The sequence below is a fragment of the Scyliorhinus canicula genome, chromosome 14, assembly GCF_902713615.1.
Source record: "Scyliorhinus canicula chromosome 14, sScyCan1.1, whole genome shotgun sequence".
Taxonomy (NCBI): Eukaryota; Metazoa; Chordata; class Chondrichthyes; order Carcharhiniformes; family Scyliorhinidae; genus Scyliorhinus; species Scyliorhinus canicula.
In genome coordinates this window covers 143,039,737-143,183,915 of record NC_052159.1, presented here as the reverse complement: position 1 = coordinate 143,183,915, position 144,179 = coordinate 143,039,737, and the positions used below count along the sequence as shown (strand labels likewise).

Here is a 144,179-nt window from a genome sequence, read left to right as displayed (position 1 = left end):
TGTTTAGCCATTTTGAGTGAGAATGCACTATTAGTAGGAATATGAGCCGGGATTCTCCGACCCCGTGTCAGGTCAGAGAATCCCCGGAGGGGGGGGGGCACGAGAATCGTGCTACGCCGCCCCGACGCCGGCTCGCTGATTCTCCAGTGCCGATTCTCTGGCGCCTGTGGGATTACCGTCACGCTGGTCGGGGGTCGTTGAAAGTGCCCCCACCCCCTCCCAGCGATTCTCCGGGCCTCGACGGGCCGAATGCCTGCCGAGTTCGGCCGAGTCCTGCCGGCGTGGGTCACTTATGATCCCGCACAGTGGGACCTGGAGGTTCTGTCTGCGGGGACCGTCCTGGTGGGGGCGGGGGGGGGGGTTAGGGATCCGACCACGGGGGGGGGGGGGGGGGGGCCTCTACGGCGGCCTGGCCCGCGATCGGGGCCTACCGATCGGCGGGCAGCCTGGTTCCGTGTGGGCCTATGTTCCTCCGCGCCCCCCGGTCCCCTGTCGGGCTCCGCCATATTATCCAGGGGCCGGCGTGGAGACGAGAACCCATGCGCATTCGCGAACTCGCGCCAGCTGGAGCAGCGGAGACCATTCCAACGCCGACCTAGCCCCCTAGGAAGGGATGCATAACTGACAATCGAGGACCGTTGATGCAAGGAGTGGTTCACGCCGCTTTTCATGCCGGCATCAGATCTCGGCTGCAGGATTGGTGAATCCCAGCCATGATGCCCATGAATGGGCCGACAAAATCAATGTGGAGTCGCACGCAGCGGCCGAGCTGGCCACTGCCAAGGATGCATTGGGGCTGCTGGTGGTAACGTTGTACCTGGCATTGTTCGTAGTGTTTAACCATTCTTTCTTTGTCTCTTTCTAACCTGGGTCACCACACACGCTGCAAGCCAACATTTTCATTTTGGACAACCCTGGGTGGATGCTGTGTGGTTCCTCCAATAACAGCTTCCTGCTGGGCCCCTCACAGAAGGACAGCATCTTGGCAGCTCAATTCGTTCTTCCTTATTTGAAAGGGTTTTAATTGTTCAGACACTCCCTGGTAACACTAGCCAAGAAAAGCCATGGGTGGGGTTCTCCAATAATGGGACTATGTCCCCACGCCAGCTGGTGTTTTACTCTGGACTTTCCAGAAGAAAGTCCAGAGTGATTCTCCTACCTGAAGGGGGCTTGCAGGTCCTTGGAATACTCCACAGAGCTCTGGCTGCCGATAAGGGGCCCTGTATCCCCGGTCTGGAGTCCGTGCATGCACACGGCGGTGGCCTTCGGCAGCCGCCACGTACGGCATGGCAAACCCGAACCGCGGAGCGGCCCCGAAGATGTAGGCACCCCCCTGAGATTGCGCGCGCCCATGGATCGGTGACCCCCAATCACTAGCCTGGCCGTCCCTTAGCCCCCTCCCCCCCCCAGTGAAGGATCCCCCCGCTCCCCACCAGGGCGGCCGCGGACTGAGTCCGCAGCCGGCGCCGACCGTCCCCAACAGGCAAAACGTGGTTAGAACCACACCGTCGGGAACTCGGCCAGTTTTTGTTGGTGAATCGCAGCGGGAGCCTCTGTCAAGACCGCGCGCGTGCGATTCGGGCCCCGGAGAATCGCGGGAGCGGCGTCACGCCAGTTTGCCTCTGCTCCCGCAACCATCACGATTTCGGCACGGAGGCTCGGAGAATTCCGCCCCTGATGCTTAACTCTGGCCCATATCGGATCCTTCTGAGTTCAGTATTGGATCTGTTGCGATGACACGGATAGTGTGTCAAGGAATATCAAAGCAAGAACAATTTCTTGTAGCACAGCAGGGACAGTGTACTTTCCGATACTGGGAGATGGCTCAAGGCATCGGAATTTTATATTTAAATCCCCGTTATGTGCTGGAAACTACATACCCTATTGGAGGGATGATTTTTCCTTCTGTATAAACCTAACGGCAGTTTATAATCAGTAATTTCAGGGAAATGCCAGCCGTAAACATATTGGTAGAATTTCTTTATCCTGGAGATGACTGCTAAACCACTTTCCCGATCTGTGAGTGTGTCTTTTCTGCATTAGTTAGGGTTCTTGAAGAACAGCCGATGGGCCTTTCTAACCCATCCTCCATTTTAAACAGCCCCAATTCCATCTGTGATTGCAACACGAGTGAGAATGATTTCTTTGGAAGGGTCGAAATGCACTGAAAGGCAGGACCGGTTATTTGTTATTTATTTACTGGTGATTGGCAAATTGCTGTAGTAATTCAATCTCAGGCCAGTTAGCTAGGTATTGAGGCAGGTTCAGTCGAATAGGAAAACTATGCAGAGGTATTGGGAAAAGGCAGGGAATGGCACCAAGTCATAATGCTCTTTTGCAGAGCCGATGGGCTGAATGGCCTCCTTCTGCGATTCTGTGATTCTGATTCTTTGCATCTATGAAAAGTGTTTGAATGATTATTGAAAATGCAGTATATTAATATCAGAAAAAAAAATGTCTACAAAGAACCTCCCCCCCCCCCCCACCGTGTGTTGGTCAAGTTATCTAGCACAGATCAAAGAAAATTCAGTCAGGGCTGATGATTTTGCTTATCTCTCTCCTGTGTTACACCATTATCAGAAGGAGCCGCTAATTGGTTGGTTGTAGGGCTTTGGGCAGCTCTTTGTCTGGGGGTTCTAATTGTAAATATATCAGTCTACAACCATCAAAGCTCCCTCAGCTAATTTGTCATTGCTAAACAAGCATTTTTAGGGATCCAGTTGAAGGGTTGAAGGAACCACAACATAAAGCAAAAACGAACAATGCAGAAACAGCGCAATTAAGATCTGTGTGCAATCAAGTTCCTAATCTCAGGTTTATTACCTGTGCAAGATCCTTTCACACAGCAGCAAGGAGGCTGTGACAAAATTGATATTTTTGCCTTATGGCTGTCCCTTTAAGCCCGGACATTATATGCAGTGATTATAGTTTAGGTGAGTCATAATTTATTACAAGCCTAGGCTAATGCATTGCTACGGGTTTTGCCAGCTACGGAAGAGATCATTCATACTTAAACAATGCTATATGGTTGGATTAGAATGTATTTAATTTGCATCTCCTGCTTGAATTTCAAGCGTCAATAATTCAAATTCTGTCTGGAGTGGGTGGGGAAACAGGCCGTTAGAAAATCTCAGGAGATCCTCCGAAATCTTAGAAAAGTTGTTTTTCCTCATTAAAAAAATATCAGATTTTCCATCCCTGAAACTGGTGGGAGACACATCAGGGAGACTGGTAAATTTTCCCATCCTTGGGTGGCATGGTAGCATAGTGGTTAGCACTGCTGCCTCACAGCTCCAGGGTCCCAGGTTTGATTCCCGGCTTGGGTCACTGTCTGTGCGGAGTCTGCACGTTGTCCCCGTGTCTGTGTGGGTTTCCTCCCGGTGCTCCGGTTTCCTCCCACAGTTCAAAGATGTGCAGGTTAGGTGGATTGGCCATGCTAAATTGCTCCTTAGTGTCCAAAAGGTTAGGTGGGGTTCCTGGGTTATAGGATAGGGTGGAAGCCCAGATGCTCTTTCCATGGGCCGGTGCAGACTCGATGGGCCAAATGGCCTCCTCCTGCACTGTAAATTCTATGATTCCCACAACAATGCCCACCAGTGTCATGGACAAAAATCCAGTTCTTTTGGTTTAGTTTGATTTTCAGAGTTGTGGTCATTTAATTATCTGTCCATTTGAGGAGTTAGGTGGGAGATCATTTTCAATACTATGGCCGACTAAATTTTTGAGTTGACCTTTTGTAAAATCAAATCTCTTGAACTTTTTAGTATCAAAATGCTGCCCAATGTGATCCTCTTTTAAAGCGTGGGAAATGGAGTTTGGCGAAGATAGCCTTGCTCTTGACACTCAAAGAGAAATGAAAGGGCCGGATGTTAATGTGAAGAGGAAACAATACTGATGAAGTCCAATTAATTTCACCAAAGTGAACGCCTGTCATGGATAAACTGGGTCGTGCTATTGCAAGAATTGCTCAGAGTTGCTTTAAAGACACAAGCTTCATCAACACATTATGGGAACACATATGGCCAATTTGTAGGAGAAATTCTTTTACACTATCATTGACATATCGGGTGAGAATCTCCAGCCTTCCAGACGTGCGTTTCTCAACGATGGGAATCGGCACGCTGTTCGCTGGTGGTGGGATTCTCTGCTCCGGCCGCTGTCAGCGGAAATTCCCATTGAAGCTGCCCCACACAGCTGGAAAACCTACGGATGATGGTGCGCTGTCAGCGGAACAAGAGAATCCTGCCTCCAGCCAGCGGCTGAAGAATTCTAGCCATCATTTTGTCATTTTCTGCGTGCAGCGAGGAACTGCTTTGAGGACTGTTTGCATTGCGAAGTTAACATGTTTTCCAGTTTTGCGCCAGAGTTATCCGAATGTGCGAATACTGATAGGTCAGGTTCAGACGCGTCGCTTTGCAAAGAAAGAGCAGTATCAGGGTTTTCCAGGCCAGCCAGTGGCAAGTATTGCAGCCGGTGGTACTGGAAAATCATCCTTCCCCCATTCCTCTACACTGGATGAAGAGTTCTTCTAGTTGCTATGTATTAAAATCATAAGCACAGGGAGACGAGATTTCCTATGCTTACCATATCCAACAAAATTATGAAAGCATTCCAAATGAACTGTGTTGTGACACCCTGGCCTCGTGAGCGGTTAGTCCCAGCCTCACTCGTCCCGGAGTTGCAACACAATTGAAATGAACAAATAATTCTTGGAACATACCTGAATCTTCGGTCTATGGCTGCCCAATAACTACAGCCACCAGGTTTGTAAATTTAAACAGAATTAATTTGTATTATAACAATAACTACAATTAAATATGCAGCAAATACAACTGGTTAACTAATATCTAATTCCTAACCACTCCCCCGCTCACCTTTACCTCGCCCCACCCTCTACACACACAGAAAACAGACAAACACAGAGGAAAAGAGGCGTGTAAAATAATGATGAAAATAAAAGGATAAGAGTCTTTGGGCTGGATTCTCCGTTCTGGAGGCTAAGTCCTCACACCAGCATGAAAACTGTGGTCTTTTAGGCCAGGAAAACTGGTGTCAATGGGCTACCAATTGACCGTTCTGCTGGGGGCTAGCAGGGAGGCAGAGTTGAGCTCGCAGCTCTAGTTGCCGATATGGCCCCCAGTACTTCCGGTTTAGAGACGAACGGCGGCGACCTGCAGCCGCTGCGCCATGCTCCATGGCGGGCTCAGCCCTCCAACCTGGACCGCCAAAGTAGTGCACCCCATCAGCCGTTCGCCTGCCCCGGACAACCCGCCCACAGTGCCCCCAGCCCCGAATGAAGCCACCCCTGCCCGCCGATCGCCCTCCCCCGACTGCGACAGCCCCAGACTGAGTCCGCAGCCACCATGCAAGGTTCCCCAATGGCTGGCACCATGAGAGACCCAATCCATCGGGAGTTCGGCCGGTTAGGGACGGAGCATTGCGGGGCGGGTCTCAGGCAATGGCCTGAGGCGGTGGATAATCGGTGTGGCGTATCAGGGCAAGTAATAGAACAGAAAGCAGCAGGAATTTACCTTCAGACACTGTATGAAAAGGGGGCAGTCAATGCAGGTTTGAGGGTGTTGTATCTAAATGCGTGCAGTATACGGAACAAGGTAAATGAGCTTGTAGCACACATTGGAATTGGCGGGTATGATGTTGTGGGCATCAAAGAGACGTGGCTGCAAGGGGGATCAGGGCTGGGATCTAAATATTGAAAGATACATGTCCTATCGAAAGGACAGCAGATGGGCAGAGGGTCGGGGTTGTTTTGTTGGTAAGAAACTAAATTAAATCGATAGCAAGAAGCGATATAGGGTCAGAAGGCATAGAATCTGTATGGGTAGAGTTGAGGAATTACAAAGTTAAAAAGACCCTGATGGGAGTTATGTACAGGCCCCCGAGCAGTAGTCAGGATGTGGGGCAGAAAATAAATCAGGAGATGGAAAAGGCACTTAAGAAAAGCAATATTACAATAATCGTGGGGGACCTCATGATTACATGAAATATGAGTGTAAGCTAGCTAGTAATATAAAAAAAGATTGCAAGACTTTTTTGGATATATAAAAGGTAACAGAGAGGCAAGAATGGACATTGAGCCATTGGAAAATGAGGCTGGAGAAGTAGTAATGGGGAACAAAGAAATGGCAGAGGAACTGAGTAGGTACTTTGCATCAGTCTTCACAATAGAAGACAGCAGTGGCATACCAAAACTTCAAGAGAGCCAGGGAGCAGAGGTGAGTGTAGTGGTTGTAGTGATCTCTGTCTGTGTAATCAGTAGAATTAGATGTTCACTAGAGGGCAGCACTAACAGAGGTATAAAAGCAAGATCATTCTGTTTCCCACTTTCTTTTGGGTGTATTGTGACTAAAGGATAGGAGTGTAGATTAGCTCAGTGTTAGTGGAGATAACCATAGTTACTATATTTAGATCTTGTTAACCTTATTGCTAGTATAAATATTAAAGTAAAGAACTCACAATATTATTGTTATAGTTACTCAATAAATCTTTTGTTAGTGCTGGATGACATTGAGTCTTTCTCATCAAGATTCAGACAATCTCATCAACAACAGTATTGAGTAATGTATATTACATTCAGTAGTATAACATACTACCGGCTGTGTAATACAACAGTGGTCATCACTAAATAAAAGGTGCTGGGGAAACTAAAAGGTTTGAAGGTGGATAAATCACCCGGACCAGAGTGTTACAGCACAGAAAGAGGCCCTTCAGCTCATCATGCCTGCACTCGCCATCAAGCATCGACCTACTCTAATCCCATTTTCCAGCACTTGTCCTGTAGCCTTGCATGTTATAGCCTTTCAAGAGCTCATCTAAATGCTTCTTAAATGTTGTGAGGGTTCCCGCTTCTACCACCCTTTCAGGCAGTGAGTTCCAGATTCCCACCACCCTCTGGGTGAAAACATTTTTCCTCAATTCCCCTCTGAATCTCATGCCGCTTCCCTTTAATCTTTGTCCCCTGGTTATTGACCCGTCTACTAATGGGAAACATTTCTTCCTATCAACCCTATCTTTGTCCTTAAGACATACAATTTTGCAGCACACTGGCTATCGTGCATTTGTGGATCAAGTGAATGATGTTGATAATCCTTTCAGGGCAGCCTTGTCTGCAGAGAACCTTCCCCAGGCCTTCTCGGTTTTCTGTGTCAGAAGCCTTGATCAGGTCAACAACCACCATACAGAAGGCCTCATTCAGTTCACAGGACGTTTCTTGAATTTGACGTGCTGCAAAGGTCATTTCTGTTATTCCCCATCATGCACGGAAACCACAGTGGGATTCTGGGTGAACAGAGTCAATGAGGTGACTGACAATCTGATTAAGAATAGCCTTTGCAAGAATACTTCCCGCTGCTGAAAAAGGGGATATTGTACGATGATTGCCAAAGATGTGCTTGCCTCCTTTCTATTTGTAGAGATGAGTTATGGAGGTATTGTTATCCTAGGGCACAGTGCCCTGGTTACAGATTTGGCAGAAGGGACCAGTGAGTTTCCTCACCATGTGAGTCCCTCCATACTTGAATGTTTCAGGTAGAATGACATCAGTTCTTGGCACCTTGTCTGCAGAAGGCTGCTTTTTGGCCTACATAACATCCTGTTCAAAAAGAGAGCAAGCTCTTCCAGAGTGTGGTGTTCTTGTTCACGGATGGCACCTCTCACACCACATAATCTAGACCACATTCAGCTGCTTGTTGATCGCTTTTCCCCAGCCTCAGAACACTTTCACCTGACAATTGCGGATGTCTGTTACTCTCTGTGGGAGCTTTCTTGGCATAAGCCCAATTTGTTGTGATCTGGACGGGATACCCCCTAATGGTTCTGGGTGAGGAGGGATGAATTGGTTCCCCGTCTTTATTTCACCCCCTCAGTTGGTCTCAGCAAGGTTAATCTAAAAGGGATCCCTTCCCTTCTCGATATGTATTTATGTTTCAAAAGGAACCAGTCTGCATATACAGGTCAGAAGTGAGAAGGGAGTCCAAAAATAAAAGTTAATAAAAATATATACAACTCAGTCTTTAACATGTTTGTGAGGAGTAGGTGGTGAATCGCTGCAGTCATTAATTTACATGGCTCGGTAGCTCTGACTTCAGCAGTTAATTAGTTGGTTTTATGAGTCTTTGTTCTCCAGTTACGTTGGGAAGAGTTGGCCTGCCTCCTTTTCTGCTGTGGCCTTTGCTGAGCTGACGCGCTTCGAGCAATCAGAGAGAGAGCAAGAGTTTTTACCTGCTCAGTCAATGTCCTTCTGCTGTCATCCTCATAGCACATGCTAGCACAGCAGAACTAGAACAGACGGGCGCACAGAGACCCGAGTTGCAGTTTGTTTTTTAACCCCTTCTCTTGTGCATTCCTGCAGGGGAAGACCACAAACAGGTCTGGGACAATACCTACAGATACCTACTGAGATGATAAACAGCTCTTATTATCTCCACAGTCAGCTTCTGCATTGCTGTTTCCTTTGAAATGCCTCTGTCTGTAGCAGGATGTGATATTCCTTTGTCTCTCATCTCTGGCTTGTATGACCCTTTGCAAAACACATGTCTTATTTAGAAGTTCAATATGTCCATATATAATTCAGGACAATGAGCCATCATTATAACGCAGTACGTCCGAAGAAGACAGAGATCTTGTTTCAACCCGTCTTGGCCTTGTGCTCCACAGGCAGAATTGTACAGCACCATCATGGCGTGAAGAAGGCTGGAAAATGTGGCAAGCCATTCAAATATCCATTGACTTTGGTAGGGCTATAAAGTCCCACCGATGTAAAATTCCAGGCACTATGAACACCGAAACCCTCTATTCATTGCAGAAGTTTGATTGTCTTGGGAGCATCCTCTTCAATAACACTACGCTGGATGACTATATCAAACATTACCTGACAAAAGCCAGTTCATTTGGCATGCTCACTCACAGACTTCCACCCCCCCCCCTCCCCCCACTCAATATCCTGGATGTACCTTAATAGGGATCTATTGGGCCATCTTATTGGTCCTGTTTGCAGTCCCTTCAGTGCCCATTAATGGCACTGGTGAGATGTTGGCCAGACTGATTGGCTGGCAGCTTCCAAGGGTGGGGTGGAAATTCCACAGGTAAGCTATTTATCCTGCCAGCAAGGTGTTATGGCTGTGGGATGAGCTTTACTGGAATGAGTTGACTCCACAATGATTTTGATCCTGGCAGGGGAGTTTTTTTCAAATTCATTTTTTATGGGATGTGGCTCGGCCACCATTTGTTGCCTATCCCTAATTGCCCTTGAGAAAGTGATGGTGAGTTGCCTTCTTGAACCACTGCAGTCCATGTGGTGCAGGTTTACCCACCGTGCTGTTAGGGAGGGAGTTCCAGGATTTTGCCCCAGCGACAGTGAAGGAACAGTGTTATATTTCCAAGTCAAAATAGTGAGTGACTTGGAGGGGAACCTCCAGGTGGTGGGGTTTCCAGCTATCTGCTGCCCTTCTCCTTCTAGATGGTAGTGGTCGTGGGTTTGGAAGATGCTGCCTAAGGAGTCTTTTTTAAAAATTAATTTAGAGTACCCAATTATTTTCTCCAATTAAGGGGCAATTTAGCATGGCCAATCCACCTAACCTGCACATCTTTGGATTGTGGGGGTGAAACCCGTGCAGATACAGGAAGAACGTGTTGCCTAAGGAGTCTTGGTTAGCTCCTGCAGTGCATCTTGTAGATGGTACACACTCCAGCCACGTGTTTCGGTGGTGGAGAGAGTGAATGTTTGTGGAAGGAGTGCCAATCAAGCGGGCTGCCTTGTCCTGGATGGTGTCGAGCTTCTTGAGTGTTGTTGGAGCTGCACTCATACTAGCAAGTGGAGAATATTCCATCACACCCCTGATTTGTGTCTTGCAGGTGGTGAACAGGCTTTGGGGAGTCAGGAGGTGAGTTAGTCGCCAAGGTTTCCTACTATCTGACCTGCTCTTGTAGTCACAGTATTTATATGGCTAGACCAGTTCAGTTTCTGATCAGTGGTAACCTCCAGGATGTAGATAGTGGGTGATTCAGTGGCGGTAATGCCATTGAAATTCAAGGGGCAATTGTTTAGTTCTCTTTTATTGGAGATGGTCATTGGCCTGCACGTGTGTGGAGCGAATGTAACTTGCCACTTGTTAGCCCACGCCTAGATATTGTCCAGGTCTTGCTGTGTTTGTACATGGACTGCTTAATGTCTGAGGAATCACGAATGGTGCTGAACATTGTGTAATCATCAGCGAACATCCCCATATCCAACCTTATGTTGGAAGCAAGGTCATTGATGAAGCAGCTGAGATGGTTGGGCCTAGGACACTACCCTGAGGAACTCCTGCAGTGATGTCCCAGGACTAAGATGACTGATGTCCGACCATCACAACCACCTTCCTTTGTGCCACGTCTGCAAACCGCCTGCCCCCCACCATCTCCCCCGTAATATGCAGCCCCAAAATTATACCAAATCTGAGAAGAATTAACAAGCAATAGGAAGAAAACATAAAAGTCAAATGTTCAATTTATTCATTCTTGAAATCATTGGTTAAGATGATAAATACAGACAACTTCACTAATGCATGTATCAAAAACTTGCCATAGGTTTCTGTTTATCACATATGAAAATACAAAGAAAAGACAATGAGCTGGATTCTCCAATTTACACGCCATGTCCGGAGGATCCGTAGCGTTTTACATCAAAGAAATCGGCACCGCCCCAGCACCGATCCTCTGACCGGTGAGGGGTGAGCAACCATGCCATGAAAAACGCCTCCACGACCAAAATGGCCGGGGAACTGCCGGGTCCGTGGCCATTCATGCGCACAGCAATGACCTGCAGAGATCGCGCCGTACAACATGGCACCGGCCGTGCGAGGACCCCACCTGCCAGATAGTGCTCCCCTGAGCACCCCCTTGTCACCCCTATACAAATATTCGTGGTGAAAATGACCAATAGGAATGTCTTCTGTGGTGATATGCATCTCTGTAAATATACAAGGGGTTAATGTAGATACACTAGGACACTTATACACAAAGGGTTAATGTAAATACACTTGGAATAGATAAACACTAGAGGGACCACCAGGGGCATCATGACACACAGACATTCAACCAATAGGCCAGTAAGATCGGACACGACCAATGGGCAGTCAAGACACACCCAGAGGTGACACTATCACAAGGGGGCTACCCATATAAAAGGACAGGGCACACATGCTCTTTCTCTTTCCATAGGCAACACTCAGAGATACAGGGGCAGATCAGGGAAGCATCACACCCATCGCATGGATTAGAGCAGACTGGTTAGTTAGATTGAGTTACTATAGTTAGATTAGCAGGAGAGTTGAACTCAAGTAGGAGAATAGTTAACAGGTCAATAAATGTGTTAAAGCTATCTCCAAGTCTGAATCTTCCTTTGTCACAGTGTACATCAAGGAAGCAGCTTATGCTACGTCAAGAAGCATGATACGACATCTTCCATGTTTAATTCAATCTGTGACGAAATGCATGGCAAGTCACCACTGAGGTGAGATGCAAAAGTTCACTCGTCAATCTCACTCCAGCAAGAGTTAACACCTTCAGAAGAGAAAGTCAAAAAAACATAGACACTGAAGAAACCCTCTGCACATGAAGTAATGGGATTAAGATATCTGATTTTAAGTTCGAACAGATAAAGCTGATAAAACATCTGCCCAGACAGAAAATTTGCAGTCATTGTTTATTCAGTCACACTGATAAAGGGTGGGGGGGGGGGGGGGGGGGGGGGGGGGAGAAGGTAAAGTGGGATTGTATTGTCACATCAAACTGGATCTCTGTACATTTAACTCCTGACTAAACTGCAGCAGTAAACCCATGAACAATAAGATCTTCTTTGTATTTCCTTTTACAGATCGTCCAGATTCATTCACTTCAAACAGAACGCCAAGGTTAACCCGTTGTGTTTCAAAGTGGAGGAAAAGACTTGCCAACCTTTTTGCAAAGTAAGGCAAACAATTAGTGCCTCACAATTCGGCAGCACGGTAGCATGGTGGTTAGCATAAATGCTTCACAGCTCCAGGGTCCCAGGTTCGATTCCCGGCTGGGTCACTGTCTGTGTGGAGTCTGCACGTCCTCCCCCTGTGTGCGTGGGTTTCCTCCGCGTGCTCCGGTTTCCTCCCACTGTCCAAAGATGTGCGGGTTAGGTGGATTGGCCGTGCTAAATTGCCCGTAGTGTCCTAAAAAGTAAGGTTAAGGGGGGGTTGTTGGGTTACGGGTATAGGGTGGATACGTGGGTTTGAGTAGGGTGATCATTGCTCGGCACAACATCGAGGGCCGAAGGGCCTGTTCTGTGCTGTACTGTTCTATCTAAACAGAACGTGTGAGAAAGCAATTGCTTACTTCAGAGATGGGGGAACGCCCCCAACAAACAAATTACAGCCTTTATCGATCTACTTTCCAACATGACTGTCTGCAATCAAGGCATTTCATTATAGTGTTTTGGAAGTTTACCTTTTGTACCATGAGAAAATACAAGACGCACGGTTGCTTCATGTCTTTGATGTGTGGGCGTGAATATGGATATGTCAAACCACTTTCTGATCGACACGAGTCTCCTGTGGATGGGGCCTGTGGGAGATTGAATGCGAGAGTGGTCAAAGGGATTTGGGAACGAGCAGATTTAAGCTCACTGCGTCTCGGGACTTTACACTCAAAGCTGTTAAAAATGATTTCCAAACTTATATTTCTTTGATCTATTTCCGTTCATCTTAAAAGCCAAATGGAAAAGTACTGACAGTTTGGCCGAGCATTTGAGAGAAAAGTGGCTGAAACAAAACACTTTATTCTCTCACCACCTTATTGGCCTTTCACACAAAAACCACCACCTGGCAAAAGGTTTTGCAAACCATTATTTTATCGGATTTTACTTTTGCCTCATGGGCTGCAGGCCAATGGACAACAAATTTGGTTCTTCAGCACCCAGTTTGTTACCTGTAACCAGCGCCGGCCCTAGGGTTTCTGGCGCCCCGGGCAAGCTGAACTTCGGCGCCCTTGGGGGGGGGGGGGGGGGGGGGGAGGGGGGGGGGGAGGGGGCGGAGGGGGGGAGAGGGGGGCGGGGGGGGGGGGAGGGGGGGGAGGGGGCGGAGGGGGGGAGAGGGGGGCGGGGGGGGGGTGGGGGGGCGGGGGCTGGGCCGGGGGCCGGAGGGGGGGGGGCGGAGGGGGGGCAGAGGGGGCGCGAGGGGGGGGGGGCGGAGTGACCACCGGCGAGCCTGGATCCATCCGCCATGTTTGTGCGGGGCGGCCTGAGGGAGGGCGGCCACCGCACATGCGCTGGTTGGCACCGGCCCAACTGCGCATGCGCAGGACCCGCACTCCTTGATGGTGCCCCCTAGCACATGGCGCCCCGGGCGACTGCCCGAGTTGCCGGTACCTTGAGCCGGCCCTGCCTGTAACTGGCGCCTTCAGAGCGGCAAAATGGCACCACCTGCAACACATTTTGTGAGGTTTTGTTCCAAATTGCACAAGGTGCCACATTGCAAGTGCATGGTGTGTATCTGGCAGAAGTATGCAGAGCAGCTGATCATCCTCAGTGTGAAGGGTTGATGCCAACATTGCCATTTTGGAACTCAATGCTCCAGCAAGCACTTGACCTCACACAGCTGAACACGTGTTCAGCAACAGGTGACGGAGGTGCTGTTTAAAGGTCATTAACATTTGTAGGTTAGTTGCTGATTGATTCCTTGGCCGGGATTCTCAGGTATCCGGCGGGCGGGCTGTACCGGCGCCAAAGAGTGGCGCGAACCACTCCAGCGTCGGGCCTCCCGGAAGGTGTGAATCCTCTGCACCTTTGGGGGCTAGGCCGGTGCTGGAGCGATTGGCGCCGAAGGGACTCAGCTGGCTGGCACATGCGCAGGAGTGCCAGCGTGTTCCCAGAACATGCGCAGGGGGTTTCTTCTCCATGCTGGCCATGGCGGAGCTTTACAGCGGTCGGCGTGGAGGGAAGGAGTGCCCCGCAGATCAGTGGGCCCCGATCGCAGGCCAGGCCACCGTGGGGGCGTCCCCTGGGGCCAGATCCCCCCACGCCCCCCAAGGACTCCCCAGGTCGCCTGCAGAGCCAGGTCCTGCCTGTACAAACATTGTGTAATTTACACCGGCGGGACTGGCCGTAAATGGGCGGCCTATCGCGAAGCGGAGAATCACCAGGGGGTGCTGTTGCCAATGGCTCCCGACTGGCACAGTGCGATTCCCGCCCCCACCAAAAAGCTGGCGCAGGAGAATTCGGCAGCCGACGTCGGGGCGGGATTCTCGCACCCCGCGGTGATTCTCCGGCCCGGCAGGAGATCAGAGAATCCCGCCCCTTGTCTGTTGCAATGTTTCCACAAGTGTTTGTTGCTTTATTTAATGAGCTGCTAATATCTATGGGGAGTGGTGTGGGCACGTGCTCAAGAAATTTCTATCAACTTCAAGGCTTATTCACAAACCAGTTTCTCCTAGACACGCTCATAGACGTTTCCATCAACGTTCTGGGGTGGGCTTCTCCCCTACCCGGCGGGATGGGCAGTCCCGGCGTGGAAGGGGCTTGGCACCATACCAACCGTCGCCGATCAGCCTCCGCCAGCCGGCGCAAGTTGCCGCATGCGCAGTGGGATTCATCTCCACACCGGCCCTGGCGGAGGTCCACAGTAGCCGGTGCGGAGGGAAAGTGTGCCCCCATGACACAGGCCCACCTGCGGATTGGTGGGCCCCGCTCGTGGGCTGGTCAACCGTGGGGGCACCCCCCGGGGCCAGATCCCCCCGCGCCTTGCCGAGGCCGCCCACAGATCCAGGTCCCGCTGGTAACTACCAGGTCTAATTTACGCCGGCGGGACCGGCCTAAGACGGGCCGCCGCTCGGCCCATCGCAGGGCGGAGAATTGCCGGGAGGAGCGGCCACCGACCGGCGCGGCGTGATTCCCGCCCCTGCCGAAAAACCGGGGCTGGAGAATTCGCCAGCTGGCGGGGGCAGGATTCATGCTGCCCCCCCGGCGATGCTCCGGCCCGTTTACTCTCCTACTTTCCGCCTCCTCCAGCAAGGCCTCCTCCCCAAACTCGAAAACCACAGAGCCTGCTCTTCTCCATTCATGCTGTGGCATCCTTTTTGACTCCCTCAGGTCAGGTTCATGTTCTGTATGACCTTCAGCACCTTATCCAGCCACAATGCACTTCCCCTTTAAGAGATGCAGGAGAGCTTTAAACAGTGCAGGTTAGCTCTATGTGATGCTAGGATGTTATGAATCTGGGGCGGGATTCTTTGACCCGCCCCCGCCGGGTTGGAGAATCGCCAGGGGGCGGCGTGAATCCCGCCCCGCCATCTCCTGAAGTCTCTGTCACCAGAGATTCGGCGGGGGCGGGAATCGCGCCGCTCCGGTCGGAGGGTCCCCCCCCGGCGATTCTCTGGCCCACGATGGGCCGAAGTCCCGCTTCTGTCATGCCGGTCCCTTACCGGTGGGACTGGCGGCGCGGGCGGGCTCCGGGGTCCTGGGGGGTGGGCGCGGAGCGATCTGGCCCTGGGGGATGCCCCCTTGGTGACCTGGCCCGCGATCGGGGCTCACCGATCAGCGGGCAGGCCTGTGCCGTGGGATCACTCTTTTCCTTCCGCGTTGGCTTTAGCCTTCACAGTGGCGGACGCGGAAGCGACCCCCTCCCCTGCGAATGCGCGGGAATGACGTCAGCAGCCGCTGACGCTCCGGCGCATGCGCGGACTTCCACCGGCCGGCGATGTCCCTTCGGCCCCGGCTGGCGTGGCGCCAAAGGCCTTTTCCGCCGGCTGGCGGGGCACCCACCACTCCGGCTTGGGCCTAGCCCCTCAAGGTTAGGGCTTGGCCCCTAAAGGTGCGGAGAAATCTGCACCTTTGGGGCGGCCCGACGCCAGAGTGGTTCAGGCCACTCCATCCTGCCGGGACCCCCCGCCCCGCCGGGTAGGGGAGAATCCCGGCCCTGATGTGTACAGCTGATGACCAGAGTGGTTAGAACCAGTTGCAAACAGTCGTCACGTAGCAGCCTGAATTTCATTGAACAGGTGCAAGTTAATACCTGTGCTTTCTTTTTTTAGGAGTTATGGAATATGTATTAAAACCTTTTTGTTGCTGCTTGTTGCTTCTGTTTGAAGAAGTATTTGAAATGCTATTTATGCCATTGGTACCACGGGCAAAAAATAAGAGCATCAGCAGCTCTTCAGATTTACCAGTTTGCAAAAAAGTTTGGTTTGATCTGTCTCCGATCTTACACAAAGAGTATTTGTACTGCTGTTTCATTCAACTGCTTCATAACATGTCATTTAACTGAGAAAATTCACCAAGGATGCCTTCCTCTTCCAGTTGTGTGTTCAGGAAACCATGATAGGTTCTCTTTTACCACTGTTACAAGTTGCATTGTTCCTGTCATAAAGAACATAATAATCCAACTTGATCTTATTCAGCTTATTTGGGCAAATTTTGCCATTGCTAGAAGCCATGGAAATATATCTTTGATTTATTCCAACATTTATGAAATGCTAACTGAGATAAACCATCAGTGACTGTCTTATTTAATCAAAGCAGAGATTGCTGAATTTTGCCAAATGGGAACTATGTAATTAATATTTTGTACAAAGTATACCTGGTCGCAGCTTTGCTATCTGAACAATATCATTTCAGGCATTCTTTAATCCACTGATTTTTAAATCTTTGTCTCCTGGGACCTACTTTTACCAACCGGCCAACCTTTGGGACCCATGCCAGCCGACCTTCGGGACCCACGCCAGCCGACCTTCATGACCCCCGCCAGCCGACCTTCATGACCCCCGCCAGTCGACCTTCATGACCCCCGCCAGCCGACCTTCGTGACTCATGCCCAGCTGATCTTCATGACCCACGCCAGCTGACCTTCATGATCCCGCCAGCTGACCTTCGTGACCACCGCCAGCTGACCTCCGTGACCCATGACAGCTGACCTTCGTGACCCATGACAGCTGATCTTCGTGACCCATGCCAACCGACCTAACCAATGCCAGCCGATCGTCCCAACATATCATTTTCACTTGCCTTTAATGTGACAGGTGAGCCTGCTTGGTCCTCACAATCTCACTTGATTTGTTATTAAATGTTACATTTCTGCTAAGGAATTCAGCTGATGATTGAAGTCCTCGCTGTATCCTTTGAAAAAAATCAAGAGGTTTGTCCTCGATCCTGCCATGCTTAGTCTTCAAATGCCTTTTAAGTTTTGAAGGTGTTCAACTCTCATTTTCCAGTCCTTTCCTGCATATAACACACATGGCTTTGCATCCTCATTTTCATTGGCACAATTAACAAACCCATACAACAAGAAATCATCTTTAAACTGCTTTGTTCCCGATTTTAGTTTTTTCTGAGTAGGTTGTACACCAGAGGCCCTGAATCTCTGTGTACAGCTCACACTAGCACTGTTCTGTCCTGCCATGGATTCTCCTGCGCAGCTCACTCCACAGATTCAGTTGTGACGTCCTAGCCTGCTTGTGTTTCTGACCCTTTCTTCCTTATAACAAAATAAACCCTCTTCAGTTCTTTACAGTCCTGTTGCCCTGCTCGCTCGCAACTAAAAAATGGAGGAATCTCTCTTCCGTGATTTTGTGCCACAAGCACTGGCATACAGGGTGCGTGACATCAATGTACATGCCGGGCGCATGACCTGCTCTCTGCCGCCACTTCTGGCAGGAAGAATGCATCGTTCGCATTTAATAGCCGGTCGCGGATGGCATTCTCAATTTAAAAGCAGGTCATGCTCGTTGAGCGCTTCTCTTGCGATCAGGAACACCACGACCGATTGCTCTGCGACCCCATTCCATCTGCTCGGGTCCCAACCCTGGTTCTCAACCCGCAGTTTGAAAAACCCTGCCTCAATCTGAATCAAATTAACCAAAATTTCTCAATTTACAAACAATTCCCAAACTTTTATTTCAATGAAATCTAACATTTTATTCATTCTCTGCTCCATTTATTCTTCTTTATCCCTCTTGTTATTTTTTAGACTAATTTGAACTCAAGCACAAATTTGGCAGTGGGATATCACCTTCCCGCTGTGGAAAATAGCAATTTCAATGGCCCACAACATCTGCCGGAGGCGGGGAGTGGGGGGGGGGGGGGGGGGGGGGAAGGGGGGGGTGATACCTCGTGCTGAGGCCGTAAAATCCTGCCCTAATTTCCTAACTTGAACTTCAATTGTTCCTTAACCTTTTGGACTCCTGAGAAATAAATGTAAGAGAAATGGCCTTGTCTAGACTTGCCTAAATTGAATTACTGGGACATCTCCTTCTTTCAGAACAGCACTATCCACTTGCTAATCAGTTTGCATTGCAAATCAAAATGAGATAAGTAAAATAACTGGCATCCATTAATCTCATTCAAGTGTGTGTCAAATGCAAATAACAAAAGCAGATGTATGAACAATTACAACACTGTTGGGAGCAAAACTCAATATGACCTCAATATTGTTTGAAATTAGCCAGTAAATACTCATTTAATTATGGGGTATGTTGTCCCAAGCAATAATCAAAATGTGCATTTTAATGTTTTCTGGATTTTGAACATTATTTCTTCAATTTTTCCTTCCGTGGTTTCATGGCTTTCCTTTACTGCTCTCCAGAATGATTTGGGCTAATTAAAGTAACTTTGAATCTGCACAGCCATCAGAAAAAGGAAAGTGTACATCTGGTCTCACTGTTTTTCATTTTAGCATGGGTCGCATTGCTAAAAGACCAATGTTCTAACTCACTGGTGACATCTTTCTTCCAAAAATATGTTTTGAGTGACAGGAATATTGATGTGTGTTTTGGGAAGCTGCACGTTTAGGATGTGTACTTAACTTGGGTATTAGAAAATAATCTCCATTCTGAGCAATTTACAAGAATAAATAGTCTCTGGTGTTGTGTTCTGTGTTATAACTGTTGCAATGATGTACACAGAACAACTATTTGTTTGACTAGAAAGATGATTTATGATAACTAACAAACTATAATACAGACGATGGTTGCTAAATGAATTCAGTGAATTCTCCTGGAGCTACTCAAAGTGCGACTATCCTCTTATACGCCTTACTACCAACTGGCAGGAGTCTCGAGTCATTATAGATATCTATCACCACCTGCTGGATGGAGGTCGCATCGCTATCTATATACAGAACTGTGCACGGCATATCACTACATCTGGAAGTAATAGTACTCAAGACTTTACAATGCATTGAAAATTTGGCTCCCACATCCCTTGGAACTAAGGTGATAGTTCAGGCACACACAGAGGTCACAGCTTCAGCCTAATTTTCCACAAGGTCTATTGCTAAACAAAACTATTAGCTGAGGATATTTGTTATAATTGTATCCTAACTTGTACCAATTTCCACTCACCAACCTCCCCTGTGCTTGCTGACCTCCACTGACGTTCAGCTCAGCAAGTATGCTTCAATTTTAAAATCCTACATCCTCGTTTTCAAATTCCTCCACGGCCTCACCCCCCTGTAATTTCCTTCAACCCCACAATCCATCCTCGAATCTCTGTGCTCTGCCAGTTCTGACCTCTTGGGCATTCCTGATTTTAATTGCTCCACCATTGGCAGGCGTGTTTCTGGTTGCCAAGGCCCGAAGTCTCTCCGCATTTCTTCGCTCCTTCTCCCTTTAAAGGGCTCCTTAAAATCTACCTCTTTGGTCAAGTTTTTGGTCATTTGAGCCTAGTGGCTCAATGTCAGATTGTGTTTGATTACTCCCCTGTGAAGCAACTTGGGATATTTCATTACAGTAAAAGGTGAATATAAACGCATGTTTTTGGTGTCCGAATATGTAGCGAAAAGGACTTAAAGTTGCCATGCCAGTAACTAATATACTTCATCAGTGATGTCAGATCAGGTGTCACTTGAACTCAGAGTTGCTTCTGGACGGAGCTTCATGCTTCACTAACCCTGTACATAGTTGGATATATTTATTAATGTCTGACAGCTCTTGGAGGCATTATTTCCACTTGTCTATATTAACACTACCTGCAGCCATTCATGATGATAATCATGAAAAAAGCATAATGTTTCGCATTTTAATCGTTGCATGACGTTGGGACAGTAGCACGGTGGTTAGCACTGTTGCTTCAGAGCGCCAGTGTTCCGGGTTCGATTCCCGGCTTGGGTCACTGTCTGTGCGGAGTCTGCATGTTCTCCCCGTGTCTGCGTAGGTTTCCTCCGGGTGCTCCGGTTTCCTCCCACTAGTCCCGAAAGACGTGCTTGTTAAGTGAATTGGATATTCTGAATTCTCCCTCTGTGTACCCGACCAGGCAGCGGAGTGTGGCGACTGGGGGCTTTTCACAGTAACTTTATTGCAGTGTTAATGTAAGCCTACTTGTGACAATAATAAAGATTATTATTATATGATTTTTAAAGAACATCAATAGGCTGGGGGAGGGAATTGCCTGCAACCAAAGAAAAAAGCAATTCAGTTTATCTAATTGTTGCATTGTTAATTCCTGTGGGTCGAAGAACTTATTTGGAAGAGGTGCATAGACTTTTGGTGAGCAAGGGAATGATAGATTATCCGGGATAGGAGAGTGCAGATCTGAATTTACTATCAGATCATACAAATTAGGAGCAGGGGTAGGCCACTCGGCCCATCGAGCCTGCTCCGCCATTCAATAAGATCATGGCTGATCTGATTGTAACTTCAACCCCACATTCCTGCCTATCCGCGATAACCAACCTTGATCTTATGAAATGGCCCAATAGACTCGAGGGGCCGAATGGCCTACTCCTGCTCTTGTTCGTGCATTTGTATCACAAGAATGGCTCAGGCTTCATCTTGCAGCTCAATAGCTCGAGGAAGTCTACAAACTTAAATTAATTACTCAATGAATCAGGCCATTTTAGCATTTTCAATGCAAATGCTGGGGTACTTGAAAGTTGTGGTGTGATTTACTTTGTAATAAAAATTTGTGGTGTGCTTCCATTCAACTGAAATCAATTATGTTGAGCAAGTGTAGACTGACTGAACAATTCAAAAGTCTTTCCTTTGAACCACGATTAACTCACTGAACCTGAAAATACAGACATTGCTGAAGATATGAGAAAATAGTATTACAAATGTTTGATACATGAATTATATTTTACTGTTGTAACATCTGTATTTCTAAAAGTTAACTTGTCTCGGAAGAGGAACTTTAGCACGCTAATGAATTGCTCTATATTGAAGCATTAAAAAAAAAAGGTAGATGAAGCAAAAAGAGGATTTATATTTACGTACACCGTTCACAAGTTCACGGCAGCCCAAATGCTTTATGATGCGCTTTAGAAATGCAGGGCAGGAGTCTCTGATCCTGTGGCTGAATGTCCATGCCGTCGTACGGGCCGCTGCCAGGACTAATTCTGGCCCCTACAAGGGGCCAGCACGGCGCTGGAGCGGTTTACGCCAATCCCGGCGCAAACTGTGCACTGCGGGATCTGCGCTTGTGCAGTGGCGGTGGCGCCAACGCGCATGTGCGCAGTGACCCCCTTCAACGCGTCGGCCCCGATGCAACATGGCACAGGGCTACAGTGGCCGGCGCGTAGGAAAGAAGGCCTCCAACCACTGAGACCGGCCCGCCGATTGATGGGACCCGATCGTGGGCCAGGCCACATCGGAGGCCCCCCCCACCCCTGGGGTCAGCCCCCCCCTCTCCCCCCACAGACCGCCACTCGACCCTTCAACACCGAGATCCTGCTGGCTCAGAGCAGGTTAGAATGGCGCCGGTGGGACTCATTTTTTTTTAACGCCCCCAAGCCAGAGAATCGCAGGGCGGGCCGTGTAGGGCAGCCCGCGACCTGCGCCGCGCCAACGACGCCGGCGCCAATTCTCCACTCTGCGGGGAATCGCATCCTGGTGTCGGGGCTGCGTGGCCCGGTCATGGGATTCTCCGGCCCGGCCCAGGGCTGGGAGAATGTCGCCTGCAGTTATTGCTTTAATATATGCCAATTTTCTTACAGCTGGCTCTCACAAACTGCATGTTGAAAATAGCCAGATAATCTGTTTTTGTGATGTTGATTAAGGGATAAATATTGTCAGGGACGCTGGGGAATAACTCCCCTATTCTTCTTCAAAATATTTCCATGGGACTTACACTGAAGCCTTCCAGCAGTTAACAAAGGGGTTTATTGATGGAAGGACAAGGCTGTTAAGTAACAGGCTCGGAGCACTCGACAACAGGTCTTAACACTTTGGCTCCGGTGTCTACACGGCACAAGGCCCTGCTCCCAGGGCCTCCCGCAAACTCCCTATTGGCTGGGGTTCGTGCACCCCTGTGTGATTGGCCCAGAGCTGGTCATGTGGTCCATCGGGCCTACCTGCTTAAAGATCATATCCCTGACCCCTTAAGTCACTTATTGCAACTACCCCAAAAATACTAGATACATAAGTGACGAATGTTAAAAGGGACAGCATGGGATAGAGGGTCTGTTGGAGGGAAGAAAAACCTCAAAGTCTGCTCTTGACCGCGTGGTGTTGGTAAAACTTCGATTAATTCGGAAAAACGATGTGCACACAGGAGAGACAGATTCCGCGACTGTCCTGTAGCTCGCAAAAGTCAGCTCTGCCTGTCCTCAGAATTACATGCATATATATTTAAAGTTCTTCGGAGTCACAAGCAGGTATTGACATCACTGAATCCTTCAGAACAATACAAAGTGATCAGTATGCATATTTTCTGGCCCCCGTAATGGGAAAACGATTAAAGAATACAATGTTTCCTTACAATCGCATGGGTTTGTGCTCAACATATTTAACTACTAGAAGAGGTGCGAATGTGTTGGACAATGGATCCCTTAGACTTACTGGGACCTCCTGTGTTTCCCTTTTCATGTTCAAATGCTCTGTGAGATGATTAAATCATTTCAAATGTGGGTGACTTTAACCCCTTGCTTGCTGGTTTTCCCTTGGTATATGTTTAACCCCTTGCCTGCTGGTTTCCCTTTGACCTGTGCTATTACTTTGACACATCTTTATTATACTAATCCTGACACATATAGCAATTTCTTCCGCTAACAGGATCCATTAAAACGTCCATCGGTCTGAAGATCTCCACAGCCCGGCCACAGGCCCGGCACCCTTCTTGGCAATTGAGTTGTCAACATTCGGTGTGACCTCAGAAGGCATCGCCTCAACGACTGGTGAACTAGTCTTACTGGCCTCGATGGATGCAGCTAGTAGAGTAGATTCAGGAGCCTCTTGCTCCCCTTGGCCAGATGGAGTTAGAAGACTGTTCACGATATTGCTGGGACTTATTGACCAGGTTATGTGTTGCCACACCCGACTCCTCAAGTGGTCAAGGTAAGTTTCTGATGGTCTTCCTGTTGATGTTGTCTACATATGGCACCAGCCCCAATTGGGCCACAATCCATCCCGCTAACTAAAGCAGACCTGAAGCGAAATTACAAACTAAAACTGGGTCTCCACCTGGAATGATCTGTCGCCCCTTTACTTTGTCCATTGTTTCTTCTGGGAGGCCTGATGCGCCTCCACCCTCCGCGCCTAATTTGGAAACACAAGATCCAACCAGGTTCTCAACCGACGGCCCATGAGCAGCTCAGTGGGTGTGACCCCCTTGGTGGACCGGGAGGTTGAGTTGTGCAACAACAAAGAATTAGCCAACTGCTGGTGAAGTGGTTCATCAGATTGCTTTCCCATTGTACTCTTCAAAGTCTGAACGGCCCAGTCAGCCAATCCGTTAGATGTTGGGTGGTACAGGGCTGTCTTCATATGTTGTATGCTATTTGCTCATATATACACCTGGAAATCATTGCCAGTAAAAGACGTGCCATTGTCTGGTATGATGGATTTGGGAAGTCCATGAATGGTAAACACTCAATGCAAGGCATCTGCCATAGCCGCCGAGGTTGTGGTCCCCATCTCTTGATCTGATAGCCACTTAGAATAGGCATCTACCAGGACTGAAAACATCTTGCTCATAAAAGGACTCGCATCGTCAATGTGGGCCTGTATCCATGGGCAACCTGGCCATTCCCAAAGTTGAAGAGGTCTGCTGCGTTTGGCAAGGATGGCACTGTTGTCCAAGCCGGAACGTTGTCCAAGCCGGAACGTTGTCCAAGCCGGAACGTTGTCCAAGCCGGAACGTTGTCCAAGCCGGAATGTTGTTGAAGTCTTGCTCCATGTGAGCATGGACTGCTTCATACCTGAGTATTCGGACAATTCAGCAAATGGGCTACCCCCATCAGTATCAATGAAATAATTAACTGGTTTAATAATAAGATGACCTTAGTCGTAGAATTCTGATTTTGAAATCCTTTCACTATAATGTACTTGCCTTGTAGTAGGCTATGTAGGTTTAGCAGTTTTAAGGACTGGTCAACACAAATGGGTCAAACAAATATTTTGTTTAGGATATTTTTAGGACTAGTTCAAAGACTATCCAATAATGAAGAGTGATCTTTGCAAATGAGCATACACAAAGAAAGCTTTGAATAGATTTACATGGAATCTTACAAATCTAAACACAGAAGGAGGCCATTTCATGCCAATAACGCTACTACAGCCTACTTCTCTTTCCATTTTGTTGCACTTTCCACACCCTTTTGATGTACCTAACTATTTTCTAAATATTAGTAGCTTCGATATCCAGCCGCAGTTATGTACACAATCTGTTAAGATACTGTATGAAAAGGTTTCTTCTCCTTTACACCTCTTGCACGGTAGTGCAGTGGTTAGCACTGTTGCTTCACAAGGCCAGGGACTCAGGTTCGATTCCCGCTTGTCTGTGTGCAGTCTGCACATTCCCCCCATGTCTGCGTGGGTTTCCTCCAGGCGCTCCGGTTTCCTCCCACAAGTCCCGAAAGACATGCTTGTTAGGTGAATTGGACATTCTGAATTCTCCCTCAGTGTACCCGAACAGGCGCCGGAATGTGGCGACGAGGGGATTTTCACAGCAACTTCACTTTAGTGTTAATGTAAGCCTACTTTTGACACTAATAAAGCTTATTATTATTAATACCATATTAAATATATTCCTCCTTGATGTCTGATTCATGATCAGGAGAATAGATTCTTCAAACACTGAAATCTGGGACTTAACGCCTTTGTTTACCTGTTGCAAAATTATTCCAAAATTCCCCGCAGAAGTAATTTAAACACATCACAGTGGACACAATGTTGATTCAGGGAACTCCATAATAAATGGCCTACATCCCATTAGCAGTCAATAAATAAATTAAACAATATATCAACCTTATTGATCTGACTAGAATCAAAAGGCGCGATTCTGCCAAAAGGATCAAATCCCCCAGGCGTGCTTGTTTAGCCGCATGTTTCCCAGCCACCAAAACTATCCCCCACCTCCTCTACAGACCAAATGCACTATGGAAGGTCTGCAGCCCCCCCCAGCAACAACATTGAAACACCTGACAGCGGAATGCAGGAAACCCCAGACACCAGACACCTTTTAACATTTTATTCCAGTCCTGACCTTTCATCCCAGCCTGGATCGAGGTTGTAGCTGGAACGTAAAGGAAGCCTGGGTCAATTAGCTCACCCACTAAATGTGGAGGGACCATGATAAAAAAAAAAATTGCTTTTGATTGACTCCTTAATGGGGTTGATTGCCAACCGGTGTGATTCCGATTCCCATGGGCCGACTGAAATATCGTGCAACTGCGCGATGACATCAGGATGCGGGCCACGATGCCTTCTCACGTGCTGTCACATGCTTCCGGGTCAAGCGCTCACTCTTCCGAGCCAGGCAAAGTCCTGACCATGACATTTGCTTGGAAGTTGTTCAGGAATGCCTGGTTGCTGTTAGATCCCCTCGTTTGTCTACGATAATATGAAGGGGCTAATGCCTGGTCAAATTCATTAGGGACTGCATGAGACATGAGTCAGATTGTGAACATTGATAGTTTTAACATTTTGCAGAGGTCAGCATCAACCTAACTTGTGATGCACCACCTCCTCCTTCTGTACTCTTCAAATATCCATGAAAGTCACTCTTCAGCCTAGAGAGGTTGTGGGATTATGAAGGCCTTCTAGAAGCTGCCTCCCCTCCCATGCTCTAGTCTAACAGGCCCCTCCCACTGCTTATTCTTCTGCTGTTGTTCCTCGCCCTCCAACAGTGTCAATCCCAAAGAGTGAAACAAAAGCAACTCTTGTGGCAAACGCATTGAGGAGAGAGGAAATCGCAAAAAACTACATAGAACGTACAGTAGAGAAACAGGTTATTCAATCACCTTGTTAGTGTTTATGATCCTCATGAGCCTCCAACAAACTCTCTTCACCCATCTCCATCATCAAAACTTTCTATCCCTTTTCACCTCATATGTTTAGCTGGCGAGCTTTCCCTTAAATGGATTAAACGTTAGAACTCGGAGCAGGAGTAGGTAATTCAATCCCTCAAACCTGTTCCGCATGCAATACGAACATGGTTGATCTCATCTCGGCCTCAACTCCACTTTCCTGCCCGTTCTCCATAACCTTTCAACCCATTACTAATTAAATATCTGTCTATCCCCTCCTTAAATTTACTCAATATCCTGGCATCCACCACAATCTGGGATGTTGAATACCGCAGGAATCCGGAGGCCATTTGCCGGCCATTATTTTCATTGAACCTCTTTCGTCATCTCATCTCAGCGTTACACAGTAGGCATTGACTGCAACAGCAATCTCCTCCTGCTGATGTTGCCCTGTCTGTTTGGAGGATTTCCTGGTCTCGTATCAACAAAAAGATCTCATCTGCACTCCATATCCTGTATCGAGATCTCCAGTGTAGTGTTGGAAAATCGCGGAGCCATGTTACACCATTATCACTATAAAACCCACATGACAGTCAGCATCTGCTTCAGCCAAAAATACTGGTTGGAAAGTAGGCCAGGCCAGCGTGAATGCATGCCAGCCTCTTCCGATTGTTTGCAACTTTGCTTAGCGTGCAGTCGTTCAGCATTGTGTTTAATAGCACTGGTTGCACTCTGCAACAATTTAAATGAGCAGACAGCACAAATTTTGGGTGGCACAGTGATTAGCACTGCTGCCTCACAGCGCCAGGGACCCGGGTTCGATTCTGACCTCGTGTGTGTAGTTTGCACTTTCCCCCCTGCGTGGGTTTCCTTCTGGTGCTCTGGCTTCCTTCCGCAGTCCAAAGATGTGCAGGTTAGGTGGTTTGGTCATGCTAAATTGCCCCTTCGGGTAGTATTGCAGCAATGGGGCAAGAGATTGGGACTCGGAAGGGTGCTCTTTCAAAGGGTTGGTGCAGACTCAATGGGCCGAATGGCCTCCTTCTGCATTGTAGGGATTCTATGACAATTCTATGAAAGTTGGCATCTTACCTGTATCGGAAACAATAGGCAGTGTATTAATCGCACATGGCAATCCCCATACCTGTTTCAAATCTTATCCAATTTTGTGGCTCATTTTATGTTAATCAGCCCAATTCACTAATGTTTGGAAGCACTCAGGTTGCCAACTTAAATTTTGTGTGCTCTCACGCAACGAGACTTTTAACACATTTGTTTGATTCAGCGATAATAAATAATTTTTTTTTTAAAGGCTGCTAATCGTAATCACCCCTCCCCTCCCTGAGTGTGCATGAATCTCTGACTGACAGAGAAGTATACAAGGAAACTCTTTCTGATGAAATTCAGTCAGATAATATTGTTCTCTGTTTCATTCTGAAAACAAGGGACATTTAGTGCACAGTGATGCGCAATGGAATATCATAAATTTGTCAACAATCATGCTAAAATCTATTTTAGGCTGACTGTTATTCAAAATACTTTCTATTCAGCTTGTTTACCGAAGTTAAAAAGTTAATTATATAGCATCAGCACAAACTGAAGATTTGTGTCTGTTGTTTATGGGTTTCCTTACTATTTCCTTTGCTTAAGAACAGGTATTTTTTCTGTTAAAACTACCACTATTGAAAGTGGTATTTATAAGTGAAGGCTGGAAAAATCTGGGTGAACGACATAAAAATGCACTAACAGATGTGCATATCTGAGCAAATTGTCATCAAGTACCAGCAATAATTAACTTGCCACTAGGCTACTAATCTGCAAGATAAACAGGATTTGTCCAACACAGCCAATGTCTGTGGCCACTTGTCTTTGTGTGCGCATTGAAGTCTGGTATCTGCTGTCCATTGTTCAAGTAAAGTGCCTCCGTCTTGCAAACTGAACACTCAAAGGTGAAATTTTCTCTGCCACAGATGTTTAACTGATTGGCCTGTCTGTCATTACCCAGATTAGGTCTGACTCCATTTTTGAAATTAGGTGTTATGCTGACAAGTCTACATTCACTCTATGGCTTCCATCAGTTCATCCTTCACTTCTTCTTTCAGCATCTGCGGATGCATTCCACGTGTTTCTTCCAATTTTCCTTCTTACAGCCTTTAACATCAACTTAACTTTTTCTTTCGTTGCAATATCTATCTCTCACCTGTTTGTTTTTAAACAGCCAATTCAAATTTACTTCCGCCTTTAATATTCTTCGATTTGTTGAGTATCCCTATTAATTTCATTTTATCCTTGATCAGCTCACGGTTGTTTTTCCTCAGGGGTCCCGCCTCGCTTGTGTCGGAACCTCTTCTAGCCCTACAACACTGTGTACTTCGATCCTTTGCCTCTTGTGCTGCCGTCAATTCCTTTCCTCCACCCATCGGCTTCAGCCAGCTAGTCCGGAAGCTCACAAACAGGTCAGTCATGCATGGGTCAGGATGTTTTGGAAACGCTGGCTCTGAGCTAGCAACTGTGGCCATGGAGCTCAGTTTTGACAGCTACGAGCCCCCTTTTAATGTTCATGTTTCTCCTCTGGGTGGGTGTGGCTTAATCATCTGCTCTCCGAGGCCTGGTTGCTGCTAAAGTCACAGCCTCCTTGTAAACAGGTATCTCTTTGTTTTTGAGGGAAAACCCAGTTGCTTTAAACTCCACCAATCTCCCATCAACTCAACCCAAACCCCCTCCCCCACCAACACAACATTTTCACTCTTGCGTCACTTGCATCACACAAAGGCTGAGGCATTAACATCAGGTCACATTGGGGAAAGTATGGGAAACACTGAACTGGGCCCTAAGCTTTGGAATCCCCTTCCAAGCATCTTACCCTTTTCCTCTTCTCCTATAGCTAATGGACATCATTGTGAGTCACTGGAACCGAGGGAGAGAAAGAGATGGTTCTAGAAGGAGCCTCATGCTTATGTATAGTTGTGTATGGTGAATAAATGTTTCTGACATTTCCTGAAGGCCGGTTTCCTCAGTCGATGCTAAACATACCCTGCAAATGTTTATGATGACCTCTAAGCAACCCCCCCCCCCTTTAACTTGCTGCTCAAAAACCTACCTAACGTTTAGTCGCCTCTCCTAATGTCTCCTTTTTCTACTCTATGCCATTTTACTATGTTAAAAGTGCTATGTCAGGATGTTGTAGCGGGAAAAAGGATAAAGGGATAAGATCAAGTCACAGTTATGCAGGGAATTTTGATATCCTTGACCAAGGGAGTTATTGCACCAAGAGCAGTTCAAAGACTAAATGAGAAAGATCTGAATAATGATCAGTAAGGCAGCTGAGTAGTTGTTGCTGAGTAGCAGTGACATATTCAGGAAATTAGGTATTAGTTTGAAATGTGAACATTTAAATATATAGTGCACAATTTAACGGAAATGAATCAGAATCTCTTGTCAAGCACATTTAGCCAGATGTTTCCCAGCGCTTGCAGCGTCGAGACAAACTCCGCTATTAAACAGACACTGCTCCATTTCTGGGACTTCCCCCCCCCCCACCCAATGCCCCAACTCAACAATTAGGGGGTCATTGAGTCCCTCATAAGAGCAGGGAAACCCCAGGCCCAATCCCTGGCATGGGCAAGACGCCAGCTGGGCACCTTGCCACTGCCAGCTTGGCAGTGCCACCTGGTTAGCCTGGTAGTGCCAGGGTGTCCAGGCAGCAGTGTCAGGGTGTTCAGGTGGCATCAGGGATTACCAGGGCGCCATCCCGCCCAGAGCCTGATCACCCTCGAGCCTCCCAATCACCTGGGAGACCCCCCTAGCCCCCAGTGCTGATAGTCTGGTCCACGTTTATGGAAACTAGTGGTAAAGCAGTGCCTACTCGGGGTCTCTGAGGTGAGGCTGTTTGCTTCCAGGTGCTGGTGGATCCAGCATAGACATAGTCAAGGGATGATGTGGAGATGCCGGCGTTGGACTGGGGTGGGCACAGTAAGAAGTCATACAACACCACATTAAAGTCCAATAGGTTTGTTTTGAAACACTAGCTTTCTGAGCACAGCTCCTTCATCACTCACCTAATAAAGGAACTGCACTCCCGAAAACTCGTGATTCGAAATAAACCTGTTGGACTTTAACATGGTGTTGTAAGACTTCTTACCATATTCAAGTGAGACTAACTGCTCACTTGAATATGCAAATCTGGATCCCAACCTCAATGGGCAGGAACCCGATCACGCCGCTTATTCGACCTTCTGTTGCTTGTTCCTGGATGATCGATGGGGCCTCCTCGAGACTCTTGAATCGCTTTTGTTCCGGCTCGCATCAACTATTCTGATATTCGCGTTGTGGTCATCCAGCTTCTCATATGGTCAACATGTTTCCATACTGTCCTGTACTTCAAATCCACGAACTGGGCCTGACTTGGACACAAGTCGGCTGGTTAACCATATTGAGCCTGAGGCAAAGTTTCTGACAGGAACCAGGTCACCCACTTGGAATGATCTGTCCCCTTTTCACGACATGTGCTGTTTCCTCTGGGAGGCCTGCATGACCTGCATCCTCCCTGCCAAATTTGGGAAAGCCAAGTCCAACTGGGTCCTTGGCTAATGGACAATAAGTAATTCTCCTGGTGTGACACCCATAGTGGCATAGGGAAGTGGTGGGGGGGGGGGGTGAGGGGGTGGGGGGGGGGGGGGGGGGATGGTGTCACATTATAAGACAAAAAATAGTTATTCAACCTAAGATTTAGTGGTCTGCCGGACATCTTCTTCATAACTGCCTTGAATGTTTGTACAGCTCTCTCAACTAATCCATATGAGGCAGGATGTTAGGGGTCTGTCCTGGTATGGTGAATGCCATTCGTCCTGTCAAAATGCTGAATCTCCTCACCAGTGAAAGAAGTGCCATTGTCAGACACTATTACTTCAGGCAGGCCATGGGTAGCAAACACCCACCGCAAGGCCTCTGCTGTCGTCGCTGAGGTCATCGTTTCCATCTCTTGAACCTCCAACCACTTTGAATGGGCATCGACCAAAATGAGGAACATCTTGCCCATGAAGGCAACAGTGAAATCCACATGTAGCACCTAATAGCACGTCTTTCGGGACTTGTGGGGAGGAAACTGGAGCACCCGGAGGAAACCCACGCAGACACAGGAGAACGTGTAGACTCCATACAGACAGTGACCCAAGCCGGGAATCGAACTTGGGACCCTGAAGGTGTGAAGCAACAGTGTTAACCACTGTGCTACCATGCTGCCCTTTACTCGTGCAACATGACCCAGAGATGGAGTGGCAGGGGCGGCAGGGGAGATGGAGGGTGTGGTGACTGGCACACCATGGACGAGCGGTCCCAGCGCCGAGAAGTCGCGTGAACCACTCCGGCGCGGGCCGCCCCGAAGGTGCGGAGTCCTCCGCATCTTCAGGGCTAGGCCGGCGCCGGAGGGGTTTGCGCCATGCCACCGGCGGTGAAGGGGCTTGGCGCCACGCCAACCGGTGCCGAAGCACATCCGCTGGCCAGCGCAAGTTGGCTCATGCGGGGGGGCGCCAGCATGTGGTGGCGTCATCCCAGCGCATGCGCGGGGGGGGGGGGGGGGTTGATCTCCGCGTCGGCCATTGCGGACTTTTACTCCAGCTGATGCGGAGGAATAGAGTGCCCCCATGGCACAAGCCCGCCCGCGGATCGGTGGGCCTCGATCGCGGGCCAGGCCACTGTCGGGGCATCTCCCGGGGCCAGATCCCCCCCGCGCCCCCCCGAAGACCCCGGAGGCCACCCGCGCCGCCAGGTCCCGCCAGTATGTAACTACTGCAGGACCGGCCGAAAACAGGCGGCCACTCGGCCCATCGTGGGCCAGAGAATTGCCGGGGTGGGGGGGGGGGGGAGGGCGCTGCCAGCGTCTGCCGACCAGCGCGACGTGGTTTACGCCTCCGTCAAATCCCCGGCGCCGGAGAATTTGGCAGCTGGCGGGTGCGGAATTCACACCGCCCCCCCCGCCGATTCTCCAACCCGGCGGGGGTAGTCGGAGAATCCCGCCCCACATGTTAAATTGTCTAACTTCTGACCCGATTCCATCTGTTCCCATCTCCAAACCCGAAAATCCAGCCCTTGGGGATTGTATTATTTTTTAAAGTTTCAGTAACATCGAACTTCATTTCCAGTAAATGGAAAGCTAATCTTTGATAGATTCTCATGATCCTATCTATGAACCTGGTTGTAGCAATGAACTGAGTGTCATTTTCAAGGTTTGGAATGTTTTCATTTTGGACAGTGGCAGCTTGTGGGCCACTACGTCAGTAAGCTCTGTGTAAACAGTTTGAGCTAAGTTCTTTGCCAGGGAAAAGACACAAAACATTCTCATAATGTTGGCACATTATCAGATCTTGCAAAAAGACCAATAGTTTGGTATGTGCAAGCTGAAATATTAAAGAGAAATTACATAATGCCCGTAATGCATATTGAGCTTTTAAACAAAAAAACTATGTCAATTTTTGAATGCCGTTTAACTGAATAATGTTTGAAATAAAATAACAGCGGCTGCGATTTTATTCATGGGACTGTACTGCTACTATTGATCTTCTTGGTTGAATTTCAACCTTCCAACTCGAGGCTCAGCATCCATTATTGTCATGGTTGGAAATTGTAACTGTGTTTCTTGTGTGATTGACTTCTCTTACAGGTAGTGAGGGAAGAGTTTATGTACAGTGGGCATCGAAAGTTTTGTGACGTTAGTATCAGGATCTGGATTTTACGGTTTCAGGTGGGGTGAGGGAGACCGAATGGTAAGTGTCTGGTTCGCTCGCTCCATCCCTCACCCTATCACCATGGCGAATCATGCAGTGGGAAGGCAGTCAGGTAGCATTGGGAGCAGGGGACCTCGTCCCTTTGTCCAATCAGGTGCCCATGGACTGCTACTCAGTGCCACCTCCTGACACCTAACCTGACCTCCACCAGTGAAGGCAACTAAAAATTGCCCGCAGGAAAATTCCAGTCAGTAATCTTTAGTTGGCCTCAACTGGGCCGGGATTCTCCCTTATCCGGTGGGGCGGGGGGTCCCGGCGTGATGGAGTGGCGTGAACCACTCCGGCGTCGGGCCGCCCCAAAGGTGCGGACGTTCGCGCATGCGCCAGAGCGTCAGCGGCTGCTGACGTTATCCCCGCGCATCCGCAGGGGAGCGGGAACCATGACGAACGCGGAAGGAAAAGAGTGCCCCCATGGCACAGGCCCGCCCGCTGATCGGCGGCCCCCGTTCCCGTGCGCCCCCCCAGGACCCCGGAGCCCGCCCGTGCCGCCTGATCCCGCCGGTAAGGTAGGTGGTTTGATCCACGCCGGCGGGAGAAGCATGACAGCGGCGGGACTTCAGCCCATCGCGGGCCGGAGTATCACCGGGGGGGCGGGGTCCGCCGACCGGCGCAGCACGATTCCCGCCCCCGCCGAATCTCTGGTGGCGTAGAATTCGGGTCACGGCGGGGGCAGGATTGACGCCGGTCCCCGGCGATTCTCCGACCCGGCATCCACTTGCCGTCCATATAATGGGAGACTGATGGAATAATGTCGGATTGCTGAACCAACATCAGCACGCCATACCTTACGCAAGTGTGGGGCAGTGGCCTGATGAATTTGTGGCTGTAAAATTTGGACCAAAAGTATTTATTCATTTGCGGGGTGTGGTATTTTTAAAGTACTGGCTTGCAGAACACAAAGGTACAAAACAAACATGAGGGTTTTTTTTTTAGAAAGAAGTGTTTTCTCACAGGCTGCTAAAATAGACATGACTGTTAGCCCACCCAAACTGCCGGTGACGTCATCAGCATGTCACGTGATCGAACACTTAATGTGACCTTGTTCCAACTTGGACAAACGCAAATACACACCACTTTCTTTTCCCTTTACATCGAGGTTCCTGCAATGAAATGTACAGGTCTTCAATTGACATCACTGCTTGGCCTTTTGGCTAAGATCAAGCATAGCGCTTCTTGGCCTTTTGGCTCAGATGAACGTGAGGTCAGGTGTAATGCCTGGAAATGGTATGTCTCTCTCTTGTGGAGGCCATGAATTGGATTCAATTTGAATTGGTTTTTGGAGCAGGTGAGGAGCTGGAGTAGGGGTTCTCCCCTATCCACACTCAGCTCTGGCTTTGTAGCTCTGATAAAGTAGGTCTTCACTTGGCGCAGTTTGTTGCGGAGTCTCGGTTGACCTAGCTGCTAAAGGTTGGTCAGTGTGTCTTCACCACACAACATGGTTGCGAGTTTGAACGATGTAGGGGACCATTTCTGTCTGTGCTAATATGATGGCAGGCATCCACTTCTCACTGGCGTAGTCTCTCCTTGCCAATACCTTCTTGACCTTTATTTAATTCGCACGTGATACACACAGGGTGGATCTTAGCTGGAGTAAGGTGGAGCTGGCATTCTGTGGGTGTTTTCAGACTTCGTCCAAGCTCCGATTCCAGGCTCTTTACGTCTTGCCCCAGACTGACGATCTGTTTTATCGTTGCTAACGTCTGCTCCTCCAGGCTCCACACCAGGGCCTCCTTTACCTGAATCTGGTGGCACAGGTACTGCGGTTCCTTCTCCAAATTGTGGCGTGCCCCTGTCAGACCCTTGTGTCTCTCTCCTTGAGGTTTCATTCTCGCTGCATTCACCCTCGCGTTTTAGGAATGCAACTTGTAAACTATCCAGTTGAAGCTGCTGCGCCTGAGGATTACCTTTGATGTTCTCGTCCTTTAAGAACATATCAAACTTCTCCTTGTGGCTGTACTTTTCCTTTCCTCCCGTCCACTGCATCTGGAGACACTGCCCATAACTTTGCATAAATTAGAATGTTCTCGAGAGGCCACAGCCAGATTGGGATAGCAGCTCACCCTGCTGCAGTATGGGTGTTTTTCTAAGATTGAAGTTGAGACAAACCCTTGGATCAGATAAGCTGAAACTTTACTGTGCGTCTGGCAGTGCAACTCCTGCTTTATGAGTGCTGGATCCTGACATTGAGTGCCAGATTATTCGATTCCCAGCATTGACGTCTGAATTTTAATTCCCAGCATTGACGTCTTAATTTTAATAAGTCCAGGAACATAAAGCCATGCTAAGATTTTTGTAGAGACCTTAATTAATCTGTGGTGGGAGAAATGCCAGGTTTATTAAGGCAGTCTTGTGCTTTCTCAAAGATGAGTGTTGGGAACTGAGCTGTTGATCACTGTTTCCATCTGCGTGCTCAGCAAAATGAAGCTGAAATGTAAAGCAGTGGCTACGGAGAAGGTCTAAGAAGTTAATGGAACACGGACAGCCAGCGGGATAGGGATACAACCCAAAAAACAAACACATACAAGTGAAGAACAATTCACTCAAAATATGTACAGCAGGCCTAAATGAAGTCAAATCTTAATAAAAGTGAGTACTAATAATAGAAATTGTATCAACAATGAATGCAATTGTCTACGCTCCAAATTCTCAATTAAGCTGAGTGAATGTGGATATGCTCAAGAAAACAACTTATATTTATATAGAGCTTTTAAAGTAATCAAATGTCCCAAGGTGCTTCATTGAAGTGTTATAAAACAGATCCAGATAAAGAGATGTGAGGTCAGACGACCAAAAAGAGTTAACAGTTTGGGAGGTGGAGAGGTGTAAGGAGGAAATTCCAGAGCTTGTGGCCTGAGCAACTCCAGCCCATCCACTGATGTTGGGGAAATCACGGGCGGGAGTTTCCAGCCGTTTCCACGGCGGCCAATGGCGGGTTGCCTCTTCCGCTGCAAAACACGCTGCGGCTGGGGTGGGGGTGGGAGGTGAAGGGGGATTGAAAAATCCCACCCTTTATAACCGGGAATGCATGAAGAGGCCAGAATTGGAGGGGCACAGATATCTCGGAGGGTTGTGAAGTTGGAGGCATGGCCAGGGAGAGAAATCATAGGCCCTGGTGCTTCTCCTGTTTTTGGGCCTTTTATCTCCACCACCCCTACCTCTTTTATCCCTTCCCCTCACATCCTTCGGGTGCCCAGAATCAGGAACCATAGTCACTGTGGGATCGGACTGTTGCATGTAACTTTTTAAAAAACCTTCTGTACTCTGTGCATATATTTATGAAGCCCATCAACAGCTAAGATTTCAATATGATATACATCGTAACCGTGGCTTTATCAGAAAACTACACACAACTTGGTTCATAGAATCTATGGCATGGAGACTGGTCCTTCGGCCCTAACTGTTCCACGCCAATTAAAAAGCCCATCTAAGCTAACCCCATTTTTTTGCATTTGACCCATATCCCTCTAAACCTTTCCTAATATATAGTTATATAACAAATAGTTGTTCAGATTATACAACCATCTCCGCTTCTTTGAACTTGGCCCTGTTCATTATCTGGGCAACAACATCCAAAAGATTGAAACCTCACAAGCACTGCAAACAACAGGCCTATGCACATTCTATTGGCACATGCCTCCTGGTCTCACTTTTAAGTTTAGAAATGGGACATCTTTCCAACAAATTAGCAGTAACTAACTGACCTGCAATAACATGCTGGGCGGGATTCTCTGTTTCTGAGACTAAGGGCTGGATTCTACGGATCAGCTAATAATTCTACATCTAAACTCCAAATGGTCGGTGATCTGGACCTATCTCAAATACCACCAGGTGTGGAGCATGGACAGATATTACTATAGCAGAGTACTCAGCACTTTTCACTCCTGGTAATAAAACTTTTGCAAATATGAAAAAGTCTACACGTGAATATACATTATGACCTGGATTGCAAGAATCAGCTGCAGCTCTGCTCGATTGTACGTGTACCTGTTGGGTAAGGTCAGCAGCAGGCATTATTTTAGCCTCATCAACAGGCAGACAGCCTGTCGGCACCCGCCTGTCAAGATTCATACCTGAATAATTGCCGCTTGGGTTCGGTGCCACAAGGCAGAACTGAATGGGAGAAGAAAGGGGAAAATGAAAGGGCCTAAAATCTGAATCATGAGTGCCAGGTTAATTGAAATTTTTGATTGAATTTGAGCAGAGGGTAGTTTGGAAAATTGAGTCCAGGGGTGCAGTGAGAAAATGTTGTGTTTCAATGCTGGCAAAGTTCACTTGGGCATCTAAAATTCAGCCCATTTTAATGAAGCGAGTGAGTGGACTGTACACTGTAATGTTCCACCACACTGTTACAATATCTATCCTTGGACACTGTTAGCTATTCTGCAAAGGAAAAGGAGAACAGCATTGTACACAGCCATTCACATCTCAAAGAGGTCAACATCTGGAGATCTCTTTCTCTCTTAATTTGAATTTAAAATTATTGCTACCGATCACTTCATAGAATCAGATAATTTGCAGTGCAGAAGGAGGCCATTCGGCCCATCGAGTCTGCACCGGCACTTGGAAAGAGCGCCCTACCCAAACCCACACTCCACCCTATCCCCATATCCAGGAACCCCACCCAACATTAAGGGCAATTTTGGGCACGAAGAGCAATTTATCATGGCCAATCCACTTAATCTACACATCTTTGGACTGTGGGAGGAAACCGGAGCACCCGAAGGAAACCCACACACACACGGGGAGAACATGAAGACTCCGCACAGACAGTGACCCAAGGCGAGAATCAAACCTGGGACCCTGGAGCTGTGAAGCAATTGTGTTAACCACTATGCTACCGTGCTGCCCAATTTAAGCATGCAGTGCAAATAAGGTAACGATCCAGTGAGTTTAAAGTATTTTCCTATTTTGCAATATCAGGGTGAAATCTCCATCGGTGGGATTCTTCATTCCGCCAACAGTGTACCCCGCCCGTGGGTTTCCCACCGGCATGGGATAGCTCCAATGGGAAATCCCATTGGTTGGCTGCGGAACAGAGAATCCCGCTGTCAGTGATGGCTCACCGCTGGGAAGCACCCATTTGGGGAGGTGGTGTTTTTCAATCCCTACTTTCGGCAAGGCTACAAAATGGCTGTCTAAACTGTCCCACTCATAAAACATCCAGAATTTGACATTGTTTTTAGTCAACAGGTAAGATTTTAATTTGGCTCACGGACAGAATTTCACCTTTTCACCATGTGAAGTTGCTTCCAGATCCATTTTCAAAACTATTTTGTAAAGATCAAATTTACAGAAATTAGAAAACGAACCTTAAACTTGGTATTTTATCATTTTTAACAATACAAAGGAAAAGGCAGGAGTTTAGTTTCAAACAGAACTACATATTTTATATACGAATGTTGGTGAAATTCTCCGCCTTATTCCGCCAGTAGCGGAGTTACACGATGAGACGGAGAATTGGCGTCAATCAGTTTCCAATGTTCCGACCCCCGGTGTCGAAATTGAGGTTAGCATCCCACACCATATTCTCCGGGCTGGGAATCAAGTGGGCGAGAATTACTGCAAACATGGCCTTGACACGTTGGACCTTGCAGTGGGCCAAGAGGGTAACTCTTTAAGGGAGTTTTCCCAAAGTCTATCTGAAGGCCATCCTCTCCCCCCCCCCCCGCCCCCCACAATGCAAGACCTACCCAACCCAGCCCCACCAGATGCTCCCCATCGCCCCCCCACAGAGACCTCCTAAATAAACTTAACCTCCCAGCGACCCCCTAAATAAAGAGACTCCCCAGAGATCCCTTAAATAAGTAGATCATCCAGAGACCCACTAAATAAAGAGGCCTCCCCACAGAGACCCTATAAATAAAGAGACCCCCCACCTACAGAGACCACCTAAATAAAGAGACCCAGAGTTAAGTTCTGTCAGTTTCCAACTGACCACTTCAAAATCAATCAATCATGAAGAAGATGATTGGAAAGCGCTTAATTCTGTTCGAAGTGGTCCAGGAGCTGTCGATCAAAGACTGATGTTTATAAACATTGCAGTTACAGCACTTCGGAGTCACTCAACTGTGAAGGAAGATGATTGGAGCAAAACTGGCAGCTGTGTGTGTGTGTGTGGAAGCTTTCGATCACAGCTTCGTAAATTCAGTATCAAAGAGAAATAAATGAATGGCTTGCAGCTCAAAGATCTGAGGAGTTTAAACAAAGCTGAAGGGTTTTCTCTTTCCATGAATTGAGTGGTGGTGGGTTGGTGTGGATTATTATAAAGCTCCAAAAACAATGGTGGGGTGCATGATCACGCTTGTAGGGGTGAGGGGTGGGGTTTGGGGGGGTTCTCTGACTGATGGCTTTTATCGGGGATATACTGATGGATGCAACATTGAAGGAAGATTCAGCTGCTCTTGCCAGATGCAGATTAATGTGCAATGTTTACACTTATTCCAGCGGACACAAACTAGATCAGGAGCCCACGTTTCTATCAAGGTGATGTTAAAACTAATGATTTAAAGGCAAAATGTCCAGTCACCAGAAACATTGTAAAAGTTCCTCTCAATCAAGTTTTGATAGCAGTTATGCCCATGTGGAGTAGATTTTAGTGTCTGAAAAGAAACATTTCTCACCATGTTGTTCTGACTCATATCCCCCATTGTGAGTCTCACTTTGGAATTCACAAGGCATGGGGATGGTTATTTCAGCAAACAAAAATTTGCATCACCTCAGGCTACATTAAACATGAAATTATAGAGCGTGATAGGAAGCAGAGCAGTCAGCTGTCAGGCTCTCCAATAACGTTGGATGTGGCAAACTGTTGGATCACATGTTTAATCTTCTTTTATTCTGAGCATTCAATTCTGCAGAAATATCACCAATTTAAGGGATTGGGGCCATTTGGGTGGATTGTCCTGAGGGAGATTCTGCAACTTCCAGTTTGTATGAAAATGTTTATTCATTTCTGATGGTGTTAATCATCTGTCTCATAGCATCTTAAATGTCTGATAACCAACCACCAGCCATTGCTAAATGTGTCAGACTGCCCTTCGTCACCCCACCCTGTGTCTGAATTTAGGCTTACCCGATGGTAATCAAAAATTAAACTCGCGCACTCTCAGATACATTGGACAATACAGCTCAAGCAATTTCCCTCACAGGGGTTTTAGGATGGCAATCAATTGTGGTAGTTACGGTGAGTAAGCATGTTTATTTTCTCAAGAAACGCAAAAACACTTTTAAGGATACTTCTCCGGTTTCTTTCTGACATTCTAAGGTAAAAATTACAATCGGAGGAGTTAGTAGATGAATATTTGCGACATCTTCAGAACATTCCTTCAACCATTACTGTAGCCGAGTTTTAACCTAATTATATAGATGGATTCTAAAAGCAAATTATCGCGGATACTGGAATCTGAAACAGAAATAGAAAATACCGGACAATCGCAGCAGGTCTGACAGCATCTGTGGAGGAGAAGGGAGCTGACGTTTCGAGTCTGGATGACTCTTTGTCAAATTGTGTAAATAGATGGGTTACCTGGTGAAAGTCCACTTTCTTGTTAACCATTTGCTAACGCCATCAATAATAATTTTTCGGTCAATTTCATTTAGAAGCATTGTGCTAATTATACACCAGTGTAGAAGCATATATTTTACAAACATTTTAACCTGGAGATTGCATACTTGAGAGGATAAGCCTATTGTTTATTTTAGAATGGATATCTTCTTGTCCTTCATTTAATACTGGTGTGTGATTGTTAAGCTTTGTCCTGGTTGCCAGCTCTGTTAAGTGCTGGAAATTCTCTCTCTGCTGTTCAAACAGTAAAACTTTTAAGACACACTGAAGAGGCATAATTGTATCTTTGGATTGATTACAAGTACCCTTTGAACTTATTTTAATGACATTTGAGTTGCTCAAATGTAATACATTGGCTGCCAGTGGGAAAATGTTCCATTTGATTGGCGTTTTGGTTTTGGGATCACGAGCCTGCTATCTCGTAACTTCAAGCAAATCCATTACCAAACACTCTGAGACACAGGTTCCTCACGGAATAACCTTACGTGCCACAAAATTAACAAGTCATAGAGCGATATTATTAACCCTTTATGTGCTGTTTGCACAATTACTCAGTCTTCTGTCAAGGGCAGCTGCTGAGGAAACTCATTTGTCGCCACATATTATTTGATGCAAGTCTGGTCAGTTTGGCATGCTCTATAGACTGGCCAAAGTAAATGGTGGATTACAGAACATCTAGTTTATTTAAATAATTTATTATTTTAACAACAGCGTGATGAAGCCAACTGAGATAAATAAAATAATAAACCACTAACACTAATTAACTATTGTAGAGCTACTGCAAAATAAATCTGTCCCTTAGCACAACCTACGCCCAACTCCCCAGTCACAGGGTCACGTAGTGGGTTAACACTGCCACCTAGTGGTCGGAGGTCCTGCATAACATTATGTACAAACTTGATTTGTGCATATCATCACACAGTTCTTTCCATTTGACTGAGAAATTTGAGCTCTGGAGCTAATTTTTAGACAATTGAATGGCAAATGCTGCTTTAGAACATATGAAACAGGGCAGGGGTAGGCCATTCAGCCCTTCGAGTCCACTTGGCCAATCAATGAGATCGTGGCTGATCTTCTACTTCAACGCCATTTTCCTGCACACTCCCCATATCCCTTGCTGGTTTTAATATGTAGAATTATATCAATCTCACCCTTGTGTCTTAAACACCATAATACATGGTGGAAGAAGAAAGGTGCAAGAAAGAAGCCAGTGAAAGAATTTGAAGTAATAAAGACAATCAGAATCATGAGAGAAAGCCTGACAAAAATAAGAATGGGATCTTATGGAATGGTGTAACAGATCATTTCAGTCAAGTAATAAAATCATTAAAACATTGAAGAAATAAAGAGTGCGTAAACAGTAAAGGCAGTGAGGTGGAAAACTTGTTGTTAAAGTATCAATTGAAAGAGTTTGAAAATTAGAATTTCACAGATATTTAAGATTATTGGTCAGAAAAGGGGTATTGCAAGATGCTTGGCAGGAAGAGGAGATAAAGGTGGAAGCCCTGAGGTGTTCAGTTGTTTTGTGTCTAATTATGTGAGTCTGTTTACTATTAATGCTCACTGAGTTTGATTGGTTAAGCCTGGGTGTGGACTCAGAGAAAAGAAAGAAAAGCTATCGAAAGAGTTGGAAGCCAGAGCTAGAAGCATGAAATATACATTCTAAAGCATTGTATAAAACTCTATTAAATAACATTCCAGTACACTTGAAACTAGTGTCACCTTTGCATTGATCTGAAATATGAACAGGCCTCATACACAAGTGCAGTAATCACCATGAGTGTTAACTCTTCGGTGTTAGTTGCAAATTAGACAGCACAAAAGCCTTTGCTTTGGATTGAATAATAATTGTGTGTAGCCAGTGCTCAACATACGGTAGGCACCTCAGCAGGGGATCGAAGTTCATGCAAGCTAAGCAGCACTTAAAGTGAGCCAGCAGTACTTAATGTTCGCATGAACCTCTGAAAGAGGAAGTGCAAGCTTTTTTTCTTTATTCATTCAAGGGTTGTGGGTGTCACTGGCTAGGCCAGTATTTATTACCCAGGGCTAGTTGCCCTTTGAGAAGGGAGTGGTGAGCTGTCTCCTTGAAGGTGGCTGCAGTGCGTACTGGAAGTGGTCAGGGAAGACTGTCTGATCTGCAAGATGAATGGAATTGCCGAAAAGGGCTGACATCAGGCTCCAAAGCTCTTTGATGCAACCTTATTTGACGAGGTGGATAGGAACAGAAAGTTCCTCTACCTTGGGAATCGGGGAGACCTTCCAGACATTGTGGGAAAAGATGGTCATTGTGGTGAATGTTAGCAGGGTAGCTTTGAGTACCTGAATGCAGCGCCAGAAGAAGTTTAACAACCTTACATGAGTGTTTGAGGCCAGTGAATACATCTCCAAATACCAGATCCTTACAACATGCCACTGGCCTCAACGCCGCTGTACTCTCTAGCCTTTACCACTCCCTTACCAGGAGTATCGATCAATCAGGAATCATACCCAATAGTCATAGACTCCGCTCACCTTCACACACTTAACACTTTTGCACCTCATACTCACACACTCTGCCGGTCATTCAGTTGTGGCAGACAGAGCGCTAAAATACATTGTAAATCATACACAACAGACTTTCCTCTCTCTTACAGGACAAGATGACACATGATGAGTGGCAGCAACATCTCAACAGGGCAAGCATGACTGCATGCCCTACACAGAGAAGGCAGTGATGGCAATCATTGGTGTGACCGTGACAAAGGCCAAGACCAGGAGCCTGGCTGAAACCAGATAAAATGACAGGTATGCTGCTCCCTAATCCATCTTTGTGTGTCCCACTTGTCCCTTATCACACAATATCTTCTTCTACACAGGCTACAGATTGTGTAAGCAATCACATCCTTCTTTCACCCTCCAGCTCCCTCACCTCCATCCTGCACTTGTACCTTTCTCCTCCCAAGGGCTATTGGTCAAGGACCAGTGCAAGAGCATGAATTGCAAGCACAACAGGAGACTGATGATGAGGAAATCCTGTCACTCGATCTCCCACTTGCCGCAACCACCAGTTCAGATGCTGACACTGTGCGTGAATTAGAGGTTAGCATAGAGGTGGTACCTACACGTCTCAATTCATCAGGTCACAAGTAGCCTGCAGCCAGGGTAGTAGGGAAAGGCGGTGTAGATGCTATCTGCCCAAGAGCTGAGGTTTGGACATCTTTTGCTGCAGAGGACTCAGGTGGGATCTCCGATGGGGTTGCGCACAGAAAAAGGCTGATGGGTTTGCAGATGAAACACATCATTATGGAGAGGATGTGATATACTGTTATTGTCACTGGAGGAGTAATCCAGAGACCATGGGGACATCTGTTCGTGTCCCACAATGCCAAAGGGTGAAATTTGAATTGCATAAAAATCTGGAATTAAGAGACTAATGATGATCATGAAACCGTTGTTGATTGTTGGAGAAACTTATCTGCTACTAATGAAATATGATGTGGAGATGCCGGCGTTGGACTGGGGTGAGCACAGTAAGAAGTCTTACAACACCAGGTTAAAGTCCAACAGGTTTGTTTCAAACACAACCATCAAACCTTTAGGGAAGGAAATCTGTCACCCTTACCGGGTCTGGCCTACATGTGACTCCAGATCCACAGCAATGTGGTTTTACTCTTAAATGTCCTCTGAAATGGCCTCGGAAGCCACTCAGTTGAAGGGCAATTAGGGTTGGGGAGTAAATGCTGACCCAGCCAGCGACGCCCACATCCCATCAATGAATTTAAATAAACATGCTTTGGCAGAAATGTGATGGCACCAGCAGGGAGTATGGGGAAGTCAATACGCCAAAACGGCAGAGGGTTTTGCATTTGGAGTTCATCCTTTCCAGCATGGAATAAATGGGCAACTCCGTGAGAGCACTTGCAGACCCAATCATGTCTGATGACCAATGCCTCGGCTTCCATAGTAGCTCATTCAGAAGCCACAGTGGAAGTTCTAAGGTGATGGAATCTCAGCTTGTTCCTCTGCAGACTCCGAATGACACCAATCAATCTCCTGCCATTATTAGACTGTCAGAACACTTGCTGTTGCATGTTGGCCAGCCAGCTCCTATGCTGCCACTTGTGGGCCCTGTACAAACACGATGCAGTCCCGGAGCAGTGACGTTTGGGCCCGAGCTGCTCATGGGTGTCTTGCAGGACCCTTGACAGTCTCTCCCGCAGCCCCATGTCTGGGTCCACAAGTGCTCTCAGCGAAAGAAAGTGGCAGCCACTGGGGTAGCACAACATAGAAGGCCGGGCAATTGCACCCACAAGAGACATGAAGGAAATGCTCAGGGTGAGTAACCAACTTCTGTTTTCGATGGCTTGTTGGATAAAGTTGATTGGAATGAATGGTTTTGAACTTTAGCATTCTGTTTACGATGATGGTCAGTGACAGAGGGGGGTGCAACTGTTCCAGTGTGGAAGGACTCAGCTGCAAAGAAATGTAAGGCCACATCATCTTCACAGACACTTGCAAAACCATGTTGACCCTGCTCTGAGACTATAGGTCTGCCTGCAATAAGTGGTAGATTTCCATCGGAAAACAGAGTCAATGCACAAACAGGTTGTTGTAAGAGAATTGTTCCTGGAATACTCTGATTGAATAAAACCTCCTCTAGACTTCTCCGCACTCCTCCTCCCTCTGCGAGCAGCTTGTCCTTTTCTGTGCTGTCCTGGCTCCACCGCCATCTGTCGCTGCAGCCCAAGGGAGCATCGAACTTTTGACTGGAAACAATCAGAGCCCTTAAAGTCAAAACCAAGGCCCTCTCCGCATCAAGGGACAAAGCCATGGCGAGATTTGAAAACAAGCATGAGAATGTTTTAAGAAGAGGCAGTGTCGCACCAGGAGACAATATTCATCAGTGATCACAGGGGTGACAGGTCAATGGGGCTTGGGTTAAGAATGCAATCAACAGAGTTTTGAACTGTCTCAAATGTATCTGGAGTGAGAAGCCAACCATAAAGCCATCTGTAAAACATTTCGCTGCTCAGATTGAGTTTAGGTCAATCCCAGCCCCCTGCAAATACCCCATTCTCACCCAACCCAAGCGACCACTTTCAGAGGAGATTTGAAACCATTCAGCAATAAAGGTGAACGGTGCGTTTGTTACACATCCCAAGTCAAGTCAGTAACTCTTCTCATTTCTGTGAAACAGAGTTGATGTCCCGCAAATTGGGTTTGTGAAACCATCATTTTGAACAGCTTCACCATGCAATTTTAAGGCTGCATCGGCTGACAGAAGCGTTACTCGTGAGTGCGCTACTCGCCAAGAGTTATTTTTTATTGTGTTACGGATTAAAACCTTGAGAGTTAGGTTTTGTTTCAAATTGGTGCCGGGATTTGATGCACTTCACAGTCAATTCGATGGTATCTGGAAGTTGTGTTATAAAAATAATTGAAATAGGTCGTGTCTCACAAACAGTTCTTGGTACACAAAAAGCTTTAACAATAAACTTGTAAAAAAAAAACGTAACATTTATTTCCAGCTTCGAGAACAATGTCGGTCTGTTTGTACCATTTGGTCTGAAAATGTGATGCACCAGCCTTGTATTTATTTCTAGATGTGGCGACTTCAGGCATGTTACTGAAGAGCTTGCAAGGATAATAATCCTTTATATCTACAGAGAATTTCATACTATTATGTGTTAACTGAGGCACTAAGGTTTCTTTCTTTGGAAGGATTCTTTTTTCTGGCATTGACTCGAGAAGAATGGGTTTTATCCTTCTTTAATCACAGCCACAGCGATGAGCCCAATGCATTGAAGCATCTTACTGACGCCTACTTGACCTTGTTTAGTCTGCTGCAAGAGGCAGGGTTGGATGGCACTGGTCTGACTGTACACAAGTACACAGGAAATAGCTGAACAGCACAACCTCTGTATATAGTGAGAGCTCTTTTCCATACCATTTCCCAGGATGGCTAGAGTATTGTTTACAGCCATGCTTTGCAGACATCATGACGTGACTCTGCACATACTTGTTCGGGAGAAGTTCTGACTTTACTTTCATTCATCAGGAATATATTTGTGCATCTAGTTTTTTTTTGAAATTGACAAATAAACCTGCTTAATTGCCAATGCACATGTGCATGTTTAGCTTAACTCTTAACTGAAATGTTCTTAACATGTTCATATTAACATGCAGGGAGGCACGGTAGCACAAGTGGATCGCACTGTGGCTTCACAGCGCCAGGGTCCCAGGTTCGATTCCCCACTGGGTCACTGTCTGTGCGGAGTCTGCAAGTTCCCCCTGTGTGGGCGTGGGTTTCCTCCGGGTGCTCCGGTTTCCTCCCACAGTCCAAAGACGTGCAGGTTAGGTGGATTGGCCATGCTAAATTGCCCTTAGTGTCCAAAAAAGTTAGGAGGGGTTACGGGGATCGGGTGGAAGTGAGGGCATAAGAGGGTCGGTGCAGACTCGATGGGCCAAATGGCCTCCTTCTGCACTGTATGTTCCATGTTCTATATTCCTTCTATTCTATTTTTGTTATGTTCTAGAGCGCAAATGTTCTATCCTTGGTTCCTCCTATATCTCATCTACACGCTGCCCCTCGGTAACATCATGTTTTTACTCATGTGTGCTGATGCCGCCCACCGCTGCCACATCTCCAGCTCTCTTATACCCACAGTCGTAGGAGGAGAAGAAGGCCATTCAGCCCATCGAGTCTGCTCCGCCATTACTAATCTGATATAATCCTCAACTCCACTTTCCCGCCTTATCCCCATAACCCTTGATTCCCTCCCTGAGTAGAAATCTGTCTATCTCAGCCTTGAACACGTATAATCTCTCAGCCCCTACAGCTCTCTGTGGTAAAGAATTCTCCCAGATACACTAGTCTCTGAGAGAAGAAATCCCTCCTCATCTCTGCCTCAAATGGGTGACCCCTTACTCTGAGATTATGCCCTCTGGTCGTAGACTTTCCCACAAGGGGAAACAACCTATCAGCGTCTACCCTGTCAAGCTCCCTGAGGTATTTATATGTCTGAATAACGTCACCTCTCATTCTCTTAAACTGCAATGAGAACAGGCAAAATCTACTCAACCTCTCCTCTTAAGAAAATCCCTCCATACCTGGGATCAATCTAGTGAACCTTCTCTGGACTGCCTTCAATGCTAGTATATCGTTTCTTAGATAAGGAGACCAAAACTCTTCACAGTATTCCAGGTATGACCTCTCCCGAGATCTCTATACCTCCTGGTCCAACACCCAGCACTGGATCAGCAGAGATTTACTCCAGCAAAATGTTTGTGAGCACCAAAGTTGTGGTCTTTGCCGCCCGCTGCAAAGTCTGTTCCCCACCAATGACTTCATCCCACTCAATGGCAACAGTCTGAAGCTGACCAGTCTGCTTTTAACCTTGCCAGCATATTTGATCCAAGATGCGTTTCCAACACATTCTCGATAGCGTCGCTTATTTCCACCTCCGATTTCTGCCCCCATTCCAACTCTTCTGCTGCTGCGAACTTCATACGAACCTTCGTTTCCAACGTGGGCCTGGCCAGCCTCCCATGTTCTACCATCTGTCAGCTTAAGGTGACGCAAAACTGCTGCCTGTGTCCTAACTCACACCAAGTCCCGTCCACCCATTGTCCATGTGGTGACTGATCTATATTGCCTCAACCCCCCCTTCCCCCAACCTTCCCCCCCCCAACCTCCACCCCCCCCCCCCCCAAACCTCCCCCTCCCCCCCCCAACCTGTGGCCTCACACTTCACATCTCTGTAATGTCCTCCAGCCCAACAACCGCCTATGGTGACTGCATTCCTCTAATTCCGGCCCCTTGAGCATCGCTGATTTGACGTGCCCCACCATTAGCGGATGTGCCTTCAGCAACCTGGACCCTAAGCTGTGAAATTCCTTCCCTAACCCACTCAATCTTTCTGTCTTGCTTTTCCTTCTTTAAATCTGCCTTTTTTAAAAAATGACTTTATCAGAGTTACAAAGTCAGAGCTCAGCGTGTGGACAGGGGCAAAACCCCTCATCCAGCTCCTTGCCTGCTCCAAAAACCAATTCAAATTGAATCCAATTCATGGTCCCTAAAAGAGAGACATGCCAGATGCAGGCATTACGCCTGACCTCACCCTTACCTTAGCCAAAAGGCCGAGAAGCGATTAAATCTAACTTTTTGATCTTGCATCTCCCTGTTCTGGCTCAGTGCCACATTTTGTTTTACGATGCTTTGTGAAGAACCTTAGGACATAAATATCAATTTGCAGGTGCTGCAAAATTACAAGTTTTTGATGGTCTGGAAAACAAAACCCAACCTTAAGTTTCCTTTGCTTATTCAAAGCATTTTCAATATTTAACCCATCTGTTTGTCCTGTTTCCTACCCTCTTGGTGTTCGCTTTAGTTATGGAGCAAATTATCGAGCAACTCTTTGTACTATTTAAAACAAATTCCTGGCTGGGAACCAAGTTTAAAGGGTTGTCTTCCATCCAGACAGAAGGTTATAATGTGAATGGTCGCACGGTCACATCTATCTACGACTGATGAATGAACTGCATGTAAATGAGGATCTACTGCTGGCAAATAATAAATTGAGCATCAAACACTTGCAGCCCTGTCACATGTAAGTTAATTTGTTGCATTCAAACTCTTAACAAGGTGCTGCTTTGACTTTTTAAAAGTTGTGTATTTTCTTCAGCACGCTGGTTGGTGTGCGATGAGGAACGGTAGACTGAAAACTCTCATCAAAGCTAGGACAGTTTGAGATGAATTATTAACAGTTGCTTTACTCAAATATGTTCTTACTACCCAATGATATGGCTGCAATTAATTGGCTGCAAATCACATTAACGTTTGGTCAGGAAGAGACATCAGACTGTGACAAAATATCCCATCTTCCATTGATCAAAGTAAATGGATTTGGCGTTTGAGTGATATCATTATCGGTCACATAACACAGTGGACTGTATGAGAGTCAATTGAAAAGCACTGGTCGGCAGTTTGGGACAATTGCTCTTAATCTCGAGCCTCAATCAAAACCTTGTGACTCCAAGCCCCACAACAAAGCGAGAGTTGGGTTGTGTGGGACGTGTTGCCCTTCGAAAAAGACAGTGAAACACGTGTCCATCTGGAAGATGCAAAACTTTCTTTGGTGACATGTTCAGAAAGGAGAAGTGTTTTTTTTTGTTTCAGTACCACATTTTTTCTAGTAACCGAAGGTTCCCTGATTATTCCACCCTCCCTTCACCTGCTTTTCCAATCCCGGCTTTCATAGAAATAGGCAGCACAGAGTCCCCGGCAAACTCCATCAGAGTGGGGATGAGTCAGGGAAGTCAACCCCCCCCCCCCCCCCCCCCCCCCCAACCGCCATTCCCCACTTTTATGGCACATAGCCACCTGAAGGTAAGATTAAAAACCTAACCTCTGAGTTAGTGAATGGGTGAGTGGATGAATGGATAACTGAATGAGAGGGAAAGTGGGTGAATGGGTAAGCGATCAGGTGGCTAGGTTGTGCAGGTGGGTGAGTGGGTAGTTTGGTCAGGTTAGGTTGTGGACCTCGTAGGGCCAGGTTGGAAGGGATGGTCGGAGAGGTTGGTCAGGTCTGGTCGGTTGGCCAGGAGGGCAAGCGGGCAGGCAGTTTGTTGGAACGGTAGTCAGGTCTGGGGAGTAGTTGGGTCAGGTTGGAGGGTTGTCAGATGGTCGGGGAGGAGTAGTCATTTATGGTTGGATCAGGTTGATGGAATAGTTGTGTCGGGGGTAGTCGGGGGGGGGTTAGGGGTAGGAGGGTGTGGGTCAGGGATAGTTGGGTGGTAGTCAGGTTGGATCAGAGGGGATTGTCAGGAGTTGGGGGGATGGTTGTGACAGTCAGGGGTAGGTGAGGTGTTGGGGTTGCGATTGGGGAGTCAGTTGTGGAGTTACCCAGGTGTTAGATTAGATTTCAATCGTCAAACATATCCTGGGTAAATATCCAGGTAAATCCCACAGCGTTGGACAAAGCCACTGACTCTACCTCAGAGACTGAAATGCACCTTCAGTACCTCGAGTCTCCGAAGACCCAGAGAGGGGAAGATTTGGCCCATTTTAAAAGCAGCAGAAACATCCAACCAGTTTCGACTGGTCAACTTACTGCTGTACTTCTTGCATTTAATGGTGAAAGAAATATTCATGGAACTGTTTTTGATGGAAGAAAGATAAATATACCTTGAAATAAGGATTAACCTGCAGTGTGATTGGGCAACATGTGAGAAATGAAATGAAATGAAAATCGCTTACTGTCACAAGTAGGCTACAAATGAAGTTACTGTGAAAAGCTCCTAGTCGCCACATTCCGGCGCCTGTTCAGGGAGGCTGGTACGGGAATTGAACCCACACTACTAGCCTGCCTTGGTCTGCTTTAAAAGCCAGCTATTTAGCCCTGTGCTAAACCAGCCCCGAAACCAGAACATGGAGATATATTGAAGTACGTGTTACTCTATGTTTTTGTACTCTAGTTTAGTTTTCGCAACTACAAACACACATATCTAAATGTTTCTACTGGCACGGCTGTTGTTCCTCTTTGCAAATTATTTCCTTTGGCAACTCTTTCGACGTCCGTCACATAACCACTTGCTCAGCCAAGCATGAAATGTCAGCTAGCGTGTAGTTTGGACCGTTGTGAGGGAATAACAGACTGAAGTGCCTGGAAACATCTAAGGCATAGCTGAGAAAGATGTGATGATTTAAAATGTTAATGTGCATTTTTCTTTGCAGTTTAGTGGGTGGCGGTGGGGGGGGGAGAAAATTTGGGTCTCGTATAAATTAAATCCTCGACACATTATTCTGAGGCCCAGAAATTCCACTTTAAATATGATTTCAGTCTTGGCCTTTTTAAAAAAAAAAACGAATCCACAAGAAAGAGCAACTTTGTACCTGTGATTTTTAGAATATTAAATTGATTTTCGCATTCCCCCCCCCCCCCCCCCCTCCTCCCGCCCTCCAGAAAAATATCAGGACATGCCCACAAGAAATCCATTGAAGCACCAATTAATGAGATAAGAACAAAAACATTAACGGCAGCTCCAACTGCAAAGGAAGGAAATTTCTACAGAATGGAAGAGGGAAGATTTGGTTGGAAAGCCTGTCTCGCACAGGAAGCCCTGCAGCCTTTATTTTAATGGTGTGAGGAAGCACTCATTTAGACTTTATGAAGTTGAAGGAGGGCACACCGATAATCAGATAGTATTCCTGATGTGGGAAGAGGTCACAGAGACTGTGAATACACTCTCACCCACCAGCTGCACTCAGAATTAAGAAAGGACGAAGCTGTGTGAACTTAAAATAAAGTGCAAAAAAATAATTGATGAATGCTGACGCGATTGCCCTGAACAGCCCCCATAGAGCCATCAAGAATGTTTGCCATCCCACTCTGCTCGTCTGCAGGAGGAGCACGAGTGGTATATTCCACTAACCGGAAGCTGCCGTCAGCCTAAAATGATGTTCCGTCCACCACTCAATTGCATAATGTTGTGTATGAATTTCAATGCCTGAATTATGTCAGGTCATAGGTCATTCATCCCAATGACTGGAGGGGGGGGGGGGGGGGGTGTTGTATCAAACAGTACGTCCCTTCAGTTGTCCGCAATGGTCAAAGTACTGACTGCGCGCAACTGGCCTACGTTTGCAAAACTCAGAGCGTAATGTCTAACGTGAGATGTGATTCCATCGTTGCACAGAAGTTACTGGACTCTCCTGAATGTGCTCAGAAGGGCGCCAACAGCCAATTTAAGAATATCAGTCGGACTTGCAATGTGGCTCACTGACATTTGCTCTCAGATACATATATTTATTTGCCGGGGGCTGTCCTCCGCAAGCGAAAGGAACATGTCCAAGCATGCTATTTTCTGTTAATTAAGCAAATCTGTGAAGGTCAGTTCCCTGGTGCACTCTGCAAGGCGATGCCTCAACCAATCAGAGTTGACTTGCCGAACAGTCGCCATCCTTTTCTCATGCAGTATAAATTGTTGCTCGCTTTGAAATTTGGTATTCTTCCATCCGTCCTGATGAGTGATAGGTGAAAAGATTTGACAGCACGTCTCTTGTTTGCAGCAATACTCACGTTCTGTTCTGCCAAGCAATGAACCTCCCACTAGCATCAGAAAGAGATGAAAAGCAGTGGAATTACAAGAAATAAATGGATACTTACCTGACTTCGGCAATTACATTGAGACATCTGATTGCGGGAGTTTCTGGGGCCTGCATTGAAAGACTCCTCACAGACCCTGATGCAGTCCAGCTCTGGCGGATTCAAGAGGCCATACCTATTTTTTTTTTACTGCAGTAGCTGCCGTGAAGCAGGTAAGTATTAAAGGTCCAACGACAGGCCAGTCAGAAGCTAAGTGTACATGTAAGTGGTCAAGATGCCGGGGGTGTGGTTAGTGGTGGGGTCAGGGTGCTGGGAGGATCAGTGGTTAGGGGGTTGGGTGTTCAGTGGTCAGGGGGTTGGTGGGGCTCAGTAGTTGTGGGTTTGAAGGGAGGGGGTCGGGGCCCAAGGTACTTACTGATTCCTTAGAAGGGTTCACAGCCATGGTGCTGCTGAGAATCAGCCACCACTGGGACTTGCCACTTAAACTGAATGGGGGCAGCTGACATTGGCCCTCTCAGGGCCTTATCTCTCTCTCATCTCCTTTGTCCTTACAGGAGAAACAATTCCATAATTCTGGAGACAGGGCCCAGAGAGGGCAGCATCACTGCTGTGGAGGAGGGAGTTACGGATATGGTCAGGATTGCTGACCACGTGGATGTCAAGCACAGCAAGGTAGGCATTTGTGTTGGACATGGTGATTAGAGAGTGCAGATTGTTCATTGAGAGGATGCCTTGCACTCCACCCAATTACAGCATGATGAAGACTGAGCTGCACTGGGAGGCGTCAACACTGTTGAGGCCTTGGTTGTCTGAGGCTGGCTCTCATAGTCTTTTCTTGTGTCTCCCCTAGGTGCAATCGTCGAGGCAATAAGACTCTCTCACCATCACTGGGCCAAGCGCAGGCGAAGCAGTGCTCTGATTAAAGGACATCTCACCTTAGAAGTGCACCCTGCACAGGGAAGGTACAGGTAACATCATTGGATTCTCATGTGTGATGAACTAGAGTGACACGGCGTGGGGAGCCAATCACAGGTGAGCGGGACGAGGTGACAGAAATTGAGGCAGGTGTGGGCAGTCTGCCTTTGGAGGATTGAGGACAGATACAGCTCTTCGCAACCTGGGCCTCAGGAGGCACAGGAAAGATGTCTACATACGTGCAGCACAGTAGCATTGTGGATAGCACAATTGCTTCACAGCTCTAGGGTCCCAGGTTCGATTCCGTCTTGGGTCACTGTCTGTGTGGAGTCTGCACATCCTCCCCGTGTGTGCGTGGGTTTCCTACGGGTGCTCCGGTTTCCTCCCATAGTCCAAAGATGTGCAGGTTAGGTGGATTGGCCATGATAAATTGTCCTTAGTGTCCAAAATTGCCCTTAGTGTTGGGTGGGGTTACTGGGTTATGGGGATAGGGTAGAGGTGTTGACCTTGGGTAGGGTGCTCTTTCCAGGAGCCGGTGCAGATTCGATGGGCTGAATAGCCTCCTTGTGCACTGTAAATTCTATGATACAACAGCAACAGATGTGTGCTCCCACATGTCAGAGTTCCTCCCGGAGGCAGTGCTGAGACATGGGCAGAGAATGGAGAAGTCCATCTAGCTCATGTGTGCCACAATGATTCATGGCTATGAGCGCCTGAGCACCTCCACTGACCAACCTAACGGAAAGCCATATGTGGCTGCCGAGTACATGCATAAACTAAGCATCGACTTTCCACTATGTAGCCTGCATTGGTCCGTGGCACTATCTGACACAGGGATGTTTGGAGAGGATTCCAGTTTTGCCCAGCGGGTACTTCCCTACAGCTATCTGAAGTAACAAAAAGGCTGAGGCAGTTACCAAGGAGGGTGTGACAGAAGCCTCGGGAGGTATCCCCACTAGCACCTTCGTGATGAGGGTAACTACCATGTGCAACATAACTTCAAACAGGCTATCTCCACCTTCCACCAGGCCAAAAGGGGAGCAGCACATAGAACTGGCTGAGATCAGAGGCCACCATGCCAGCACTGAGTAAGTCACTGGGATAGAGGTGGCACAGTGGCACAGTGATCAGCACTGCTGCCTCACAGCACCAGGGTCTCAGGCTCAATTCAGGGGGCTTGGGTGACTATCTGTGTGGAGTTGGCACTTTCTCCCTGTGTCTGTGTGGGTTTCCTCCCACAATCCAAAGATGTGCAGGTTAGGTGGAGTTACGGGGTTACAGGGAAGCCGGCGGTGGGGGGTGGGGGGGGTGGGGGAGGCAAAGTGGGATTTGGGGGGGGTTTGGGCCTAGGAAGAGCGCTCGTTCAGACGGTCGGTACATACTTGATGGGCTGAATGGCCTCGTCCTGCACAGTAGGAATTCTATGTATCGTACATGTGCACTATCTGTCTTTTGGAGCACAGTGCAAATCTTTACACCTGAATCCAGGCGTGTGAGCCTCTTTTTATTAATGGTGGTTCAACTGAAGTAAGGGGAGTAATGGTGCCTGTGAAACCTCTGGACAGATGTTCACCCTTCATTGACGAGATGAGTGGATATATTCCAGGCAGTGGAAGCAGTAGGAATGTAATCACAAGCATTTCACAAGCATGCTGTTCCTCCTGGCTTGGGGGGGCTCAGTTGAACCCAGCCGGAATCAGTTACTGTTGCCGGTCATTGCATCCTGTCAAGAACCACGAGTCGCACATCAGCCCTCACCACCTCCCGAGGCAGCTGGGGCACATCTATGTTCTCCCTGCCATCCCCCTCCTTTCCTCTGACGAGCTGCATTCATTCAGCACTTCACCGTCCCCAAGGTCCTCAGCTCTGTGATGGACCATGTTATGCAGAATTTAGCAGGCCATTGGCATGTGCAGGATCCTTGCAGGAATGCATTGCAGGTCGTCAACTGACAGGTCAAGGCACCAGATTCAGGAGCCCGATAACCTGCTCAATGATTGCCCTGGTGAATAGAGGCATCTGTGCCTCCTTCTCCCAGTCATGTAAAGTTATGAGTAGCCATCTCTACAAAACCCATCTCCATTGCCCTAGAATCCATCCATGTGGTTTAATTTTGGGAGAGTGGGGTATGATCACTGGGTGCTTTGATGGTTCAATGTGTGCCTAAACCTGAGGGAATCCAACAGTGGAGGGGGAACTCACTGCTCTTTGTGACTGAGGCCCCATCTGCCAGGATTTGTCTGCTGCTCAGCTTTCTTAAAGAGAATATCCGTGACCTCTGATATGCAGTGGTGTGCAGTCACTTACGAGATGTCTCCAAGGCGCTTTGCAGACCCTTGGAAGCACCCAGAGTGAAAGGGGTTCACAAGGATGTTGAATGAGAATGCCAATGTTAGCACAGTGACTTTGTTGGCTACTGCTCGGGCATGGTGAGCAGTGCTGTCAGGTCTTCTGCAGCAAGGGGAAAATTGTCTGCGACCCTCTGTCTGGACAGGCATCGTTTCTGGTGCTACTGGTTCTCGATCATCTCAAGACAGCTCCATTTTTGGCAGTGCATCTTAAGCTGATGGTGTGGCTTCCATTACTTTCCTATCCCTCCACCATCTCCTCAACTTTGCTGACATCCGGGGCTCTTCCCTCCAGCCGAAGATGTTGCACTGCATCGCAACTTGCTCAGCAACCTGGGAGCCAGGCTCCTAATGCCAGCTGCTGCCTTCCTTGTGTTTGGATGAAACCCCTAGAAGGCTTGCCACTCTCTCTTGGACCCTCAGCAGTCGAGAGGGTGACCTGCATGAGAACTTGGATTGGATTGGATTTGTTTATTGTCACGTGTACCGAGGTACAGTGAAAAGTATTTTTCTGAAAGCAGCTCAACAGATCATTCAGTACATGGAAGAAAAGGGAATTAAACAAAATTCAAGAAAATACAAGAAAATACATGAGAATACATAATAGAGCAACACAAGATATACAATGTAACTACATAAGCATTGGCATCGGTTGAAGCATACAGGGTGTAGTGTTAATGAGGTCAGTCAATAAGAGGGTCATTTAGGAGTCTGGTGACAGTGGGGAAGAAGCTGTTTGTGAGTCTGTTTGTGCGTGTTCTCAGACTTCTGTATCTCCTGCCCAATGGGAGAAGTTGGAAAAGTGAGTAAGGCGGGTGGGAGGGATCCTTGATTATGCTGCCCGCTTTCCCCCGGCAGCGGGAGGTGTAGATGGAGTCCATGGATGGGAGGCAGGTTCGTGTGATGGACTGGGCGGTATTCACGACTCTCTGAAGTTCCTTGCGGTCCTGGGTCGAGCAGTTGTCATACCAGGCTGTGATGCAGCCCGATAGAATGCTTTCTATAGTGCATCTGTAAAAGTTGGTAAGGGTTAATGTGGACATGCCGAATTTCCTTAGTTTCCTGAGGAGGTATAGGCGCTGTTGTGCTTTCTTGGTGATAGCGTCGACGTGAGTGGACCAGGACAGATTTTTGGTGATGTGCACCCCTAGGAATTTGAAACTGCTAACCATCTCCACCTCGGCCCCGTTGATGCTGACAGGGGTGTGTGCAGTACTTTGCTTCCTGAAGTCGATGACCAGCTCTTTGGTTTTGCTGGCATTGAGGGAGAGATTGTTGTCGTGACACAACTCCACTAGGTTCTCTATCTCCCTCCTGTACTTGCTGACCATTCTCCCTGACACGTGTGCTGATCTAATGGAATCTGGGTGCCTATGACTGAGTCATTCTCTGGGGCACCATCCCATTAACAGTGTCCAGCTCATCTCCTGGGGCAACCACGTTTTGCTCTCCACTGTGTTGTTGTCTCCATGCACTCCTGCCAAATCCGGAACAATGAGCTTTTTAAATACCTTAATTGGTATCACTATCAGATTGGGCAAGTTTACAGAATCGCCCTGACCCAGCCCTGGTGAAAGTCAGCAAAGCCAGGAAAGCAATGGGAATCCAGCATGTCAGTAGGCGCTGATATCTTCAAGCCTTGTTTGGCTCTTTCCCACCCAAGGCAGGACCTCAGAATTCAAGACTATTTAATCAAGCTGGGTTTAAGATTGGGGCTACGTTGGAAAACTTTCATAAAGTCAAATTTTCCAGTTGGGCAATTTGCTCCAGAATGTGATGGAGCTAATGGGGGAGAGGAGGCAAAATAATCAATAAAATGGCTATGACTGTAAAAAAACCTAAAAACATTTAAAAAGGTGTCATTGAACCTTTTAATCAACTTCTGCGCCCTCACGATTGGAACAAAGTCCCATAGCAAGCACGTTTAGCCATGTGTTCCCCGTCGCTGGCAGCACCGAGAAACACAATGCAATCGACCGGCACTCGGGTTAGACCGGGGCCTCAGCAGGGAATACGCAACCGAGGCCATTTTCTGTATTGAGGAGTTCCACTCGCCAGAACTCCTCTATGCAACGAGAGATTGGGATGCCATTTCTAATTGGCGTCCCGATCTCTGGAGCCCTCAACGTGACTCCCAACCCCCTCCAGCCCCAGCTCACTATGATTGGGTCCCCATGTCTCCCCAACACCCGCATCGGGCACCCCTTGCCCCATCACCACCGCATGAAAAATGCCATCTTGGAAGTGCCAACCTGGAACCCTGGCAGTGCCCTGCCAGCTGACAATGCCGCTTTGGTAGCTCCAGGCTGGCACCCAGGTGGTTGTGCCAGGGTGCCTGGGTGGCACCAGCAGTGCCTGAGTGCCACCTTGCCCAAAGGGCATAGATTTTGAGGCCTCCAAGCCTCTGGGAGACCCCCATGAGTGCCTTTCTGTCTGGTCCCCATTTGTGGAGACCTGCATTGAATCCTCCGGGATCTCCAAGGCAAAGGGATAGTTCCCGATGCCTCGGATGCCTTGGGAAACTGCATGCTGCAGTAAAGCTGGCTGATTCGGTCTAATGTGTAGATTTGCCAACAGGCGAGCCAGCCCACAATGGGCAGGATTCACATCGCAACATCTCGTGAGATCACGTTAGATCTCGCGAGGCATTGCGAGCTGGGTAGATCCCGGGGGCTGGATCTCCCATCTGCTAACGGTTACGAAGCACCGCACACACTGCTTTTCGGGCGCAGTGTGGCCGTTCAGTCACATCCAATGCCTTGGGATTCATTGACTCTTCATTCGGAACACAGGCCCAGTGAGAAATTACATGCCAAGCATTTGCAGTTCAACTTGCATCGTTTAATGAAACCCCTACATCCCCTTACTCCACACCTCCAAGGTGGCAGTAAATGTGATGCGCAAAATGTGAAGAGATCTAGAATGATCAGTCTCTGCTCCACACCACCCGTCTTTCGGGACTTGTGGGAGGAAACCGGAGCACCCGGAGCAAATCCAAGCAGACATGGGGAGAACGTGTAGACTCGGCATAGGCAGTGACCTAAGCCGGGAATCAAATCTGGGACCCTGGAGCAGTGAAGCAACAGTGTTACCCACTGTGCTACCATGCCGCCCAGTTTAAACCAGAGTGGAAAATTGCTCCTTGACCATCTTGTGTTTCACTTGAGCTACTACACGGGGTTAGTACTAAATGTCAACATTAAGGTCACAAGACAGCTCGTGGCAGTTAATGCAATCATTATACACCCTGCGTGGTCCACCTTTGAATTCTTGATTATATGTTCACATTGACCCTTTTAAAGACCAAAGGGGCAGAATCTTTTGGCGACAATGTGGGGTCTCTGCCGGCATCCGGAGAGCCGAAAAGACCCTCACGTTGTTTCTCGCTAGTATCCTGTTCCACTCAGGCACTGAAAAGCCAGTGATGTGCTTTCTGCCACGATGAAAGACCTCAGGGGCTGAAGTCCTGCTGTCACAGCTTGATGGTCTCTAATTGCCGGAGTAGCTGCTCCCAGCGCTTCACCCACCCATGGCAGCGGGGTCTTGGAGAGACCCAGGCACTGGTGAGGGATGGCAGAAAAACAGTTGTGGGGTGGGGGTTGTGGAGTAGGTGCGCTGGCATAAAACTTAGAGGTTGACTTTCAATGGGCCCCTCCTTCCTGATGCCACGACACTTGATCAGATCTTTGAGCAAAGACGCTGGGGTTTATACCTTGTCCTGAAGCACCGGATATTCCCTCAGCAAAGGCACTGGCCTCAGTTCAGCTTAAACTCATTCAAACCACTCCATTTACTGAACTAGTGCTACTCTCTCGGAAATCTGAACATTTCCTTTCAAACAATGGTGAAGCCCCTACCCACTGCTGGAATAGTAGCAGCAGCGGCAGTGGAAGGCGGCCCTAAAATGGACATTAATTGCCCACTTAATGTCCTCAATTGGTGCCAGACCAAGAAGGCTGCCAACATGCCTTTACGCCCCAGACTTAGTCAGGGTGGTGATGGAAAGATGGCAGTGTACCCATTTTCCACCCTCCAAATGATTAAACGGCCCTACTGCCACCAAACTTGCCATGGGGGCAGAGGGTTGGGGCCATGAGATTCTCACCAGGAAATTTCATGTTTGACTCTTGGTCTATGCTGAATTAATTGATTCAACCAAAGCAGTAAACGGAAACATGCCTATGGGTTAGGGAAGAGAAACCTGGACAGGGTTCCTGACTGTTATTGGGGCTCCTGTGGCATAGTGGGCAGTATCCCTGTCTCTGAACTGGAAGCTCTGGGTTTGAGTCCCACCCCAAGACTTGATAGCCAAGGAAGGGGGCCTCACGGTAGCATGGTGGTTAGCATCAATGCTTCACAGCTCCAGGATCCCAGGTTCGATTCCCGGCTGGGTCACTGTCTGTGTGGAGTCTGCACGTCCTCCCCGTGTGTGCGTGGGTTTCCTCCGGGTGCTCCGGCTTCCACCCACAGTCCAAAGATGTGCGGTTTAGGTGGATTGGCCATGCTAAATTGCCCGTAGTGTAAGGTTAATGGGGGGATTGTTGGGTTACAGGTATACGGGTTACGTGGGTTTAAGTAGGGTGATCATTGCTCGGCACAACATCGAGGGCCGAAGGGCCTGTTCTGTGCTGTACTGTTCTATGTTCTATGAAGGTGTGTTCATACAGTGCCAAAAGGGTTAAGTCTCATCCTGCAAAATCCTTCCAAGATGCCAATGGCAGGCAAGAAGAGTGGGAGAGACTCCTGGTCAGCTATGTTTGACACTGAGTGGTGCCCTCAAGTTATAAGCCTCTGCCAACCAATTCCAGGAAAATAACCTCTGTATGGGACCAGATGAACATCTACCTTGTGCACCACGAGGTGCGGGAAACAAGATTCAGCAAAGTCCTGCAGGTTTGTGTGTGCAGAGTGATGTAATAAAACGTACAGTGCAGAAGGAGGCCATTTGGCCGATCGACCCCGCACCGTGATGATGTTCAGTGTTTAGGTGTTGAGTGAGCGCAGGACTAGGCTCTGCTGTGATGTCAACATCATTGAATAACTTGCCAACGCTGCCCATTAATACTCACTTATTCATATTGACCACAATGGATAATGGACAAGGTAGTGGAAGGCAACAAACCCCCAAGGAATTGTGGCCACAAGAGCAGTCGATACTTTCACATTTCTGGGCTGAAAATAATTTGAAAGGGAATTATCAAATTTCCTGGAGATTATCACTGTTCCCGTAAAGGGAGTGGTTTGAATGAACTTCAGCTAAACTGAGACCAGTCTCCTTGCAGAGAGGATATCTATTGCCGCAGGGCAAGGTTTAAACTAACATGGCAGGTGAGAGACAAGCCAAAAGATTGGTGAGTGGAAAGGCGCAGAGGCTTTGGGAAAGAGAAGCAAAGCAAATTAAGTTTAATGAAGCATAGTTAAGAAAGTGGAATAAATCTTAAGATTATCAAAAACTCGTTTCAGGATTTATTGGTGCACATGTAGGGACACAAAGCATTCAAAACAAAGTCAGGCGATCAGCATTATGGAGGGCCTAATGTCGGCCTGGATTCTTCCGCCCCGCCCACTGCAAGATCGCCACGGGCGAGATGCCGGCAGTGGGAAAATCCATTGACCTCGGGTGGGATTCTCCGCTCGCCGGGCGAACGCAGCCAGAGAATCCCGCCCGTAGTATTTATAACTGAGACAAGGGGCGGGATTCTCCCGCCCACGTGTTTCTTGGTGGCGGATTGTTCGCTGGTCAATGGGATTTCCCATTGAAGCCACTGGGAATCCACGCGGGAGGGGGTGCGCTGCCAGCGGGAAAGCGAGTCCCAATGGCACGGAGGATTCCGGCCATGGCTACATTCGGACCGGACAGGGAGATTGATATTTCCGGTGATAATGTTTTCAAGAGAGGCAGAATGGGGAAAAAGGGAACATTAGCAAAGTAATTTCTATCATAGTGCTGAAATGCAACATTTCGACGATAATAAATCCATATGGAGAAAATTAAGGAATAGGATGGAACAATCAATAATTCTTGGGAGTGCGTGATAATGAAAATGAAGTAGAGGGGAAGATTTTGCATACAGTTTAGAGGAACTGTAAAGAGCAACATGTCAACAGTTCTGCGTGATTTGAGCATCAAAAGGCAGCATGGGGTTGAGGTGATGCATGTTGTCTAAAATGTAGCCTTCCATTTTGAATGTCCTGAATTGGAATATTTCTAGTTTAACAAAAGACATTTCAGTTCAGGAAAGCTAAATGGGATAAATCATTGATGGGAACAACTGGGAAAAACCTAGCACTGAGCTGTTGAATTCAATGTGAAAATAATAAAGGATAATAATTGATCAAGAAATAGAATAATGGGCTGGCAAAAACACAGCTCAGTGAGATAAGAAGGGAATCAGTCCCAATTAGAAAGAAAAAAATTGGCAACAATGCGATGGATCGGTCGTGGACCATCCTCAAATAAGTTCAAGTAAACAAACCATCTATATTTCTGTCAGTGTAGAAGAAGAAATTGGTTTGAATTGTTCCCATTTTGCAAGTGTAAAACTTGGCCAAATTAGCAATGGGACTACTTGCATCTGCATAAAAATTGCCCGCCCCCTTCCCTCCCACTAAAATCAGCCCAATTTCTATGCATCCCAGGCAGCTACCCAAAGAAGATGTTTGATTTTTGAATGTGTAAGTTAGGGGCATAATGCCTGTTAAAAGGCCCCTTTAACAAATTGCTTATCAATGGTCAGTGATGACCAATGAAAGGTAAACTCCAATTAAAAAGCATCCCTCCTTCAGGGAGGAGGAAGATGCTCCTCAGAATCCACTGGAGTTGCAATGTCCCCCTCCCTCCTCCATAGCCGCTCCTATGGGAGGCTGGCAATGTAGGAGTTGGGCCAAAATCAATGTCTCCCGCAACGCGAGTTGCCTGTAGAGGTGTGATCAGAAACTATCCTAATTATTCGTTTGAGGACCGAGGACCAATTTCTTTCCTTGGACACTCTTTTCTTTTTCAGGCTTCTGCTGATAGGGCGGCGTCAATTCTGGGATCAAAACCAGCACACGCCAATTTCGACCCCAACAAAACTGATGAAAACTTAAAATGGGGATGCAGGTTAAAGCTAGGCAGAACCGGGTTTTTAAAGAAGTCATAATGGATGCTGGACATGCCTCTTCATTCACCTGAGGAAGGAGCAGTGCTCCGAAAGCTAATGTTTGAAACAAACCTGTTGGACTTTAACCTGGTGTTGTAAGACTTCTTATTGTGCTCACCCCAGTCCAACGCCAGTATCTCCACATCATAATGGATGTGGGACATGGACCAGGGAGGGATGAAGGAGATTTAGTGGAACCTCTCTATCTAAAAGCAAGTTCTTTCTTTAGAGGGGATATGAGATACTGGGCTCGTAGATATAAAAAAGAAAATAATATGGATTTGTTTTAAAAAAAATAAAAGAATAATTAGAGATGTTACTGCCACTCAAGTGTGAAGATAAATTTTTTGGGGAAGGGAGATACAGTAGGGATAATTATATTAACCCGACCCAGGGGGACGACCCAATTTATCTCCCCATGGTGCTCGTGAAATAGGAGCTCCCCAACTGAGGAGGTCTAACAGCGGGCCTTTTGAAACCCACCAACAAAAGCCAACCAGGAAGAGAACCGGCATCTTCAGATGGTCCAGGTTGGGACTCGTTGTGCTCCCTGCGGCTTTGCTTTGTCATGTCGAATAAACCTTTCTTTTTGAATTCTCCTCGGAACTTCTGGGATTGTACTGATAATAAATGACCACCTTTGTGTCAGTTTTTTGCAAATGTTAGTGTAAGTGAGAATCCAAATTTCAGAAAAGGATCGGGACAATGATTAGAGATAATTTCAGAAAATAAATGATTCTGACAAATGTAGCAGAACTCAAAGTGGGCCAGTCACATCCTGATGGTCTCCACCAATACCTTCCAATCCTGAGAACTCTATCAACTGGAAGGTCAAGGGCAGCAGATGCTTGGGAACACCAAGCAAGTTCCCCTCAAAGCCACACACTGCCCTGACTTGAAGCTATACTGCCATTTCTGCACTGTTGATGGGTCAAAATCCCTCCCTTAACAGCACTGTGGGTGTACCTACACCACATGGACTGCTGTGGTTCAAGAAGACTTTACCACCACCTTATCAAGGGCAATTAGCGATGGGCAATAAATTTGTGGCCTAACCAGCGATACCCATATTGTTGAAGGGAGCTCAGGAGGAACAGCTCAGGAGATACCATCATCATATTTTTCCAATACTCCTTAGATATGGAAATTGTGCTGACAGAGCTGATTCATATAATCTATTTACATTTGCCGATGAACCTGATGTGTGTCATCAGAATTTTCTGGTTTTGATTCTCTAACACTCAATAATTGTTTATTGCTCATCACGTTACCAGCTTAACACATTTTTAAATAATTTAAATTTGTTTTTTCAGCAGATTGGTGACGAAATGAAAATAGAGCGTCATTGTTGGCTCACTCTTAGTGAAGAAAGAAGGTTCAGACTTAAGGCAAAAAATAACTAATAAATTGAAATTTATTCTGCATGAAACATTCACATTTGTCCTGTTTTAAAGGCATTGGAAAGAAAAACACTATGCTTTACAATAAAATTACTGAAATGATTATGAGAAATATACAGAGGAGAATAATAAGCATAAATCACCACTTTACAAATGAAAACATTGTCACATTCTCGGACATGGAGTACTCATTTGTTTCAATACATTTCTGGCATACAGAAATAACAGAAATAATTCCTGGAATATGCAAACTGTGGTCAGGACAATTTATATTCAGAAATGCACAATAGCTAACTTAATGAAAAAATGTAGGTGTCATATAAACAATATGTACAAGAAATTCAGAAAGTACATGGTCCTCATTGATAATATAACATAATGAATCAAACTCTGTGCCAATTAAATGTTAAATAATTGTGTATTTTGAAATGATCTTTTAGAAAATATACATAATACTTCAACAAAATAATACTGCAAGATTTTGTGGATAAATGTACTTTTTTAAGACAGACAGGAATGTTATGATTTAATTTGCTGAAAATCTGGTCTGCTCATTGATAGTGAAGTTTCCTGGCCTTCGGTTCGAGCCAAGGTGGTGATAGGGCGCAATGGTAAATATTAACATGACCAGGTAACTCCTGCTGTATGGTATTGATACAAGGCAGTGTGGAGTGCGGTAGCAGGGGAGGGGTGGCATATTTCCTTTTTGCTATTCATGATGAAATCGTAAACTTCTTTGTTATAGCCGCATTGACAATTTCTCTCCAAATAGGAAAACAGGAGGGAGTTTCCATCCCACCCTTAATAGTTCTTCGCTGAGTGAGCATGGCAAGCAGAGGGAATGTTCATCCAGGAACACCAATTGGCTGAAGTAGGCCAGTGCATCAAAAGCTTCAGTACAGAATGTTGCCAAGGATTAATACACATTCATGATGGGTGTAGAATCACATGTGAATATGCATAGCCCAATTGTTTTTTATTTTGAATAACATGATTTCAGTGGTATTATTTATTCAAATAATTGCCTTATGATGCTGTTCCAATGTGTATGATAGTGTTAGAAAATTTTCTTTACAATGTATGCCAGCTATCTGAGTAAGATGTAAATAAAGTAAAAAGGGGTAATGGGTCCAGCCCAAAATCCATTTGATCATAGAATTTACAGTGCAGAAGGAGGCCATTCGGCCCATCGAGTCTGCACCGGCTCTGGAAAGAGCACCCCACCCAAGCCCACACGGCCACCCCATCCCCATAACCCAGCAACCCCACCCAACACTAAGGGCAATTTTGAACACGAAGGGGCAATTTGTCATGGCCAATCCACCTAACTGGAGCACCCAGAGGAAACCCACGCACACACGGGGAGAACGTGCAGACTCCGCACAGACAGTGACCCTAGCCAGGAATCGAACCTGGGACCCTGGAGCCGTGAAGCAATTGTGCTAACCACTGTGCTATCATTGCAATGAATTTGATGAATGAAATATTGTTCAGAAAGTTTGAGGAAATTGTTCTGCAGACAGAACGACGTGTTCAGCTTACTGAAACGGATTTCTCAGCATATAACATATACTAATTGAAACTGAGTCGCAGTATCTTGTGGTTCAGGCTCCTTAATTAGTGAATCAAACTACATGCCAATTAATTGTTAAACAATTGTGTATTTTGAAAAGATGTTTTGAAAAATATACATAATATTTTAACAAAATAATACTGCAAAATATTGTGGTTAAATGCACCTTTTTAAGACAGACAGGAACGTTACGATTTAATTTGCTGAAAATCTGGTCTACTCATAGAGAACAAAGCCGGCCTTTAGTTCGGGCCAAGGTGGTGGTAGGAGGCAATGGTAAATACTAATATTTTGCAACAGATCAGGTTAGGAGTTGGGGACATTCTGGTTATCGGAAAGTGCAGAGTCGAACCATTCCAGATCCTTAACAATGGTTTCCCCTGTCAGTTGGTCTGTCCACACTTTCTTCCATATTTATTTACTCCTTATCGGCTGCAGTGAATGCTTAAAGGCTGTGCGGGGTTTTCTAGATGGCGTTTCCTCGCATGATGTCTGCATCTGGAATACACGGCAGCATCTGCCCTTTGGGAGAGTTCAATGATTTTCAATTCGGACTTTTGCCTTTCACTATGGTAGCAATACGATTTTTTTTTGTCCAGTTTTAATCAGTGCCGACATTCTTCCTTGTGAAACACTATCTCTCTATTACGATGAACTGTATTTATTACTGGAACGTGAATTGCTGTGGTCCAGTGCATGATCGATGCCATTCGACTTCCACTTGATGCAGGACTGTTTCTCATCCAGGGGCATCACGTGCATCATAGTCTTCCTCTGGAACCAGCAGCAAAGGCAGGACTGTGTACAACAAAGAAAATGTTATCATTCCCATCACTGGTGAGAAAACCTAGAATGGCTTAGTGAACACTCCGTTGACTAGCATTCTTCAAGAAATGAAAAGATCCATAACCTACGAACAACTTTATTGACAAACAACTTTGACACAGCTGGAGCGATTACACAAATTCGTAACATTAATAAGATGTAAAAATGGACAATGAGACGGGTGTTTTGTTTTGTTTCTTTTCATTTATCTTATATTTTTCTCCCTTTCTGTCTTTCTCTTGTTTTGATTCCCAGGTCATAGGCCGTGCCTGGAGTTGTGAAGGGAGGCTGAGGAACATCAATGTTTCCTCGTGCCACTCTCAAATACATGTATATTAGAGCTTGCCAGGGTGATTTGCCCCTTTATTTCCTCCTGCAACCTACTGGTAAAGGTCCTGCCTCACACTCTGTGGGCGTGATCCATTGGCCACGTTGCACCCGGATGAGATGCGGCCAGTAGACGCCGGGAGAGGCCTCATGTGGGCTTCCCGGCAGCCAATACATCCCGCGAGATCTACGCAGATCTCCCGAGGCGTCGCGATCAGGATACTGCCCACCATGGAACCAAGCTCTGCACACCTAAATACATTTAAAACCCGTTGAGGCGTGCTGACCCAGGATCTATCCGGCTCCCGGCATCTACCAGCCGAGGTGCCTGGGTGGCACTGCAAAGTTGGTAGGAGCACTGCCAGGGTGCCAGGGTGGCTGTGCTAGGGTGTCCAGTGCCGGGGTGGCACTACCTAGGGTTCATGCCCGAGGGGGGCCATGCCCATGAAAGGAGGTGCAGGGCGAATTTAAGAGGCATCCATAAGGTTGTGGGGAGTGAAGGATGGCGGTCCTGGAGGAGGGGGGGGGGGTGAACGGGGGCATGGGATGGTATGAAAAGGAGGGCCCTCTGCCACCCATAACGGGGTGACATCACTTGGGTGGGTTTGGGTAATGCCTATTTGTGTGGGCGATGACATTACCCATGGGAGGAGGGTGTGGGGAACCCACAAGCCCACTGGTCATCGAGTTCAGCTCCCCAATGATAAAAATAATGAGGCGCAATCGAATGGAAACATTAATGTGGTAGAGAGTGGGAACTGCCGCGAGCTTCCTGACTGTCGACCCGGTGAGGCCGTCACCGGTACAAAATGTTAATTGGTCCACTTAATTAGGCCCCACATGCTTCACGCCAGAAATGACAGTCCTGTCGGCTGATTCGCCGGGACCATGCGCGCCAACCCCCCGCTAACGATGGGGATCAGCGCTTGAACCGATCCCGCAGAGGTAGGTCCACACAGCGTGCAGCCATGCAACCAAGGAGACCGCCTCCAAGAGTGGCGGTCTCTGACCTGGCCCGCCTGCTGGACGCGGTGGAGCCGCAACGGTGGCGTCGTAACAGTTCCCTGTTCCCCCGAGGGGCTCGGCGGGTCAGCCACAGGGCAGCCCGTGCTGCCTGGGAGGAAGTGGCAGCGCGAGGAGCATGACCCAGAGGACCGCTACACAGTGCCGCAAAAAGCAAAATGACCACCACCATGCCGCACGGGTGAGTTGACATTGGCCCCTGGCACCAGTCCTGCCCCCGCCAACAATGCGCCTGGCACCGCCCCCGCCAAGTACCATGTTGCGCCTCACCCCACCCATGCCCACCAGTGGTGCTCAGCCATGCCCCCCTCTGCCCCCCCCCCCCCCCCCCCCCCTCCATACAACGGTGCATGACGCGTGCAGAAGAAGCTGGCCCATAACATGTACATTCTCCCACAGGATCTCCATCCGGTGGTGCCGGCCCATCCAGGGTAGTTAGTCCACCCCCTGCCTCCCAAGAGACCACCTTGGAGGAGAGCTCCGAGGATGCCTCCATAATAGTCGCGGCACATCTGTCATCCCCGCCTTCCACCAGAGACACACACCTCAGTGGTCGAAAGTAGTGGGCAGGCTTCTGGGGCAAATTCTGGTGAGCGCCACACATTTGCTGATGCACATCAGGTGGAAGCAGGAATTCCCAGACGAGACAGCAGTCCGAGGTCTGCTGGGTCCCAGAACCCAGCTGGGTCCCAGTCAGATGCTGAGCCTCTGGACCAGGGTTACCCGGAGCTGATGCAGTCGGTAGGGTGTGGCCGAGAAATTCAGAGGTGGGTGTCAGCAACACTCCAGCAGGTCCACAGCCGATTGGAGGAGTCCCAAAGGCTGAGGGCGAGGAGATAGCGTTGACAATGTGTGGCACTGAGGCTGACACGAGGGTGGTGACTGCAGTGGAGAGGCTGGAGCACAACGTCAGCACCATGAGTGGTGGTGTGCAAGGAGTTGCCCAGTCGGTGACGGCCATGGTGAGCACGTCGACAGCTTGTCTCAATCGCTGAGGGACATGTCCAATCTCAGGTGCACCTGGCCGGGGCACTGTGGAGCATGTCACTGTCACTGAGGACCATGGAGCTAACCAGATAGAGGATCACTGAGAAGGCATCGGGGTTGGGGTGGGGCTGCAGGGTAGGGGGTGGGGAAGGAATTGGGTGGAGTGGGAGGGTATGATAGGGGCTAGGAGGGAGGCGGGGAAGTGGTTGTGTGGGGTGGAAAGAGGGGGTGGCATCATCGGGGCTGGAGGCAGGTGGGTTCACTAGTGTACAACAATAAAACATGTTGCATCTGTGCCTCTGGCATGTTATTCTACAATACAAGCTGGCCTGTCCCAGCCCCTCAGGCATGGTGGCCCTGGATCCCACCCACACCCAGCCAAGGCATTCCATGTGCAGGTGACGAGCAAGAACATGCACTTGGCAGACAGACATGAGGCAGACTATGGTATAATGAGGATTACCAGTACCCAGCTCTCGGCAAATTATCATCACCCTCCTGCCCTCGACATGGACACACTGGCAGTGCCCACACAGGCCCATCATTGTGGAGTGATGTATTACAAACCCTAGGAGGGTGGAAGAGGGCATTTGGGGGAGGGGGGGGTGAGAGGAGGGAAGGTGAGGCAGGCTGAGTGGGGGTATTTGGGAAAGGGTGTGGCATGACATTGGATGGGATAGGGAGGAAGCGATAAGATGATGGACAAAGCCACGCCCTACATGAAGCGGGAGGATGCGTGCCCTCTGGCCTTCCAGGCATGTCAGACCCTCGCCGCTCCGCCACTCCTCCATCCTCCTAGGAAGGACCTGCGGGTCCTCCGTGAGCTCATCCTTTTGGCCCACCACCTCTTTGTCCTCCTCCTCGGAGTTGGCCGCATGTTCCTCCTCCTCCACCTCCAGCACGTTGCCCCGCTGCTGTGCCAGACTGTGGAGGACACAGCAGACCACCACAAAGTGGGCGACCCTCTGGGGGGTGTGCTGCAGGGCACCACCAGGGCAGTCGAGGCATCAGAACTGCATTTTGAGCAGTCTCATGTACCGGGTGGTCTGACGGGCCTTGTTATATCGGATCTCTGCATCGGTCACCGGCCGAAGATGGCTCCTCACCTCGTCAGATCCCCACAGCAGCTACTCCGCCAGCTTCACCTTTTTAAAGGGAGTACTAATCAGCGCCCGTGTGACCACTTGCTGGGGAGGCAGTTAGATCACGGGAGGCAGTTAGATCAGAGGTCATTCTCATTAAGGATATGGAGATTGGTGATTAATTGGTGATTATTAGTTTCTCGCCACACCATGGCGGGATCCTGATTTCGACAACGGGAGCGGGCCAGTCAGATCGCAAACTGATTGGCGCCCATCGAGTTTCCCGATTTTAGCCTCTCCCTCGATGTAACTGGCATGTCGCCAGCGACGAGGCTGGTAGATCATACCCTCAGTGTGGGCGTCACCGGGCAGAAACTCCCCAGGAACCAAACAAAGTGACAAAGTGTGGTTAGATAGCGGTGGGGAACTCGCTGACAGAGCCGGGATGAAACCTCCAGCAAAACCCGCCACAAATGACACTTAGAAACCTTTCCATTAGATCGTGCCCTGGGTCTCTTCCATTCCATCCAAGCCTCCCACTAACTCCAAGTAACTCGCTATGTCTGAAACTCTGTGCACTTGTTTATGTGTTTAACTGGAGAGAATAATTGCTGCAAACTCTAGTCAGCAATCATATCTAGAATACTACAAATGCCTATCAACCTTTAAATGATAAATCACACCCATCAGAGAATGAATCATTCGTCCTTTGCATCTGTGCTGTCTCTTTGAAATAGATATCCAACTCATTCAACTCCCATGTTTCCCTCCCCACCAATACCTGTCCATCCATCAAAGGTCAATTCTAATTCACTCCCAAAGTACAAACACTCAGGCCGGGATTTTTCCGCCCCCCACCCCCGGTGGCGGGTTTTCCGGTAGCGAAGGTGGCCCGCTCTTGGCCAGCATGTTCCCCAGCGGCGTGGCTGGCGAGGCACGGAAAATGCCATTGCCTTCGGCAGGGCGGAAGGTCCCGTCACCGGCCAATTGCCAGAAAACCTGGCCCAGGTTGCGAAGTTTAAGTAAAACCTCATTGTTATAATTATAATCAAATCTTCAGGCAGAAATTCTCACTATTGACACAATCGGTCAACATGTCATTAAGTCACTATTGAATTAGATGCAAAATTACTTATTTATGCCTCCAAAACCTTCACTGTATCCTATCTATTAACACTAAATGTAAATAATGCTGGTAAAATAATTTATTGCTGTAGCTGAGTTCCATAACTATAATTATGACACACAATTTGCATAGTTTTTAGAGATACATTTTATTATTAATTTGTTATAATTATCTTCACGTTGCAGAAATGAGTTACAAATCTGTTTCAGCCATAGTACTGGAATATGATTCATGCAGATTAAGTCAATTAGTAGGGTCACCAGATATTTCATCACAGGTGAAAGTTCCAGAGAGTACAGCCTACTCTGTAACTAGGACTTTACATGGAGAGTTAGTTAAGCATGTTTAAACCGAGAATGATTTAAAGCATAGTGAACTTTGAAGTCTCGGGTTTGATATTTAAAACGATTTAAGTTGATTAAAATCTGCTGTAGATATAAGCGTAAATATAAAGATGACATATAAAGTTGCATTAAGAAAATTGACTCTGATATCAGTATCTGTACAAAGGTCCTGGAATTAAGAGACTGTTTCACTTGGGAAGGAAAATAAGATACTGTCAAGGTTTTGCATGCATCGGAGGACTAGTATGTCCTCCACAACCATTTACACGCTAGTTATCCATTTTAGGGACCCTGTTATTATGACCAGGTTCTACCCTGTTCTATCCTGGATGTTCCATTTCTGGATACAAAGGAAGTGGGTCCTGCTTGAATGCGGTTATCTAGCCCATTAGGAGCTGTGATTCTGAGAGGGACGGTTCTAGTTTTGTAATCTCTGTATCGTAATGTCTAGTACATTAATAAGGGTTTTCATTCTGTTTTCCTGCAATACTTACAAATTTTAAAGTGAGAACTTATTATATTACTGTTCATTTTCAGGCTGCACCAGATGCTTCATTGATGTTGAGCACTGAGGAATACTTAAGCCCTTACTCACTGTAAGCTGAGCTGTTGAACTTCTAAACCTGATATCTGTGTATTATGTGCCTGCATGCCATTGTAATGTACAGGTGACCGACAGAGCAAGGGTTAACGTGGAGCTGGAGAAGGGCACCGTCCACGGTATGGTGTACAGAGTCACGTGGTAATGGACTGAGAGAACAGTCCAGAGAGAACAATCTGGAAGCAGCCAACCTGCACGGAGCAGCAGCATGCATGACAGTGCCCTGGGATCTGTAAATAGTTAAAGACTAACAATAAATGGTTCATGTTTAAATATACAAGTCTGACAATCTCATCAATGGGACATCTAAAGGACCCATATTACCCGTATCTAGTGCAGCAATGTCAGGACACCTTTGTTACAGGAAATAACTCCTCTAATCCTTCTGGTCAGTAACTGAAGAATGATCACTGTTGGACCATGGTGATTTAGACGACAATCGTGAACTCGGTATATTGAAATAAACACTCCCAATGAGTTATAACGTAAGTGCTATTAACTTAGAACAAAAATATTGATGGTGGAACAATAAGAAATGCTTTTCTAACCCTCCAGGAACACAGAACATAGTACCTAATTAGCAAGGCACAAGCTGAAGTCCCTGGGATGAAGGGGTTGCCCTTATGATGAGAAGCTGAGTAAATTAGGTCTGTAGTCGCTGGCATTTATAATAATGAGAGGCGACCTCATTGAAACCTATAGGATAAGAAAGGGGCTTTATAGGGTGGGCACTGAGAGATTGTTTCCACTAATCGGGGAATCTAAAATATGGGGTGGGCCCAGTCCCAGGATAATATTTAGGACTGAGTTGAGGAGAAATTACTTCACTCAAAAGGGTTGTGAATCTTTGGAATTTTCTACCAGAGGGTTGTGGATGGTCCATCTTTCAATATAGTTAAGGCTGGGGTAAACAGAGGTTTGGTCTCGAGGGAAATTAAGGGATATGGGGAGTGGACAGGAAAGTTGAGTTGAAGGCAAAGATCAGCAAATGCGAGGTGATGCATTTTGGAAGATCTAACTCAAGAGCAGACTATATGGTCAATGGAAGAGTCCTGGGGAAAATTGATGTGCAGAGAGATCTGGGAGTTCAGGTACATTGTACCCTGAAGGTGGCAACGCAGGTTCATAGAGTGGTCAAGAAGGCATACAGCATGCTTGCCTTCATCGGACGGGGTATTGAGTACAAGAGTTGGCAGGTCATGTTACAGTTATATAGGACTTTGGTTAGGCCACATTTGGAATTCTGCATGCAGTTCTGGTTGCCACATTACCAGAAGGATGTGGATGCTTTAGAGAGGGCGCAGAGAAGGTTCACCAGTATGTTGCCTGGTATGGAGGGTGCTAGCTACGAAGAAAGGTTGAGTAGATTAGGATTGTTTCCATTGGAAAGTCGGAGGTTGAGGGGGGACCTGATTGAGGTCTACAAAATTATGAGAGGTATGGACAGAGTGGATAGCAACAAGCTTTTTCCAAGAGTGGGTTGTCAATTACAAGGGGTCACGATTTCAAGGTGAGAGGGGGAAAGTTTAAGGGAGATGTGCGTGGAAAGTTTTTTACGCAGAGGGTGGTGGGTGCCTGGAACGCTTTGCCAGTGGAGGTGGTAGAGGCGGGCACGATAGCATCATTTAAGATGCATCTGGACAGATATCTGGACAGAGAGAAGTAGATCCTTGGAAAATAGGCAACAGGTTTAGATAAAGGATCTGGATCGGTGCAGGCTGGGAGGGCCGAAGGGCCTGTTCCTGTGCTGTAATTTTCTTTGTTCTTTGTTCTATGATTGTATTGAATGGGGTAACAGGCTCGGCAGGCTATATGGTCCACTCATTCTTCTACTTCTCATGTTCTTGTGTTCTGAGTCTTCATTTGTTCAATTCTACAGTGACAGAACAATACTTGTGAACGAGCGAAAGAGTGCATTGTATATTGTTCCGCCTTTTGGGTGGGAGGGGGCGGGGGGGTGGGTGCTGGTGAGGGAGCAGAGAGCCCAACAAACCCCTTCTTCTATCATCAACCGACACAGTATTCTCTTTGGGATGTCCTCTGCCACAAGACCCAAGTCACTAAAGTTTACAGGCATTTGACATTGTTGCTGAAAAGATTCAATAATACTTGACTGCCATTTTTAAAAAGAATAAATACTGATCTTTCAGCTCAACCATTAGAAATGATGGCAGGATCTTGACTTAATACCACAGCCATGAATAAGCAATACAGTTGCGATCATTGTTTACAGGCACCAGACTTCATGAAGGGAGAATTCAACATTGTAGCTCCAGCCGCACATAAATGGACCCCTTTCTAACACAGAGAAACTCGAGTCTGCAGCAATCAATTCAAATTAACATCCTCAGAAACCTTATTGTCAAGCAGAGGGCACTGGAGAACATTTGTTTCTCATATGAAATGGGTGTAAACAAATTGTGCTCAATCAGACTTGTCTAACATCTTTGCATTGGTGGGGGGCACATTTTAATTTTTCTCAGCCTTGGGGGCGGGGGGGGGGGGGGGGGGGGGGGGGGGGGGGGGGGGGGCTAATGAACAAATTCGGGAAGGATAAGGTTTGAAATGGCGACGAGCAAGAATTTCAAATAAAAAGCTGACCTATGAAAAGCAATTTGCTGAGCAAAAGAAAGTCACAATAATAAAATTACAATTTATAAAAATTACGAATAAATAAAGATGAGTGTGAAAGGATGAGTGTGTGCGCGTCGAGCTCACTCCCAGCCTCAGGTGCTCACTCACACACCTCTCTTACAAACACACTCACACCACTCATCTCACACACACACACTCACTCCTGACCTCGCACATGCACACTCACTCCTCATCTCAGGTATGCACACTCAATGTTCACCACACACACAATCACCCTCACCATCGCCCAAACACATACCCACCCTCCTCACCCCACACACGCACTCACCCTCCTCACCCATCAAAGATACACTCACACTCTTTATCCCATGCACCCACATACTCAACCCTCGCCCACTCTCACACCCACACTCACTCACTCTCACACCCACACTCACTTACTCACTCTGACACAAATACTCACTCACCCAATCCTACACCCACTCCCCTTTCCCCACCTGGCCCAGAGCGAGTCTCTCTTCCCCCAGTAGCCCAGCCCAGAATGAATCTCTGCTTCACGTTCCTAGCCCAGCCCAGCACGGCCCAGCAAGGAGCGAGTCTCTCCTTCCCCAGCCTGGCAGTCAATTTCTCTCTCTCTCACTTTCTCTTTGAGGCCTCTGCTTACTGCCACCAGTCCGCTTTCCCTCCAATCACAGGATGCTTCTCCTCCACATTTGTGGCTGATGGACTCACTTGTGACAGGAGAGGAACAGCGTGTGATTGGAGGTACACTTTCTTTCAGAATCTTCCACTCTACTTAACATAATTTTCAAAATTACCTCCAGAGGCCACATTGGGGGGTTTCACAGGCCCAAGGGCTGGAGGTTGGACAAGCCTGCATTAAGTGGTCAAGTCAAGCAGCAAGCAAGAATTCTGGGTTGTTACTTAATTTAATCCCCTTGCAACTTCCAGCCAGCTGTCCAAGACCTTGGAAGCTTCCACCCAAATCAAGTTCAGCTTTATTGGGACAATCAAAAGGAGCAGGAAAAAGAGCCATTCCATTTTGCATGTGGTGGGCATACTGTACCTCAGGAAACCTTGGGTTCCATGCTTTGACAGCAATACGTTCAGCTGATTAGTCATGCCTCAATTTTCCAATTTTCAACATAGTGTTCAACCCCTGCAGATAACTGTAGCCTTCTCCACCCCGACAATCTCCCAGGATCTCCATACCCAATGAATCCTGGTCTCTTGAGCCTCGCTGATTTCCAATGCCCCTTGACTTGGTCTTAAACTGCCTTGACCCTCAACTCTGTCATTCCTTTCCGAAACCTCTCCACCTCTGACTGCTCCATAAAACCTACTTCTTTGATCAAACTGTGGGTCACCTGTTTAAAAAAATGTGCGTGACCAATTCATTTAAGGACTTGGGCCCTTTAAATGCATTTGGTGCGACGACACCTAGTATGGTAATTTGAATGGTGAGCTTGTGCTTGGCTTGTGCAGCTGGGCAGCTTGAAAAAGACGTTGGTCACCTATCCCAATATCTGCACATTGCCCAGTGTCAAATTTGATTTGGTGTTACCTTGGGGCGCCAAATGTTAGAGGCACCAGATAAAGGAAAGTTGTTGTTGCAGGATCCTCCCAGGGAAAGCTGTGCCAATTGAACTATGGAGACTTCAGTACAATCTTCAAATGACCAACACCAACTACCGTGTTGAATGGTTATTTGGAACCAAATTCTAACGCGTTATGCTTTTTGCAATGCTGCATGAAAAGTATATTCAGGTAATTACCAAGAGTCTTGCCTGTTTGGCTGCAGTCAATGAGATGCCCTGGCATATAGGCCCTGGAGTTACTTGCTGCCACTGACCCTCGTGTTATGGCTTCTGAAGACACTGGGCCAGGACACACACAGAAGTTCACCCACGCAATTTTCTGCAAGGACACCTGCAGCAATAATGCAGTTGACTGTCCGCACGTGCAGGGGTGGTAAAAGTCAGATGTGGCCTAAAACTTGGCAGAAACTCCTTGTTGTCCAGCTGTAAGACTGGCCTGTGAGTGTTGAATCATGAAGTAGCACAGAGGGCCACCTTCCTCAGATGCATTTGGTTTGCTACCACCTCGCCTTTCAAGACATAAGCTCCTTTCCCCTTCACTTCTGCCTGCCGCATCTCAATCACATGTACATGCAGCCTTGACAAAGGCTGATGATGTTTTGCAATGCTTTCAGTGGCTCTTGGAAAACATGCAGAACTTACTTCATGTTCCCACCTTGTGACATTACCCTGTTATTGTCCTGTCACATTACATATCACTTACACAACGTCCCTCTCTCAACATTCCTGGCAGCCCGAGGGTCACAGAAATCCGCATTCGGGATTGTGAATTCATTATGAAAATGGGCTCGGCCCAGGGAATTGAATGCTATTTACACTTGGCTTTGAGGTTGGATTTGCCACAACTCTACACCAAGGTTTCAAGATTGACATTGACCATTTGATGGACTGGGAGCCACACAATCATAATGGCACAGAAGGAGGCCATTCAGCCCATCAAGTCCATGCTGGCTCTCTGTTGGTTTGTTGCAACGACTATAAAAAGTCCAAATGCCCTTATATGATTTCCAATTTGTTCTTTGAATTTTTAATTTCAAAATTTAAGGATACTGAAAAAGTATGAATAATAAGCTGATGAACATGACTTTGATTAAATAACTGCCGGTTAAATCTGAAATTGATTAATATTTTAAGCTCTATCGTTACACTCAAGCTTGAGTCATAAAGCTTCGACTTTAGCAGCAGCTGCGAATCAAACAGTAAGCGATTTAGGTTGAAGGGCTTCAAAACAATCATGTTGCTACCTGAAAACAATTCTTAAATCTCTTGCTGACAAAGTAGAGTGCGATTGGATTGATGCAGGAATTGAGGGAAGCCATATTGATGCCAATGTAGTTCATCACAAGGAAATAACTGAAAGACAAAGTGGAAAGGATAGAAATGGTCATTTAGAGACTTGAAACATTTTATTTTGCTTGCAAGTACATATTAAAAATTCCTTACACTCCACGTGCCTGTGCGAGTGTAACTCCAACAGCACTCAAGAAGGTTGACACCATCCAGGACAAAGCAGTCTGACATCCACCATTTTAAACATTCACGCCCTCCATCACTGACGCACAGCGGCAGCAGTGTGTGCCATTTATAAGATGCACTGCGGCCACTCATCGAGCCTCCTTTGACAGCCCTTTCCAAACCTGTGATCGCTTCCACCAAGAAAGGCACGGGCTGCAGTTGCCTGGGAACACCATCCGTCCCCTCCAAGCCACATCCAGACTTGAAACCCTATGGCTCTTCCTTCATTGGCACTGGGTCTTAATCCTGGAACTCCCTTCCTAAAGGCTCTGTGATTTTACCGACACCAGCAGCACTTCAAAAAGGCAGCTCGCCATCACCCATTCGCAGGCAATCAAAAACGGGCAACTAATACTGCCCTTAGCAACTACACTTACATACAATGAGAAAATGGTAAACGAAAACATGTTTTAGGTGCCAATCAACGATTGGCTTGAGTTAGCAGGCCCGGTTACCCCGGGCGCAAATCCCGTTATGGTCTCTGAATCTCACAAGAGGGCCATTGTGCGATTTGCACCAGCGGGATCTCTGTTTGAGACTCCCCCCCCCCCCCCCCCCCCCCAACCCCTGCTGGTGAGGTGATTAACATATACTTACCGGGCGTGACGTCATAGCGTCCGCCCGTGTCTTATCCTCTCACCCAGTCGGCATGATGTCACGCTGCTGCAAATCTCTACTGGTTTTCAAAAATGAGAACTAATCATGATGACCACACCGGGGGTAGTGGTAGTGGGGGTGGGGGTGGTATAACTAACTCTGGGTGGTGAGAGACACAGCCAGGCAGTGCCACCTGTGTCTGAAATAAAGGATGAACATAAATATGTCACAGCAAATGCCGATAAATAGCAAATCGATTGACAAATGAATGGGGCGGCACGGTAGCACAGTGGTTAGCACTGTTGCTTGCCAGGGTCCCAGGTTCGATTCACGGCTTGGGTCACTGTCTGTGCGGAGTCCGCTCGTTCTCCCCATGTCTGCGTGTGTTCCCTCCGGGTGCTCGGGTTTCCTCCCACAAGTCCTGTTAGGTAATTTGGACATTCTGAATTCTCCCTCTGTGTACCCGAAGAGGCTCCGGAATGTGGCCACTAGGGGATTTTCACAGTAACTTCATTGCAGTGTTAATGTAAGCCTACTTCTGACAATAAAGATTATTATGTTATATTAGATAGTCTATTTTAATTATGTTGCCTGAAATTGGAGTATTGACCAAATACCTGCTCCTCTTCCAACAGGGCAACGGAATATTTTACATACAGCTGAGCAGACTGTGTAACATCTTATCCTTTAGACATTGCAGCATTCCATCATATCTGTACAGCCTTTGATATTGTTTAAATTTATTCATGTAAACATCAAGTGTATGTAATGAATAAAAATGAATGAATCATTCATTAGGCTCAATGTTCCCCTTTCAGCTGACGGAATTGCCTCAAGAGTGGAGGAATTGTCATTATACTGGTTCAAATTGACAATACTGTCTGTGATTGTGTTGGATGAAAATTGATTTTCAATTCTGATGGACACCCAGGGGTCAGGGAAGGTTCTCTGTTCAGTGTTTCACAGGATGATGTCCTGGCTACTTTGGGTATATATTGGCTGCCCACTACAGTGAATCAAAGAACCAAAACATCACATCAGCCGACCTTTTGGAGGTTCAGGCCAATAGACACAATTTAACCTCCAAACATCTGCTAGTCGGGAGCTGATATGAAATGAAATGAAATGAAAATTGCTTATTGTTACGAGTAGGCTTCAATGAAGTTACTGTGAAAAGCCCCATTCCGGCGCCTGTCCGGGGAGGCTGGCACGGGAATCGAACCGTGCTGCTGGCCTGCTTTAAAAGCAAGCGATTTAGCTGAGTGAGCTAAACCAGCCAGCCAGATATACCATCCAGCCATAAACCAGCCAGATATACCATCTTCCACTGAGTGTATTGGCCAACCAATGGATTTACGGCTGTGGTCAATGAAACCCACAGTCCCCCTGCCCTGGACATGGCCTTTAATGTTGGGGACCATGGGCGGGATTCTCCCGAATCCCCCGATGGCGGTGTAAAAAAATGGCGTGAACCACTCCGGAGTCGAGCCAACTGGAAATTGGGGAATCCTCGGAGAATCTTGCCCCATATTGGGCTGGATGGAGTTTTCCCTTCTACAGTCTTCTTCTTAACTTAATGTTACGACCTCATACATGTGTGCTTCCATCTCGAGGTATAGTACAACCTTGCAGCATTAAGATGTCAGGATGCATCTATTCTAATGTGACTGGTACTTTGAATCTACAAGTTTTGTCGAAAGCAATTGTAATTAAGCAACAATCATGGTTACTAAACTATCATGTTTAGAATCAACAAGTTTAATTATCCCCTACTTGGCTTGAGATAGAGACATGCAATTAAACAATATTTCAATCACCAGGGTTGTTCAAACCCACATTTTCTTCAGTAATTCCAGTACATACTATAATCTATTTGTATTAATTACCATTGCACCTGTTATTATTCATGATAATTTCTACAATCTTGAAATCTTTCTCCTGCCTGTGAATCTCTTTGTACTCTTTCACCTTCGCTCCGAAAGGTAGCCGCTCTCACTGAGATATGGCTCCAAGTGTCTTCCCCTGTACCAATTCATCCTATTTATTAGGCATAAGCAAGCCGAAACAATCAGTTTTGGCAGGACATAAGGGACATCCCAGTGAAGCCAATTCTGTCCCCAATCAGCATATTCATCCTCCTGCACTTTGCAGTAATAATTATTGGATAACAACCACGAAGGAGTGCTTGCTGATTCCCAGGACCCCTCATACTCGGGATGCAATGAGCCCATTTGTAGTGCCCGACTGTTACATTGATCTAAAGTTCTGCCGCTACCTGTCTCTGAAGTCGCACCGAGCATTGTTCATTCATTCCCTCCTGTGTATCCCGCTATACTGACTTCTGATCTGGTAATACCTGTTTTAAATTGTCTTACTTGTGCGCAAATATTTCCATGGCCTTACACCTCCTTACATCTCAGTGGAACAGCCCCCCCCCCCCCCCCCCCCCCCCCCCGCCCCGAAACCTCGGCAGCGTGTTTTTCATTGGAGGAGGCAGACTGTCAATGGCCAGCAGAGGGATCTTCTGGGGTTTCCCCTTGTTCGCACCCTCCGCCACCATGGATCACACTGGGCGCCTCTGTCTGCAGGGCCAGACGATCCCGCGGGTGGGAACGACTGGAAAGTCTTCTCCTCTTTAACCTTGTCCAGCCCAAACTCGCCAAGATCTCTTTGCTCCTCCATTTCTGATCTCCTGCACATCTGGGATTTTAACTGCATCAACATGAGTGACGTTGCCTGAATCTGGCAGAGTACTGGAATTCCCTACCTAAATCTCTCTGCCTCTCCAATGTCAATGTTTCGAGTCCAATATGACTCTTCTTCGAAGACTCATATTGGACTCAATACGTTAATTCTGTTTCTCACTCCACATATGCTGCCAGGCCTGCTGAGTTTTGCCAGAAGATTCCATTTTACTCTTGCATAATCATTTTACTTTTGTTGAGTTTTAATCTTCCAATTGCAAAAAATACTACTTTTTTTATTTTGTATAAATATGTAAAATCCCACACTATGAATCCTCATTTTCCATCAGAAAACAAACTTTAACTCCAGTCAGTCATTATTTCACTGTATATGTCACCTGCTTTCTTATGATAACCGGACAGTCCCACATTCCGTTAAGTCTTACCTCAGTAGTTGACATCTGTTGGGATCAAATTCGTTGTAGAATATCTTCATTAAAATCCTACTGAGGTGAAGTGGAAGCCAACACAGGGCAAAAACGAGCACTAAGCAGAACACAGTCTTTGCAACCTCACGGCGCTGCAAGTGAATCATCAGAATGTTACTTTGTTTGAAGGAGCTTCATGATTAGCAAGCAAAGACACTACGAGCATGTGCTACTATTAGTGTGGTAAACCTTGCATGAATGCAGTTTAATAAACCATTTTCCACTGCATGAATATAGTGATACACACTCAACATCTGAGCATATCACTCCCCTGTGTATCTTGTTTGATGCATAAAAGGCATCCAAAATCCGGTGCTCACCATGGATTACCCAATTCATTTTTTCCAATTAAGGGGCAATTTAGCATGGCCAATCCACCTACCCTGCACATTGTGGATTATGGGGGCGAAACCCATGCAAACACAGGGAGAATGTGCAAACTCCACACGGACAGTGACCCACAGCCGGGATCAAACCTGTGACCTCGGCGCTGTGAGGCAGCAGTGCTACCCCACTGCGCCACCGTGCTGCCCCCACAGCATTTATTTGACTGATCTGTCTCTGTGATCCATTGTTCCTCATGACCTCTGGCAATGATTTGTAGGGTGGCGAGGTGAAAGGGTGCATCTTTATAAATTCATCTGCAGCTTCAAAGCAATGGAGTGGACAGATAGCTGGCAGATGCAGTTCAATGCATAGAAATGCAAAATGTTATAATTTGGGGGAAAAGAACAGTGGAAGGACTACACCCTAAGCAGTAATATTCCAATCCGAGTGGGTGAGCAGAGAATTATTTAAAGGTGGAAATGCAGGAATAGATAAGCCATAAGATGAGTAGAATTCTGGGATACATGGTTAGGGGACATGAATGCCAAAAACAAAAGGAAGTGATGATTTTGTGCAAACTATTCTCACTGTTTGAGTATTCCATATCATTCTGGGCACCTTGTTACTGGCAGCTTATTGCAGCTATGATATTGATGCAGTGACATTTCACCTGAATATGACAAGGAATGAAAAGTTATAGGTAGGAAGAAAGACCCAAGCCATTGCAACAGTTTTCAGAGAAAGCAAAATAAAATGGAAATTTTCAATATTACAAAAGGTTTTCGAGATGGTCAGTAGGGAAAGATTGTTGCCACGTGTTGGTGAATCAGTAATAATGGGACACGAACGCAAGACTGGAAGAGCAAAGAGGAAAATGTGAAGAATTGTTTTCGCAAGAGGATTACGAGAACATGGAATGTTTTACTGTTCTTGAATCATTTAAAAGGGCAACTATAAACAATTGCAAACAAAGATTATAAAAGGATATGGAGAAAAAACAGGGAAATGGAGTTCCAGTGAATTACAATGGATAATTCCAGTTGAAGGTCTAATGCTAGAAAAATGAGACACTCTGTGCCCTTCTCCAAATTCTGAGATTCTGCACAATCAGGTCAATGTAGGTTTGCAAATCACTTGTCGTTTAAAGCAGTCAATTCTATTCCACACATACATTCTTGAATGATAATCAACTGAAGCCATGGCTTGGAGAATCATTTGGTTATTGAAGTGGACATTTCTTGGCGAAGTGGTTGCATGTTCATCAGCATTTTGCAGTATTGAGATATCCACTTTATTCGCTTGAAAGGGGGAAATTTACATTTGTACCTTTTTATAAAAATGAACTATGGGCAGGATTCCCCATCCAGCGATGCTGAAATCGCGAATTGTGTTTGAGCGGAGAGTAGCGCGTCAGCCGAAAATCGAGGCTGGCACTGGGTGCCCAAGAGAATGCCATGCTCCGGTGCTTTGCCAGCGTGGGCATGCAACTTGAACAGTTGATATTGTGATATCGGGCTGTCCAGGCACACACAGCATCTGTGGGTGGCAGCCTCCTTACCACCCCGGGGAACAGGGTGTGCCACCTCCCCTCCACGGCATCCAAACAGTGCCTCCAGCTCTGCATGAGCGGACATCGGTGCTGCTTTTCGGGGTGGCACCTTCTTGGCTGGAATGAGTGTCTGTGGGGAGTTAAACGCTCATATACAACTCTCCAGTGCCCATGCTGACCCCGGTGAATCATATGGCAGCATTCGTTGGAATTGGACTCGTTCCACGTGGTGTTGGTGACAGCCCATTAGGATGTCCTGAATCACTCTGGGACCGGTGCTGCTTTTGGGGCGATTCAGTCCCAGCGTCAGCACTTCTGAAACGGAGAATTCCACCCTATGTGATTCGTACAGTGAAGCAGTGTTGGAGAACAAAGCAAACTTGGCTGTACTTCAGGGAAGATGCAATCCAATTATAACTAGTATATAGTGGAATCTAAAACCTAACCTTTTGAGGTAATGATAAACAATCCATTATTACTGATTAAATATTCATGATTCCATTGTTGCAAGTATTGTATTATGGGTTGGTATACACACACAGTGTCTCAAATTCAACTGCCCAAAAACTGGAGTAATCCGAAAACCAGGCTATGATGTTCCATGCGTCAATTTTAATTGAGTAAAAATTTAAAACATAAAATTTACATAGATAAGTCGGCTAGGCACAGTATTGTCGCGGTGCAACTGCACACTAGTTATCAGCTTCACCGTTTCTTGCACCATTCTATCCTATGCTCCAAGCGACCCTTGACTCCACTCAACCTAGCTTGACCCAAACTGCTCACAGCCTGAACAACACAACCATATCCAGCAAAATCTGTAATCTGCCATATCTTCGGTCCTGAAGTTGCCGGATTGGAGGGACTGTACCTATAGCTGGTTGTCTAAGAAAACAATTTCATTTTAACACAAACATAAATTGTTTCCATTGGTTTTGTGCATGAATTAATAGGCGCTTCGAGACCTCAACGTTGGGACCAAATAGGAATGCCGAGCTGGCATTTGCTGACAGCATAATCGTCCTATTGAAGGAGGCCTTCTATTTGGCCTCCTCCATATTCAGCACCCTATTAAATATGTTTGTCAGGCTCTCACTCAGAGGGTCAATCGGGTAGCAACTGGGAGAGGTTGGCGCTGCTGAGGCAGGTCAGGAACCATGACGGCATCACAACATAGCGATGCCCTTGGAAACTTGGTTAAAAGTGAAAAAATGATGAAGCGTGAAGCTGTCCGCTTCTCAAAGAGTTTGTTGCCTTCAGCTTCAAATGATTCAGCTTTATTGTTTGACATCGGCTAACAGACAAGGAGATAAATTCAAATTAACCAATTAATTACCTGGAATATTCCTGGAATATTCCTGTAGCTAGGTTTAGATGCTGGAAACTCTCAGCAGGAGGGAGAAACACATTTCAAGTCCATGTGAACCTTCTACAGAAGTGGGGGTAGGTGGGTTTGTAATGCCGTTTAGTGTCCAGTACGTCGCAGATAGGGAAGGAAGGAGGTGGACCTTGTGAAGGGGACAGAGGAGTGGAAATTAGAAGCAAAATCGATAAATTGTACCAGGCCCAGACGAGAGCATGAAGCGGCGCCGATACAGTTGTTGATGTGCGGCCGGGGAGAATGGTGGGAGGGTCCAAGTAGGACTGGAACAATGAATGTTTCACGTACCCCACAAAAAGATAGGCTTAACTGGGGCCCTAGAGGGTAGCCTTAACACTATTATGGTTAGCACTGTTGCTTCACAGTGCCAGGTTCGATTCCCGCCTTGGGTCATTGTCTGTGCTGAGTCTGCACGTTCTCCCCGGGTCTGCGTGGGTCTCCTCCGGGTGCTCCAGTTTCATCCCAGAACTCCCGAAAGATGTGTTGTTAGGTGAATTGGACATTCTGAGTTCTCCCTCTGTGTCCCCGAACAGGCGCCGTAGTGTGGTGACTAGGGGCTTTTCACAGTAACTTCATTGCAGTGTTAATTTAAGCCAACTTGTGACAATAAAGATTATTATGTTATAAAAGTGGTCAGGAGCTGTCAATCATAACATGAATGTTTATAAACATTGCGGCTAGAAGCAATGAGGGTTACTTCATTTACATTCAAGCGTGAGGGGAAAGATAAAATAGACAAACCTTCTGGCAGCTGTGTTTAAACCATTAAGCTATCAATCAAAAGGGAGTGAAAGATACTGCTCTGTGAAATTGAATAAATGCTTCCCATTTCAAAGGGTCTCAGGGAATTTCAAGCCGATCAAAATGTTGTGGGCTTTCTAGGAAAGCTCTGACGATTCAAAAGCAGCAGTTTTTAAATCATTGGGCTGAGGGAGCAGGTATGAGAAAAGGGAAAGTTTTCTTCACTTCATGCTCCTCCCTTTCATGCCCCCCCCCACTCAATCCTCCAGCCTTACGTGGTCACCCCCTCCCTAAACCACACCCATTTCATGACACCCCAAGTTTCCCCCCTCTCATCACATGCCACCCTCAATCCACCCTACTCTTTCATATCGCTCCCTCAATCCCCCATCATGATCCCCTTCACTCTCCACTTCATGGCCCCCCTCAAACCTCCCCTGTCATGTCCATGTCCCTTTCAGATTCCTGCCGGCAATGCCAATTGGCACCCTGGCATTTCCTCCTGGTGCCCTGGTGGTGCTAACCTGTCACTTCCTCTGGCACACTGGAAGTGACAACCTGGCACCCTGACAGTGTCAATCTGGCATCCTGGTACTGCACCTCTAGGGTATCAGAAGTTACTGCCAGGTCACATGCCTGCCATTTTGCGTGGACTCCAATAGCCTGCGATCCCCCCGGCTTGATCTGGTCTCCATTGATGGAGACTAGTAGTGATTACCACCGGCCTCACACTGCGCCAGTGCTGCGGAGAATCCCGGGAAACTCTGGCTTCAAATGGTCTGAGCCCATTTAAATATTAATATAAATATGCTGACCTCGTCGATGATCAGCGAGGGCGTGAACCATATCGCATCAGGTCCCGTGGGTTGGGATCATCGCGCTCCATTCGGCGCCCGATACGAACCTCGTTTAGGGGTTCTCCTGCTATTCTTCCGGAATAGCGGGATGTGCGCCCAGTGGAGAATCATCCCCATGAAGTTGACTACTAACATCTTTTCACTATTTATGTTTAAAAATGTTTTGTTCATTGTTGCATTGCAAAAACATTAATCCAAATTAATATCCCGATGCTTACTTGTTTCAGATGGTCATTCAGAGCGATCTGCATCCCACTTTTCTTCCTTAACATCTCACAAGTCATTAAGGAGTAAAACAAAGCTGTGCATGCGAGAGGCATACAGAAATAAAAAGCAAACAGCCACCAGTCTTTTGCTGCCTTGTAGAACTGGAAGTGGGAATATAAAAACACAGATTAGACTGACGACAGACAGTGATGTTGAAAGAATCAGTCTTCCATAATCCTGACTCCATTCTACCTACATGGAGACTTTGCACATTGAACATTCAAAACATCTTTGATTATGTACAATGGCCCAGAATTCTAGATTTACCACCATTTAGTGTGGCCAACTACAATCGGATATATTCCTGGAGATTTAAGCACATGACCTCCCTCCTTCAACCATCCCTTAAGTGGAACGGCCTTTACCATCTCTCCGCATATTTGTAACCAATAACTGAACTATCCTGTCCAGTTCGGGGCACCACTCTTTAGGAAGCCATTAGGTAGGACTCAGGAAAGATTGATGAGAATGTTTCCAGAGATGAGGGGCTTCGGTTATGTGAATAGATTGGAGAAGTTGGGCCTTAGAAAAAAGATAATTAAGGGGAGATTTGATACTTTAAGAGAGTAAATAGGAAGCACTGTTGGTTTAAGGGAAGCATTAAGGACCAGAGAACACTGGTTTAAGATAAATGGCAGAAGGAGCAATGACGACGCGAGGAGAAACATTTTTATGCAGCCAATGTCTACGATCTGGAAAGTACTGTCTGACCGTGACGGAGGCAGATTCTAATGAGAATTGGATAATTGTTAGGGTTGCGGGGTGAGGGTGGGGAGTGGGATAGCGGGTATGTACATGGCAAGCCAAATGTCCTTCCTCGTTGCTGTTACCAACCAATAGGAAAAGAAAAGGGGCGGGATTCTCCGACACCCCACCTGGCTGGAGAATCTCCGGGAGGCGGCATGGATTCTGCCCCGCCGCCAGCTGCCAGATTCTCCGGCGCCGGTTTTTCTGCAGGGATGGGAATCATAGAATCCTGGCGGTGCAGAAGGAGGCCATTCAGCCCATCTAGTCTGCACCCACCCACCGAAAGAGCACCCTACCTCGGCCCAATTCTCCAAATCTATCCCCATACCTCGGGCCAATTGCATTGTGCATCTCATTTCCTGGCAGTCCTGGCAGTTGTGTGAAAATCTATCCTATCTTTGGGCAGTTTTAATATTGTGGACCTGTCTCACTGCTCCCCGCTGATTGTACATTATGTCCAACAGGGAAATTAAATACTACAGAGAATGCATCATCATCCAAGAAATATTTATAAATACTGACAGCACTCTCAATGTACACGGAATAAATTAAACTCCAAATAAAATGGAGGCACATAGTGGCTGTATCGGCCTCTGTAATGATAAATGGCTGATGGATGTTCTGGATGAATTGTCAGTTCTAATGAAGAGTCTACACCTGAATCAAAAAACTTTTTTGTCCATTCAGATGAGGTGATTTTGTTAATGTGTCCAATTTTATGTTTGGTTCGGTTAATTTGAAATGGCTTTACAAAATAATTTTACTCCAAGTACCATGGGTGCGATTGTCCCAACGGGAGTCTATGTGCCGACGCCGGAGTGAAAATCGGAATGTTTCACTCCGGCATCGGAGCCCGCTCCTGGCCCCCTATTCTCCCGCTCCTGGGGGGCTGGGAGCGGCGTCGCGTAATTTACCGCAAAAATGACGCGGCCGGCGCCATGTAAATGACATCACCCGCGCATGCACGATTGCCATCCTCCCCGCGGCCGCCCTGCAAGAAGATGGTGGATGGATCTTGCGGGGTGGCGGAGGAAAGGAGGTCCTCCTTTAGAGAGGCCGGCCCGACGATTGGTGGGCACCGATCGCGGGCCAGACCTCATTGGAGGTCCCCCCCCGGTGCAGAAACCCCCCCCCCCCCCCCCCCCCCAGCGTCCGCGCGCAGTTCCCGCCGGCAGTGACCAGGTGTGGACGGCGCCGGCGGGAACCTGCCGTGTGGGGCGGCCGCTAGGCCCATTCGGGTCAGAGAATGGCCGCTCGATATTTGCAGACGGCGGCCAGCAGTGATTCACGGCGCGCTGGTTTGGGAGAATCGCGTGCGGGTGTCGGGGCAGTGTGGCGGGACATGTGCAGCGCCCCGCCGATTCTCTCACCTGGCATGAGCGGGGGGGGGGGGGGGGGGGGGGAATTCCGCCCCATTACTTCTCCATGCGGCTGTGAACCAGGACGCCTGCAAAGGCGGCTCAAATCTGACCAGAAAAGCGTTTGACACAATTTCATCAGTAAGTAGAAATGATGGATCCACGTACCTGCATAAACTGAGTTTTTTGATCGGGATGAAGTAAGCAGACACTTAATCTCTTCCCTCGATAGTCTATATTCACCAGATCAAAGGCTATAGTCTCCGGAACAGCCAAAATAATCGACACGGCCCAGATGAAGATGATTTCGATCACGGTCCACCTGGGAACTCTGATTCCTTGTACACGGCTCCAGGATGCCACTGCCCGATATCTGCGATATATAAAAAAAGAACGCAATTAAACATAAAACACTGTTTGACAATAAGCAGCCAGCAAGATAGGACAGAATAACATGTTTGATTGACGTGGTGACTTACCTGTCAATACTGAGTGCGCAGAGACTGAGAACAGTAATGCCAACAGACGCTTTCTGCATGAAAGGCATCAGTTTACATATTTCCACTCCAAAGGGCCAGTCTTCAGCATGGAGCTGAAAAGAGCAGGAATAATTACAAATTAATTTCTCTGAGATTAGCGCTTTTAATAATATGGCATCAACACAACTATGAAAAATGGGAAGCACAGTGGTACTGATTTACCAGCCTGCTATGTAGGCATTCACATTTTTTTCTGCTTTTAACCCCTTTAACGTTTTGACTTTTTCTCATAGTGATTAAGTTACTGGATTCAAGGTGGCATGTGGCGCAGTGGTTAGCACTGGGACTGCGGCGCTGAGGATCCGGGTTCGAATCCCAGCCCTGGGTCACTGTCACGTGTGGAGTTTGCACATTCTCCCCGTTTCTGCGTGAGTTTCACTCCCGCAACCCAAAGATGGGCAGGTTAGGTGGATTGGCCATGCTAAATTGCCCCTCAATTGAAAAAAAAATAATTGGGTACTCTTTTTTTTAAAAGTTACTGGATTTACAATCCATAGCCCTCGGCTATGATCTCAAGACATTAGCATCTTCTCAAGGGCAATTATGAGATGGGCAATGCATCCTGGTCTTAGCATGATGTCCATATCCCATTTATATATATTTTTAAAATTCTAATTTTCATCCCTTTAGTTCTTCTTTCCGAATTGTTATGATAAATATATGCCCTGTAGTCTTTCACTGAAGCAAGACCAGGGTGGTGAGGATCAGCAGACTAAAATGACTGGATGAATTGTAAGAAAACAGCCCAATTCTATTCTTGGACAGCGTCCAAACATGGTCATTTTCCGAAGGGTGGTGATTAAGATCAGAAGCCGAGGTTCTTTTTGCAGCTTCTCGAGCTTATTGATATCATGCTTGTGACCAGACAGCTGTCCTGCCTGGTCCATTACTGTCCTTTTTTCTTCAATGAGGCACCAGTTTTATCTGCCTGACTAACAAAGTGACCGTTTTGCAGAGACCAGTGATCAAAGCTGTCACCAAGGATGAGTTCACCCCCAAAGCCATTCACTGAACCCCACGGTGAGTTGTAAATCAGCACTCGGATTGTTCCTCTTACTACCAACAGAGCTATAATTCTCAGCACTTTACCCCAGCATTAAACAATTCAAAATGCGCTCTTCAGACAACATGGGCGGTCCCGGCGCCGAGGAGTGGCGTGAACTACTCCGGCGTTAGGCCACCCGAATCCTCCGCACCTTCAGGGACAAGGCCGGCGCCGGCAGGGTTTGGCCGCGTCAGCCAGCATCAAAGGGCTTGGCGCCACATCAACCGGCGCCGAAGGGCCTCCGCTGGCCGGCGCAAGTTGGCGCATGCGCGGGAGCTCCAGCATGTGCTGGCATCATCCCAGTGCATGCACAGGGGGGTTTGTCTCTGCACCGCCCGTGGCGGAGGTACACAGCAGCCGGTGCGGACGGAAAGAGTGCCCCCACGGCACAGGCCCGTCCGCGGATCCCCCGATCGCGGGCCAGGCCACCGTGGGGGCACACCCTGGGGCCAGATTGGCCCCCTCCCCCCCCCCCCCCCACCCCGAGGACCCCGGAGGCCGCCCGCAGAGCCAGGTCCCACCGGTAAGGACCTGGTCTAATTTACGCCGGCAGGACCGGCCTAAAACGGGCAGTCGCTCGACCTATCGTGGGCCGGAGAATCACCGGGGTTCGCTGACCGGCGCGGCACAACTCCCACCCCCGCCAAAAGCCCGGCGCCATAGAATTCGACAGCCGGCGGGGGCGGGTTTCACGCTTCCCCCCAGTGATTCTCCGACCCGGCGGAGGGTCGGAGAATCCCGCCACAGAAGTTTGGATAGATATTTGTTGTGTTATGTTACTTCGAGTAGCATAAGCTGCTTCTTGATGCAGGCTTTGCTGAAGGATGCTCCAGACTCTGAGATAGGTTCAACGTATTTATTGAGCGATTGACAATGCTCCTAAATGAGTTTGACACTCTGCTAATCTAAGTCTAGTAACTCAGTCTACTCTGCTAACTATACAAGCTTGCTCTAGACCACGTGTTAGGGTGTGATGTTACTGTTAATCAACCCTGTCTTGCTCTCTAGGTTTCTGCCAGTGGAAGAGGCAGAACCTGTGTGCCTTGTCCTTTTTATAGTGGTCACGTAGTGCCTCCTTGTGGTAATGCCACCTCTGGGTGTCCTGATTACCCATCGGGTGTGTCCTGTTCTAATGACCCATTGGTTGCGTGTCTGCATATCATGACACTATTTAGGTGTGATAGTAATTAAAAATATGTACAAAGTTACTTTGTCCACAATCTCTGGCCTGTTTTAAATAAGTGCCTTTAATAAAAGAAAGTTTCATGGGAATGCATTAACGTTACTGGGAACATGCCGTGCGATTCTGTCCTCAAATCTCTGGATGTTTTTAATCTTTTCCAGTTCAACTCGACACAGTATGGCAAATTCAGTAAGGCAATGCACCTGTTGGAGGGTCAGGGAATCAAGCTATAGTTTTCGACTTTCACCCACCGCCTACACTGACATCTGGTAAAGCTTTGCTCTGGGAGTACCGTTTCACTGGATTTGATGCAATATTAATGTTCACATACTTCACTGAATTCACTGAAGTGATCCCTCAATGCATCTTCATCTGCAAGCGAAGGAACCTTCCATAACTGGTTTTCCCACGAATAAAGGTCTCTCAATAAAACAATGCTGCTTGGGGCAACAATTAATTTTTTCCAATAAAAAATATTTAAGGTTTAAAAGTGTTCTCGAAGTTTTATGTAATGTAAATGATTTAGCCATGCTTTATCTTCCCTGCCTTTGATAGAATGAGGTATCAGAGCAGGACCAATGGACATGGGGGAGGGGACCTCTTAACAGTGGGCAGGATTCCCCGGTCCCCCAGCTGCGTGTCGCTCAGCGGTACGCGTTTGTTGGTTCGCTATTCCCGACGCTTGTCAATGGGATTTACCTCGTCGCCAGGAAATCCGCGGATGGTGTTGCGCTGCTGGTGGGAACAGAAAATCCCAACGGCTGGAGAATTCCAGCCAGTAACTTTTCATGAATAATGATAATAATCTTTATAGACACAAGTAAGCTTACATCAACACTGCAATGAAGTTACCGTGAATAGCCACTGTTCGCCACACTACGGCGCCTGTTCGGGTACACGGAGGGAGAATTCAGAATGTCCAATTCACTGAACAGCACGTCTTTCGGGACTTGTGGGAGGAAACCGGAGCACCCGGAGGAAACCCACGCAGACATGGGGAGAAAGTGCAGACTCCGCACAGACAGTGACCCAGGCCGGGAATCGAACCTGGGACTCTGGTGCTGTGAAGACATAGTGCTAACCACTATGCTACCATGCTGCCCCTATGACAAGTAGCAAGATGTCGTCGGGTGATGTTAAGTAAGAAATGTTGTTGGAAAAAGGATGTAAAGGGATTTGAGAGTAACATACAAATAGTATGCAGCCTAATATGTATTGAGCAGATATATGAGGTGATGACACAAATTACGAGAAGCGTCCATGTCATTCCAACTGAGATGTTTGGGTCAGACTCTGACACATTGTTCAGCACAATTTGTACAATTTGGCTGTGGATTCTGTTGACTTTGGTTTCCATTTTTTTCAACGATTGTTGCGTTGGACAGCACGGTAGCACAAGTGGATAGCACTGTGGTTTCACAGCGTCAGGGTCCCAGGTTCGATTCCCCGCTGGGTCACTCTCTGTGCGGAGTCTGCACGTTCTCCCCATGTCTGCGCGGGTTTCCTCCGGGTGCTCCGGTTTCCTCCCACAGTCCAAAGACGTGCCGGCTAGGTGGATTGGCCTTAGTGACCAAAAACGTTAGGAGCGATTATTGGGTTACGGGGATACGGAGGAAGTGAGGGCTTAAGTGGGTTGGTGCAGACTCGATTGGCTGAATAGCCTTCTTCTGCACGGTATGCTCTATACTATACAAAGCCAGTAGTACTGAACAAAAATTAAAAGAAAAAGAAGTAAAGCTGAAAGAGAAAGAAAGAACCTCAAACCCAAGTAAACGAATCGGCGGAAAGAGAATGTTGGGACCCAATCAGTTTTTGTAGTGTTTTCAAATGCTGGATTCCGTATAATGAAACAAAAGTTTGAAGCAGTGTCATATTAATTATGGGCGTACAAATCTATGCAGCAGAAAGATGTTTACTCATTTCAATCGCTTTACCTCCACAATTAATCCCATTACATACTAACATCCTTATTCTCCAAACCTTCACAAGCCCTCAACTCTCACCTGTCGGTAAGTTTGAAAACCTTGAAGATGCAACAGAAATGGGTCCAATGTCCTGCAGATTCATCATTAGAAGAAGGACAGAATTTGCATTTATGCGGCACCTTTGCGTGTCCCAAACTAACAGATAAACCTTGAATGTGGCCATGGGTATACAGACAAATATACAACAACAACTTATATTTATATAGCGCCTTTCATCATGAAGCATCCCAATGCTCTTCACCGAAGCATTTCAAAGCAAAATACGCCACAGAGTCACATATTATGACCAAAAGCTTGGTCAAAGTGATATGCTTTAAGGAGCGTCTGAAAGGAGGGACATGAGGTGGAGAGGTGTAAGGAAGGAATTTGTTGGGCCTACCCAGGCAGCTGAAAGTACGGCCACCGACAGTGGAGCAGTTAAATTGGGAATGCACAGAGGCTAGAATTAGAGGGCCGTGGATATCTTCGGGGCTGTGGTTCTTCGGGGTTGATTACGGAAGTAGGAAGGAGCAAGGCCATGGAAGGGTCTGAAAACCAGGATGAACCTTTTAAAATCAAGGTGATGCTTGAGCAGGAGCAAGCACAGGGGCGCTGGTGGTACCAGACTTCCTGTGAGTTAAGACATGAGCAGTAAAGTTTGCAAATGACCTCAAGTTTGCAGAGGATAGAATGTGGGAGAGGCAACCAGAAATGCATTGAAATAGTATAGAGGTAACAGAGAGGCATGGTTGAGGGTTTCAGCACCAAGTGAGCTGTGACAAGGGCAAAATTGAATGATGTTATGGAGATGGAAATAGACAGTCTTATTGTTGGCATCAATATGAGGTTGGAAGCTCATTTTGGCATTGATTGATTCTGGCAGCAAGATTGAGAACAGGTTAGCTTAATCTCGGACTGCTGTCAGTGAGAGGGTTGGAGTCTGTACCTGGGGAACTTGAGTTTAGAGCGGAGACCAAAAACCAATGAAAATCGCTTGTCACAAGTAGGCTTCAAATGAAGTTACTGTGAAAAGCCCCTAGTCGCCACATTCCGGCGCCTGTTCGCGAAGGCTGCTACGGGAATCGAACCGTGCTGCTGGCCTGCTTGGTCTGCTTTCAAAGCCAGTGATTTAGCCCTGTGCTAAACAGCCCCAGCTTCCATCTTCCCAATACTTAATTGGGGGAAATTTCTGCGCACCCAGTTCTAAATGTCAAGAGAAGCAGTCTGATAATTTCGCAACAGTGGAGAAGTTGAGAGAGGTGCTGGTGAGGTAGCGCTGGGTGACATCAATGTACATGGGAAAAGTAACATTGTGTCTTCAAATGATGTCACCAAGGAGGCAACATGTAGTTGAGAAATGGGAGGAGACCAAGAGCAGATCCATGGTGGACACCATGGAACAGGAAAAACCATTGCAAATGATTCGCTGGCCAAGATTAGACGAAAAAAATGGAACCACAGTTGCACCGAGTTGGATGACAAAGAGACTTTGGAGGAAGAAGCTGTGATCAATCGTGTAAAGGGTTGCAGGCAGATGTAAAAGATGAGGAGGGAATGTTTACCTTTGTCACAGTTTAGGGCAGCATGGCGGCTAAATTGTTAACATTGCTGCCTCACGGCACTGAAGACCCAGGTTTGATCCCGACCCCGGGTCACTGTCCGTGTGGAGTTTGCATATTCTCCCTGTGTCTACATGGGTCTCACCCCCACAATCCAAAGACGTGCAGGGTAGATGAATTGGCCACACTAAACTGTCCTTAATTGGAGAAGAATATGCACCTTTGTCACAGTCACATAGGAAATAATTTGTGTCTTTGATAAGAGTTGTAGCAGTGCTGTGACAAGCAGACACCTGATTGAAGACATTCAAGCAGAGTTTTGGGAAAGATATAAATGGATTTCGGAAGTCTCAACACATTCAAGGACTTTAGGGAATAAAGGGAGGTTGGATACGTGATGGTAGTTTGAAAGGACAGAGGGCTCAAGGGATCTTTATTGCGGAAAGAGGTGATGATGTAAGATGTGGAGGTCAGAGGCATATTAACCATTTGCAATGTTGGCTGTGGGGGCATGGGGGGTGGGGGGGGGGAGCTGGGGGATGAGTAGGAATAACATCAGGGGAACAGGGGGTGGGTCTCATGGGAAATATGAGAAGGCATGAGGGGAGATAGGAGAGAGATTAGAGAAAGATGCAAATTCAGGACCAGAGCAGGGTAGGGCATTAAAGGAAATGTTGTCAGGTGGGTTGTGGAAGGGAGGGATACGGCAGAGGCAGCTAGGAGCATAGGAACATAGGAATTAGGAGCAGAAGTAGGCAAGTCAGCCTTTAAGCCTGCAATCCAATCAGATCATGGCTGATCTCTTCCTGGTCTCAAAGCCACCTCCCTAACTATTCCCCATGTCCCTAACCTGCTATTTTCAGAAATATATCTATCTCCCTCTTGAAACCATTTAATGATTCGGACTCCACTGCACTATGGGGCAGCGAGTTCCACAAATTCACCACACTCTGTGTCTCCTCATCTCAGTTTTAAATCTATCGCCTCTTACCCTATATCTGTGACCCCATTTGAAATTGCCCCACAAGGGGGAACATTTGGTCTACATTTTAATCTCAACTCGTATGTCAATCCCTTCATCCCCGGAATCAATTTGGTGAATCTCCTCTGAACTGCCTCCAATGGCTCCACACCCTTCCACATCCTAAGGAGACCAAAACTTTACACAATACTCGAGTTGTGATCTCACCAACACCCGACACAATTGCAACAACACTTCTCTACTTGTATATTCCAGTCCTTTGCAATAAACACAAATATTCCATTTGCTTTTCTTATTACATTTTGTGTTGCATGCAGACTTTCTGTGATTCATGAATAAAGACACCCAGATCCCTCTCTGCCCAGATGCATTTTGAATCTGCTTTACACTTAGATAATTATTTGCCTTTCTATTTTTTTGGCTAAAATGGATAACTTCACACTTATCCACATTAAACTCCATCTGCCAAATTTGGCCCAATCTCCTAGCCTTTCTATATCTGTCTATAAAATCTATATCTCCTCTTCACTGCCTGCTTTCCCACTTATTTTAGTATCATCCGCAAATTTTGCAATGTTGCACTCTGTCCCTTTTTGCAGATCATTTATCTGGATTGTAAACAGTTGTGGTCTGCGGACTGAATCCTGCGGCACCCCCATTAGTTACAGTTCACCAGCCAGAGAAGGACCCATTTAACCCGACCCTCCACTTTCAGCTGATCAGATTGTCTCAATCTTACTGACAAAGAAGTCCATGAGCTCCTCGCACGTGTTGTTGGAGGTGAGGGTGGAGGCATCAGAGGAGAGGGGCAGTGACCAGCTTGCACACAGCAAGGCCCCACAGACAGAAAATGAATGGGCAGGTAACCTGTACTGGGTAGTAATATTTGAGGTGGGGAATATATTCTAGGAGAACTCTTTGCTCACAAAGCATTACCATAGGATATTTTATGTTCACATAAATAGGCAGGTAAGGTCTTGGTTTTAGAATTGTGTGCAGTTCTGAAATCCACATTATAAGAGGGATGAGATAGCACTGGAAAGGGTGCAGTGGAGATTTACCAGGATGCTGCCTGGGCTGGAGAATTTTAGCTATGAAGAGAGATGGGATAGACTGGGATTATTTTGTTTAGAGTAGAGGAGACTAACCGGGGTCATGATTGAGATGTATAAAATTATGAGGGGTATATCGAGAGTAGATAAGAAGAAATGTTTCCCCTTGGTGAAAGGATCAATGACCAGGGGGTATAGATTTAAGGGAAGGGGCAGGACGTTTGGAGGGGATCTGAGGAACATTTTTACCCAGAGGATGGTGGGAGTCTGGAAGTCACTGCCTGAAAGGGTGGTGGAGGCAGAGACCCATCTAACATTTAGGAAGTATTTAGCTATGCACTTGCGATGCTAAGGCATTCAAGGCTATGGACCAAGGACTGGAAAATGGGATTAGATTACTTATGTGGTTGTTTCACCTGGTATGGACGTGATGCTGTAGACCTCCACAACTCTATGACTCCTTTCTCTTTCCTTTAAAGACATGGAAAAGTAAAAGGGGTGGATAACAATTACCACTTGTAAAATTTCAAATCCGCCCTGTTTCTGTCATATTAGATATGAAACCAAAGTTGTATCTTCTTGCTCAGGTGCTTTTGTCACAGATTGCAACCTGCCTTCCAAAGTCTTAATAATCAATAGCGGCCACATATCACAGCAGAATTCCTCGATCTGGATCAGCAAGTCAATGAACATGATTCTCAGCTTCTGTTTTTTGCTCATTTCAGGATTCATTTGGCTAAGTGAATAAAAAGATTATGTCTTGCTGAGAGTAAAGTCGGTTCTCACACACGTAGCAGATGCTGGTGGCATCTGCCCGAGTGGCTGGTTAATTGGATGATAGATGAGTTGAAAGATTCCAGATGTGCATAATCTCTGTCATAAAACAGCTTGTGACAGCTTTTGTCAGTTTTAATGCAGTGCAAATTCTGGTGGATGCCCTGTTCGCCGTCATAAAATATGAATGAAACAGCTAATTTCTGTTAATCTGATCAAGCATAGGGAGGCGTTTATCCCTTCATAGATTTTAACAGTTGCGCATCAAAGTGGCAGATGGGTAAACATTTGCTTTGAGAGACTTTGTGTAACTCGAATGCGGGAAGGGTTTAGAAAAGAGACATGTCACATCCACAATATATCATTCTCTCAAAGTTAAAAATTGATTTGCACACTTTAATTTGTGAGCATTTTGTGAATGCAGCTGTTCATTCTGGCAGAGCAAACTGCACAAAATGGGGATTCCCCACCGCTGTGAGTAAAGCAGTCATAATAATAATAATAATCTTTATTATTGTCACAAGTAGGCTTACATTAAGACTGCAATGAGGTTATTGCGAAAATCCCCACGTCGTCACATTCCGGTGCCTGTTCGGAACCCCGTCCCATAAATGTACAAAACGTTAGTCCGTGCACTTGGAATAGATGTAGGACTGCTAGCATTCCTGGATTGCCCTGGATCAACATGGCACCACGGTGGTTAGCACTGTTGCTTCACAGCGCCAGGGTCCCAGGTTCGATTCCCGGCTTGGGTCACTGTCGGTGCGGAGTCTGCACGTTCTCCCCGTGTCTGCGTGGATTTCCTCCGGGTGCTCCGGTTTCCGCCCATAAGTCCCAAGTGCTGTTAGGTGATATTCTGAATTCTCCCTCAATGTACCCGAATAGGCACCGGAGTGTGGCGACTCGGGGCTTTTTGGAGTAACATCATTGCTGTGTTAATGTAAGCCTACTTGTGACAATAAACATTATTATTTATAAAGATTTAAAGATTAACCTGCTGGAAAATGCCGCGAGCAGGCGAGGAGGAAACCCTAAGGTGTGGGAATGAAATGGTTTTGCTTTTATTTGCTGAGCACTTGGAGGCGGGAGGTCTGTGAAGAGATCTCCAGGATTAGGAACAAGCAGAATATGTGGCAAGTCTTTAGCAGCATTCAGTCCCTGGGAAGGATTACAGCGCATGAGGTTCAGTGAAATCCAATTACTCTTTAGAAATGGTTTAGAAATTCCAAAAGACCTTGTTATAAAAAAGGACATGCAAAGCGCAATAAACCCTGAGACATCGTTCACTGGCTCCCTGTGCTGCTGGCCTATTCCAGCTATGGATGGTTGTCTTAGCAGCAGGTTTAAAGTCTGACTGACCCTCCATTGTAGGTTTTGTGCACTGTGTAAGGGAGATACTCTGTGACCCTTTTATTTTTGGCTATGTCACAGTGATAAGCTAAGGGAACAAAGGGTTTGGCAATATGTTGTAATGCAGATCAACCTATGGTCAAGCCCTGTGAAAACGCTGAATGCAAACTAGGGAGGGAAATTCATGGTTTCAAAAAGATCACCAAAGGAAAACAAGCATATTATTGTAAAGTAGCCGTAGGAAACAGATTTTGATAAAAAAATTAGACATTTCCCTGAATCTGCTTGACTATATTTTAAAATCAAAATGAAAGCACTGAGGGAAATGTATTCCTGCCATTCTACTACTGAGGATGGCTTTATCTCAGTTGGCCATGTCCTGATATACAGACACACACATAATGGTACACAGGCAGGCATAGACAAGCAGCTAATGGACACAGAGAACAGGACATGACCAATAAGCAGGCAGGACGCTCAGGGGTGGGATCTGACTATAAAAGACACGAGGCATTCACATTCCGCCTCTTTCCACTGATGAACATCTAAAGAGTCAGTCAGGGGTGTTGTTGCAATCTCACACCTCCACCACGTGGCTGAGAGCTAGTCTGGTTCAATCAGACAGAGTACCCACACTTAAGTTAGCAGAGAGTCGAACTCACAGAGAACTGTGCTAACCGTGCTATTAGTTCAATAAACCTGATTGAACTAACTTCAAGGTCTGGAGTATCTTTTTGATCTAAGCTGCATCCAGTTGCAGCCAGTGTTATACCAGTGTGCCTAACACAACAGGCCGCACAGAAGTTCATGATGCGGAGCGACGCCAACAACGCAGGTTCAATTTCCGTACCGGCTGAAGTTATTCATGAAGGCCCCGCTTTCTCAATTTTGCCCCTCACCTGAGGTGTGATGATCCTCAGGTTAAATCACCACCAGTCAGCTCCCCCCCCCCCCCCCCCCCCTCAAAGGGGAAAAAGCAGCCTATGGTCATCTGAGACAATGGAGACTTTACTTACTTTTACTGAGGACCTTGCAGTGAAGGTGAAACATTTAACCAATATGTCCATTTATCTTTATTTACTTCATGGAAGATAATCAGTTTAACGGGAAGGAATGAATCCAGCCTTTCCAAACCGGGCCACCAGTTACCATAATGAAACAAAAAATATAGTGCAGCACTGATGTTCTGCCACTAAATGTTATTGTCATGTTCAGTAAACAATCAATGAGATTATGCTTGACATAAGACACAAAAATAAATCAATGTTTCTTTTTTGAATCCAATACTGGACTGTAAAAATTGTAAATGGGAGGCTGAATGAACTAAGCTATTTTAATACTAAGATGACACAGTAGATCAAATGAACCTTATCAATTGGGTATTTGCATTACTGTTGGAGTTACACACGATCATGAGAGGCCTGGACACAGTAAATAGGGACTAACTGTTCCCACTCGTGAAAGCATTGAGAATGAGAGGGCAGAGGCTTACGATCATTTGCAAAAGAAGCGAAAGAGATGCGAGGAAAAGCTTTATCATGCAGCGAGTGGTTAAGACCCGGAGTGCATTGCCTGATTGAGGTGGAGGCAGGGTGAATTGAGGCATTCACAAGGCGAGTAGAAGTGGCATTTGAAATGGAAAAATGTGCAGGGTTCCAGAGAGAAGATGGGAGAATGGCATTAAGTAAATGACTCATTTGGAGCGCCAGTGCATATACGATGGGCTGAATGGCATGCTTCTGAGCTGTTCAAATTCTGTGCTTGTATGATGTGTCGATAGGTTGGTCATTCTTTCATCGGACGGTCCGTCCGTCTGTCCGTCAGTCGGTTGGTCAATCTGTCTCTCTGTCCGTCTATATGTCTGTCTATCTGTTTAGCTGTTTGTCCAGCTATCTATCTATATAAAACATATATATATTATAGAGCATAGAACATACAGTGCAGAAGGTGGCCATTCGGCCCATCGAGTCTGCACCGACCCACTTCAGCCCTCACTTCCACCCTATCCTCGTAACCCAATAACCCCTCCCAACCTTTTTGGTCACTAAGGACAATTTATCGTGGCCAATCCATTTAACCTGCACGTCTTTGGACTGTGGGTGGAAACCGGAGCACCCGGAGGAAACCCACGCAGACACGGGGAGAATGTGCAGACTCCGCGCATACAGCGGGGAATCGTATCTGGGACCCTGGCGCTGTGAAGCCACAGTGCAAGCCACTTGTGCTACCGTGCTGCCCCAATTATGGAGTATATATTGTCCTGAACAATGTATAATTCTGAAGTTGAACATATGTACATATTTGTGTGTTAAGAAAGGTAAAATGGTTTCAGTTTCAGTTGTTTGTGAATCTTTGCGGCTGGGATTCTGAATAGATTATTGGCTAAAGCTCAGGGCTTTTGGGTTTGTTTGCATATGTGCATTTTTAATGAGGTGTTACAACCCTGAAGTTAAAGAGATGGGTTAAAAGGGTTTAAAAGTTTAGGGATTCTGGGGAGAAAAACACAAAGTCAAAATGATTGTACTGTTGCCTAGTGACAGTGGTCCAGGGGCAGACACAGACAGAAGACAGAGAAGAAAGTTCAGTGTGTATCAGAGAGCGAAGACAGGGACTTTCAGCTCTCTGAGAAGACAGCATAACAAGGTTATTGGGATAGCAATTGACTGAATACTCAATTAAAGTGCTCAATAAAGTAATCAGTTTAGCAGAGGTACGTGTTGAGGACTGAGTGTGGAGCGCAGTTGTTGGGTGTCTCGGGGAGAGATACAAGTTGGATGAAAAGCATCGAGTGGCCGGGAATTCACCAGAAGAAACCCATTTGCAACTGTGTCAGTCGCAAGCGAGAAGCCTTTGTGTGTCAAGCTAGTGGTAACTCTTCACTGATTTACCTGTTGCTAAATATATTGCTGGGGTAAAAGAATAGTATTAACTTGAAGCACTTTTTGTGTTTGAACTGAGATCTGCCCAACCTTTTTGACGGTGGCATATACTTCATTTTTAATTTTTAATTTAATGTTTATTCTGTGTATTAAAAGTTCACCAGCAGATTTCTGTGAATTCGTTCATTAACTTTCCCACACAATTTCTGCAAAAAAACATTAAGATCTATCAAGTCAAGTTTCACTTTGGGAACGGACTTATCAAATATTACTATCAGCTGGGATTGTAACAATATATAATATATAAATATATACACACATACGTACATACATACATTCTGCTAAATATACCCTATTAATTCTAGACAGCTTGCATTATTAATACATTATTCATTATGTCTGCAATATTCCGATCCCAGTTGATGTCATAACTAGACAGGAAGATCCCAGAATGGAACCCTGGCTCAAAGGATCGTGGTAGGATTCTCCATCATGCTGCAACCGTTTTCTGGTGCAATGCGTAGCATCCCACCGGCGGGAAAGTTGGAAGAACAGAATCATAGGACTGCTAATTCATTTTAACAACAAGAAAAAAAATTAATTAAACAGGAAAAAATTGGATTATCATACAAAAAGCCTTATCTTAAAAATTACACACAACTTTGGGATTAACACGGATTACTAAATACATCTTAATCTACAATGGTCTTATTAACATAAAGTCCCTTTTAAACTCACAAGATGACAGTGGGTAAATAAACCCTCCACTCTGCACCAAATGAATGTTTGTTGATGCCTCCTCTGAATCCCTTCAGATGATTGCCATGTCAGACTTTCCAAACTCCACTTCCAAAAACACACTTTAAAACCTTCTCTCATAGGTATGCTTTCCCTTAGCAGTTTGCATTCCGAAATCCAGACCAAGGTTTCCAAATAACACTTTTAAACAAAGCTTCTGCTCCATTTTTAACAGAAAATCCAGGAAAGGCTTTTACACCAACCCCTTTAGAACTTACTTGCCTTGACTGCTATGCAAACTGCTCCCAATTTTTTAACTCTTGATTTCCAGACTGTATGGTATCAGACGTTTGATTTACCTTTGAAGGCAGATGTACAACTTTAAATCCGGTTACTGCAATTGACTCTTTTACTCAAAGCGCTTTTTTTTACTCTTCCTTGATTTTTTTTCTAAACAATACCTTGGTCTCTGTTCACTTAACTCCAGATTCTTCATTTCTAGTTTCCTAAACTATTTGGACTTTAGGTTTCCGCCATCTGTTTTCTTAACTATTACTCCATAGTATGGCTTTTCCTCTAACACAGCTGAGAGAGATGTTCCCTCTATACCTTCTAAAACCAGCTCTGACAGAGCTGTGTGGGCTACCTTCTCTCTCTCACACTACCTATCTCCAACTGAAATCAAATTGGCTAAAATAAAACTTACCTTACTAGGCCCCAGTTGCTTAGTACTGCTGGGTTATTTACTCTTCACACCCGAGCCCTCTCTCAGCACAATAGAAACCAAATTAGAACTTAACCAACCCCCACACATACAAAAAGTGTATGCTATAGTTAGCAAGAATCTAACTATAGATTTTATACTTACAGGCACAGAAACATTAAATTAAACACATTTAAAACTGTACCTTATTTCTAACCCTGAACCTAATTCTGTGGTAATAGAAAAATGCATTGTGCAGGTGATAAAACAAAATAGACAAAAAAATTACATTACGCTGTCTTTAGAAAGAGCTCCTGATGTTATGGAATAAATTTAAGACAAATTTTAACTTCCAGTGTTGAATTCTGGAACTAAACGGCTCAAGCTCTGGTCTTGCGGTTTATGATGTTATCTCACCTCATTGATCAAATCATTGGCTTGAAATCAGGCTGATACGAATGAGCATGTTAATCAATTCTACAACATTCTTGCAAGCCGGGCTACACTTGTCACAGTCAATTTAGTGCTTGAGTTTCCTGGTGCTTTTGAAGTACATGCAATCACGGCATACATGATGCATATCATGTGTGCCAGCACATCACAATGGTACTCCACATTTTGCGAGAAGCAGAACTCTGTATGTATATCTGTGTGTGCAGTCCATGTACACTGGCTATATTCATTATCTCTAGTGCTGTTTCACAGTCTACTGGCCTGAGGGGTAGTTAGAAAGTAAACCTGATGCACGCTAAGACAAAGTGAGGTCTTTACATATGCTGAATTCTACAACTTCATTTTGCAGCTGCCGGAGCCTTACTCCACTCTTAGACCACGACCACGAGAAGCTCAGACAAAGTCAACTGTGATTTGGCTGCTGTGTACATTTTTTGCAATGTTTGACACATTCATAACCGCAGCTAGCATAACAAAAACTGTAGACTATACAAGTTTACGAAACCATTTTCTTTCAAATTTAGTTGAGAATAGGTTTATTGGATAATTAAAAAACAGCGCTGATCATAATTTGTTTAATGGTTTTGTGCAGGGAATTGCCAAGTTTTAGAACTTTATACAGTGAGGCTGATCTTTTAACTGGAGAGGCTGCTCATTACCATCTAAGATTTCCATTGTTGGAAATATATTAATTGTTGCATTAGAATATGTGGGGCTCAGTTGATAGCACTTTTTCTTCTGGCTCCCACTCCATGGCTTAAGCAGAAAAATCAAAGCTATCACTCCTATGCAGTACTGAGGGAGGGCTACACATTTGGAGGTGATGCGTTTCAGATGATATGTTAAACTAAGTCTCTGTCTGTGCTCCTCAGGCAGATGTTAAAGATCCTATGGCGCTATTCTGAAGATGAGCAGGGGAGTTATCCTTCAACCAGCATCTGTTATCTGGTCGTTGCCACATTGCTGTTTGTGGGAGCTTGCTGTGCGCAAATCGGCTGCCACGCTTCCTCTATTACAACAGCGACTACACTTCAAAACATGCTTCATTAACTGTGAAGTGCTTTGGGATGACCAGTTTTCAAGAAAGATGTCATACAAAAGCAAATCTTTTCTTCTGTTGAAAGCCGCACTATCTTTTTACAATGAGCCCATTATCAGGTTCCCGTCTCCCTCAAGCAAAGAAACAAGCAGCCAACATCTCCCTCTGTACATCTGCTGAGTGATAGTGAAGGAAAGATTAAAGGGAAAGTTAACAAACCCAGATATTCATTCAGAATTTAATAATTTCACTGCCGTATCTTCAACTGGTTGTTTTTTTTTGCAACGAGCTTCAGAGTCACTGAACGGGAGTCAATTTGGATAGGGAGTGATTATAGGATAATTACTGATGTTTCTTTCCTATTTCCTTCCTTATCCTCTCCAAGCTCATCTCCAACTCCCTCATTTCCATTAAACTCTTCACCACCTAGCTTCCCTCCAGCGCACTACACCAGCTGACATTAAAGTTCCCTCTGCGTAGACGCTGTCTCCCTTCCTTTCAAATCCATCATCAAACCCACCCCAAAGATGTTAACTTTCAAACACATTGCCCTTGAAAACTACCATAATACCTTTTTTCTCTCAAGTTTTGAATGTATTATTGCCAACCAGATCTATGCCCATCTCCTCTGCAGCTCCCTGATTATTTAGATTTCTACCAGTGCCATAGCACCAAAATGGTCCGAACCAAAGTCACAAACGTTATCTGTGACTATGCCTATGGTATTATGAAGTATTTATTCTCCTCATTCTCTTTGAGTATACTGCACCCATTGACCTGGTAATGTTCACCACCTTTCTCCATACGGCTCCTTTGCTATCCAACTCAGACTGATTATGTGATTCTCCCTGAACCAGACTACCCACAAACTCAACATACATTTAATCTTAAACTGAGATTTCAACACAAGACCACATCCCTAATATTATCATCCTCCATGCCTACCTCAACCTATCTTCTGCAGAATCCTCTTTCCCTTGCATTTGTCATCTCCAGCCTTGACTATGGTCTTTATAGACTTCTGTAAATCTGAAATTTCATTGCTTATAACCCATTCTTCAGCAAGTTCACCTACCCAGCATCCCTGCCCTCACTTGCGTACATTGACTCCTGAGCCCCTGACAACTCTAACTATAAATCCTCATTTTTAAATTTAAATCCCAGCACAATTTTGGTCTTTTCCATCTCTCTAACCTCCTGCTACGCTACAACCTTCCCCAACAAAACTGTCCTTTACTGACTCTGCACCATTCTCTGAAATTCCCTTCACTTATCTGTCATCCTTCTCTTCCCCTTTAAGACTCATTTAAAGCAAACTTGTTGACCCAGCTTGTGTGTTCCTTTCAAATCTCTCCTTCTTAGGCTTGGCATCCTTCATAAATGCATCTGTGAAGTGCCTTGAGTGTTTCTCTATGTTAAAGGCACAGATCAATAAATATTGATGATAGTGATAGAACAAAGAACATAGAAACATACAGCACAGAACAGGCCATTCGGCCCACGATGTTGTGCCGAATTTTTGTCCTAGATTAAGAACAAATTAATCTACAACCCATCATTCTACCGTAATCCACGTACCTATCCAATAGCCGCTTGAAGGTCCCTGATGTTTCCGACTCAACTACTTCCACAGGCAGTGCATTCCATGCCCCCACTCTTCTCTGGATAAAACCTACCTCTGACATCCCCCCCCCCCCCGATACCTTCCACCGTTCACCTGAAATTTATGTCCCCTTGTAATGGTTTGTTCCACCTGGGGAAAAAGTCTCTGACTGTCTACTCTATCTATTCCCCTGATCATCTTAAAAACCTCCATCAATGTTTGGTTTGCTTTTAGGATTTTTCATCAAAAAAGACCAACAATGTTATGGATATGTAAAATGCCACTTTGCTTGTTACGAGTCAGTGTTTTAATAGTAATCATTAGCAAATTAGGTTGCGGTAGGAAAAGTGAAATAATTGGAATTGAATTCTGGGCTTGATGCCCTATTTGCTAATGGTCTACTAAATGATTATGAAGATTACGAAGTACAGTTACAGCAATAAAGGCCAAAGAGTAGGAAGGTGGGGTTTGAGTAATCCTCACAATTCAAATGCGTCTCATGTAGCTAAAAGGTGGTGGTGGTGGGGGGGGGGGGGGGGGGGGGGGGGGGGGGTTGTGAAGATCTGAAGAATTTAAACTGATTCTTGATCATGGAGCATGAGCATGGAAGTTCTAATCTGCCCACTGCGAGTGCGTTTAGATTGTGTTGGCAGGAATTATACCCTAACATGCATCGTAACACTAAAAAAGTCATCAGAACTCTTATATTTGATCAGTAATTATTGTAGTTCTTGTTCACTAGGGAGATAGAGTAAAGGTGCCAAAAGAAGCAAGAAATACAGACCTTTACTGATATTGTTAGAAGAACATTGTTAGAAAAACTTCCCACTGCGGAAGTATAGATATATTATAATCCCCTATCAACTGCAAACTTGAACAAACATTTTGTAACATGAACAAATGTTAACTTTTGAATTGGAACAAAGCTAGAATTTCCTGCTAAACCTATCATTATCGCACAGATGTGAGAAATTGATATATTAACATGCAGAATGTTTAATATGCTCATAATGCAAACTACTAATGTATTGTCATTTTAAACGACATACAATCTTTAAGATGAAGCATCTTCACACCCACGCGAAAAGTGCATATACAGATTGGCACAGTGGTTAGCACTGCTACCTCACAGCTCCAGGGACCCAGGTTCGGGTGACTCTCAGTGTGGAGTTTGCACTTTCTCCCCGTGTCTGCGTGGGTTTCCTCCGGGTGCTCCGCTTTCCTCCCACATTCCAAAGATGTGCATGTTAGGTGGATTTGCCATGTTAAATTGCCCCTTAGTGTCCAAAAAATGTTAGGTGGGGGTACTGGGTTATGTGGATAGGTTGGAGGTGTGGGCTCAGGTTGGGTGCTCTTTCCAGGGCCAGTGCAGACTCGATGGGCTGAATGGCCTCCTTCTGCACTGTAAATGCTATGATTCTATGAATATATCCATATTTCAGACGGAAGCATGGAAGCATCTCTAATAATAGCTTGTGGCAAATAAATTCTGACCATTCTTAATAAAACCTTACTTTGTACAGTTTAAGATTAAAATAGAAATGCTTTGCATTATAATTGTTTCAAGGCTCTATGCGAAATGATAAAGAATTAACTGATAAAGAATAGTGTGTATTTCCTTCTGACTCCCTCTACATTAGCGACCATGCACTTGGAAATGTGTTGCTTGGGTCAACCGTGATTTTCACAATTTCCGTTTAGTGGTTTAAAATGTTTACAAATGCATATGTCATGGCTTGGCATTGAGACTGATTAAATATCTGTTTTGTGCATGAAAAAAGTTAAAGGATCATTATTAACATCACTTTTTGGCATTAGTGCAGAATATACCAGATTGTTTGGTTAAAAGCTGCAGATATCTATCATCTCCTTTGCTGCTTGTCATTAACAAAATGAAGGGATTGCCCCACTTTCTAAGAAACCAGCATGCAAACAAAGGTTTCACGCACAAATCAGTGTTTTAGGATGAAATTATACAGCACAATATTTTTAGTAATGGAATACAAAATGCAGCTGACAACACTTGAGATATAGTGCACAGTGGTGGACTGCGATTTGAACTTTGCCTACTATGGAAGAAATCTGCAAGTGCACAGCATGGAATCATAGAATTGTTCCAGTGCAGAAGAAGGCCTTCAACCCATCACCTCTGTACTGGCTCTCCGAGTGACAAATCACCCTACTGGCCCCCCCATTCTCCAGCACCAGGTCATCAAACAGAATCTGCCACTAGTTCTACATGTTAAACTAGCTCGATTTATTTTGCACAGCAAGCTGCTCAAAGTGTCAGCTGAAAACGATGCAGCGAGCAAAACAGGAGAGTGTCTGGGACCTGAATGAATGGGACAAGCAATTGTGCACCTCCTTTACCAAACAGATTGAAGGATTGTGACAGAGACAATGTAAGAACTCGAAGGAGGTGCAAAGCAAACTGGGTGAAGTCAATGTCAAATCAGGTACCGGGTCAGAAAAATAAAGAGGGAAAGAAAGATTGGATTAAGAGGGAGAGAAAAAGACGGAAAAGAAACGTAAGGGAAAAAATATATAATTTCCCTGTTTCTTAAAGCTCAGACAACAATTAAAACTTGAAAGTATAAGACTTAGCACTTGCAATAGTTAATGTTAACTGCCTGTGAAGCTGACCGGCAGTAATTAGCACTTATCATATTAAAAGGATACTTTAGAGTGGAATAGGCAATTAGTCTTATGCGGCTAATTTAATTTCTATCCACTCACAAATACTGAAACTTTACACTCTTCAATACGTTTCACTGGTAAATCGGACAGGGAGATACCACCTTTGCTAAACTAACAGTGGAACCATACATCTTGGACAGCAACGTTCAATGTCCTCAGTTAATTGCCCATCTGGCCTTGACGAAAATCGCTGAAATATTTACCCACAAATAAAAGCATGTGCCGTTAGCCTTGCTATTAGTTCGAGGGCAAAATCTGCTACCGTTCTGCTCATGAGTAAAGGGAGCAATGGTCAGTAAAAGGATTATTGTATACACCGCCCAGCAGATCCAACAAGAGAGGGGGCAGGTATTTTTTTTTAAATACCTGGTGACCGGAGTTATTAATCCATCTGGGTGAAGTTCCCAAGGTGGTGGGATGGTTTTCTGGAGAGGTCTCCCACCTTCTCAGTTTGGGATGTCTTACTTTGCTAAAGGCGCTACATCAATGCAGGACGTTTACAAGGATGGTTCCAGGGATGAGAAACTTCAGTTATGAGGATCGATTGGAGAGGTTGGGATTATTCTTCGCAGAGAGGAAGGCTGAGAGGAGATGTGACAGAGATGTTCAAAATCATAAGGGGGCTGGGCACAGTTGACATGGAGAAACTGTTCCCGCTCGGAAAAGGATCAAGAACAAGAGGGTGCAGATTTCAAGTGATTTGCAAAAGAAGCAGAGGCCGGAATTCTCCTGTTATTGGGATTCTCTTTTCCCGCTGACGGCGCACGCTGGCCCACGGGTTTGACGGCGACATGGGGTGGCTTCAATGGGAAATCCCATTGACAAACGGCAGGAAGAGAGAATTCTGGTGCTGGTGAATGGTGCGCCACCAAAGAACACACGGCTGGGGGGGGGGGGGGCAGAGAATCCTGCCCATGATGTGAGGGGAATCCTTTTTCACACAGTGGTTGGGGTCTGGAATGCCCTGCCTGGCAGTGTGGGGGAGTGTGTTGGGAGGTTCAATCGAAGGAGACATTGAAGAGGGCGTTGGGTGATTAATTGACCAGAGACAGTGCGGAGGGGGACGGGTAAAGGCAGGGAAATGGCACCAAGTCATGGTGCTCGCTTGGCGAGCTGGTGAAGACGTGATGGGCCAAATGGCCTCCTTCGGCGCCCCAACAATTCTGTGAATCTGTGATTTCAGTTTGTTGAGAGTAATGTGTGTCCCCCCCCCCCCCCCTCCAAAGCTAGGCGCATATCCCCAGTCAGTTTGTAGATAGAATCAAGGGGCGGCTGAAATAAATGTCAGTCGGTAGACAGTTTGCATTCAGCATCTAATAACAGATTCCCTCCCGTTTGTGACATGCAGTGGATTCGACTGCAAAAAAAGGTGCAAATATATTGCAAGTGTGAAGACAAATCTCCATTGTCTCCTCCCCATGGCTAAACTTTCCCCGTGAACCATAACGGTATTCAGACTTTGCAAAGTTTCAAAGTTGCTTTGCAAATTCGAAGTTCCAGGGAAAGGTGGTTATTCATTGATGCTTTATTGCAATAACATAGCGGCTGCTTCAATGCTCTCCCCTTGCCACTACAAAGGGGTCACTGTCTCTCCAGCCCTGTGCCCCTGAGCCTTACCTTGTACACAGTGATGGGGATGTCGATGATAATGTGCAGCAAGTCCCCCAGAGCCAGGCTGGCGATCAGGATGTTGGGGCCATTCCGCATGAACTTGTTTTTGTAAATGATCCTGAGCAGGGTCGAGTTGCCGATGATGCCCACCACGAAGACCAGGCAGGAGACGATGGTGTTGATGTACTTGAAGGTGCCCCTGATCTCCGTCCGCACGGTGCACATGGGGCGCATCCTGCCGCCGCCGGTGCCGTTCTGGGCGCCCGCGCTGGAGTTGGAGGTGCCCCGGTGCCCGGGCACACCGTGGGCAGTGGGCGCCGCGCCATCCTCAGCTTGGCTCTGGCCCCGGACGCTGAGGACTGATGTGTTCCCCAGGGTGAGGAGGATGAGCAGGAGGAGGGCTCCAGAGCCGAGCATGCTGAGCGTCCTTCAACAGCGGGACAGTCACTGGGAGCCGACAGGCATTTCCCCTTGGAAAACAGGGAGAGGGAGGAGCTGGAAGGGGTGGAGGGAAGCAACACACACAAAAAGCACGGGATTCAACCAATTCCACTTGCTCATTCCAGGCAGTTGTGGGCAAGGACTCAGATCTGTCAGATGGTGAAATATTAGCATCGAATCCTCCAGTCAAAAGTTCAGCATATCTCTGATAATATCGACTGTGATACTGGGGGAGTGGGGGGAATATAACTTTCTTGGCAATAGAATATATCCAGCCAGGCTCCCTAATGATGGGCTCATGGATGTGCAGTGTGTTAGGGAAGAAGCTTTTCTTTTCTGTTTCATGTTTTGAGAAATCAGTTTCATATGTTTGTTTACCCTCCTCCCCATTCGCATATTCCCGGGCAGTATAACAATTTATCCCTTTCCAGTTGCTCAATGTTGAATATCTCCACTTTACTGCTTCCCCAACACACCCACTCTCTCCTGGATCAAATCGCCAGCACCTCCCTCGTGTTTATTTTCCACATTCCACTTCTCCAGCTATTTCGAGGATTTTTGGAGTGTGTCTGTATCCTCAGCCTTTTTGCTGTTGTGACAGATCCCCAGATAGCACACACACACACACACACTCACTCACTCATACACTTGTTGGAGATGGGGGAGGTCAGATTCTCTCTCTGTCTCTCCCTTAGAGAGAGAGGTTTTCACCGGGAGAGTTAGCCCGCAGTCACTGGGCTGGGTTGGAGAAACTGCTCTCTAATCTCTCCCCGGCTTCCTCCATCAGTCAGTCGAGATCCCGCCCGCCTGCCTCACTCTCTGCATCACTGCCTGTCCGACCGCAGCCAGTGAATCGCTTCTTCCCCTCCTGTCTGAAGGGCTATTCATTTTTTTTCTTATTTTAGGGAATCATGCTTTGCGAGGCTCCCAGACCAACTGAGACAGATTCCCACAATCGCCAGCACCCCTTGCTAATAATTAAAAGGTTAGCGCCCAATGCCTCGTTCCATTGTTCAGCTCGGAAGTTGGGACGTTCTCTTTGAGGGGAGAGAGGGCAGGGAGATGTGAGAGAGGTGTTCAAAATCATGAGGGGTCTGGATAGAGCAGATAGAGAGAAACTCATGAAGGGGCTCTGATTTAAATTGGTAAAAGAGGCATAGGCGAGATGAGGGAAAGTTTTTTTTTCCCCACACACAAAGTTGGTTAAGGCCTGGAAATTAAAGCCTGAGAGTGTGGCCCAGGCGGGTTCAATCGAGACACTCAAGAGGGAATTTGAAAAGAAACAATCTGTAGGTTTACAGGGAGAAGGGAGGAGTGAATTGCTCATTTGGAGAGCAGGGGCTGTTTAGCACAGGGCTAAATCGCTGGCTTTGAAAGCAGATCAAGGTAGGCTAGCAGCACGGTTCAATTCCCGTACCAGCCTCCCCAAACAAGGGGCTTTTCACAGTAACTTCATTTGAAGCCTACTTGTGACAATAAGCGATTTTCAGGTACAGACTCGATGGGCCAAATGGCTTCCTTTTGCGCTGGCGCAATCTGTGATTCTGAATTCAGTCAACGGAAGCCATTTTGGGGCTAACCCAGGATTTTACATCGTATTTTGTCCGTTTATATCTGAGGCATTGTGTCCCGCCAAATCAATTTCACCCTCTTCAATTATTTAAATTGATGTGAATCTGCAAAAAGCATTCTGGATCGAAGGAGATCGGTAAACTTAATTTTAAAAATGTGCAAAAACCTGTTAACCACTCGCCCTGATAGAAAAGTAAATTGATTCTCTTTCAGACATGGAATGCAAAAAAAAACCCAAAATGTGCTTCTTAACAAAATCTAATTACAATTCGCCTCTGATCTTAGCATTGGATCTAAGGTCTCTGAATTCTAACTATCGCTCTCAATTTCCTTCTGGCAAGAGAGATAATTGCAGAGGTGGGGTAGGTGTTCTGATTAGCTTGAGAAGAGTGATCAAAGGAGGCAGTGGTGCAGTGGTATTATTGCTGAACTAATAATCCAGAGTCATGATCCAGAGACCCGGGTTCAAATCCCACCATTGCAGATGGTTAAATAAGAATGGTCTGATGACCATGAAACCATTGTCGTATTATCGTAAAAACCCATCTGGTTTGCTAATTTAGGGAAGGAAATTTGTCGTCCTTACCTGGTCTGGCCAAAATTTGACTCGAGACCCATAGCAATGTGCCCACGGGGATGGGCAATAAAAGCTGGCCCAGTCTCCTGGTTATCCCTCAAGCAACTTTAAAAAATACCCAGAATATCTGGTTGTCATCATATCGTTGTTGTGGGAGTTGTCAGCAGAAATATTTGCTACCCTGTTACAGTAAACTCAAAAGAGTACTTCGAGTAACTCGTAAGCACTTTGAGACTTCCTGTGGCTGTGAAAAATGCTAAATAAATACAAATCTTTCGTTCTGAGATTTGCAAAACTTCTCTCAAAAATCCATGATGCGTTGTTGCTTCCCACATCCGTACTTATCTTTCTCTCAAATCAATGACTGAGTTTCTTGAACTAGCTCTGCTTCGTGGACTCTGATCAAAGTCACAAGTCACATCCATCATGTTCATGACTATCCATGCTGGCTCTTCTCAATTTGTCCCTCAGCATTGATTCGATCCCCCACCATGGCTAGTCTCCTCGGCTGAAACAAACCATTTGTATCTTGGGTGTCCTATTTGATGCTGCGTTGCATTTTCAACTCCATCACAAGGAATGCCCACTTTGATATATATCACTTCTCTGCCCCTGCCGCAGTTGATCAGCAGCTGAAACCAGCATCCATGCCTTTGTAACCTCCAAAATTGACAATTCCAGGACTTTTTTGGGAGTTTCTCATCTTCCACCCTCCAGGAACTTGTGGTCCTAACGCACGCCAAGTCCCATTGCCAACATTTCCGACAAATGTACGTGTGCCTTGCCATGCAGCATATCTGGAATGTGCCAGGCAGTACAGCAAACATTCCCTTTAAGATGCACAGGTGCACAAACGTGTAACAATCCGGAATTTGCCACATAGTGAAAGAAACATTCCTTTAAGATGCACAGGTGCACAAACGTGTAACAATCCGGAATTTACCCCGCAGTGCAACAAGAATTCCCTTTAAGATGCACTGGTGTATGGGTGTGTAACAATCTGGAATTTACCATATAGTGCAAGAAACATTCCCTTTAAGGTGCATGGGTGCACGGATGTGTAACAACCCAGAATGCACCATGCTGTGCCACAAACAGACTACGCACAACAAAATGAAAACAGAAATAGAGAACATTACCCATCAACCCCTGTGCAATCTGGCTTACATTGACTTCCTGTCCACGATGCCTCAATTAAAAAATTCTCATCCCTATGTTCAAATCCCTCAATCGTCTCTATCTTTATCTTACAACCCATCATTTCTTCCACTCTTGTACACCCCCCCACCTCGCCCTATATCCCACCATATGTGGCCATGTCTTCAGCCACCTCTGCTTTAAATTTTCAAATTTCTTTCTAAATTTCTCCACCTAACTGACCTTCTTTAAGATGTTCTTCAAACCCGACCTCCCTGACCAAGTTTTCGTCACCTGCCGTAATACATTTTTCTTCACCTTGGAAACAATCTTCATCAGAGTTTGTACCTTTGAAGTGCCTTGAAACATTTCACTCTGTTTTACTCTGTATAAAAAATCAGATTTCCTGGGGTGGTTGGGGGGAAGGGTAGGTGGGGTGGTGTGGGGACTATTGAGCACAACATTATGCTGGCCAGATGATCTGTCTATGTCCTTGCTGTTGATTTGTTTCTTATTCCACTTGACTCTTGTTCTACTGGAGGCTTCCCACTTTATATTTATTTTTTTAATCTCCCTTATCATTCACCTATTTAAGCCATTCACACATTATTACTGTCTTGTGCTAGCCTTTGATCCCTCTCCTTACACTTCTCATTATCTTGTACCATTTAATGATCCCCAGTTCACCACTTAGCAGGCCATTGTGATTCTTTGTGTGCGTGTGAGAGACAGAGTGGTGTGTGTATGTAAGTGAGTGAGTGTGTGTGTGAGAGAAAGTGTGTGTGGGGTCTGTATATGTGAGAGAGTGTGTGTGTGTGAGAGTGTGTGGATATGTGTGAGAGTGGGGTCTATGTATGTGAGAGAGTGTGTTTGTGTGTGTGTGAGAGACAATGGGGTGTGCGTATGTGTGAAAGAGAGTGTAAGTGTGTATGTGCGGTTTGTGTATGTGAGAGAGAATGTGTGAGAGAGTGAGAGAGAGTGTGAATGTGTGTGTGAGAGGCAGCACGGTAGCACAGCGGTTAGCACTGTTGCTTTACAGTGCCAGGGACCCTGGTCCGATTCCCTGCTTGGGTCACTGTGCGGTGTTCTCCTCGTGTCTGCTTGCTTTTCCTCCGGATGCTCTGGTTTTGTCCCAAAAGCCCCGAAAGATGTGCTGTTTGGTGAACTGGACATTCTGAATTCTCCCTCAGTGTACCCAAACAGGCGCCGGAGCGTGGCAACTAGGGGCGTTTCACAGTAACTTCATTGCAGTGTTAATGTAAGCCTACTTGTGACATTTATAAAGATTATTATTAAAGTATGTGTGTGTGTGATGAGACCATCAAGTCACGCGACACGTGGTTAGAAGCGAACAGTGGTTTTAATTGTCTTACAACAGAGCCTGCCTGTGATGACATGAACTCTAGATGAACTGGCAGGCAGGCTCACAACAGCAACCTTTATACTTCCGGTTAGGGGGAGGAGCCATGGGCAGAGCCATGGGCGGAGCCAAGGGTGGAGCCCAGTACAAGCTCCTCATCTCCCCCTATGGGTAGAGCCGCGCAACTACACATGATCTAGTACAAGGTACAGGCTCAACACATGTTGTACAATACAGTGTGGATTATTAGTGTTTATAATTCACCACAGTGTGTGTATCTGAGAGAGAGAGAGAGAGTGTGTGTGTGTGTCTGAGAGAGAGAGAGTGTGTGTGTGAGAGAGAGGGAGAAAGTGTGTGTGTGAGAGAGAGGAAAAGAGAGAGTGTGTGTGTGAGAGAAGGAGAGAGTGTGTATGAGAGAGGGAGAGAGAGTGTGTATGTGAGACAGAGGGGGAGAGTATGTGTGTGAGAGAGAGGGAGAGAGTGTGTGTGTCTGAGAGGGCGAGAGTGTGTGTGAGAGAGAGTGTGTGTGTGTGAGAGAGAGGGAGAGTGTGTGTGTGTGAGAAAGAGGGAGAGAGTGTGTGTATCTGAGAGGGAGGGCGAGAGAGTGTGTGTGTGTGTGTCTGAGAGAGGGGTAGAGTGTGCGTGTGTGAGAGAGAGGGAGAGAGAGTGTGTGAGAAAGAGGGAGAGAGAGTGTGTGTGTGTGTCTGAGAGAGGGGTAGAGTGTGCGTGTGTGAGAGAGAGGGAGAGAGAGTGTGTGAGAAAGAGGGAGAGAGTGTGTGTATCTGAGAGGGAGGGCGAGAGAGTGTGTGTGTGAGAGAGAGGGAGAGAGAGTGTGTGTGTTTCTCCCCATTTTCTTGTTCAATTGCTTCTTGAATGTCTTCCAATCTTCACAAAGGGTCAGTACAACAAACAGATGCTGCTGAGCATTTCTGGTCATTTCTATTTTTATCTACGCAAAACATTACTTCCTGCATTTCATTAACACCCAATCCCACCGGCTCATCATTTCGGGACTCACTGAATTACAATGACTCCTGGCCCCGAATTCTTCAATTTAAAATGCTTATCCTCTTGTTTAAATCCCTCTCAAGAGCTCTGCATTCTTCCAACTCTGGCCTCTTGTGGATCCTGCTTACCCCCCTTTACCCCATGATTTGAAGCCATGCCTCAGCTGTATGGGCCCTCTGTTCTCAGCCGCATTTCCTGAAACTTTTTACCTCCCTCTACTCATTTGAGACTCCCCTCAAGACTTGTTTCTTTCCCAAATTTGAAGTTACTCCTCCTTCTTTGTCTGGCATCTTTTTTTGTTGGATTATACTTCTGCAAAATGCCATGGGATGTTTTCCACTTTAACGATGGTATATAAATGCATATTGTTCTTATGGTTGAAGGAGGGATTTGATCTGGGGACTGGAAACAGGCCAATGTGGCACTTACATTCAAAGCATATGGCAAAACCGACCACAAGAAAACCATTCCATGTAAAGTAACAAGAGCAATTATGATGTGTAAACTTAAGAAGCACTTACCACGTCAGTAACCTTGTTAACAGCAGTCAGAATGGGAAATTCCCAGCTAACCAGCAGCCTCACTGAAAAGCGGTAAGGCCTCTGACATGATGTATTTTGACTTTCAAACATTTTTTGGAAAAGAAAATTGGCAAAGGCAATTGATTAAACTCAAAGCTGTGGAAATTCAGGGTAAAACTTAAGCATGGATAAAAATGGGTTCAAAGGTAAGGAACAACGAGAACTCATTAGAGAAGCTGGCCTGGATTTTTGCCAAGTTGGGATCACTCGGGAGCCGCTTAATAATGGTGTGTGTGTCGTCATAACCACTGTAGATATGCATACTTGCAGTAGGAGGATGTATGGCTGTACCTGTAATACAGGTTCCCCCGGTAAGGTCCTGCCGGCTAGCTCCGCCCACAGGGAGCTTGTGTATAAATATGTGTGTGAGTCACTCAGACCCTAGTCCACAGTTGCAGCCAGAGGAATAGCATCACACAGCAATAAAGCCTTGATTGTACATGTCTCGAGTCTTTGTGTGCAATTGTTTGCACCACAATTTATTGCTGTGTGATTTTCCGTTCACCATGGACATCAGAATCAAGCCTGACCATCTGCAGCTGGATCCGCAGTCGCCTCACGCAGGGAAGGACTTCGTTCACTGGCTTGCAGTCTTCGAGGCCTACATCTCTTCAGCGGACCCTCCCCCGACGGAGGCTCAGAAAAAGCTACTCCTGTACTCCAGACTTAGCTCCAGTGTCTTTCCGCTAATTCGAGATGTGACTCACTACACCAGAGCTATAGAACTGCTCAAGGAGAACTATGCGCAGTCGACGAACACACTGTTTGCGAGGCATCAACTCTCTACTCCCGTCCAGCAGCCGGGTGAGTCGATTGAGGACTTCTGGAGGGCCCTTATACCTCTGGTGCGAGACTGCAAATGCTGGGCCCTCACAGCCACGGAATACTCTGACTTACTCATGCGCGATGCCTTTTTTACAGGCATTGCATCGGACCCCATCCGGCAACGACTGCTGGAAGGGGCTGCCCTCGACCTCGCGGCCACAAAGACTCTGGCGCTTTCCATGACGGCCGCCTCCCGTAGTGCACGATCTTACTCCGCTAGCCGCTCGGCCCACCCGTCCTACCCCTCGTGGATCCCACAACCAGCCCCCCCAGCAGCCGCCCCCGCGCACTACGCCTGTGCTGCTAGCCGCACCGCGCTCCCTGGGGGTCCCCACTGTTACTTCTGTGGTCAGCAGAAGCACCCCCACCAACGCTGCCCGGCCCGCACCGCGACCTGCAAAGCTTGTGGCAAGAAAGGCCACTTTGCAGCGGTGTGTCAGTCCCGGACGGTTGCCGCTATTGCGCCCCCGTTCCCCTCGCCTCAGCCGATCGCTCAATGGGCCCTGCCGTCCGCTTCCCGCGACCCCACGTGCGATCAGTGGGCGCCATCTTTCGCCGCCCTGCCACGTGCGCTCCATGGGCGCCGCCATCTTCATCCCCCACCGCCATGTGCATTCCATGGGCGCCGCCATTTTGTCCCGACCCCACAACGTGCGCTCCATGGGCGCCGCCATTTTGTCCGCCACCATCTTCTCCCACACAGGTAATCCAGACGCCGCCATTTTGTCCTCCCGGGACGGGGCCACGGGACACGGGTCGCTACCGCTCCCCATCGGGCTCATCTGACTCGACCGCCAATCGGCCGCTACTCGCCTCCGTTACGCTCGAACAGTCGCGTCCTCGCAACCTGGCACCCTCTTCCACATCGGTGCTGGTCAACGGCCACGTGACCTCCTGCCTCATCGACTCCGGGAGCACCGAGAGCTTCGTCCACCCGAAGACGGTAAGGCGCTATTCCCTTGCGGTCCATCCCGCCACCGGCAGATCTCTATCGCCTCCGGGTCCCACTCTGTCCCGATCCGGGGTTTCTGCCTGGTTAAATTTACTGTACAGGGCGTGGAATTCGACCGTTTCCGTCTGTACATTCTCTCCAACCTCTGCGCGTCACTCTTACTAGGCCTGGATTTCCAGTGCAATCTCCTAGCCTCACCCTCAAATTCGGCGGACCCCTACACCCCCTCACCGTTTGCGGCCTCGCGACCCTCAAGTTCGAGCCTCCCTCACTCTTTGCCAATCTGACCGCAGATTGCAAGCCCGTTGCCACCAGGAGCAGACGGTACAGCACCCAGGACAAGGCCTTCATCAGGTCCGAAGTCCAGCGGCTGCTTCGGGAGGGTATCATCGAGGCCAGCAACAGCCTTTGGAGAGCCCAGGTGGTAGTGGTTAAGACCGGGGAGAAGCACAGGATAGTCGTGGACTACAGCCAGACCATCAACCGGTACATGCAGCTCGACGCGTACCCACTCCCCCACATTTCTGATATGGTCAATCAGATTGCACAGTACCAGGTCTTCTCTACTATTGACCTGAAATCCGGCTACCACCAGCTCCCTATTCGTAAATCGGACCGTCCCTACACTGCCTTCGAGGCAGACGGTCGTCTGTACCAATTTCTTTTTTTAAAAAATTTAGATTAGCCAATTATTTTTTCTAATTAAGGGGCAATTTAGCATGGCCAATCCACCTACTCTGCACATTTTTGGGTTGTGGGGGCGAAACCCACGCAGACACGGGGAGAATGTGCAAACTCCACACGGACAGTGACCCAGAGCCGGGATCGAACCTGGGACCTCAGCGCCGTGAGGCGGTTGTGCTAACCACTAGGCCACCGTGCTGCCCTATCTGTACCAATTTCTTAGGGTTCCTTTCGGCGTCACGAATGGAGTCTCGGTATTTCAACGAGAAATGGACAGAATGGTTGACCGGTACAGACTGCGGGCCACCTTCCCGTACCTCGACAATGTCACCATCTGCGGCCATGACCAGCAGGACCATGACGCCAACCTTTCTAAATTCCTTACACATCGCATCTCTCCTTAATCTCACGAGAAGTGCGTGTTCCGCACAGACCGCTTAGCCATCCTCAGCTACGTAGTCCAAAACGGACTACTGTGGCCCGACCCCGACCGCATGCGGGGCATGGAGCTCCCCCTCCCCCACTGCCCCAAGGCCCTCAAACGCTGCCTTGGGTTCTTTTCTTATTACGCCCAGTGGGTCCCACAATATGCGGACAAGGCCCGCCCACTTATCCAGTCCACACACTTTCCCCTCTCGGCCGAGGCACAACAGGCCATCGCCCGCATTCGATCTGACATAGCCAAGGCCGGGATGCACGCAGTAGACGAGACACTGCCTTTCCAAGTAGAAAGCGACGCTTCAGATGTCGCACTTGCCGCCACGCTGAATCAGGCAGGCAGACCCGTGGCATTCTTTTCACGCACCCTCCTCGCCTCCGAAATTCAACATTCCTCTGTTGAAAAGGAGGCCCAGGCAATCGTTGAAGTGGTGCAGCTCTGGAGGCATTACCTGGCCGGCAGGAGATTCACTCTCCTCACTGACCAACGGTCGGTAGCCTTCATGTTGAACAGCACGCAGCGGGGCAAGATCAAGAATGACAAAATCTTGCGGTGGAGAATTGAGCTCTCCACCTTTAACTACGAGATCTTGTATTGCCCCGGCAAGCTCAACGAGCCCCCAGACGCCCTCTCCCGAGGTACATGTGCCAGCGCACAAGTGAACCAGCTCCGTGCCTAGCATGAGAGCCTTTGCCATCCGGGGGTCACTCGCTTGTACCATCTAATCAAAGCCCGCATCTGCCCTACTCCGTCGAGGAAGTGCGGACAGTCACCAGAGATTGCCACGTCTGTGCCGAGTGCAAGCCGCACTTCTACCAGCCAGATCGCGCGCGCCTGGTGAAAGCGTCCCGCCCCTTTGAACGCCTCAGCATGGATTTCAAAGGGCCCCTCCCCTCCACCGACCGCAACACTTACATCCTTAATGTGGTCGATGAATTTTCTAGGTTCCCCCTCGCCATCCCATGCCCGGATATGATGTCTGCCACCGTCATCAAGGCCCTGGATTCCATTTTCGCCCTGTTTGGTTTCCCCAACTACATCCACAGTGACAGGGGATCCTAGTTCATGAGTGATGAGCTGCGTCATTCCCTGCTCAGCAGAGGTATCGCCTCCAGCAGGACGGCCAGCTACAACCCCTGAGGAAACGGGCAGGTAGAGAGGGAGAACGGGACGGTATGGAGGGCCGTCCAGCTGGCCTTACGGTCCAGGAACCTCCCAGCCACTCGCTGGCAGCAGGTCCTCCCTGACGCGCTCCATTTCATTCGGTCACTACTGTGCACCGCAGTACACCCCATGAACGTGTTTTTGCCTTCCCTAGGAAGTCTACACCCAGGGTGTCGCTCCCGACGTGGCTCACGACTCCGGGCCCAGTCCTTCTCCGTAGGCATGTCCGGCACCACAAGGCGGAACTCCTGGTGGACAAAGTATCCCTTCTCCACGCCAACCCTCAGTATGCCTACGTGGAGTTCCCCAACGGCCGCCAGGACACAGTCTCGCTCCGGGACCTGGCTCCCTCAGGTGCCGATCCCATGCAAACGCCCCTTTCCCCCCCCCCCCCCGCGCCACCCTCCTTTTCCCCGGCACCCCTCTATTCGTCCCCACCAGGTCCATACCTCGTCCCCCTGCCCATACTGGAGGACACGGAAGATTTTGGCTCACTCTCGGAGTCACCCCGCCAGCAGCCAGCACCAACACCGCCAGCACCTGCACCGACGTCGCCACCACAACTACGCCGATCACAGCGGAACATTCGAACGCCGGTTCGGCTCAATCTGTAACCTGCTAACTGGATGGACTCTTGGTTTTCTTTGTTTGAACCCTTTTGTACATATTTCATCCTTTGTATTATAGTTACACGTCACCCCCGCCGGAATCATTTTTACAGGGGGTGAATGTGGTGATAACCACTGTAGATATGCATATTTGCAGTAGGGGGATGTATGGCTGTACCTGTAACACAGGTTCCTCCAGTAAGCCCCAGCCGGCTAGCTCCGCCCACACAGAGCTTGTGTATAAATATGCGTGTGAGTCACTCAGACCCTAGTCTACAGTTGCAGCCGGAGGAATAGCATCACACAGCAATAAAGCCTCGATTGTACTTGTCTCTCGTCTTTGAGTGCAATTGTTAGCGCCACAGTGTGAGATCCGCATTCTCCCTCATACCTGTTTCTGGCAATTCTCATCAGAGCGGGATAAGGGTGCAGGATCCATTGCAGGGGTGAGTAGTTTAATCCAACCCTTCTCCACAATTTTAGTGGAGTTGAGCTCTCTCAGTGAATGCACATGGTCCACAGAATTATGTTAAATAGTCCATTGATCAGCAATGTGTAAGCGTTCAGATGTATTAAAGTACTTTTCCAATTTAAAAATAGCCTTATTTATTAAAAACCCAAAAAATAAACAGAGACATAGAGATCTACAGCACAGAAAGGGCCCATCGGTCTATCGCATCTGCGCTGGTTAAAAACAACTACCTAACTATTCTACTATCAGAGCCTTGTCTGCCTTGGCATCAAAAGTGCACATCTATCGACAGGAAGTATGAGGAGACCCCAGAGGCAGGACTTTTAAGGGAACTGTCATAATATACACACAAGTATATGATGGTGCATAGACACACACTGACCGACACACTGAAAGACCAATCACACACAGAACACAGCAGCCAATCGCCGGACAGGGCACGGTCACTATGAAGCCAGAAGGCCCTAGTTTTCCCGTTCATTTGGGATGCAGCCTCTGAGACAGCCAGAGCCCACAGTCAATAGCATGAACGTCTACCATGTGCTAGCAGTATAGTCTCGTCAGGTTAGCCATAGGTCTTCAGTCAACCTAACATAGTGTCGACCCACAGTGCAAGTATGTTTAACAGCTCATAGTTAAATAAAATAGAGTTGTACTTCTACAAGTGTTGGTAGCCTGTCTCTTCTACTGCTCTGATAAACGCAGTCACCACAGACCCAGCATACCCAACACATCAGGAATGGCGGAGTCCACAGGCGGAGTTCGGATTGTTAGCCACAGGGAGGGCGGTGGAGCAGCTGAGAAAGGCGAGGGGGGCGATTTATGAGCATGGAGCGAAGGCCAGCAGAATGCATGCACAGCAGCTTAGAATGAGGGAGGCAGCTAGGGAAATAGGGAAAGTAAAGGATGGAGATGGGAACCTGGTTGGAGACTCAGCAGGGCTGAATAAGTTGTTTAAGGAATTTTACTGTAGGCTGTATGGGTCGGAACCCCCAACGGGGCCGGAGAGATGAGGCACTTCCTAGGGGGGCTGAATTTCCCAAAGGTGGACAGGGAGCTGGTAGAAAAGCTGGCGGCCCCGATCGGGATGGAAGAGATGGCGGAGGGTCTGAAGGCCATGCAGTCGGATAAAGCCCCGGGGCCAGACCGGTACCCAGTGGAGTTCTATGAAAGGTTCTCTGGGATATTGGGGCCGTTGTTGATGAGGACATTCAATGAGGCAAGTGAGAGAGGGTTGCTTCCCCCAACGATGTCACAGACCACGATTTTGCCGATCCTGAAGCGGGACAAGGACCCGGAGCTGTGTGGGTCCTACAGGCCGATATCCCTGTTGAATGTGGACGTCAAACGGCTGGCCAAAATGTTGGCCTCTAGGATTGAGGATTGTGTTCCGGACGTTATTGAGGAGGACCAGACGGGGTTTGTTAAGGGAAGGCAATGTAAGAAGGTTGTTAAACATGATCATGACGCCCCCGGAAGGTTGCGAGGTGGAGGTAGTGGTCGCAATGGACGCAGAGAAGGCCTTTGATCGAGTAGAATGGGAATATCTGTGGGAGGTATTGGGACGGTTCGGATTTGGACGGGGCTTTATTGACTGGGTCAGGTTGCTGTATCAGGCTCCTGTGGCGCCTGATAGCGCCATAAGGATGAATTTTTAAAAAAAAAATTTAAATTACCCAATTATTTTTTCCAATTAAGGGGCAATTTAGCGTGGCCAATCCACCTACTCTGCACATTTTTGGGTTGTGGGGGCGAAACCCACGCAGACACGGGGAGAATGTGCAAACTCCACACAGACAGTGACCTAGAGCCGGGATCGAACCTGGCACCTCAGCGCCGTGAGGCGGTTGTGCTAACCACTAGGCCACCGTGCTGCCCTTGCATAAGGATGAGTAGGACAACATCGGACTATTTTAGGCTGCATCGCGGGACGAGACAGGGGTGCCCCCACTCCCCACTATTGTTCGCATTAGGCATAGAGCCGCTGGCAATTGGACTGAGAGTGTCAAGGGGCGTGAGGGGCTTCGTCCGGGGGGGGGGGGGGGGAGCACAGAGTCTCGCTTTACGTAGATGACCTGCTCCTGTATGTATCGGACCCAGCAGAGGGGATGGAAGAAATTATGAGGATTCTGGGGGGATTTGGCCAGTTTTCGGGATATAAGCTAAATATGGGGAAAAGTGAGATGTTTGCGGTCCAGGCGAGGGGAGCTGCCATTTAGAGTGGTGGGGGGAAGCTTTAGGTGTCTAGGCATCCAAGTGGCGTGGGAATGGGAACGGCTGCATAAATTAAATCTGGCCCGACTGGTAGACCAAATGAAGGAGGTGGGATACGCTCCCGCTGTCACTAGCCGAGAGGGTGCAGACGGTGAAGATGACGGTCCTCCCGAGATTCCTGTTTGTATTCCAGTGTCTCCCCATCTTCATTCCTCGGTCCTTTTTTAAACAGGTCAACAAAGTGATCACTGGCTTTGTATGGGCGGGCAAGACCCCGCGAGTAAGGAGGGGGATGCTTGAGTGGAGTCGGAGAGAGGGCGGGCTGGCGCTACCAAACTTAGGTAACTACTATTGGGCGGCGAATATAGCCATGATCAGGAAGTGGATGATGGAGGGAGGGTCGGCATGGGAGCGAATGGAGGCGGCTTCATGTAAGGGCACCAGCTTAGGGGCGTTGATAATGGCGCCTCTGCCATTCCCGCCAGCACGTTACTCCACCAGCCCCATGGTGGTGCGGCCCTGAGAGTCTGGGGGCAACGGAGGAGGCATGTGGGAGCATCGGTTTGGTCTCCAATTTGTAATAATCACCGCTTTGCCCCGGGAAGGATGGACGGAGGGTTCTGGAGATGGCAGAGAGCAGGGATTGAGAGGATGGGGGATATGTTTACAGATGGGAGCTTTCCTAGCTTGAGGGAGCTGGAGGAGAAATTTGGATTGGCGAGGGAAAACAAATTCAGGTACCTGGAGGTACAGGACTTCCTATGCAGGCAGGTTTCAACCTTCCCGCTCCTACCACCAAGGGGGGATACAGGACAGGGTAGTTTCCAGAGGGTGGGTGGGAGAAGGGAGCATCTCTGACATTTACAAGGAACTTATGGGGTCAGAGGAGACGCAGACTGGGGAGCTGAAGCGCAAGTGGGAAGAGGGGTTGGGAGGAGAGATAGAGGATGGTTTCTGGGCGGACGCGTTGAGTAGAATCAAAGCAGCCAAAACATGTGCGAGGCTCAGCCTGATACAATTCAAGGTCGTTCACCGGGCCCACATGACAGTGGTCCGGAAGAGCAGGTTCTTTGGGGTAGAAGATAGGTGTGCAAAGTGTGTGGGGGGGGGGCAGCGAACCATGTCCACATGTTCTGGACATGTCCAAAGCTTAGGGGATTCTGGCAGGGGTTTGCAGATGTCATGTCCATGGTGTTAAAAGCAAGGGTGGCACCGAGTCCAGAGGTGGTGATTTTCGGGGTGTCGGAACATCCGGGAATCCAGGAGGAGAAAGAGGCAGACATTCTGGCCTTTGCTTCCCTGGTAGCCCGGAGGCGGATATTATTAGCTTGGAGGGACTCAAAGCCCCCGAAGTCAGAGACCTGGCTCTTCATAGATACATGGAAAATAGGAGCAGGAGGCGGCCTTTTGGCCCTTTGAGCCTGCTCCGCCATTCATCACGATCATGGCTGATCATCCAACTCAATAGCCTAATCCTGCTTTCTCCCCATAGCCTTTGATCCCATTCTCCCCAAGTGCTATATCCAGCCTGTTGAATATATTCAAAGTTTTAGCATCAACTACTTCCTGTGGTAATGAATTCCACAGGCTCACCACTCTTTGTGTGAAGAAATATCTTCACATGGCTAGCTTTCTCTGTGTGGAGAAAATCAAGTTCGCCTTGAGAGGGTCAATGTTAGCGTTCGCCCGGAGGTGACAACCGTTTGTCGACTTCTTTGCGGAAAATTAATCGTCAGCTGAAGACAGGGGGCGCGATTCTCCCAGACAGGGAGAAATCGTAAGGCTGGCGTCAAAACCGGGCGGGTTTGACGCCAGCCTCCCCCTCCCCGACCGGGAACCGATTCTGGTCCCCGGTCGGGGCTAGTATGCCGCGGCCATGAACTCCGGCACGAATTTCGTTAAGCCCGCTTGCCAGAGTTTGCACCGGCTGACGCGTCACATGACGTCAGACGCGCATGCGCGGATTGGAAGACTCCAACTCGCACATGCGCGGATTGGAAGACTCCAACCCGCGCATGCGCGGATGACGTCATCGCGCATTTGCGTGAAACCCGCGCATGCGCGGGCCGGGATGCCCCTCAGCCGCCCCGCGAAGTGATACAGCGGGGCGGCGGAAGGACAAAGAGTGCGCGGGAATCGGACCCGCTGTGGTACTGCCGTGCCAATCGGTGCCATGGTTTTCAAAATCGGGACTTTACGGCCGTTTTTACGAACGGCCAGACCAGGTGTGTTTGCCGTTCGTAAAAACGGCCGTAAAGGGCTTGGAATTCGGCCCATCGGCCAGCTGAGAATCGCTGCTGGCCGTAAAAAAACGGCGGCAGCGATTCGTGTCGGGATTTGGGCGTGGGGGGGGGGGGGAGAATAGCGGGAGGGCGTCGGACTAGCGTGGCCGTAAAAAATTACGACCCCCTCTATTCTCCGCACCGTCGTGAGTGCGGAGAATTGCGCCCAGGGTTTTTAAAAAAATTTAGAGTAGGGGATTAATAAAGGTGAGACCTGTAAGGGAGAAAGACGGCTTTTTCACTATGTATATAGATTCATGTATATTGTTTATTTTGTTGTCGCTGTAAAACCAAAAAATACCTCAATAAAATATTTATTAAAAAAAAAGAAAGTGCACATCTAAATACTTCTTAAATGTAATGAGGGTCTCTACCTCTCCCACCCTTTCAGGCAGTGAGTTCCAGACTGAATATTTCCAGACTTCAACCATCCTCTGGGTGAAAGGATTTTTCCTCACATATCCTCTAAACATTCTGCCCCTTAACTTAATCTACCCCCCACCCCCGGTCATTGATCCCTCCACCGGGGATAAAAGTTTCTTCATAATTTTATACATCTCAGTCATGTCCCCCCTCTGTCTCCTTTGCTCCAAGGAAAAGCTTGTGATTTCTAATGTAAGAATCTGAAATGACTTAGATGCCATGTGTCCTTTAAAGATTCCAATGAAATCTTCAGCAACTTTCCCTTAGAGAACGAAAAGCCCCACCTCTACCTGAATTGCTTTGACTGACATTTGGTGTCAATCAGAGAAAAGCAGCATCTGTTTTCTTCAGTTCCAATAGACTCCATTGCTTACATTTCCCAGGGCTTACTATTATAGCTGAACCCATTATGAATGCTTGGCGGAGTTTCAAATTTCCAGAACCACTTAACTCAGCAGGGGGATGAATTCACATTTTGATTGACAGTTTTAAAAGTTTATTTAAAGGTCATCTGTCTTTGATACGGTTAGTGAAATAAATGAGGTTGTTTTTCAACAGATTGATCACTTGAGGGGATTAACATTTTTTTTGAATGGCTTTTACGAATGAGCAGTTTTTCAGCCCTAAATTTATTTGAGTCAGAGCGCTATAAGATTATTAGAAGAATACTATTTCAACACATAGGTTTTGAGGTTCTCCCAGAGTGGATGTTGGGTGAGTGACAATGGAGGATGCCTGTATGTCAATGGGCGGTTTGGGGAAGTATGGAAGTGTCATGGGAAACATGAGAGAACATTGAAGTGGCTTTCAAAATATGAGGGGAATGGAGATGGCATGGGGTGAGGGGGTATGGGGGCATAGAGGGGACATGGAGTCATGGAGAATTTGAGGGGCCATGGTGAGGCTATGTGGAGTGGATGAGGGATGAGGTTTTGAGGGCCTGACATTCATCTTTAAAATTGAGCTGATGTCCCAGTGTATGGAATCGGTCATTCTAATCTGCAACCCTGGCCATCTGCCTGCCTCCGTTGATACAGGCCTATTGGGAGGCAGGGGGCCTGACCCCATCCCCCTCACGCCTTCTATGAATGGAAATATGGTGGGTTTGTCCTTTTAAAGGAGATGGGTCTATTAGGTCAGAAAGCTTCCAAATTGAATTTCACACCTCCTCCACGAAAACCCAGCCCGTTATGCCAGGTTGGAGAGGGGATGTGCCCCAGCGAGATTCCTCATGGCTTGAAGAATGGATTGGGCAAGATGTGTTAAGTTGACAGCACAGGGACAGATGAAATTGAATGCAGACAAATGTAAAATATTGCACAGCAGAAGGAAGCACAAAGTGGCATGTATAATGCCTGAATACTGTTGAAATAGTTCAAGATGCATTTGAGGGATAGTCTTAGCAGACTTAACAGTTAACATGAAGCAGGGGCAGTGTTTAAATTTCAGAATGGCGAGATGGGGTGTTGCCAGTGAGTGGCATCTCTGGACAATCAGGAATATCAGTTTCCATTGCAAGATGTGGACCTGAGGTCAAGATGGACTCCTGAACTAAATGCAACATGCAGCTTATAGAGCAGCATTGCTGTGTCGAATTTCATGCTGGCTTCAAACTAGAATTAATGGGGCAGCATTATATAGCAGCACTGTTCCCTCAAGAAGACCCAAGACTCACTTAATGTGTAACAGTTTGCTATCACTTGCCGCAATGGCCCAGCTGCCAACACAATTACTCAGAGGTTCAAAATCTGTGGCTTGTAATTGTGATGTTTATGGAGCGATAATGTGTTCTAATCCCCTCCAGCGTTGATCCTACCAGAGTATGAGGAGTTAACGGGAGGGCATCTCATTAGCATGAGAGCATAAGCCCTAATTTGTGCATCTCTGATAGTCGCCCATACATGCATGGGAGAACTGCCCATCTATGGGAGCAAATGATTGCCCAGCTTGCTTCTTGACCCCAGCCACACATTCTTCAGCTCCTTAGGTCAGTGGGAAGATCACCCCATCCAAAAAATCAGACTTTCTTCAGGAGCCTTTTTTCCGATCCCATGTGGAGGGCAACACACTTCACCTCACTGAGTAAGTTAGCCACCACAGAAGGTTCAGGTCCCAACTGACCCAAAAGAGCTGGAACTCCCTGGCTCTAACCCCTTGCTGCCTTGTACGGGTCAGATACTGGTGCTGCTACAATGTGGAAACTCCTGGCACAGTCAACCCTCCACCATTATCTGAATGTTCATAGAATCATAGAATTTACAGTGCAGAAGGGCACCTTTTTACCTATCGAGTCTGCACCAGCCCTTGGAAAGAGTCCCCTACTTAAGCCTACTTAAGTTGTGCTATTGTCCCACTGATCAGAGAGTGGTTGAACCCCAGAGGAAGTTTGATTCCTCAACCCTGTGGCCGTCACCATCTTTCCCACCTACCAATGAAGCAGGTGATATAAATGGAGACGATTTTATGCTTCTAACACCAGAAAACTACTTCTGGAAGTTGTATACTGTAAAGTCCCGTCATTTGCAGGGCTACATTCCACAAAACCTCACAAACTGTGAAATCTCGAAGGAGCAACGGGCGAGATTCTCCGCACTCCCGACGGTGCGGAGAATAGCGTGGCTCATAAAATTTTACGGCCACGCTGTTCCGACGCCCTCCCGCTATTCTCCCACCCCCCCACGCCCAACTCCCGACACGAATCGCTGCCGCCGTTTTTTTACGGCCGGCAGCGATTCACAGCTGATGGATGGGCCGAGTTCCCAGCCCTTTACGGCTGTTTTTACGAACGGCAAACACACCTGGTCTGGCCGTTCGTAAAAACGGCCGTAAACTCTCGCTTTTTATAACCATGGCACCGATTGGCACGGCAGTACCACGGCCGTGCCAAGGGTGCCATGGGCCCGCGATCGGTGGGCACCGATCGCGGGCAGCGGGCCCGATGCCCGCGCACAATTTGTCCTTCCGCCACCCCGCAGTATCCATTCGCGGGGCGGCTGAGGGGCATCCCGGCCCGCGCATGCGCAGGTTTCGCGCAAATACGCGATGACGTCATCCGCGTATGCGCGGGTTGGAGTCTTCCAATCCGCGCATGCGCGGCTGACGTCATATGACGCGTCAGCCGGCGCTAACTCTGGCAAGCGGGCTTAACGAAATTCGTTAAGCCCGTGATGCCGGAGTTTACGGCGTCGGGCTGCTAGCCCCGACCGGGGACCAGAATCGGTTCCCGGTCGGGAAGGGGGGGGCTGGCGTCAAACCCGCCCGGATTTGACGCCAGCCATACGATTTCTCCCGGTTTGGGAGAATCGCGCCCAACGTGCTTTGGACTGGAACTCAATTAGATAGGTCCCAGCCATGCAAGGACAGCATTGGTTTGGGTAGTACTCTACAATAACCTGTGTTTCTCTTCACTGAAGCCATTCGACCTGCTGTGTGTACTCTGCATATTTGCTTCTTCATTCCGATTTCCAGCACAGGCATTTTTATTCGCAACCTATTTAAAAATCATGGTCAATGAAAAAGAGGAAAGCCCAGAGGCAACAAGGGTTAAATGTGTCCTGGAAAATTCCTCCCCGATCCACAGCATCTTTACAGTGCCATTCGAGCCTGTATTGGCTCTCTGAAATTGTATATTACTGAGTCCTACTCCCCTGCCTCATTCTTGTAATCTTGCACATTCTATTTTTCCAAATATCAATACAATACTCTTTTGGATACTTCGAGCGAAACTGCCTCTATCACCCCCTCAGGAAGCTTATTCCAGGCTCCAAAAGGTTTTCCTCAAAGCGCTTCTACCCCTTTTTGCTCATTATTTTGTCTCTGTGCCCTCTAGTTTTTAGAATTTAGAACAGTACAGCCCCTTCGGCCCTCAATGTTGTGCCGAGCAATGATCACCCCACTCAAACTCACGTATCCACCCTATACTCGTAACCCAACAACTCCCCCTTAACCTTACTTTTTAGGACACTACGGGCAATTTAGCAATCCCCCCATTAACCTTACACTACGGGCAATTTAGCATGGCCAATCCACCTAACCCGCACATCTTTGGACTGTGGGAGGAAACCGGAGCACCCGGAGGCAACCCACGCACACACAGGGAGGACGTGCAGACTCCACACAGACAGTGACCCAGCCGGGAATCGAACCTGGGACCCTGGAGCTGTGAAGCATTGATGCTAACCACCATGCTACCGTGAGTTCTTGATGCTCTCTTGAGAGGGAATAGTTTATCACTATTTATCCCGTCAATACCCTTCAGAATAGCCCCATCAAGCCTCTTCTCAGCCTTCTTTATGTGAGGAAAACAGACCCAACCTCTCCAATTTATCCTCATAGCTACAGTTCTTTATCCCTGGAATCATTCTATTGAATCTCTTCTGTACTCTCTTCACATCCTTCCTCAAACATGGCACCCAGAACTGAATATAATAGTCCAGATAAGAAGTGTCCTATACAACATGATCTCCTTACTCATTTTCTCCCCCATCCTCCGCCCTCAGGTCACTGAAACCAGCCCAGGAGCTCACATACACCAAGAATCGCAATGATTTCTCAAGACAGATACGTTCCATAAATCAGCACCTCCCACATCAGCCAATATTTTATTCCAGGGCATCACCACCCTCTCAAAGGCAAATTACCTGACATCCAATCTCTTCCTGCTCTCCCATAATAAGTTAACCGATTCCACACACGAACAAAGGCGCAGCTGTCAAAGAATCAGTGATCCATATAAGGTTATATGGATTCCGCTATTTCAAACGCAGATAAGTGAACATTGCTCATGCGATGGGCGATGAGATGGACAAAGTACAAAGCGTGGGTAAGTGAAAACACCAACAAGGAAGTCATAGAAGGCAGGGCATTACTGTAAGTGCAACACAGCAGCAGTAAACTATAAGATGGGGGGAAAATGCATTGAATTTTTTTCGTCTATTAAAGAGACGTCAAAGCATTGGCTTGCTTTTTAAGTTGCTGGACTGATAGTAGCAAAAAAGAATCCAGAATCCAGACAGTTGGAAAATGTGATGATTTCAAGAGCTTTGACTCAGTTTTCGGCCTTTATTGGGCTTGATTGTTGTGATCTGGTTCAACATGAACAAAATCCATGCATTGGTCCAACTAAAACTTTGAAAGCACAAGTGGCTACACAGAGTTTGCTCCAAAATGTGTTGTGATAACCTTATATGGATCATTCCATTATTGCACAATGCAATCTCAGCAGCAGATTTGGGAGCCCCACCCAGGCCTCAAATTACGGTTGAGGACCTGCCAGCTGGACAGTGGCGAAGTTACAGAGTGTAAACAAGGTATCCCAGGATTCGGAATCACAGTTTAACTATTTACACTGTCGTTCTGTAGTTGCATTGTGGCTGAATTTGGGCTGTTAAGGCTGGAAACTACTGCATAAATTGAGATTCCAATTATCTAGCAGGCTGGCAGACATGAGGGAATCAGCTTTAAACAATTCAGAAGGTTCTTTCATGCCATTAATTCAATACATGAAAGGGAATGTGTACAATTTGAAATCTACCAGCAGATTTAAGAGGCAAATCTTCAACAAATATCTCTTTGTAACGGGGGTTTTGCAATAATGGTTTGCTATTGGAGGCAGTAGCTTGTTCTTCCTTCTGTTGGTTGCCCACCATTGTGGTGAGGGAGTAATGGTTCCTTGATCCAATGGAATTGTAAGGCTGTGAATTTGTGGATCTGCAGACCACGAGGGCAAATACACTGAATAGCTCCCCAGGAGCACCTCACAGAGAATCAGTTCCCTGATTAGGGGCTGGTTTAGCACAGGGCTAAATCGCTGGCTTTGAAAGCAGACCCAGGCAGGCCAGCAGCATGGTTCAATTCCCATTCCAGCCTCCCCGAACAGGTGCCGGAATGTGGCGACGAGGGGCTTTTCACAGTAACTTCATTTGAAGCCTACTTATGACAGTAAGCGATTGTCATTTCATTTTCATTTCCTTAACATAATGGAATGGTCACAGGTACACGCTTTTGTGTCACCAGGAAGCAGCTTATTCTTCATGAAGGAGCTTATCTCTCGGTCCATCTCTATCCAAGGAAACTATATCCTGGAGATAGCAGGAAATGTCGAACAAAGTGCCAACAAGGCAGATTTACATGCAATTTGTAGTCTGGAGCGATGAATAGTGACAATAAAAGCTCCAATTGCCTTTCTGTCACATGGCTGACCAGAAATTACACCCACTCTTGCCACTTACCATTGACATGTGATGGAAGGATACAAGTTGATACTAAATCTGTTTGGTCACATTATGAATTCACCATCCCTGGACATTGTGATGATTTGCGCATTTTGTTTTTATATATCGGGATCAGTTAGCTCAGTTGGTTGGATGGCTGGTTCGTGCCACAGAGCAATGCCAACAGTGCGGGTTGAATTCCCGCGGCAGTTGAGGTTATTTATGAAGGCCCATCCTTCTCAACCTTGCTCCTCACCTGATGTGGTTAAAACAGCAGCAATCAACTCTCTCTTAGAAAGGAGACTCTGGTGACATTCTCATTTTTATTTCTGCATTTGTGTATATTCTGTATCGGTAAGGATAAAGCTATGTCTGTGCATGTCCAGGGTTAATTAAAGGGCAGGTTGTTGGAGTCAGGTTGTCTGCAGTGTTTAAGGGAGGAAATGGCAGTGGTATGATCTTTTTGCATTTTGTAATGAGGCCTTAATGAGGCCTTCTAATTTACAAGTAAACAGAGTAAATTTGAAATTTGCATTTGGAGATAAGTGTTGAAATTGATGTGTAGCTGTTGCATTTAAAAGGAGTTTCAAAAGTGCCAAAGAACATTTGCATTTTACAGGAGGTTTGTGAGTAGACAGGAGCAGGTGTTTTAAAATTTTATTGTGAAGGATGGTGAAGTAGGATTTTAATATTTGGGAATCAGAGTTTTCAGACAGGTTTTTGAACATGATGGAGGAATAAACTTAAAGGGGTGAAAAGGGTATTTATGACAATGGGAAAGCAAATGTCAGCATTGTCCCCGATGACCATAGGCTGCTCTCCCCTTTTGAATGTGACTGGTGGTGATTTAATCTGAGGGTCACCGTACCTCAGGCAACGGGCAAGATTGAGAAGGTGGGACCTGCATGGTTAAGCTCAGCCAGTGCAGGAATTGAACCATCCATCCAGCCAACTGAGCTAACCGACAATAGGGCTTCAGCTGTGGTGAGGTGCCTGTGGGGAAGTCCTCCTGAAAGCCACTTCTTGGGTATTTGGAGTGCGCTAAGAAATAAAACGTTGAAAGTCTTTGATTGAAAAAGAACAACTCAGGTTTGGGTGAGGAAAATAACTTGGGAAGCAGTTGATTTTGTGCCTCACTTTGGAAAACCACAAGAGTGTGGACTTATTCCAGGTGGTCATGGATTGCATTTCTGTTTAAAACAAAAACAATTCTTGGTTTGGGTAATATTTCCTGGATTTTAAGGTAAAGAACCGTTCAAGATTGTTGCCAGAAAATATTGTTTATAGTATAGATTTGATAAGGCATTTTGGGGTTAATTTTTTTTTCTAACTATATCTTTTATCTTGTGCAGTTAAGTTTTTTTATCTTTTCTTTTAATAAACATTTTAATTCCGCAAGTTTTAAAAGTGAGCACTGGAGTCTCGTTTTGCTGTTCAGTCGCATTCCCTCCTCGTTTCCACAATACAAAAAAATGGAGTATGATCAGGCGAGATGGATTTCAATCTGGGATCTGGCTTGTTAAACATTTACGTCAGCTGCGATTGTAACACGACCAAGTCCCGGAGTGGGACCTAAACCCGGAGCTTCTGGCTCAGCAATAGGGATGCTGCTGACTGCACCTCAAGACCTCTGAGGGACATTGCTAGTCAGGCACAAAATGGTCGGTCACATCATCAGCATCCACTTTCCCAGTGACAGCGCAAACATATTTTTCAGATGCTATTTCAGTGCTAAAGCCAGGGAAAAGACCTCAAGAGCGGGATTTTCTATTCTGAAGATGAGGTTCAATGGCGGTGGCAAAGTCGGTGGACTCCTAGTGGCTGGTGGAGTGAGTAAACATTGGCGATCTTCTGATTTTCAGATAATTAATTATGCATCTGTGAGGGTTTGTCGGCTGAATCTTGCAGCAGTTTAGGGAAGGAAATTCCCCAATCCAATGTCCCCTCACAGAGTCGAAGGTCCTGAGAACATTTTTTTAAAGAGCATGCTGACAAAAATTGACTTGTGGTAGGCCAGGAGTTTCACACTACTCCTTCAGAATCATTGTAGCCACAGCTCGTAGAGGAGAAGCTGGCAGATGTGAAAGACCGCATCCCGGGATATACAAGGGCAACTCCAACATTGCCTTTCACTCTCTTCTAGATCAGAGCACTGCCAGTGATACACCCATGGTCGGGCCGATCTTCTCCATCACAGTGGTCCATATTTGCCACCTCCTTGAACTTGTAGAGGCCGCACTGCCTCTTGTTGCCCAGGCCTTTGCTCCTCATGGTCCTGTGCCAACCAGCAACAGGCCATCCTCCTCAGCTGGATGAGAGTCATTAGCCAAGATTGAGCATGTATGGTCAAATTGAAGTGGTACATTAAGTAAACATATATTTTACAGGTTTCCCTCCATCAGAAAGCCAGTAGGCAAGTGCTAAGTCTTTCACCTGGCATCAGTCTAGACATGGCATTCCCACCCCACCCCTTCCAGATAAATAATATCCTGGTGGACCAGAAATGGGTGTCCCTCCCATTCATTCATGAATGTATATGGAGACATTACTTTTATAGAGAGACCTTTGCCTTGGCAGCTTTGAAAGTCTAACCCATAATCCTTTGTCAGCCATGACCATTTATCTGGGAGGATGGAGTCATGAATTGTCTGCCCTCCACCAGCCATGGCCCTCGGAGGATTCTAACTTCCTCCCAGCCTGCCACTGACTACAAATTCTTGAAAATGACACAGCGCCACACCTTGCTGGGATCTCAATGTTATGAAAGGCATGAGTCAGCTACTTGTGTTGACCTTTAACCCCACCAACCTAAAAAGCCCCTCCACCCACTTTTAGGAGTCTCATTGACTGATGAACTGCCTGGTCAAGGCCAGTTTGGAAAAATGGCACACATCGACTTTCAAGCTCTCGCCACCACCTTCTACCCTCCCCCTGTCACCCATCAACTCACGCCATCCCCATAGACCCACCCAATATCACCATTCCTCTCTCCTCTGTCACGCTTGTTTTCTCCCCCACTGTTCCCACCCGATGAGACCTTCACCCGATGAGACCTTCAGGCTCTGGACTTGCCACCCTACCGCATCCCATTCCTCACTCTGACTGTAACTGTTCCCTTCTTTCACCAGTATCCTGAGGTTTCCCCCAGGGCCTCACTGTCGACACTACCGACCCTGTCCCTCTTTGCTGACAGTCTTTCCCCTATCTCTCCCAGACACTATCCTCCCCCCCCTCCCCCCCGCTCCCGCTGATTCCCTGGATACTCTCCTAACCCCCACTTCCCCAAACAGTCTCCCCCCCTCTGGACATTCTGCACTCTTCCCTGGGCACTCTCTCCATCCTTCCCCTGAAAGCCTGCCTCCCTGGTCTGCCTTCACTCCACCCTTCGCCCTTACCCCTTCTGCCTTCCAGCCTCCTCCTGCCTCCATTATCCCGTCTTGGCTCAGAGTTTGCACATGGCGCTTGAGCGAAGTCATGCAAGGCCCTCAAGTAGGGGAAAGCAACATCTGCAGAACTCAAAATTGTGGAAGAGGGGATGCTCGCCAGGCGCACCCCGCTTAGATACAGTTGGACAACTGAGCGCTTTAAATTGTCGTGGGTGAGGAACTTAACTTGGAGAAGGAGCTGGTCTTTTAAGGAGCATGCGTGAGATGCGAATGCATGCGGCATGCAAATGGGGTTCCCAACATTTCTCATAAGGAAGCTCAACCCACCTTGAAATTCGGGAGAACGACATTCCAATTGTTTGTCCTGCTTTTGGGAAACAGATTTTTGGCTCTCACCAGATATTGCGCCCATTCATCCCATGATTTCCACCTCTGTTGGGAACACAGAATTACACAGTTTGGTACCACTGCGCCAGTTTCTTTGTAATACTGACCAGATTTTCTGGTTGGCGTGATGGCATGGTGGTTACCACTATCCACGATTCGAAATGCGCCTTTAAAGTACTTTGCCCTTGCAGCCGAGACCTCCTGCACCGGAGGTATGAGCGAGCCTGCGTCTCAGAGATCTACGTGGAACACGGGTGAAGAGAAGGAACAGCCCTTTTGATGTCATCAGTTTAAGAAACTGCCTTTCGGGGCAGCATGGTGGCGCAGTGGTTAGCATTACTGCCTCATGGCGCCGAGGTCCAGGTTCGATCCCGGCTCTGGGTCACTGTCCGTGTGGAGTTTGAAAATGAAAATCGCTTATTGTCACAAGTAAGCTTCAAATGAAATTACTGTGAAAAGCCCCTAGTCGCCACATTCCGGCGCCTTTCTCCCCGTGTTTGCGTGGGTTTCGCCCCCACAACCCAAAGATGTGCAGGACAGGTGGATTGGCCACGCTAAATTGCCCTTTAATTGGAAAAAATGAATTGGGTACTCTTAATTTAAAAAAAGCAAAACTGCTTTTGGCGTCAGCATGCTTGCAGTGTTCCATTCATATTTTCTTTTAAGGTTCGTGAAGATTTTCTTTGAGTAATTTCTGTGGGTGGTTGATGGGAGGGTGGGGGGTGGGGGGGTGGGGGAATGAATGAGGTGGCTGTTAATTACTCAGGTTACGTTTAAATTTTTTTTTGTATTCCTAGCAGCTCAATCCAGGTCTTATGCCTGTGTTTAGCAGCAGGGGTATCCTGGGATAAATATCTAGGTAAGTACAGGGGATCAACCTAAATCTCTTATGCTATAAAGTCAGGGTGAATGGACCTCTGTTCTCAGAATGGCAGCTCCAATGACAGCCACTTAATTGGCTACTGCCCATAAAATTCAGAGGAAAATCCTGCGGCCTACCCAGGCATGACAGTGATGTGCATTGCCTTCCAGCATCGAGACCCCGACACATACTGGGAAAATTCTTCACCCTACTGATCTCTGTGGAAAGAACTTCATTCCCCCCCCCATCACGGTGCTGTGATTGCACCGTTCTTCCGAGGGGATTCCAATGTGGAGCTGCAAAGGTGCCACCCAGCTGACCAAACAGCCAATCACATCAAAGAATTTACACAGAGAGCCAACCAGGAAACGGAAGCACAAAAGTCAAATCCATTTTTATCGCAAAATAAATATTAGGACTTATCCCTGAAAATGTGGGACGCCTATCTCAAATTTATCAGCCTCGGGCAGCACTGTGGCGCAGTGGTTAGCACTGCAGTCCCAGGTTTGATCCCGGCTCTGGAGTTTGCACATTCTCCCCATGTTTACGTGGGTTTCGCCCCCACAACCCAAAGATGTGCAGGCTAGGTGGATTGAACATGCTAAATTGCCCCTTAATTGGAAAAAATGAAGTGGGTACTCTAAATTTATTTATTTTTTAAAATGATCAGCCCCTCCTTGGCTGACCGACTCCTGATGGGCTTCCCCTGAGCTATAATGTAAGTCTGGCTCTCACAATACATAAAGATGAGCGGCCTGAGATGCTATCCGATCCAGTCTAAATGGCCTCATCCTTTCTCTCACCCCAATTGTTTTTTTCTAATTATTCTAATTATTTTTCTAATTATTTCTAATTAAAACCAGAGACACGGGTACGTAAAGTCTGTTATTCTAAAGCCATCCTGTCACTCTCGTTCTTCTATTTGTAATAATTCTTGTTCTATGCTGTACATGTTTTGCATTGAAAGTGTTTTGGTTGCATTATTTGCAAAAAGATATTTTTAAAATCTAATTTTCAAAATTATCACTTGAAGGTCGAGTTTTCTGGGAGGCAAATGAATAATAATGATAATAACATTTATTAGTGTCACACATAAGCTTACATGAACACTGCGATGAAGTTGTTGTGAAAATCCCCGAGTCGCCACATTCCGGCGCCTGTTCGGGTAAAGAGGGAGAATTCAGAATGTCCAATTCACCTAACAGCACATCTTTTGGGACTTGTGGGAGGAAACCGGAGCACCCGGAGGAAACCCACGCAGACACGAGGAGAATGTGCAGACTCCGTATAGACAGTGACCCAAACCGGGAATTGAACCAGGGACCATGGCGCTATGAAGCAACAGTGCTAACCACTGTACTACTCTGCCACCACCCGTCCCACCAGCGTGATGTCATGGGATCCATCTGCAGGGTTTTTTCTCTGACTGAGCGTCAAAAGGTATAATGGGAAAACGTTGGCAATGGATTTGGCGGGTAAAACGTTGCTCTTCCCGCCTCAGTTGACACTTCGGATGGGACTTTCCAGCTTTTCTCGCAGGCGGGATCTTCTGGTCCAGCCAACATCGGCCCCGCCTCCACAACCACGGCGTCAGAGGGCATGATCAACGGGAAACAACATTGACAGCGACGGCATGGGACGATTCCGGCACCAGCCAATGACGGGCCGCCTCTGCCGCCACAAAACGTGCAGCGCGCGGGGTGGGGGTGCTGGAAAGCCCGACCCACCGTCGGAACATTATAAAATTCCGCCCATTGGATGGGATTTTCCACCCGGCCATGCGGCCTGTGTCCCGACGGCTGAGGCGGCTAACCATTGGCCAGTGACAGGATATTCGGTCCCGCCGATGTCAAGGGCAGTTTGCCTTGTTCGCCGCCACCAGGGAAGGTGGGGGGGGGGGGGGGGGGGGGGAGTCACTAATGGTGATTTTGGATGCTTCCCCCCCCCCCTCCCCCAGCAAGGAGGGGTGGAAAATTAAGCCCTCTAATTTGCAGCAGTAATATATGCCATAAAGCAGGCAACCTCTTTCCTCCGAGATCTGCACGTTGCTTGATTGTCTTGAAGTTATTCGGCACAAACATTCGCAACGCGGCTTCCCCCAGCCGTTTGAAAATAGCTTAAAAAGCTGAACTTGATGAGCTGTTCAAACAGCAGAATGAAGTTCACGTTATTTAAACGGCACATTGCAGCTGATTTGCAAATCAGAATTCCCAAGGCTAAAGGCCTTTGCAACTGTCAATAAGGCTGATTACCGGAAGATGGATTGTGTGAAGTAAAGTGAACTATCGAAACCCACCCTGTCCAAACAATAGATCTGCTTCCTCAATCCCGCAGACGGCAGTTCTGCACCTCACAAGACTTGGCACCGTACCAGCGTCCCCAGCGACAACTTGCATACATACAATCTATGATGCAGACAAGAAAAACCAATCCAAGGCACGGCCCCAGGAAGGCGTAATAAAATTGAATATCATCTTAAAGAAGGGATGGTAGGAGTGGTGACCAGAAGCTGAGTCAAAGAGGTGGGTTTTAAAGAGGGGCTAAAAGAGGCATGGACGTTTAGGGAAAGGATTCCAGACAGCAGGAAGCATGGGGGACAACGTTGGGGTAAAGGGAAGGGATAATAATAATAACCTTTATTGTCACAAGTAGGCTTACATTAACACTGCAATGAAGTTACTGTGAAAAGCCTCCAGTCGCCACATTCCAGCACCTGTTTGGGTACACGGAGGGAGAATTCAAAATGTCCAATTCACCTAACAGCACTGGATGAAAGCAATTTACTGCGGATGCTGGAATCTGAAATGAAAGAGAAAATGCTGACAAATCTCAGCAGGTCTGGCAGCATCTGTAGGGAGAGAAAAGAGCTAATGTTTCGAGTCCGATGACTCTTTGTCAAAGCGAAGAAGAGCAGTACTTCTTCAGGGTCGGCATTCCTGGAAAAGAAGTTGCAGTAAGTTAAACACTGGATAAAAGCAAATTACTGCCGATGCTGGAATCTAGGGTTACATACATTCCTGCTCGACCATGCTTTCCATTTGAGATCATTTATAAAGTAAAGATCAGGGATCTAATTCCATTCAGCAGTAACTGGATGATAAAACAGAAGCAGGATACTTCCATGGGCATTCAAATGTTGAGGACCTTTGGTCAAGTATATCTCAAAAAATACTGAAACCAAATGCAGCGAGCAATTTTAAGCTAACTTCCAGGTGGGAAGCCCACGGGATCGGGTAGAATCTGACTTTACAGCTTGATGGAACCATCAATTCACCAGACACGTGTTTCCGAAATGAATCTAGGCTTTAATCGACTTACTACAGAGCCAGCCTATTACCCGTTGATGAACTCTCAGTGAACTGCAGGCTGACTCTGGACAAGGGTGTTTATACAGCAGCACTGGGGGAGAAGTCGTGGGTGGAGCCAAGGATGGAGCCCTGTACAAGCTCCTGAGCATTCCCAGAGCTACTCCCCCTAGAGGTCGGATAACGCTACTGCGCTTACAAAGACATAGTGTGAATTATCATATTACATTCACCACACAGCTCACCTAATATTCCCTGTTGTCCTCAATGGAGATTAAAATCAGACGGGTACAAAGCCAACATTATATCCATCCGCACGGCTGGAATATTTTGGATGGCAGGGTTTTGCACCTTGCCACCTGAAGAGTTGGCGGGGAGCACATCTCCACTGACATTACCTGTCCCGCAGCCATCTCACACGTGAATGATCATTATTTAGTTACAGGATGATGTGCCGCCTTTGAGAGCTGCTAGCCAATCTGATTAGCTAATAGCTCTTTGGTCAGAAGAGGAATTTCATGAAGACGGCAGATTCTCAGACCTGGGACTGGATGGAGAGGTTGATTTTTGGGGCTTCAGGGCAAGGAGGGAAGGTAAGGCCTGGGCAAGTGGATAGTGCTGGATTGGGGTGTTGGGGGAAGAGGCCGGAGCTGGTGGGTGGGTGGAGGGGGAAGGGGGGGGGGGTGGTAGGGAGAGGGGTCCAGCGGCCATCCAGATCTTAAGAGGAAGGGGTGTCCAAAGCTAGAAAGGGGCTTTTGATGGAACCCCCCCCCCCCACTCCTCCACCCCATCCCCCACCCTAGCTTTCTATCTGTGGCCTAAACCTGTTCATTTTCAGGCTTCCCCCACACCCGCCAGCCTGGAAATTGAGGCCCGGTGGGAATCGGCCTTGAAGTGATCAACAAGTCGCCATTTAAGGACCTCAATTGGAGCAAGGATGGGCGGCCCATTTGAGGCCTCACCCGCCCCTGTGGAAAATCACTGAGAGGTCGGGGCAGGCTGGAACCATGTGCGAAACCCGTTCGTCTAATTCCACGCTCCCCACCACCACCCCAGCCTGAAAACCCTCTGGCGAGGGAGCATGAAATTCAGGCCCATCAGTTTCCCAACTAATGGGATATGTTAAAAGTAACCCCATTGTGTGGAGCGTGAAAATCAGTGTTCTACCTTGTCCCATGAGCTTCCCACATGGGGAATTCTATAAAAAGTAGTCCCGGGGTCTTAGTCGCCCCTTTCACTTGGTTATTTGATTCTCAAGTCATTCCACCAGATCAAGTCATGCTTTATTTAGTGAACTCTGTTAAACACACACACAACCATACAAATTAGGAGCAGGCCACGCAGCCCCTTGGCCCTGCCCCTCTACATATTGATAGCTTGGAAGCATTTTTATATTTTGTTTAATTCGGTACTAATTACCTTTAAACCCCTTACTGAGGAATATGTGCACCTTCTGTGCATGTAAATAGCAATTTGATCCTGCTTCTGCGCGAGATGACCTTCAGATGTTTAAATGGCACAGGCAGGGCAGTATACTGCTGGGAATATATCCCCGGTGGTGCCACAGGATAGGTGGAACCTTCCTGGAAGTAACACAGACAAAAAGGTGGTGTAGAAACTACATAAATCCTTAACAAAAGAGCTGTGGACAGTGAAGTCTTTAACATGTTGCGTCATTTAAAATGCAGGTTTGACAGTTTTACTGAAGGGCATTGTTCAAGGTATTTAGAAGGCAATGTACAGAAGTAAATCAGATTTGAATCAGTCGTAAGAGCAACAATCTGAGGCCGCATGGCAACAGGAACGGATCTCACGGCCTCTACCTGAGCATTGAGGCATTGGATGTGTCGTATTGGAAGCTGAGACAGCAACTACCAGAGGTGCATCACAGGTGGGTCCGTACATACTGGACCTCCGCAGAAAGATGGTCCCACTCCCCTTGCCAGCAACATTGTACCCATGAACCCGGGTGCCCCTTCTCTTCCCCATTGCTCCAGCCGCAATACTTTTCCCGCCGCCCAATTCCCACAGAGGCAGTTAGCAGCAGCTTGGCTCTAGTGAGCGCAGCTCCACTTTATATGGGGCAGGCTGCCTTTAAG

At 47.1% G+C, this 144,179-nt stretch overlaps 1 protein-coding gene and 1 long non-coding RNA gene across 3 annotated transcripts; one reads left to right on the top strand and one right to left on the bottom strand.

Annotated features, from left to right (window-relative positions):
* The first annotated feature begins 53,131 nt into the window (after positions 1-53,131).
* Positions 53,132-64,779, top strand: LOC119977703. The gene is made up of 3 exons (XR_005463264.1): positions 53,132-53,293; positions 53,472-53,583; positions 64,340-64,779. It is a non-coding gene; the product is annotated as an uncharacterized LOC119977703 (long non-coding RNA).
* A 984-nt stretch (positions 64,780-65,763) lies between these two features.
* Positions 65,764-111,767, bottom strand: LOC119977441 (endothelin receptor type B-like). Of its 2 annotated transcripts, none has more exons than XM_038818350.1 (7): positions 111,196-111,763; positions 89,498-89,610; positions 89,187-89,391; positions 86,865-87,014; positions 81,750-81,883; positions 77,752-77,860; positions 65,764-66,797 (listed from the first exon to the last, which is right to left on the bottom strand). In XM_038818350.1, exons 1-7 carry the CDS (start codon positions 111,604-111,606, stop codon positions 66,645-66,647), a joined length of 1,275 nt encoding a protein of 424 aa, XP_038674278.1. In that variant the 5' UTR covers positions 111,607-111,763; the 3' UTR covers positions 65,764-66,644. The 2 variants fall into 2 exon arrangements, with proteins under 2 accessions (XP_038674278.1, XP_038674280.1); XM_038818352.1 differs by lacking the exon at positions 65,764-66,797 and adding an exon at positions 74,084-74,187 and having other exon boundaries at positions 111,196-111,767.
* Between the last annotated feature and the right edge of the window lie 32,412 nt (positions 111,768-144,179).

Excerpts from the sequence above, each read along its gene's own strand:
- LOC119977441 (XM_038818350.1), bottom strand. The coding sequence starts at position 111,606 with ATGCTCGGCTCTGGAGCCCTCCTCCTGCTCATCCTCCTCACCCTGGGG. Across the intron at positions 89,392-89,497 it reads TGCGCACTCAGTATTGACAG|ATATCGGGCAGTGGCATCCT; the intron begins GTAAGTCACCAC and ends TATATATCGCAG. Across the intron at positions 66,798-77,751 it reads GATTTAAGAATTGTTTTCAG|TCCTGCCTTTGCTGCTGGTT; the intron begins GTAGCAACATGA and ends TGTTGTACACAG.